The sequence below is a fragment of the Salvelinus alpinus genome, chromosome 29, assembly GCF_045679555.1.
Source record: "Salvelinus alpinus chromosome 29, SLU_Salpinus.1, whole genome shotgun sequence".
Classification (NCBI taxonomy): Eukaryota; Metazoa; Chordata; class Actinopteri; order Salmoniformes; family Salmonidae; genus Salvelinus; species Salvelinus alpinus.
In genome coordinates this window covers 40,582,220-40,724,531 of record NC_092114.1, presented here as the reverse complement: position 1 = coordinate 40,724,531, position 142,312 = coordinate 40,582,220, and the positions used below count along the sequence as shown (strand labels likewise).

Here is a 142,312-nt window from a genome sequence, read left to right as displayed (position 1 = left end):
CAGTCCAAATAAATGCTTCACAGAGTTCAAGTAACAGACACATCTCAACATCAATTGTTCAGAGGAGACTGTGTGAATTAGGCCTGTTTCTTGCTTGGGCCAAGAAACAAGAACAATGGATATTAGACTGGTGGAAATCTGTCCTTTGGACTGATGAGTCCAAATGTGCGATTTTTGGTTCCAACCACCGTGTATTTGTGATCCGCAAAGTAGGTGAAAGGATGATCTCTGCATGTGTGGTTCCCGCCGTGAAGAATGGAGGAGGAGGTCTCCTGGTGTGGGGGTGCTTTGCTGGTGACACTATCAGTGATTTATTTAGAATTCAAGGCACACTTAACCAGCATGGCAACCACAGCATTCTCCAGCGATACACCGTCCCATCTGGTTTGGTCTTAGTGGGACTATCATTTGTTTTTCAACAGGACAATGACCCAAAACACACCTCCAGGCTGTGTAAGGGCTATTTGACCAAGAAGAAGAGTGATGTGCTGCATCAGATGACCTGGCCTTCACAATCACCCGACTTCAACCCAATTGAGATGGTTTGTGTCACGCTGGTATAAGGGATCGCGAGATATGCGCAGGAATGCGTAATAGAGTTTTTTATTATACCCAAATTACAGCGTGCCGTGTACAGGCACGGTGACGAAGACCAAACAAACACGTATACAACACACAGGGTTGAAACCCAGAAAAAAGAGCGAGGAGTACCTCGAATAAATAAAACACACGCAAAATGATTAACACACGGGACGAGACCCGTAATCATCTGCGCAATCCACAATGGCACGAATGCCAAAACACACAGCACAGGTACTCACACGACCAACGAACATTATAACAATAATCGACAGGACACTGGTAAACCAAGGGCACACTTACACAATTACTAATCACTGGGAATAGGTGCCAGGTTTGCGTAATGAAAGTTCCGGAGGGATCTGTGACAGTTTGGGATGAGTTGGACAGCAGAGTGATGGAAAAGCAACCAAAAAGTGCTCAGCACATGTGGGAACTCGTTCAAGACTGTTGGAAAAGCATTCCTCATGAAGCTGGTTGAGAGAATGCCAAGAGTGTGCAAAGCTGTCATCAAGGCAGAAGGTGGGCGCTTTGAAGATTCTCAATTATAAAATACGTTTTGATTTGTTTAACACTTTTTTGGTTAGTACATAGTTTTGATGTCTTCACTATTATTCTACAATGTAGAAAATAGTAAAAATAAAGAAAAACCCTTGAATGAGTAGGTGTGTCCAAACTATTGACTGGTACTGTATATTATTTTAAATATGTATATATAGTATATATTTTTATATATTTTCCTTCTTTATTATTTTCCCCTAACCCTGTCACCCCTCCCATAATTGGAGTAAACTAACGGACAACAATACTTAGGCTTCTACTTTCAGCTTATACATACTATATACATTTTACAGACATTATATCTTACATTAGTTATCTGTTTCACTCAACCCCTCCCATCTATCTCTGAAGACCATTCAGTTTTGATTTCTAGCTGCCATATATTTTTCCTCTGTGCTGTGATGTTTCACAAAAGTATATAACATCGTATTGGTTGCTAGAATTGGTTGCTAGGTTGCTATTCTTTTGTATAATAATATACATTGAAAATATCCTCCCTACTCGTTTGCTATCTATATGGTCCTTAAATGAGATTGCTGTTTATCTGCATCCTGGACCTTTGGGCCTTTCATGAACGACAGAGGACATGATGTAGCTAGCTACACCGTTTCAGACAAGACAGGAAAACAGTTCTGATTCTTATTTAGATAGACTTTAGATAGACTTTAGACTTTAGCTGGACTGTCTCTCTTACATACTTTTTCTTTCAGCACAAGAGTTCTGAATAAGCAGAGAGATTGAATTTCAGAAGAGATACATTGAATAACTAGTGTGAATTGAATTGTGTGAGTGTGGTGTTTGTCACTGCAAATTAATTAACCATCCTCTTTAAACTGTCAACCACAGAGCTTAAGCTGAGCCACTGTGTTCACCACTGACACAGTTAGTCTGAAGGAGAGGCCAGTCAGACTACTGAGAGACGAGTCATACGACTGAGACATGATCGAAACAGTTTAACTCTGAGGAACAATGTGGTGACTAAAAGAGAAACAAGCGACCACCACACTTCCTCAAGTCCAGCTGTCCAGATTACATCCTCTGTTTCTGACTTCCCTCTCCCTTTCTTTCTATTTTCTCTCAAATCTTTAATTTCCCCCTTTCCGAATCATCAATGAGAGTGAATGAGGTGTCACCGATATGTAAAATTCACCAATGGCACATAAGGATGCTGTCCTGTGGAAGACAATGATTCTAAATGGAAACGCTAAAATGGAAATAAAAGTTTTTCCCCTGTTGAGACCTGAAGTTGACTTTTAGTAGAAATAGCATGACTGAAGTCATTTATGACTTCCCCCAAAAGTTGTGTCACTTCCTCCTGTTATGTTATTGTCTATTTTCTAGGCACAGTTCCACTTTCTTTCTGTGATTTTCATCACATACATCAAAACATTAGCACTTAACACTTTGAAATTGTGAGAATTATTTATTGAGTCATTTACATACATTCACAGTCTCTATGTATCCCCTGTGGTCTTGCTTCCGCCTCTCTTAGCTAGCTACAACAAAGTAAATGGAATGTGAACGGTTTGAACAACTGATCAAAAATATATACAGTGGGGAGAACAAGTATTTGATACACTGCCGATTTTGCAGGTTTTCCTACTTACAAAGCATGTAGAGGTCTGTAATTTTTATCATAGGTACACTTCAACTGTGAGAGACGGAATCTAAAAAATCCAGAAAATTACATTGTATGATTTTTAAGTAATTAATTTGCATTTTATTGCATGACATAAGTATTTGATCACCTACCAACCAGTAAGAATTCCGGCTCTCACAGACCTGTTAGGTTTTCTTTAAGAAGCCCTCCTGTTCTCCACTCATTACCTGTATTAACTGCACCTGTTTGAACTCGTTACCTGTATAAAAGACACCTGTCCACACACTCAATCAAACAGACTCCAACCTCTCCACAATGGCCAAGACCAGAGAGCTGTGTAAGGACATCAGGGATACAATTGTAGACCTGCACAAGGCTGGGATGGGCTACAGGACAATAGGCAAGCAGCTTGGTGAGAAGGCAACAACTGTTGGCGCAATTATTAGAAAATGGAAGAAGTTCAAGATGACGGTCAATCACCCTCGGCCTGGGGCTCCATGCAAGATCTCACCTCATGGGGCATCAATGATCATGAGGAAGGTGAGGGATCAGCCCAGAACTACACGGCAGTACCTGGTCAATGACCTGAAGGGAGCTGGGACCACAGTCTCAAAGAAAACCATTAGTAACACACTACGCCGTCATGGATTAAAATCCTGCAGCGCACGCAAGGTCCCCCTGCTCAAGCCAGTGCATGTCCAGGCCCGTCTGAAGTTTGCCAATGACCATCTGGATGATCCAGAGGAGGAATGGGAGAAGGTCATGTGGTCTAATGAGACAAAAATAGAGCTTTTTGGTCTAAACTCCACTCGCCATGTTTGGAGGAAGAAGAAGGATGAGTACAACCCCAAGAACACCATCCCAACCGTGAAGCATGGAGGTGTAAACATCATTTTTTGGGGATGCTTTTCTGCAAAGGGGACAGGATGACTGCACCGTATTGAGGGGAGGATGGATGGGGCCATGTATCACGAGATCTTGGCCAACAACCTCCTTCCCTCAGTAAGAGCATTGAAGATGGGTCGTGGCTGGGTCTTCCAGCATGACAACGACCTGAAAGACACAGCCGGGGCAACTAAGGAGTGGCTCCGTAAGAAGCATCTCAAGGTCCTGGAGTGGCCTAGCCAGTCTCCAGACCTGAACCCAATAGAAAATCTTTGGAGGGAGCTGAAAGTCCGTATTGCCCAGCGACAGCCCCGAAACCTGAAGGATCTGGAGAAGGTCTGTATGGAGGAGTGGGCCAAAATCCCTGCTGCAGTGTGTGCAAACCTGGTCAAGATCTACAGGAAACGTATGATCTCTGTAATTGCAAACAAAGGTTTCTGTACCAAATATTAAGTTCTGCTTTTCTGATGTATCAAATACTTATGTCATGCAATAAAATGCAAATTAATTACTTACAAATCATACAATGTGATTTTCTGGATTTCTGTTTTAGATTCTGTCTCTCACAGTTGAAGTGTACCTATGATACAAATTACAGACCTCTACATGCTTTGTAAGTAGGAAAACCTGCAAAATCGGCAGTGTATCAAATACTTGTTCTCCCCACTGTATATGTTTTTGTCTACACAAGCTATTCAGCTATTCAGTGTTAAGTAGCCTGTAAATGAATAAGGACTGAAACCCCTCCTCATACCAAATGTGACTTCCCTCAGAAGTTGGCCACATTCACCCGAGACTGACCGGTCACCATTACAGGTCGTGACGCAGGGCCAGAACTATCATCCACTGTGCGCTCGTTGGAATGCGTGGACCGACCATCCCTGTCATCAGCTAGTGCTCTCTGGTACACCCCCGCTATGCTCTGCCTGAACCTTGAACCTCTCATGTCCAACCCCATACAGAAGTACAGCAGCGGGTTCACACAACTGTTGAAGTAAGCAAAGCCTTTGGCCACTGTCAGCCCCACCTTCACCATGGTACTCTTGCTGTACATCATTTTGACCAGTAGGAGGCAGTGGTAGGGCGCCCAGCACAGGAAGAAGGCACAGACCAGCGATGCCAGGATACGAAGGGGACGCGACTTGCCCGACAGGCGGGTGCGTCGGATGCCCAGCCCTGCCAGGACGTAGCAGCAGAGGATGATGAGAAAAGGAAGCAGGAAACCGCATAGGAAGCGGATGGAGTAGAGCGCTAGCTTAGCGCTGTTGTCGCCTTCCATTGGCTCCTTGACCTCCAGCGAGCACTTGCTCAGGTTGTTCTTGCCCAGGTAGACCTGGCGGTAGGCAAAGTAGGGGGCGCTCAAAATGGCCGCCACCGCCCACACGCCGGTGCTCATCAGGCGGGCGGCGCAGAGTGTCCGGCGGCGTTTGGTAAAGACGGGGTGCCAGACGCACAGTGCCCGGTCCATGCTGATGACGGCGAGCAGGAACACGCTGCAGAACATGTTGGTGTACTTGAAGAATCCGTTGAACTTGCACAGGAAGATGCCGAACGGCCAGTAGTCGAAGAAGAGCTTCTTGGTCAGCGAGAGCACACGGCTCAGGCAGAAGATGAGGTCGGCCACGGCCAGGTTGACCAGCCACACGTTGGTGACGGTGGGCTTGAGCTTGAAGCCCGCCACCCAGATGACCACAGAGTTGCCCGTGGTGCCCAGGACAATGGTCAGCGTGTAGAGGACAATGATGAAGTTGTCCATGATGGCGTCAATGTCCACCACGGTGGCTTTGTCATCTCGGCCGGCTGAGGCAAGGAGGACGAATGGAAGCGTGGCGTTGGATGTCATTCTGTTAAAAAGGGCGAGAAGGGTGTGAATATACAGAATGACTTCCTTATACATTACCACTTAATGGCTTTCCTCTAGATGAGGCATAAAGTGTAACACTTTTTCCTCTAATGATTTTGAACTTTGTCCAGCCAGTAGCCAGTCAGTTGTTATTATCAGGAAGAGGACTCATAGTCACAAATGGACAGAACTCTATAAATTCTTGACTTTAAGATTAAAATATCTTTAGCTTTTTAGGAAGTATTCTGAATCTTCAGATGGGACCTTGTGTGCCGGGCATGATGTGATCTGTCCATGACAGTCTGAGTCATTCTGTGTCTATGTCTGGGAATGTGTGTGTGTATTTGTGTGAGTATGTGGCGGAGGTCTGGAACTGTGAACTACTCACAGTTGTACTTTTTTGTTGTTGCTTTTTCCAACGTGCACACCAGTGGAGGCTGCTGAGGGGAGGACGGCTCATAATAATGGCCGGAACGGAGTTAATGGAATGGTTTAAAACATGTGTTTGATGTATTTGATACCATTCCACTAATTCCGCTCCAGCCATTACCACGAGTCAGTCCTCCTCAACTAAGGTGCCACCAACCTCCTGTGGTGCACACCCACATACTATGCTATTAATCGGATACTGACATACCGTCTGCATTCCACCTAAAACATATCAGTCCAACAAGGAACTTGTAAGAACACGATTGCTGTCCTGTTCCTCGTTGCATACAGTATCTCCATTTCCTTTCCAGAGGCATACATAGACAGGAACCATATAATGGTTTTGTCTTATGACTGATGTGACCAGTCTCTTGCCCAGGTACCCTCTCATTAAGAGTCCGACCAGAGATACCTGGGTCATAGCTGCGGGAAGTAGGGTGCTGGGGGTGTTACAGCACCCTCTGGTGGTGAGATGGTAATCCGCAGTCAGCACCCCCTAGTCAAAACATCTTGCGGCTATGGCCTGGGGTAGTATATTAGGGCACAGTATCCTGTGCCATGTACCCATTCCCATCAGTGAGCCAACAGTAAAACAAACATATACCTGTTGTCTGGCAACCAATAAGCTTCCGGTCCATATACCTGATGGGGTTTACTTAGGAGCACGATTATTAGGAACGCGTTATTAGGACCTGAGCCAAGAACTCACTCCACCTCTTGGACGGTTTTGTGGTTGTACTTTTTTTAGAGGCTTCTTTGATATGATGCCAATACGATTTGCATTCCCCTAAATACTTCCATTGCCATGAAGCTGGCTCCCGGCACACGTTCAAAGTCAATATTGACAGACTACATTCATTGGTTGTCCTTTATCAGTTTGAGGATGTATTCCATTCATGGAAATACACCTTACAAAGTCAAATCCGATCATTCATCCGAAGCACTGTCGTTGACAGACGTGAGATACTATTTCTGTTTGAATTTCTTTATTGTCAAGATTAACAGCTATGTGTTACTGATAGATTCACTGACATACTGTATGTACTGGTGACTTCATGATCAACGGGACTAGCACAGTGGACTGATTGTTCTGGACTACAGTGTATACATTCTGGACTACAGTGTATACATTCTGGACTACAGTGTATACATTCTGGACTACAGTGTATACATTCTGGACTACAGTGTATACATTTTGAGCATTTAGTAATTTTACTACACCTCCTAGTTTATGGCACTGCTTGTGTCACTGCTACAGTATGTATGCTTGCCTACACGATTAAATGCTGTTTGCCCCTCGGCTCGTAAACACCGAAGAGACTTTGTTTTCAATGAAGTTTAAATAAATGCTGCGAAACAAACCTGCCATATCTAGCCTAGACTTTACTCAATTACAGGGTGTAATTTGCTGGGTCCCCCCCCTCCACCTCAATGTCATATTTGAATCTACAGTAGTAATGTAGATTCAATCATTAATCATCTTGTTGGCAACTCAATTTGAGCTGACGTGTGGTGATATGGTAATGGAAAGCAATGGACACAGATAAAGGGTAACATCTTCTTTGGATAGTCCCTGACAGACGATCTGTATATATTCAGCTAACTATACACAGAATCTCATCATTTGTCCAGAATAGGCTATAGCATGCTCCTACTGTACGTGTACAGCTTGAGTATAGTATAGCTAGTTGGAAGACAGAGTTGCTGCATGTCAAAAGAGTTTACGTTGTCTCTAACTGAATCAAACCAGTCGTCTGTTGATAGAACATCTACAGAATGTTCTCTCCTGTACTTGAAACTATCCAAATGAAGGGATTTAAGAAACGAAATGAAAAGTAAAGGCACAAAATGCTGTGTACGGTTGTTATTCATACTGATAATGCTTACCTATGAGTTGAGATGCTCCAGTAGTAGCTGACCAGTACTTCAGCTTCAATGGTTGAACAGAGTGTGGAGGTGCATAGTTCTATGCTGTGTGTCTGTGCAGATCGTTGTGTCTCTGTGTCACTACAATCCTCACTGTCCTCTCTGTGTGCATCAGTGTGTCTGTGCAAGCGAGTCTAAAGGATGTGGGCTCAAACCCCATGTCACTGTGCCATTTGCGTGGCCACAGAAAAGACATGAGTTCTATGAACTCTCTCTCTCTCTCTCTCTCTCTCTCTAAGAGGCAGGAGTTGGAAGGGGGTGGGGACTACTGGCCATGCCTTACTCGGTCATGAGATGCTCTTCCCTCTTCAACTGGAGTCCACTTCCTGCCCGTATTCTCTATGTTCAGCCAAAAGAAACACACAGAAGGAGGTGAATGCCCCCAAAATCTACAGCAATGTTCTCACATATATACAGTGCCTTCAGAAAGTATTGATACCCCTTGACTTATCCCACATTCTGTTGTGTTACAGCCTGAATTCAAAATGGATTAAATTGATTTTTTTGTGCTCATCCGTCTACATACGATACCCCATAATGAGAAAGTTTATTGAATATGCAAATGTATTGAATATGAAATACAGAAATATCTAATTTGCATAAGTATTCACATCCCTGAGTCAATATATGTTAGAATCACCTTCTGCAGCAGTTACAGCTGTGAGTCTTGGGTAAGTCTCTGAGAGCTTTGCACACCTGGATTGTACAGTCGTGGCCAAAAGTTTTGAGAATGACACAAATATGAATTTCCACAAAGTTTGCTGCTTCAGTGTCTTTAGATATTTTTGTCAGATGTTACTATGGAATACTGAAGTATAATTACAAGCATTTCATATGTGTCAAAGGCTTTTATTGACAATTACATGAAGTTGATGCAAAGAGTCAATATTTGCAGTGTTGACCCTTCTTTTTCAAGACCTCTGCAATCCGCCCTGGCATGCTGTCAATTAACTTCTGGGCCACATCCTGACTGATGGCAGACCATTCTTGCATAATCAATGCTTGGAGTTTGTCAGAATTTGTGGGTTTTTGTTTGTCCACCCGCCTCTTGAGGATTGACCACAAGTTCTCAATGGGATTAAGGTCTGGGGAGTTTCCTGGCCATGGACCCAAAATATTGATGTTTTGTTCCCCGAGCCACTTAGTTATCACTTTTGCCTTATGGCAAGCTGCTCCATCATGCTGGAAAAGGCATTGTTCGTTTACAAACTGTTCCTGGATGGTTGGGAGAAGTTGCTCTCGGAGGATGTGTTGGTACCTTTCTTTATTCATGCCTGTGTTCTTAGGCAAAATTGTGAGTGAGCCCACTCCCTTGGCTGAGAAGCAACCCCACACGTGAATGGTCTCAGGATGCTTTTCTGTTGGCATGACACAGGACTGATGGTAGCGCTCACTTTGTCTTCTCCGGACAAGCTTTTTTCCGGATGCCCCAAACAATCGGGAAGGGGATTCATCAGAGAAAATGACTTTACCCCAGTCCTCAGCAGTCCAATCCCTGTACCTTTTGCAGAATATCAGTCTGTTCCTGATGTCTTTCCTGGAAAGAAGTGGCTTCTTTGCTGCCGTTCTTGACACCAGGCCATCCTCCAAAAGTCTTTGCCTCACTGTGCGTGCAGATGCACTCACACCTGCCTGCTGCCATTCCTGAGCAAGCTCTGTACTGGTGGTGCCCCGATCCTCCAGCTGAATCAACTTTAGGAGACGGTCCTGGTGCTTGCTGGACTTGCTTGGGCGCCCTGAAGCCTTCTTCACAACAACTGAACCGCTCTCCTTGAAATTCTTGATGATCCGATAAATGGTTGATTTAGGTGCAATCTTACTGGCAGCAATATCCTTGCCTCTGAAGCCCCTTTTTTGCAAAGCAATGATGACGGCACACGTTTCCTTGCAGGTAGCCATGGTTGACAGAGGAAGAACAATGATTCCAAGCACCACCCTCATTTTGAAGCTTACAGTCTGTTACTGAAACTCAATCAGCATGACAGAGTGATCTCCAGCCTTGTCCTCGTCAACACTCACACCTGTGTTAACGAGAGAATCACTGACATGACGTCAGCTGGTCCTTTTGTGGCAGGGCTGAAATACAGTGGAAATGTTTTGGGGGGATTCAGTTCATTTGCATGGCAAAGAGGGACTTTGTAATTAATTGCAATTCATCTGATCACTCTTCATAACATTCTGGAGTATATGCAAATTGCCATCATACAAACTGAGGCAGCAGACTTTGTGAAAGTTAATATTTGTGTCATTCTCAAAACTTTTGGCCACAAGTTAAACACTATTATTGCACACGGAGTCCATGCAACTTACTATGTGACATTTTTACTCCTGAACTTATTTAGGCCATAAGAAAGGTGTTGAATACTTATTGACTCAAGACATTTCAGCTTTTCTTTGTTAATTAATTTGTAGCTCCACTTTGACATTGTGTGCAGTATTGTGTGCAGTATTGTGTGCAGTATTGTGTGCAGGCCAGAGACACAAAATCTCAATTGAATACATTTTAAATTCAGGCTGTAGCACAACAAAATATGTAAAAAGTATTATTATTTGATATGTTGTTGACATAATGAGATTGGGATGCCACCATGAATAAGCCTTTATCTTGACTAACTACACCATAATAAAGTGATGACCTTATGACGAATTGACTGACGCATCTAAACTGATCATTCAATCACCGTTTTTAAAAATTTGATTACGAAATGAACGACGTCAATCTTTTAGCTTCATTGCAGATTTGATACGGTATTTGAGAACATAGAGTTTGAGTATATAACTTTCCAAAACGACCAATATATGTCTTACTGATGCATGTACTGCACGATTGTATACAGAGCTTTATAAAAGCTATCTGCAGAATGCCTCTGGCCCCTGATAGTTTTGGGTAACTTCTACATGGGGATGCTGCAATCTGGTGGCAGACTGTGACAAGTCATCACGTTGTGCCTTTTTACAATAAAGAAGTCCGATATATCCTGCCACAGAACGTTGCAGCCAATTGTAAATGTTCTATCGACTGCAGGAACCATCCTCTTTGTTCTGACGTTTGCTCTTGGTTAAGAATTGAGCAAGCAGGGTTTGGTGTGATGAGGACAATTTCCTTTGTTTCCCAATGCATATAAAAGAAAAGACAGCTTTTTGCTTGATTAAACACCCAGTGCCATTTTGGAGATATCGGTGATCTCAATATCCATAATCTCTTTCACTCAGTTACAGGTAAGGCCTTTTCATTATTTCATCTAAAAGACACATTTAAAGCATCTCGGAAGCATGACACAATAAACACAATTCCACAAAATCTCATTCAAATACATTGAATCACAATCACTAAAAAGACTTGAATCGTAGAGAAAGTAGAAATTGTATTGACGTGGAAATGTGTTACCTCTTTAAATTTTAAATTGAGTTTTGGAAAAATGGTACTGATAAACAATACAATAAAATTTTTGCTACAATTGAATGTCAGTTAAACAGTAGTTAAGGTGTTCATAGGTAATTGCTACTTAGAGTCAAATGCTAAACATTCCAGGATTTTTACCTATTTGTACAAACACTGAACAAAAATATAAACGCAACATGTAAAGTGTTGGTCCCATGTTTGATGAGCTGAAATAAAAGATCCCAGAAATGTTCCATATGTACAAATAGCTTATTTCTCTCAAATGTTGTGCCAAAATTGTATTTTCATCATTGTTAGTGAGCATTGATAATCCATCCACCTGACAGATGTGGCATATCAAGAAGCTGATTAACAGCATAACCATTACACAGGTGCACCTTGTGCTGGGGACAATAAAAGGCTACTCTAAAATGTGCAGTTTTGTCACACAACACAATGCCACAGATGTTTGAGGGAGCGTGAAAATGGCATGCTGACTGCAGGCATGTCCTCCAACGCCGTTTTAGATAATTTGGGAGTACATCCAACCGGCCTCACACCACACACCACGTGTATGGCATCTTGTGGGTGAGCAGTTTGCTGACGTCACCGTTGTGACCAGAGTGCCCCAAGGTGGCAGGGGGTTATGGTATGGGCAGGCATAAGCTACGGACAACGAACACAATTGCATTTTATCAATGTCAATTTGAATGCACAGAGATACCGTGACGAGATCCTGAGGCCTATCGTCGTGCCATTCATCCGCCGCCATCACCTCATGTTTCAGCATGATAATGTACACTATTCCTGCTAGATGAAAATGTCCCAGTGCTTCCATGGCCTGCATACTCACCAGACATGTCACCCATTGAGCATGTTTGGGATGCTCTGGATCGACGTGTACAACAGTGTGTTTCAGTTCCCCGCAATATCCAGCAACTTCGCACAGCCATTGAAGAGGAGTGGGACAACATTCCACAGGCCACAATCAATAGCCTGATCAACTTTATGCGAAAAAGATGTGTCACGCTGCATGCGGCAAGTGGTGGTCACATCAGATACTGACTGGTATTTTCTGATCCATGCTCCTACCTTTTTTAAAGGAATCTGTGATCAAAATATGCATATCTGTATTCCCAGTCATGTGAAATCCGTAGATTAGGGCCTCATTTATTTATTTAAATTGACTGATTTCCTTATATGAACTGTAACTCAGTAAAATCTTTGAAATTGTTGCATGTTGCGTTTATATTTTTGTTCAGTACAGATTATCCATAATTCTGATCTACTTTTTCTATCTCTATGTTTATTTGAGGTGTATTCTTACTATGGAAGGCATCTCAACAACATCACAGATGTTTCTGGGGTTTATTGCTTTCATCACTTTTCTGTTGAAAGGTCAGTTTCTTCCCGATTGTGCATACTGTACTTCCCTCTTAACTTGTACACACTTTGACTTAATGACAATGCTATCATCTCTGCAATATGTGCTTGGGTGTTTCGACAAATGTGTGTGAGATTGATAAACCTTTGTGTGTGTGTGTGTGTCCGTGTGTCCGTGTGTGTGTGTGTGTGTGTGCAGACAAATGTGTTTTGCTGTTCAGCCTGGCCTCAAAGAGTAAATGTAACACAGTAAATGTGAATATGTGACACTCAAATGAGTATGATATGTTACGTTTGGTATGGTTACGTAAAACAGAAGATTACTTTAGCCAAAAATGAAAGGAGGGAGGTTGGTTGGGGAGGATGGGTAGGCGTATAACACGAATGTCTAGGTTCGAACAATCACATCAAGGACAACTTTAGCATTTGAGCTAATTAGCAACTTTTCAACTATTTACTACTTTTTAGCTACTTTGCAGTTGCTTAGCATGTTAGCTAACCCTTCCCCTAACCCTAACCTAACCATATCTCCTAACCCTAACCTTAACCCCACCCTAGCACACATAGCCACCTAGCTAACGTTTGCCACAACAAAGTGGAATTCCTAACATGTCATACGTATTGCAAATTCGTAACATACAGTATCATATAAAATGGATGATGGACACCCACAAATTAATACATACCATACGAAACGTAACATGTCACACTAAATGGAGGGAGACAGAGTAACATTTGCTATGTTACGCGTATCCCTGAGTCCAGGTTTTGCTGTTCAGTGTTTCTTGATGGTGCTGTGTTCTCCAGGTGCACTCTGCCAACAGTGGAGTCTGTGGACGCCCCAAAGCATTGTGGCTGTTGGTGGATCCTGCCTACTGGTCCCATGTACATTTGAGATCCTTGCTACATTTGATGCTGACTTGAAAAACTGCACACCCACTGGGCTTTGGTCTAAAAACAAATGGGGTGGAAATATAGTATTGAGCACAGCCAAAACAGATGACCAAAACATCATAAAGGGAGTGATGGTGGGAAATCTGTTGAGCAAGAACTGCACCACCCTTTTCAACAGTTTCCCTGCAGGATATGATGACACATATCTCTTCAGGCTGGAATGTGCTGGAACAAATCGCCTCAAGTATATTTTCTACCCAGGAGTACATATCAGTCATACAGGTACACTGAATTTGACCTTATCTAAGATATTTATGGTTTCCAATTAAAACAAATATTGAGGGCTAAACATTCTAACAAAAGGACTACATTGAATTCTTGTGAATACTAACAGCAAACACAGGTTTAAAAACTTAACACCAGGGCCGGCTCTAGCCTTTTGGTTGCCCTAAGCAAGATTTGGTTGAGGGTCCCTCTCACCAAGCAGTTCTACACATTGTTGCCATGGGGCAAAGAGCAATTTTATAACAAATTTCATGAAATTGTACACATTTTGTCATGACTTATGCCATGTTAATGACATCTGAGTGAGAGTGACCAACAAAATCAATGGGGGCCCCCTGGAGGTCAGGGCCCCTGAGCACCTGCATGCTCGGCTAAGATTACAAACATTTTAGATAACTGGCTAGACTAACTTACCAATCTAAAAATTGTTAGCTGAGATGGCTAATTGAGTGACTGACATTGACTGACAAAACAAGAGAAAAACTGCGGATTTTTTAATTTAAAAAAAAATAATTCAACCTTGCACTTTGTGTATTCTACTATTCTAACTCTCAACAGAAAGTTATTTTTTGGGTCGGGGGCCCTAAGCGACCGCTTATATCGCTTATGCCTGGAGCCGGCACTGCTTAACATGAAAAAGAGAGGGATGTTCTAAGCAGAGTTGGTTTAAACCTGGTTGCCCCATTACGGTATGTCATTGGGCTTTACCCAGGCCTCTTTCTGTCTTGTTATTGATTCTCTCTCTCTCTCTCCCACATACCTTTATTACCTCCAGACACCCCACCCAAACCCCAACTAACCCCTATTGGCAACATCACAGAGGGGGAGCTGGTTAGACTGAGCTGCTCTGCCTCTGCCCCCTGCCCTACGCTCCCGCCCTCTCTGACCTGGACCTCCGGGCTGGGTGGCAGTGTTGAGAGCCAGCTACAGGAGGGTATAGATGGGCTCATGACCATGACCTCCACCCTTACCTTTACCGCCTCCCTCCTCCATCACGGGCTGATGGTCAAATGTTCTGCCCGCTACACGCTGCAGCCAGGGGGCACCACCAAGACGACTCAGGGGAACCTGACCCTCAATGTTCTGTGTGAGAGACCACAACAACCATAACCATATGACCACAACTATAAACAGTAGTGTAGTTATAGAATGAAACCAAGGAATCTCCTCATTCTGTTTGTGAACATGATTAGTTAATTGATAGATAATTGATACTGTTAAGTGCTAAACAGTATCAAAGAGCACAGGGCATAAAAAAACATACTGGTTAACGACATGAATTAGCAGGTAATAAGCAGCCAGTTAGCTATTCATACCTATGCAGTGATTCTTCCCATCCTCATACACTGCATGTGTACCTTCTCAATATTGCTTTCTGGATCATGTTCTCAATAATATGGCAACCTTCCAGCACACTTGAGAGACTTCAAAATGACACTAATCGTCATCTTTTTTTCTTCTTTTTCCTCTCATTCACACCAATACACTCTATTTCTATCGTTCGCACGCTCGTTGACACTCACATGACGAACGTTCCCTTGTGGAAACGGGCCGTTAATCTCACGGATCAAAATGAGCTCACGTACCTCATCAGGAAGTTGATTTAACTGTGTCGATTCTATCTTCCAGATGCACCTAAAAACACTGTAGCCCTGTCCAGCCCATCTGGGCCTGTGCCCGACGGGAGGGCAGTGACCCTGACCTGTCAGAGTGATGCCAACCCACCAGTGGAGCGCTACTCCTGGTATAAAGACATCAGTGGGCAGGTGACGTGGAAGGCTAATGGGCAGACACTAGTCCTCCTGGTCAGCAAGGCAGACAGCGGGCTGTACTTCTGTGAGGCCCACAATGAGAAGGGATCACAAAGGTCAAAGGTCATGCCTCTGGAGTTCGAAAGTAAATCATTTTGTTCACTTGATGACTAATACACAACATTTGACCTCATAGTGCACTGTATGAAATAGGGTGCCATTTTATTTGTTGAAAAGTGCCGTTGTTGAAAAGTGAACATTAAATCTCTATTTTAAATGGTTAACACTCAAGACAAATGGACAACAAATGAATAGTACATTTTAAAAACCAATGTTCTATTCCCATTATTTGTAGGTGGCCAATGTTCCGTGATGGTCCCCTACATCATCTGTGGAGTGATGGCGTTGCTCTATGTTCTAACCGTCACCGTGGATGTGTATAAATATAAAAGGTATCATTGTTTATATGTTCATGCCCATCGAGTTTAGGAATACATTTTTAGAAAACATTTATATAAGGACTGTTCCGATCCACTTTGTTCTAACCCAAGTTCCCCCTTTTTCCTCCCCTAAGTCTGTCCAGAAGACTGAAAGTAAGAGGAACATTTTCATAATATATATCTGTTTAATTAACTGAGCAATTTGAAGGCATTGGCAGTAGATGACGCAGTATGATACGATACAGAGACAAACGTGTTTCTACGTCAAAGCTTTAACAATTCTCTTTATGACTATTACACATCTTGAATCTTTCACCAAATTCACGGTGGTTTTGTATAAAACGTGCATCACTAATGCTCCTATTACATTTGATATGGTATTGATACCTCTGAGACTGATAGTCTGTTGGATCAGATATAACTCCTCCGTTTAAACACAATTATTTCTCCTCAATATTCCAGCAGCAGCTAGAGCTGTCGGAGAAAGGAGACAACACGTACACTAACCTAACGGTCGCCAGCATCAGCTCTGACTATGACCAACTCCAGGTGATTACGAGGAAAAATGTCCAATATAAACTCACAACATATAATGTTGTCGTTTGTAGGTATTTAAGCTAACTGTTTTACGTGTGAGCATTCATTTGAATTAAGTAAAGTCAGTGGTGGAAAAAGTAACCAATCGTCATACTTCAGTAAAAGTAAAGATACCTTAATAGAAAATGACTCAAGTAAAAGTGAAAGTCACCCAGTAAAATACCACTTGAGTAAAAGTCTAAAAGTATTGGGTTTTAAATATACTTAAGTATCAAAAGTAGATGTAATTGCAAAAAATATACTTAAGTATCAAAAGTAAAAGTATAAATCATTTCAAATTACTTCTATTAGGCAAACCAAACACCACCATTTTATTTTATTTTTACAGATAGTCAAGGGCACACTCCGACACAATTTACAAATTGAGCATTTGTGTTTTGTGAGTCTGCCAGATCAGAGGCAGTAGGGATGACCAGGGGCCTGGTGTTTTGTAAGTCCATTTATAAAACGGACTTACGATCAATTTTGATCGTAAGTGTGACTTATGCAGAAATGTATAAGTAGTTATTTATATAACCTTACTTTAACGTGGAAATGATCTTATCTCTACGCAAAGTCTAGACTTGACGTGACGTACGTGATTTTCCTGCTGTTTATGTCAGGCTATTCTTTTTTCCCTTGTAGTTTAAGGTCAGACCATTTCTTTTTCACATCAGCCACAGTTCTGTCTTGCTGCCCCACCTGGTTCACTGCAGCGGCGACACACTCCCAAGCTACCTTTTTGGCGCCCTATTTAGTCCACCGAATAATACGTGTTGCCTGTCTTCAATCTCCTCTACCATCACCGTGATCTCGTCTTCCCGAAAAGTTTGCTTTTTTCTTTTGGTCCATGGCTATTCCTGACTAAACCCTCATTTGTGCAAGCATTCTATAAGGGGAAATCGCTGATTGTAAGGCACGTTCAGGTGTGGTCAATTTGAAGTTAATTTGAGATTTATAGATCACAGGTGCGTAAGTTACAAATGGGCTACTTAGAACCTGCGTAAGCAAGGTTTTTTATGCTCAGTATCTTTTATGAATCGAACGTAAGCACACCGTCGGAAATGATCTTATGACTAAGTTCAAGAATAAATCTAAGAACATTTTTATAAATGAGACCCCTGGGATGTTCTCTTGAAAAGTGGGTGAATTGGACCATTTTCCTGTCCTGTTAAGCATTCAAAATGTAACGAGTACTTTTAGGTGTCAGGGAAAATGTATGGAGTAAATAATACATTATTTTCTTTAGGAATGTAGTGAAGTAAAAGTAAAGTTGTAAAAAATGTAAAGAAAGTAAAGATACCCCAAAAACTACTTAGTAATTGAAAGTATTTTTACTTAAGTACTTCACACCACTGAGAAAAGTCAAACATCATCAATGTGTATGTGTGTGCACGCATGTATGTTTGTGTGTCTATTTGCAATGTCTTCCTTTGACAGATGACCAGGGCTGCCCGAGGTGAAGCTCACCCTGGCAGAAGAAGTGAAAGAGCTGCTCCTTGAAACCACATGGCAAAACAGATCCAGATTTGACCTTTGCATTTGAACTTTGTTGTATGGAAAATGTTCATCTTGTTATTTTTCTTCAGATCATACTGTATATTTCTGTCACAAAATACATGATATTATATATTTTAACCTGATGCCTCGATTTTATATACCTGTCAGCAACAGATGTGGCTGAAAAAGCCGAATCCACTAATTTGAAGGGTTGTCCACATACTTCTGACCATGTAGTGCAGTACTAAATTGTAGTTGAATGTTTTTGGTTTGTGGTTCAGCATCATCAGTGTATTTCTGTCTTCTTCTCTGTAGATGATGTTAAACCATGCAGGGGGTTGTGGTTTGTGTCAGTCAGGATTATAATGGGCATAATCAGTCGAATAAATCTCTTAATGCCATTCTACCGTGCCTTCTCTCTTGAAATTCCACACATTCCTTTGCCTTCATCAATGAACAGGAAAGAAAGTAGAGGAGTGGGTGGGCGGTGGAGGGGAAATGACAAAGCGGGGCGTGATCTGACATCACTTTTTTGACACCTCCCCAGATAACCAATTTTGATTCTGGGAATGTTACCCGAAGGTTGTGGAAACGTTCCCTGAACGTTGCACCAATGTTCCCCAAAGGATCAATCAGATGGTTTTCTTAATGTTCTTTGAATGTTCTCTTTTCGTGTTGTATGACGGTTCTGGGAATGTTCTCTGAATGTTACAAAGTTAGGAACGTTCTGGGAACGTTCTCTGAAGGTTACAAAGTTGGGAACACACACACCCAGGATTACACAATAAAATATGAACAATTAATACACAATTATAATTTCAGTTATCAATTTGTTTTATAAAACGGGTTCGGAGAAATCTGCAATCTGATTGGCACACACACACCTTTACATCCTCGGACCGAGGCCCGAACTCGGCGGTCCTCACTGCAGGAACTTCATCAACACTCTCGTCAGGTTCAATCTCTGAGCTACTGGAACACGTATGCCTCTTTTTGCACTTGACGCCAACCTTCCTCGACACACTGCTTCCCTCTACACTCAACTTCTTCTCGACAGTCATCACTGCACATGCCACCACATATAATTGATCCTCACTTTAGTCACTCTCAATTTCCTCAAGTTCTTCCAAAAGTTCAGCAAAATCCCTCATTCCATATTCCCTCATAACCATTTTCACTGTTCTCCTTTTTTTCCCTTGTCCATCATCTTTTCCTTCGCCAGATCTTTCAGAAGCACAATGCCATCCCTCCACTCCATGTTTACTCATAATATGCTTCACTTTCTTCCTTATTTCCTTTTCCACCATCATCTCCAATCGCTCCCTTTCTACAAACATTTCTCTCTGTGCAACCTCTCCAATGCCATCTGTCATCTTGATAACAGCTCTCTATGGCTTGTGAAAGGAGAGTTCAATATTTTTTGGGAGGCGGGGAATAAAAGCGACTGAACAAAAATATAAATGCAATATGCAACAATTTCAACAATTTTACTGAGTTCATATAAGGAAATCAGTCAATTAAAATAAATAAATTAGACTCTAATCTATGGATTTCACATGAATCGGCAGGGGCGCAGCCATGGGTGGGCCTAGGAGGGTATAGGTCCACCCACTTGGGAGCCAGGCACAGCCAATCAGAATGAGTTTTTCCCCACAAAAAGGGCTTTATTACAGACAGAAATACACCTTAGTTTCATCAGCTGTTCTCAGACGATCCCGCAGGTGAAGAAGCTGGATGTGGAGGTTGACGTGGTTTCACGTGGTCTGCGGTTGTGAGCCCGGTTGGTTGTACTGCCAAATTCTCTAAAACGACGTTGGTAGAGAAATTAACATTACATTCTCTGGCAACAGCTCTGGTGGACATTCCTGCAGTCAGCATGCCAATTGCACGCTCCGTCGAAACTTGAGACATCTGTGGCATTGTGTTGTATGACAAACCTGCAAATTTGCACCTGTGTAATGATCATGCTGTTATATCAGCTTCTTGAAATGCCACACCTGTCAGTGGATGGATTATCTTGGCAAATGAGAAATGCTCACTAACAGGGCTTTTAACAAATCTGTTTACAACATTTTAGAGAAATACGCTTTTTGTGCATATGGAGAATTTCTGGGATCTTTCATTTCAGCTCATGAAACATGGGACCAATACTTTACATTTTTCATTTATATTTTTGTTCAGTATAGTTAGCTATTTACAAAATGATGGGCATTCACCTCCACACACACTGGTCCTTAGATATACAACATTCCCAGAATGTTCCCAGAACCTTTTTTCTTCCAACATCCAAACGGGAACCACAGGGGAACGTTGCGTAAAAGTTCTAATTCCTCTAGTTCCTAACCAGAACCCAACCCATGACCCCCAACCAGTGTAAAGAAAGTTCTAATAACGTTATTTTATGAGGTTATTTGAACGTTCTCAGAACAATGTGTTTCTACCTTACCAAAATAGCGACTTCCCTAAAGTGACTTCTTTCATTCTTAGAAAAATTACTTTTCCACAATGTTCTCAGAATGTTCTGTGAAAGTAATTTTTCTAAGAACCGAAGGAGAAACGAAGGAGAACCTTTAGAGAACGTTGCAGGAACGTTCTATGCTAGCTGGGTCCCTCCCTTCCCCCCCATTTCCCACCAGGGGGGAAGTGGCAGATCTTTGATGACATCATGGCATGCTCATCTCCTTTGTCTGCTCTGTCTGAGTCTCTATCCGTTTGTGTCCATCCATTAAACAACATCAGGCAGAATGCTAGCGGAGAGATCTGACAGTACTTGCTACAGAGAGGGTTGGGTGGGGTGTTTTTTGTCGGGTGCAGAGTGGGGACATAGGGTCAGTGCCACTACTTTTGTGGGATTACCTAATTCACTAAAGGAGGGGAATGATATAAAACTCCTATAAAAAGGAATCACCACTTAGCAACCATTTCAAACATCAAACATATCTGATAAATATTAGTTTTGAATCATCTCTTTCAGAGAGATTGCAGCTCATCATATCAGAGTTACAGAGTGGGACAGTTTTTTTTAGCGTCTGATTGCATCACTATTTCAAACCCAAAATTATTCCATAGAAAGGCCTGATAATAGAACCCAATCAGTAGAACCTAACCGGTTTTAAGAACCCAACCAGTGAACCAAACCAGTATAAAAAACAGTATAAAGAACCCAACTGGCATAAAGAACCCAACCAGTATAAAGAACCTAACCAGTATCCAACCAATGAACCCCACCAGTATAAAGAACCCAACCAGTATGAAGAACCTAACCAGTACCCAACCAATGAACCCAACCAGTATAAAGAACCCAACTAGTATAAAGAACCTAACCAGTACCCACCAATGAACCCAACCAGTATAAAGAACCCAACCAGTATGAAGAACCTAACCAGTACCCAACCAATGAACCCAACTGGCATAAAGAACCCAACCAGTATAAAGAACCTAACCAGTACCCAACCAATGAACCCAACTGGCATAAAGAACCCAACCAGTATAAAGAACCTAACCAGTACCCAACCAATGAACCCAACTGGCATAAAGAACCCAACCAGTATAAAGAACCTAACCAGTACCCAACCAATGAACCCAACTAGTATAAAGAACCCAACCAGTATAAAGAACCTAACCAGTATGAAGAACCTAACCAGTACCCAACCAATGAACCCAACCAGTATAAACTAGTACAAAGAACCTAAGTACAAAGAACCTAACAAGAACCGAACCCATGACCCCAACCAGTGTAAAGAAACCCAACCAGTATAAAGACCCCTACCAGAACCGAACCAGTGTAAAGAACCTAACCTGTATAAAGACCTCAACCAGTGTAAAGAACCCAACCAGTACAAAGACCCCAACCAACCAGTGTAATGAACCCAACCAGTACAAAGACCCCAAACAACCAGTGTAATGAACCCAACCAGTACAAAGACCCCAACCAACCAGTGTAATGCACCCAACCAGTACAAAGACCCCAAACAACCAGTGTAATGAACCCAAGCAGTATAAAGACCCCAACCAACCAGTGTAATGAACCCAACCAGTACAAAGACACCAAACAACCAGTGTAAAGAACCCAACCAGTACAAAGACCCCAACCAACCAGTGTAATGAACCCAACCAGTACAAAGACCCCAACCAACCAGTGTAATGAACCCAAGCAGTGTAAAGACCCCAACCAACCAGTTTAAAGAACCCAAACAGTACAAAGACCCCAACCAACCAGTGTAATGAACCCAACCAGTACAAAACCCCAAACAACCAGTGTATAGATCCCAACCAGTACAAAGACCCCAAACAACCAGTGTAAAGAACCCAACCAGTACAAAGACCCCAAACAACTGGTGTAAAGAACCCAACCAGTACAAAGACCCCAAACAACCAGTGTAAAGAACCCAACCAGTACAAAGACCCCAACCAACCAGTTTAAATAACCCAACCAGTACAAAGACCCCAAACAACCAGTGTAAAGAACCCAACCAGTACAAAGACCCCAACCAACCAGTGTAAATAACCCAACCAGTACAAAGACCCCAAACAACCAGTGTAAAGAACCCAACCAGTACAAAGACCCCAAACAGCCAGTGTAAAGAACCCAACCAGTACAAAGACCCCAACCAACCAGTGTAATGAACCCAACCAGTACAAAGAAACCAACTGGTATAAAAAACCCAACCGGTATGATGAAAAACAAAGAAAGAAAGTGAACAGCCGTGTTTTGGGAGGGGGAGAGAGGGGCCTTGCTGGGGAGTTCTTCTATGAATGGAGAGGGTGACTCAGGTGATGTGTCATCGTACACATTCTATAAAAGAGAACGTTTGGATTTGTGAACTCATTTAGGGGGATGAAAGATTGGGGCTGCTGACAGTTTATTTACAACTTTTGGATTTTGGGGTGACAATGAAATGTAAGTATTTCTGATACTACACTATTGACTGGGGATGTAATGTGTCTGTGTGTATGTGTGTGTTTGTGTGTGGGGGGGGGGGGGTGTATACATTTTGTAACCTGCCAACAATTCTGATTAAAGGTATAATTCAGCGATTTTGCATATTTAGATATTTGTTTCCTTACCTTGAAAGCAGTCTATGGAAAAGGAGTGACTGCAATCCACACTAGCACGTTTGGACCAATTCCTCACGCAAATCAATCTCCACCATTTAGCACCAAAATATTTAAAACCAAAATAGTCAAAATAGTTTGAGACCGACAAAATCCATTCAAGACATGATTTGGGCAAACAAAGTGGAAACAAATAAGCTAATAAATAAATATATAAAACGACTGACTAGTCAGCTAGTCACGCTGCATCATTTGGATGGGCTCGTAACCAAGCGTTTCATGGTACAGTCTACCAGATGTATTCGGCGCACATGACAAATAAAATGTGATTTTGATTTTGATTTAAGCAATTTATTCTACTTAGGAGAGTAATACAGGCAGCTCCAAAACACTATAACGGTAGGTTTCCAGAAACGGAACTTAGACTAATACTGTTCCACTGTACGTAGACAAAGCTGTGCACTTACAAGCAGCAACGTGTGCAGAATTTCTCAAATACATGGGGGTGTTAGGTCAGCCCAAGGCTACGGGAAACTTCAGTGCAGCGCTTTCTGAATCAGCTGTACAGTATAAATACTGGGTCAGGAATAGCTTTTTGACAGTGCAAAAGGGACATACATTTTTCAAAGAAATGACTGCACAGGAAATAGGTAACTCTCTTGGCTAAATGTAACATATGAATATAAGTACAGAATGTTGTTTCTAAACCTAAGCAAGTGTTCCAAGTATAATTGATTTAGGTTTTTGTCTGCGTCAGACTATGCTCGATTAACCTCTAAAAGTCTAAGCGGCGGGTGTGGGGGGTGGGGGGGGTTCTAAGCTAAAATTTAGAATTGTTTTACGATGGAATTTTAGAATTTTAGGACCCCTTTAGGTGTCTTGTATTTGATAAAATATTGAATTTGGCCTTTACTACTAGAGCCCATAGAAACACATTGAATAACACATTTATAAATCAAATTTAAAAAAACAGTAAGAATTGCTACTTTATTATTCTACTGCCAATGTACTGTACTGATCATCAACATGTAGCTCAGACAGATTCCATCTCACTTCTTCACGTTCACATGGAATGTAAGGTGTCTACCACAACATACTCAGCATTCATCATCAATGACTTGGCTTCAACTGCAATATCTTGTTTAGTTCTGGTTGGTGATTTATATGAAGGTTTGGTTGCAGTCTGCTGGCTAAGAAAACAGTTGGCATCAATGCTTGTCATTTCGTGATTTGATATCATCAAATGAATCACTAGCCTACTGATTCAGAGCCATAATGCTTGCTAGCAATAACCACATAGTCTAGAAAAGGTTCTTTGAAGTTGTCGGCTTGATGAGTCAATGATGAAACAGTTGCACTCCATGCTGATTGGATGACCCCTTTTTCAAACGCAACCTCTTTTTTCAAATGGAAACTATCAGGTCTATGTATTTCCCATTCATGGTAGCATATGGCATCTCATGTTAAAAGCAAGTTACACCAAAGTGTGTGGGGGGGGGGGGGGGCAAGTTAAAAGAAATACCTGTTTCCATAATGGTTTCTTGCTCTCTGGGAAGACAAAAACCTGTTACGTGGTAACCAATCAGTGTGTCCACTCACTCGAATGTAGGCCTACCATGTGGTCTGGTACCATGTGGTCTGGTACCACCACTTAGCAATTGTTGAATAACAAACCTTTTTTGAAACGTTGATGAATGCTGTGATCTTGAATGTAACCCTGATCCAATGCCTCATCTAATGTAGCTCTCTAAAATGATGATTTATTTCTTACCTCTGCAGTGTGCCTGGACTCCACACAGTCTCTCCTCCTGTTGCTGCTACTAGCCCAGCTGCTTGTCCTTTCCTGGTCACGCCCCACCCAAAAGTGCGCCCTCTGTGCCCATCTGACAGTGATGGTCCAGCAAATGAGAAGCCTGCAGATGCTGACAAGGAATCTACAGGTGAGTGAGTTGACCATAGTTTGGTAGGCACAGCACAGTCACTGCTAGTCAACATACTCTCGTTCTGTGGCCATCCAATTGAACTCTTATCTGTGTGCTCTTAATTTAGAGTGAAAGTGAGTTCAGCGGTATGGAGCTGACGGAGTACAATCTAGACTCTCTTCCCGAGATGGAGCACACTGCAAATCACCTCAGTTCACTAAAGGTATGTATGTGTCTTCTCATGTCCAGTCCTTATTGCATGCTCTCTCTAAACAACTACAGTGCCTTCAGATAACATGCACATCCCTTGACTTTTTCCACATTTTGTTGTGTTACAAAGTGGGAATTAAATGGATTTAATTGTCATTTCTTGTCTGCAATGTCAAAGTGGAATAAAGAAATATATAAAAAATAATTAATGGAAAATAAAACAAATATATTTTGATTAGATAAGTATTCAACCCCATGATTCCCCCTGTTAGAATCACCTTTGGGAGTGATTAGAGCAATGAGTCTTTCTGGGGAAGTCTCTAATAGCTTGGCAAACCTGGATTGTACAATATTTGCCCATTATTCTTTAAAACATTCTTCAAGCTCTGTCAAGTTGGTTAATGATCATTGCTAGACAGCCATTTTCAAGTCTTGCCATGGATTTTCAATCCAATTTAAGTCAAAACTGTAACTAGGCCACTCTGTAACATTCAACGTCGTCTTGGGTAGCAACTCCAGTAAATATTTGGCCTTGCCTTTTAGGTTATTTTACTACTGAAAAGTGAATTTGTCTCCCTGTGTCTGTTGGAAAACAGACTGAACCAGGTTTTCTTCTAGGACTTTGCCTGTGCTTAACTCTATTCCATTAATTTTTTATCCTAAACAACTCCCTAGTCCTTGCTGATGACAAGCATATCCATAACATGATGCAGCCTCCACCATGCTTGAAAATATGAAGAGTGGTACTCAGTAATATATTGTGTTAGATTTGCCCCAAACAAAATGCTTTGTATTCAGGACAAAAAAAAGTTTAATTCTTTGCCACATTTTTTGCAGTATTACTTTAGTGCCTTGTTGCAAACATGATGCATGTTTTGGAATATTTGTATTCCTTACAGGCTTCCTTGTTTTCACTCTGTCATTTAGGTTAGTATTGTGGAGTAACTACAATGTTGTTGATATGGGTATGCTTGACATCCACAAAGACTGGGGAGTTTTTCAGGATGAAAATAAATGGGAATTTGAAAAGAGTAATGGGCAAATATTACACAATACAGGTGTGCAAAGCTCTTATGAGACTTACCCAAGAAGAATCACAGCTGTAATCAATGTCAAAGGTGTTCCTAACATGTTAAATACTTATGCAACGACTATATATATATATATTATTATTTTTTGTATAATTGTTCTTCCATTTTGACATTACATAGTATTTTGTGTAGATTGTTGACAAAAAATGACAATTAAATACATTTTAATCCCACTTTGTAAGACAACAAAATGTGAAGAAATCCAATGGGTCGGAATACTTTTGCAAGGAGCGGTATACAGTGCCAGTTGTCTGAAAGTGACAAAGTTTTGTAAATGTAGTGACTTAAAGCAACATAAATGTATTCCATAATTCATCACTGCTCAGTTTATTTAATCTATTGTGAGGAATACTTCAGTGTTGCTTTATAAATTCACCAGGAACACTTTCTGAAACTTTTTTGACGTTGTACTAAATAGGATGTACGCGTTTAAAACACAGTGTCCAGTGCCCAGTCTTCGGAATTCACACCTTGTCGCCCTCTCTTCCCTCTCCCAGCTAAACGACTCCCTCTCACAACTTTACACGGATCTCTTCTCCTTTAAACTGCATGTTGACTGGATGATTGACGCCCGAGTCAATATGAGCTTGCCAGTCTCTCCCAAGACACTAGAGGTCGCTAAAGGCCTGCATAAACTCTCAAGCTTCTGTTCTACTGCACTACAGCAGGTAGGTAGCGCAATATACTCTGGATACAGTTCTAGGATCCACTTACGCGCTCAAATTCCAAACCTTATCCATAAGTGAGGGAGTATGTGACCGACCTTAGATCAGAGTATAGGCTCAATGTACCCAAGCATTTTAGCTTAGTCACTGTGTGTAAAGAACATCTATATAATATAACACACATGGGAAAGCTGTTTGGATTTTGATAATTCACTGTGATATGTTCAGGAGTCATATTTTACAGTAACATACGATTCTTAGTTTGCACCATTCTAACTCCCCCCCCCCCCCCCCCCCCCCCTTTCTTCCCCCATTATAGACTGCATGCACACTACCCCAGATTTCCATCCCCTCCTTTCCAACACAACTCAAAGCCTGGGATGTGGCCCTCCTCTCCTACGAGATTCCTGAGCGGTTACGATTCTACTGTCAATGGTCAACCAGAGTGTTGCTCCTCCTTAGGTCAAAGGTTCAGCGCCTTTGACATAAAGTTTCCCGCCATCTAAATTCCTACTCTGTGCAACAACGAATGCCTTCCTCGAAAGCAGTGCTATCTTATTCAATTTAACTCAAGGTTTTTAGCCACAGTAAGTACGCTTACTTACTGTGATTGCGAATTGTGTTCAACTTGAGTGTTTAAGATTCAGCTTACTGTAGCGTCATTCTTTCAAACATAATGCACTCTATAAGGTCATTTGCTTTTTACCTCTCCCTTTGGTCTTAGCTCATTTATATGTTGAATTGAAAATTCTTCTTCTCTAATATACAGTCGTTTATAATATCCTTATTACAGGGCTGTTACTGAAGAATGTGATTGAATTAGGGTTAACCCTAACCCTAAATCTGAATGAGCCTATGACCCTGTTTTGTATTGTATTTACTGAATGTACAGTTATTTATTAACCAAGTGTCTCATATCTGAGCCTATGATATATTTGATGCTGGCATCACATATTTTTTATACAAATACATTATAATATCCATGGGATTTACCCATCTAAAATAAAAAGACAGTGATATATTACCATGTTGTCCTGCATTTCTATACATCATTCTAAATAAACTGACATACTGTCTGTGTAACTTACTTGAATTGTATCTACTTAATGACTTCATAACACATTTATAAGGCTTTCATAGCAGTACTATCGACCCGTAGCACTCGCTTCCGTCATCATAAAGTCCTTCGAGAGGCTAGTCAAAGACCACATCACCTCCTCCCTCCTCGACACACTCGACCCTCTCCAATTCGTCTGACAGATCCAGGGACGACACAATCGCCATTGCACTGCACACTGCCCTCACCCACCTGGACAAAAGGAATGCATATGTGAGGATGCTGTTCATCGACTACAGCTCGGCCTTCAATACCATAGTACCCTCTAAGCTCACCGCAAAGCTCACAGCCCTGGGACTGAACTCCACTCGGTGCAACAGAGCTGCCGTGGAGACGGTTAAAAACGTCACGTTCCGTGGCGTACACATCTCAGAGGAGCTGAAATGGTCGAATCACGCGGACACTGTGGTGAAGAAGGCACGACGGCGACTCTTCAACCTTAGGAGGCTGAAGAAATTTAGCCTGTCCCCGACGGCCCTCAGTGTTCTACAGGACCACAATCAAGAGCATACCGTCGGGCTGCATCACAGTCTGGTAGGGCAACTCCACCGCTGACCGCAAGGAGCTACCAGAAGGTGGAAAGCTCAGCCGAACACACGATTGGATGCACACTGCCCGCCCTACAGGACACCTACAACACCAGGTGTCGCAGGAAGGCCAAGAAGATCATCAGGGACACCACGGACTGTTCTCCCCGCTTCCATCATACAGACACGGACAGTATAGGAGCATCATGGTAAAAAAATGAAAGACTGGCCAATAGCTTGTAACCCCAGACCATCAGGCTGCAGTAGGGACCCTTTAAATGAAGTGTCACCCAGAACTTTGCTACACATGAACATGTAACACTGAGGACATATTGCTAACACAGCTAAAGTGACAGTACAGTTGTAAGTTGCGTGGTAATGCGAGGCACAGAGAAATGTATCTGCCCCAAGGGGGGCTGGAGGGGTTAGAAAAGATGTTGGGCAGAATAGCTGGTGGTCGGATGGGTGGCGGTGGGGGAGATAGTTGGATAGTTGGCAAGCTGGAGGAAATAGAGTTGGCAGGCACTCGAGGTACGAGAGGATCGCACTATAAAGCTGTTTTGGTGTGTGACCCCCTGCAGCTGTTCGGTTTGTCAAATGAGGGGAGAGAGGGAGTTGGAGAGGAAGACAGAAAGAAAGACAGAAAGAATTAATAAAAAAATAAAGAATGAAAGACAAAGACAGAAAGAAAGAAAAACAAAGACAGAAAGACAGAAAGAAAGACAAAAAGTCAGACTGAAAGACAGACAGACAGAAAGACAGAAAGAAAGACAGAAAGACAGAATAAAGACAGAAGGAATGAAAGAGGCACAAAACAGGTGGACAAGTTGAGGAAAAGAGGCCGTCATTTGAAAGCCTGTGATGGAGTGTGTGCCACTTGTTAAGCACAGGTCACACACAGATGGTTATCCAAGCCCAGGTTTGTCAGAGTGGCATGCCCTCTCTTGCTTCTCTTCAAAGGTGAAATGCAGCAAGAGTGGAGGGAGAGAGAGAGAGAGTGGAAAATGAGAGAGTGTCTAGATAAGTGTTTGGATAGACACAGGCGTTTATTTGTTGACTGACAGATCAAACTCAAAACATTGACTGGCCTTGGGCTCCACAACAGGGAGGGAAGGCACCAGTGGGAGTGGCTGGCTTTCGACTGATGGGACAGACAGCTCACCAGAGAATCCGGAAGGAGGGAGAGAATGAGGGAGGAGTGCAGAGGTGAGGAACAGGGGAGCAAGATAATGTAAGGATTAAAGTAGGGGAGGAGATATCAAAACGCACAAACAGCAGAGATAGAAGGGCCTGTGCCGAGAAAGACAGACACGGACAACTATTCGACAAGATCTCTAGAGCAAGGACCTTACCTTGTGATTGGAAGCGCTACAGTGCAGCTTATGTTTTGTGGAAGCATTTCTGAAAGGTGCACTACTTGGTGGATGTGGGCAGGGATACAGATTCACTGCAACCTGTCTGTGAGGAACATCACAATATCAGTGTGAAGTCAACCACAGAGCCAAAATGACAGTAAGTAAGCTATCCTCTCAACCCCATTTTCCTCTGCAACCAAGTAAGAATTAGGAGCAATGTGTTTCATTCAGCCAATAATCATCAAGGTTTAGGGAGACATTTGTAGAAGTTTTCTAAGATGATGACTTCTCATGGAATTGATTTCATCCAGTTTAACTTCATACATTTTTTTCCGAAATTTATTCATAGGAAATTCCCTTTTATTGCACTGTTATATAAACAAGGGGGGGGGGGGTCCAGTCTCTAATGCATGTACTGCCTCCATTACAATAGTGTATTTTCCTTGCTGACTACGCCAATGTAGAATTTACATCATACATAAATGCACCCCCCCCCCCCACACACACACACAAATGTACTCATAATGCTTAGAATATTTATATTTCATTGAATTTTCATTTAGGATAAAAAATACAAATGTAAATAGCCGGTTAATATTGAGCTGTACAAATGCAAGCAACATTTCTGCCTTATACCGATGTGAGATGTCCCCGTTATGTGACAAAATGCTATCACACGTGACACTGATACTAGACAGCAGGTTATTAAATACAACCAATTGAATGTGTAGTATACACTATTTGGTAACACATACATTGTAAATGCCTATACATGTTTTTAAATGCTTTATAAATGATTATAAATGCTATGAAAGCTTATGAATTGGAATCCTTGTAATGCTTGTAAATAATGAAATACCTATTTATTAACAGTTAACTAATGCTTGTTCATGATAGGTTTTATAAAGTGTTTACCCATTATATTGATTCATATTCATATCAATCCATACTGTTTCTGCTTACACTATTGATACGGAACGTTCCACTATTGTAATCCATATTGAGTAGTAGATAGAAGTGGGGTAGAGGACAAGACAAGCTTAATCCACAAACCACACAACTCTCTTTCCCCCAACACAAAGTTACATAACCAAGGTGTTAAATCCATGTCCCTACAGGCTATTCAGATAATGCCGTGCTGGCAGGGGTCTGGGCTGGGCTTAACCCTGTGGAGCTAGCTATGCCACAGAGATGTACTAATGGGGAGTCTTGGGGTCAATCCGGTCGGCAAATACAGAAAAATCCCACAATAGCTCTCCTGGTGCCAATCAATGGAACAGACAACAACCAATCAGAATAAATCAACGGCTTTGTTGAAATAGGAGGTGTCCAAAAACTGTCCATCAAGCCGTTCATAGGGCTATAAAGGGAAGTCTTTACATCTGGTTTAGTGATAAGCATCACGACAGATATCTGTCATGCTCCCATCTCCGCAGGCTGCCACGAGACTATTGGACGAGATGTGCCATCTCACGGCCCAGTCGCTTACATCACTGGAGACCTCGGACCACTTCCAGGTGGTCAAGATGTTAGGGGAGGGGTCGTACGGGAAGGTCATGTTGGCTGTACATCGGAAAAGAGGTAAACTATGGATCTGTTTTAATCCTAACCGCAGTTTGCCTGGCCTCATATCTCCAGATTGTCTTTCTTTCTTTTGTTCTGATCACTTTTCTCTCTTTCCCTTCCCTCAAGGAACTCCAATGGCCCTGAAGTTCTTTCCTCGTGATTCCACAAATCTCTTCTCCTTTTTGCGAGAGTATAACCTCTCCCTCTCCTTCTGCACTCACCCGTCCCTGACCAAGGCCCTGGGCATTGCCTTCTCCACCCCCTCACATTACGTTTTCGCCCAGCAAGCCAGCCTCTTCGGTGATCTATACGACGTCATTGTCCCTGAGGTATAATATACAGTATGTGTAAAAAAAAAAAAATCCACGCCCATGAGACATTTGTCAGTGTGTTCTGTTATGAATCTTTGGTAACTAACAGAATGGGAAATGTAGTTCAACTGTGCCTATGTCTATGTCTCAGGTGGGTGTGGAGGAGGACTGCGTCCAGAGGGTGGTTTCCCAGCTGTGCGGTGCCCTAACCCACCTCCACTCCCTGGGCTTCGTCCACCGCGACGTCAAGCCCGAGAACATCTTCCTGGTCGACGCTGCCTGCCGCTGGGTCAAACTGGGCGACTTCGGTATGGCCAAGGCCACGGGAACCAAGGTACCCGGTGTGTGGTACAGTTCTGCTTACTGTACGCCCGAGGCAGAGATAGCGAAGGAGTCGGAGGATAGTAGACATAATCCTGCTTCAAAACCTGATGGAGGAAATGGTTTGGACAACAAGATCAAGAGGGTGTGGGTGTCGGTGGAGGTCAGTACAGACTGCTGGGCCTTGGGGATCCTCATCTACGCCATGCTGACTGGCAGTCTACCCTGGACGCAGACCGCGTCCGACGACCGCTCGTACATCAAGTACCAAGAGTGGTTTGACCAGCAAGATGGTCAGGACGACGAACTAGACCTATGGGGGGAAGGAAAAGACGAGGACATCATGAGGAGTTTGGATGAAGACAAGCCGAATCGGAGCAAGAGAAAATCCCATCCGGTCGCCCCCCAGTTTGCCTGTTTCACCCCACTGGCCAGTTCCCTTTTCCTGTCACTACTTCACCCGCAGCCTAGGCTTCGCGGTAGGCCCGACGATGTGCTGGGCTACCTCGGAGGAGACTGGTTGCAGGTGAAGGAGAAGATACAGCTGGAGGAGGAGAGGAAGAAAATGAGAGGGCGAGAGGTCATCAGGAACGAGAGAGAGAGGGAAGGAAGGGGAGAGGGATAAAGGAGTGGCGACACACGATCATGAACTCACAAACTCAGAGGTGAAAGAGACAATATTTTTTGGACCTTCCAGAAGACAATACATATCCTCTGATGTGTCACATTGGTGCTTAAAAAGACATTGTACAGTATATAATACCACTACAGTTGCACTTACTGTAAGATAAATAGCCATCAAGTCATTGTTGATACTGGATAGCATTTGGGGATAGACACAGCTGCAATTGGCTACTTTAAGGACTTGAAAGCACTTTACAATTATCATTTTGATGTGTTCAATCTAGTAAATTCTAAGTGTGACTTGATGATGGTGTTTCTGTATTCTAATGTTTTTTTATAATATGTAAACGTCATATTATTTATTGTGGTTGGAATTGAGTCTAATAAACATTTTATTATGAGTTATCATTTGGATTAAACTCATAAATTCAAAGTTTTCCTGGGCCTACCTCTCTAGATTGCTATGATATTTACAAATGTTAAAGTCTTCTGCATTTTGTGTTGATTCTACAGTAAGTTATCTGGCTACTCTACTGTATTAAGTTAAGCAGGAAAATTGACCAGATTTCAGATTTTTGTGTTTTATTATTGGACTTGGAAAGTAGAATAACAACTGCGACTGCAAGCACCGCACTAGGCAAAAAACTGGTTGAATCATCGTTGTTCCCATGTCATTTCAACAACAAAAATGTAATGTGATGACATTGAGTTAATGTGGAAAACTGATTGGATTAGCAAAAAGTCACCAACGTAAGGGTAAGTTCAGTCTTTTTCACCCAACGTTTAACCTAAATCCAATGACATGGTGACATGTTTTGTTGATTTCACGTTGAATTCAGGTTAACTCAACCAAATGTAAATCAAAACTAAACATTGAACTGTGCCACTGTGCCTAGTGGGACATGACTATCACTCCATAATGTGAACTCCATGCAGTAGGCAGTTGGCCTTCAACAAGTAGCCGTACTCCTTGCCATAGAAGGAACTGGTATTATGATACAACATAAATCTGCTCGCCTGCACAGCAGGGTGCTCCAAAATCCCATAATAATGCACAATGTCAGCAGAACGTCATCGTCCCCATTGCAAATGGACGGAAATACAGAGGCCATTTTATGTGTTTGGGACCATCTCACTCCACAAGACGACACGGTGACTGTCATACACTTATCATGACAAACAAGATCCAAAGAAGATTGGAACAAAATGGCTGCTTGTTATGACGCATTTGCATTGTGGTGTGCGAGTAACTGAACACTATTTAATAACCATAACATGACACCCTGGCATGCATCGGCATACATACAAACACACCCTCACATACAGACACTAACACACAGAGTACCAAGCACACACAGTGAGATCTTCCCAGGGTGCCACATTTAAAAATAGACCGGCCGCAGTTTATTAACCACGACGAGCCATCATCATCCCCAACCCCCTGCTCTGCACCTTTCTCACTTGCCTACAAAGTTCTCAAACAGTTCACACAGCATTCACTTAACCCACTCACACACACTTTCAGTCAACATTATCACAAACAATGGGTGGATTCCTTGAACAGACCACACATGAACACGTAGGCCTGTCAGCCCTCTTTCTCATACCATCAATGCACATACACAACCGGTCAAAAGTTTTAGAACACCTACTCATTCAAGGGTCTTTCTTTATTTGTATTTTTACTATTTTCTACATTGTAGAATAATAGTGAAGACATCAAAACTATAAAATAACACATATGGAATCATGTAGTGACCAAAAAAGTGTAAACAAATAAAAATGTATTTTATATTTGAGATATTTCAAATAGCCACCCTTTGCCTTGATGACAGCTTTGCACACTCTTAGCATTCTCTCGACCAGCTCCATGAGGTAGTCACCTGGAATGCATTTCAATTAACAGGTGTGCCTTGTTAAAAGTTCATTTGTGGAATTTCTTTCCTTCTTAATGCATTTGAGTCAATCAGTTGTGTTGTGACAAGGCAGGGGTGGTATACAGGAGATAGCCATATTTGGTAAAAGACCAAGTCCATATTATGGCAAAAACAGCTCAAATAATCAAAGAGAAACAATAGTCCATCATTACTTCAAGACATGAAGGTCAGTCAATCCGGAAAATGTAAAGAACTTTGAAAGTTTCTTCAAGTGCAGTCGCAAAAACCACCAAGCGCTTAGATGGAACTGGCTCTCATGAGGACTGCCACAGGAAAGGAAGACCCAGAGTTACATCTGCTGCAGAGGATAAGTTCATTAGAGTTACCAGCCTCAGAAATTGCAGCCCAAATAAATGCTTCACAGAGTTCAAGTAACAGACACATCTAAACATCAACTGTTGAGAGGGGACTGTGTGAATCAGGGCATCATGGTCGAATTGCTGCAAAGAAACCACTAGTAAAGGACACCAATAAGAAGAAGAGACTTGCTTGGGCCAAGAAACACAAGCAATGGACATTAGACCGGTGAAAATTTGTCCTTTGGTCTGGAGTCTAAATTTGAGATTTTTGGTTCCAACAGCTGTGTCTTTGTGAGATGCGGTGTGGGTGAATGGATGATCTCTGCATGTGTATTTCCCACCGGAGGAGGTGTTATGGTGTGGGGGTGCTTTGCTGGTGACACTGCATGGCTACCACAGCATTCTGCAATGATACACCATCCCATCTGGTTTGGGCTTAGTGGGACTGTCATTTGTTTTTCAACAGGACAATGACCCAACACACCTCCAGTCTGTATAAGGGCAATTTGACCAAGAAGGAGAGTGATGGAGTGCTGCATCAGATGACCTGGCCTCCACAATCCCCCGACCTCAACCCAACTGAGATGGTTTAGAATGAGTAGGACCACAGAGTCAAGGAAAAGCAGCCAACAAGTGCTCAGCGTATGTGGGAAATCCTTCAAGACTATTGGAAAAGCATTCCAGGTGAAGCTGGTTGAGAGAATGCCAAGAGTGTGCAAAGCTGTAATCAAGGCAACGGGTGGCAACTTTAAACAAATCAAAATATATTTTAATATTTTAAATTCTTCAACACTTTTTTGGTTACTACATAATTCCCTATGAGTTCTTTCATAGTTTTTGATGTTGTAACGGCTTTCTTCTGTGGTGGATGAAGGAGAGGACCAAAGCGCAGCGTGGTTAGTGTTCATCATCTTTAATAACAAGAAAAAACGTGAACACTACAAAATACAAAACAATAAATGTGGAAAAACCGAAACAGTCCTATCTGGTGCATAGAACACAAAGACAGAAGACAACCACCCACAAAACCCAACACAAAACAGGCTACCTAAATATGGCTCCCAATCAGAGACAAACGACTAACACCTGCCTGATTGGGAACCATATCAGGCCAAACACAGAAACAGGAAAACTAGACACACAACATAGAATGCCCACTCAGCTCACGTCCTGACCAACACTAAAACAAAGAAAACACAAAAGAACTATGGTCAGAACGTGACAGATGTCTTCACTTTATTCTACAATGTAGAAAATAAAGAAAAACCTTGAAGTCAAAAAAACACCCTTCGTTGAACATTCTCACTAAATAATAAATCTAACTTTCAAATGTTTTTTTGTACCCTCAAAGCTTAATTAACATCACATTTTTTCTACCATGCATCATCCATAAGATGCACAAAGACACACGACTCCTTTTGAAGGTTTTTATTGCCACTTTCGCATGTCATGATGAGTAATGACGACCAAGGCAATAAATCATAAGTACGCATCCAGTGACAGGCAAAGGGTGGGTATTTGAAGAATCTCAAATATAAAATATATTTTGATTTGTTTAACACTTTTTTTGGTTACTACATGATTCCCATAAGTGTTATTTCATACAATATAGAAAACAGTACAAATAAAGAAAAAACATTGAATGAGTAGGTATTCTAAAACTTTTGACCGGTAGTGTACATGGACAGTAAACGCATATATCACACTAACTCCATGTACCACACAAGGCAACTGATGTAAAATAAGTCTGTCAATAAAATAGTTATTCTTTAGGACTATTGTAATAAGTCTTTGTGTACAACCCTACATGGGTCAATTCTGCCTGACTGTGTTTGGCAAGTCAATTTATTAGCTTGAATACATTTGCTCTCTTGACACTCGCAACTTCTTGGAAACGACAGCGAGGTCAGTGGCAAGATATCTACATGTACAGGATGTTGAACCCAGTCAAATCAAAACATTATGGAACTGTAACTCAACCAACACAAGGCAACTGGAAAACGTGTGGTTGTGTCATTCATACCTAACACTTTACATTACAACCTGGTCTCAAATATGTAAATCCAGGACACTCAAATTAGTCTGATATGTTACATTTGGTATGGTTACCTAAGACGATATTTACCACTTTCTCCAATTAGAAAAAACAGTACAAGAATTCAACATCTATTGGGTTTGAGTCATCTTGACCCATAGACTACATTAGATCCCAAAGACCAACAGTCGGTCTTTACAAACAACTGATTCCATGTTGAGTCCTGGGTGATACAACTCCTGATCCCCTTGTAAAACACTGAGGTTGAAGCACCCAATGCAAGATAGGTCACACTACAATGGGTTGTCCTTTGTGTCCTTTGTCCTTTGCGTAAATCAAAGCGTAAAAACTCTGGTTTTATGAGAAAAACCAGGGGCGGAAAATGGCGGCAGAAAAGGGGCACTAGCCAGTAGTAAATGTATATGGAGGGATAAAATACAGTTGTCATCTGCCAGGCTAACAACACCAGGTTATAACTCACTCGGCCAAAACTCGTTAATTATGGCTCGTTAACGGCTGGACAGTTTAATTAGGGTATTACACATGGGAAGGAGAGGGGCTGGGTTGGAGGGGGCTGAGAAGGATCGCTGCACAGCTCCAATAAATGACTACAACCGCGGCTCACTCCTGACATTTCACCTGATATGAGTCATTAACGGTGTGTGCTTGTAAAAGTATGCCAAAGTTTGTGTGTGTGAGTGAGAGTGAGAGTGAGAGTGAGGGCATGAAAGATCAAGAGAGATGCAAGAAAGTGCATTTTAGGTATGTGTAAAATGTATTTTCTCGTGGCCACAACATCAGAACATCCCATGCCAACTAAATTCAAACCGATCTGTCTCATATTTTGGCTTAGAGTTTCATAGAAATGTATTAAATGTTGACATACAATTTTACATAAGGTGCCAGTCTCTGATGGGTAAGTTAATATTAGCATCCAGTAGCTACAAGTCTGTTAATGGGCCTAGCGCACGACTAGTGCAGTCAGGCACTCTGCGGTCTGACACCTGAACCCTCGCGCACTGCCTTCGACCAGGCCTGTGTTTGTGAGGCAACTTTAAAAAATGATGGATGTAGGACATGAGAGCATTGGAATCAGAACTAGAATCTCATGTGCTTGTATACAAATATCATAACTCTCAAATATACTTTGAATCACAAGGTAAAGAATAACATTACATAACATAATAAAGTGACTTTTCAAAGATGCTATTCAGTCACGTCCTCCTGAAAAGTATACTTTTATAATATGAGTTGGATTGAAGTGTTTGAAAGATGTTTCAGATATATTTTCAGAATTAATGAGAGTCGATGGTAATAATGAAAACACCTAAATCAAATACCTAAAGCGAAATACAGCACATTTACCCAAAAATAGTTTTTCGGAATCGACAACCACCAAGTCGATGGAAACATCATGTTAAATTGTGTTTTGAGAGCAACATCCCTTCGTCTGCCACAACTATCCACTGCCACCAACCACTAATTTTAGCATTTTCTAATGTAGGATAATGAATGTCCCCTAGTTAGCATGCTTCAAATATCATGTCCAAATCATCTCTGAAAGAGATTGTGTAGTTCAAATGAAGTTTATTTTGGATGATTTGTGCATGAAATTTAAAGCATACCAACGGGGGACATTTACTTCCATGGGTTTTGGTTAGAAAATGCTAATATTAGCAGTTGGTGGCAGTGGCTAGTTGAACATAACCAAAGTGTGGATTGCAGTCTTTTCTTGTACATACAGCCAGTAGACTAAGGAAACAAATATGCTAATTTCCAATTTGGCTAAGTTATCCCTTGAATGTGAAAAATGTAAGGATATTTGACACTGAGCTTGGTCCAGACCCTCTTGGTATTTTCACAGTACGTCATCTTCAAAGCATTAACAGACTAATAGCGTTGCAAGTCCCGTTCATCAGAACTATGTGTATGTGTATGAGCCACGTGTTGCCAATTGATCAGTTGAACGATATCCTGGGACGGATGGGGACAGATGGGGGAATAGAGAGAGATAGATGAGGCTCAGTGGAAGTCATTGAGACTCTACCTCCTCTCCTTTTTCCATCTCTCTCATGACTCTCACTATCCATCCATCTCCTTCCTTCGTTTTCTCTGTCAGCAATGCTAAAAGCGACCAGCCGCGGAGAGATCATGCACTGACCCTCTGCTCCTCACCTCTCCCTCACTCTTCCTTCTCGTCTGTCCAGGTCATGTCACCAGCAACCAGTCATGGAGTCACACTAGCCCCCTCTCACCCCCAGCTCTTTCTCTCCCCCCCTCTCTCTCCCCCACTCCTTCTCTTCATTGACTTCCAGCCTCTGCCTGGCTTGTTGTCACAGTCTTATCAATCTGTCTGTCCACTGTGTTCTTCACGTGATGTTCCCTGTGCCCATGTCCCCCTGACCCTGTTGTGGCAACTTGGTATTTGTGACGAATGTGTCAGGTCTATTAAAAGGTCCAATTCAGCTATTTTATTTCAATATCAAATAATTATTGGGTTAATAAAATAAATATTTTTATATACTTCTACTTATTCAGGGCAACCCAATTGAGACCAGTGTCTCATTTACAATGGTGCCTGACAAAATTACATCAACAAAATTATTAAAAAACTATCAGACAGCTATAAATACATCAGGTTATTACAACAAGTTATAATAATACATTGAAATAATTGCACGCTTCAGTAAACTCATTTAACACCAGAGTTTTAAACTGCTCTATCGGCAGCAGGGAATCCATTTTGCGCAGCAGGGATTCCGTGACAGCTTCCAGCTGTTCATAGAGAGGTAAGATCGAAAATATCAAAAAAATAAGCCCATCTTAAATCTTAGCTTTTTAACGAGCTCATCTGTATACATTTCTTTAATATTAGATCTTATCAATCCAAACGCCCAGATATTTATAGGCGGGACCCCGCTCGATAAGAGAACCAAACATCCAATGAGTGAATGTGTAGCCCATGTGAGATATTTTCCTGTGAATTAGAGAACAACATACTGTATATTTAGTTTTGCCTGCATTAAGTAAAAGTTTTAAATCAACAAGGGCTTTCTGTGAGGTAACAAAATCAGATTGCAGCTCTAACATACGTTGGTCAACAGTCGGTGCGATGGCATCTATACTGTACACAGATTCATATTACAGGATTTAATACATAGACCAATATTATTTGTATAAAGAGTAAAGAGAACAGGTCCCAAAATCGACCCCTGCGGTACACCTTGCGTAATATCAAGGAAACTAGACTTATCACCACCCGAAAGCACACATTGTGTCCTGTTTGTCAAATAGTTCTCAAACCATTTGCAAGACTCCTTATCCAGGCCCATTTCAGACGGTTTTTGAATGAGTAGGGAATGGTCAACTGTGTCGAAGGCCTTGGAACGGTCTCTAAATAAGGCAGCACAACGATTCTTATGATCTAGGCGATTTAACCCATCAGCTGAAACAAGCGTAGTGGCTGAAACAGTGCTATGTCCAGGTCTGAAACCAGATTAGTGGAAATGTAGAATAGATTGAGTAGTTAAAAAAGGTTCTTAGCTGGGAGTTGGTCCAAATCTTTCCAAATCTTAGGGATAACACCTAGAATGTAATTTGTCAAGTTAAAAATCAGGTTAGAGGTTCAACGACGAGTGGGGCAGAGAGCTGTAGTCAGGAGAGGTCAAGTGAATCATCTCCTGCATAAACATTACACCATAGAAATCAAATGGTTGAAATGAAAATGAAGTATGTGGGGGCAGCAGGTAGCAGGTAGCCTAGCCTAGTGGTTAGAGTGGAGGGGCGGCAGGTAGCCTAGTGGTTAGAGTGGAGGGGCGGCAGGTAGCCTAGTGGTTAGAGCGTTGGGCCAGTAACCAGCAGGTAGCCTAGTGGTTAGAGCGTTGGGCCAGTAACCGAAAGGTTGCTAGATTGAATCCCAGAGCTGACAAGGTAAAAATCTGTTGTTCTGCCCATGAACAAGGCAGTTAACCTACTGTTCCAAGGCTGTCATTGTAAATAAGAATTTGTTCTTAACTGACTTGCCTAGTTAAATAAACGGTCAAATAAATGTGAGTCTGCCTCATTCTCTACAATCTGTTCTGATGTGACTAAAGGACTCCCTCTAGTGGAATGAGATACATTTTCATAGATTATCTTTTCAAACAGACGGCTAGCTGACGCAAAATGGTTATTAAAAGCACTACAAATTTCCGTTTTGTCTAGTATGGGACCAGAGGCTTTCAAAACCTGCTGGGCATTACGACATTACGACGGGGTGGAGTTTTGTTTGAAGGATTTTACCACTTTCCAGAAGTTGCCTTGATTACCACCACTCTCCGATACACAATTCAAGAAATATGTTGATTTAGCTTTTCTTTGAGATAGATGTCCATTTCTCAAATGTCTGAAGGACAAAAACATCTTCTTAGCAAAGAGCAATTTCTCAAGCAACTATTTTGCTAGGACTGTCTGTACATGTATGTACATAAAACCCCAAAAAGTCCCGTTGACTGCACTGGGCCTTTAATTTCTCAACCTTTCGAGCTTTAGATAATGTGAGGTATTTCAACGTGGGAATCGGCATGGGCCTGTGTTAACATTCATGTCCTGTGTACAGTATATAGGTGTGAGTAGATATATTGAGGCTGGGGTGGCAGGTTAAAAGCACAGTGGTGTAAGTACTTAACTAAAAATACTTTAAAGTACTACTTATGGAGTTTTTTTTGTATCTGTACATTACTTTACTATTTTTATTTTGGACAACTTTTACTTTTACTTCACTACATTCCTAAAGAAAATAATTTACTTTTAACTCCATACATTTTCCTTGACACCCAAAAATACTTGTTACATTTTGAATGACTAGCAGGACAAGAAAATGGTCCAATTCACACACTTATCAAGAGAACATCCCTGGCCATCCCTACTACCTGATCTGGCAGACTGCCTAAACACAAATGCTTCGTTTGTAAATGATGTCTGAGTGTTGGAGTGTGCCCCTGGCCATCCGTAAATAAATTAAAAACAAGAAAATCGTGCAGTCTGGTTTGCTTAATATAAGGAATTTGAAAGGATTTATACTTTTACTTTTAGTTATGATAGTTAAGTACATTTTATCAATTACATTTACTTTTGTTACTTAAGTATATTTAAAACCAAATACTTTTACTCAAGTAGTATTTTACTGGGTGACTCACTTGAGTCATTTTCTATTAAACTTATCTTTACTTTTACTCAAGTATGACAATTGGGAGCAGAGCATGTACAACGCAATTCAAAGTGGCTCTGTGGTGGTCAGCGTTGGGCTGTCCCCCTAGTGGTAAAGGTTGACAGCTACAACAAATATTTGACATACTTTTTCCCTGTCAGGGGATATAGGGATGTAAATGTAAAACTTGAAATATTAATATCCTCATTTTTGGAATGTATTTTGGGAAGCCATGTTTTCTAACACCTTTGACATACAGTACCAGTCAAAAGCTTGGACACACCTACTCGTTCAAGGGTTTTTATTTATTTGTACTATTTTCTACATTGTAGAACAATAGTGAAGAACTCAAAACTATGAAATAACACATATGGAATCATGTAGTAACCAAAAAAGTGTTAAACAAATCAAAATATATTTTTGATTTTAGATTATTCAAAGTAGCCACCCTTTGCCTTGATGGCTTTGCACACTCTTGGCATTCTCTCAACCAGCTTCACCTAGAATGATTTTCCAACAGTCTTGAAGAGGTTCCCACATATGCTGAGCACTTGTTGGCTGCTTTTCATTCACTCTGTGGTCCAACTCATCCCAAACCATCTCAATTGGGTTGAGGTCAGGTGATTGTGGAGACCAGGTCATCTGATGCAGCACTCCATCACTCTCCCTCTTCATCAAATAGCACTTACACAGCCTGGAGGTGTGTTGGGTCATTGTCCTGTTGAAAAACAATTGATTGTCCCATTAAGTGCAAATCAGATGGGATGGCATGTCGCTGCAGAATGCTGTGGTAGCCATGCTGGTTAAGTGTGCCTTGAATTATAAATAAATCACAGACAGTGTCACCAGCAAAGCGCCCCCACACATCCTCCTCCATGCTTCATGGTGGGAACCACATATGCGGAGACCATCCGTTCACCTACTCTGCATCTCACAAAGACTTCGAGGTTGGAACCAAAAATCTCCAATTTGGACTCATCAGACCAAAGGACAGATATCCACCAGTATAATGTCCATTGCTTGTGTTGCTTGGCCCAAGCAAGTCTCTTCTTCTTATTGGTGTCCTTTAGTAGTGGTTTCTTCCTTCATGTCTTAAAGTAATGGACTGTCATTTCTCTTTGCTTATTTGAGCTGTTTTTGCCATAATATGGACTTGGTCTTTTACCAAATAGGGCTATCTTCTGTATACCTCCCCTAACTTATCACAACACAACTGATTGGCTCAAACGCATTAAGAAGGAAAGAAATTGCACAAATTAACAAGGCAAATCAAATCAAATTTTATTAGTCACATACACATGGTTAGCAGATGTTAATGCGAGTGTAGCGAAATGCTTGTGCTTCTAGTTCCGACAATGCAGTAATAACCAACAAGTAATCTAACCTAACAATTCCACAACTACTACCTTATACACACACAAGTGTAAAGGGATAAAGAATATGTACATAAAGATATATGAATGAGTGGTGGTACAGAACGGCATAGGCAAGATGCAGTAGATGGTATAGAGTACGGTATATACATATGAGATGAGTACTGTAGGGTATGTAAACATAAAGTGGCATAGTTTAAAGTGGCTAGTGGTACATGTATTACATAAAGATGGCAAGATGCAGTAGATGATATAGAGTACAGTATATACATATGAGATGGGTAATGTAGGGTATGTAAACATTATATTAAGTGGCATTGTTTAAAGTGGCTAGTGGTACATTTTTACATATTTCCATCAATTCCCATTTTTAAAGTGGCTGGAGTTGAGTCAGTATGTTGGCAGCGGCCGCTAAATGTTAGTGGTGGCTGTTTAACAGTCTGATGGCCTTGAGATAGAAGCTGTTTTTCAGTCTCTCGGTCCCTGCTTTGATGCACCTGTACTGACCTCGCCTTCTGGATGATAGCGGGGTGAACAGGCAGTGGCTTGGGTGGTTGTTGTCCTTGATGATCTTTATGGCCTTCCTGTGACATCGGGTGGTGTAGGTGTCCTGGAGGGCAGGTAGTTTGCCCCCGGTGATGCGTTCTGCAGACCTCACTACCCTCTGGAGAGCCTTACGGTTGTGGGCGGAGCAGTTGCCGTACCAGGCGGTGATACAGCCCGACAGGATGCTCTCGATTGTGCATCTGTAGAAGTTTTTTGATTGAAATACATTCCAGGTAACTACCTAATGAAGCTGGTTGAGAGAATGCTAAGAGTGTGCAAAGCTGTCAAGGCAATGGGTGGCTACTTTAAACAAATCAAAATATATTTTAATATTTTAAATTCTTCAACACTTTTTTGGGTCCTACATAATTCCCTGAGTTCTTTCATAGTTTTGATGTCTTCACTTTATTATACAATGTAGAAAATAAAGAAAAACCTTGAAGGCAAAAAAACACCCTTCGTTGAACATTCTCACTAAATAATAAATCTAACTTTCAAACGTTTTTTACCCTCAAAGCTTAATGAAAGTCAAATTTTTTCTACCATGCATCATCCATAAGTTGCACAAAGACACGGCACCTTTTGAAGGTTTTTATTGCCACTTTCACATGTCATGATGAGTAATGATGACCAAGGCAATAAATCATAAGTACGCATCCAGTGACAGAGCCATGCGAAACCATGTTCTGGGGAAGGTAAACAAACACTATTGACATGAGGCAACTTTAGTCATTCACTCCCAACAGCATTCATCAATAAACAGCAGCACATCCTCCCCAACAATAGCTGGAGTTGTCATAGATTCATCAAAATTACACTGTTAGACAATCATCATATTTCACAGCCTGGTTGCCAGATTGGTTTCAGCATTGGCTATTGATAAAGGAGTAGGCAAACACAGATCTGGCTACTTATTTCATAAACAGACAAATGAAACATTGAATAGCACTTTTGCGCACATCATTCGTTTTATACCGATTTACTTGTCATTCTTTTCATTACAAATATGCATTTTGACCAATTTTTCATCCAATGTACACTACATCACAACTACCTACCTACAAATGGACTGTAGAGTGCTCTGTCAAGTCCTCCACAAAGTAAACACAGATACATGCTCTTCTCTCTTCAAAAAGGCCCAGTGTGTGAGGTGGTCAGTACAAAGGTAACAGATACGTTCAACAATATGAGATCTACTCCGTTTCTCCCCGTTCTCCCAAAAACCCACTATAGTTGATATGCAATCATAAGGAATATGGGAGATTCCATCCAGCCAATGCATACACTAATCCAATGCTTTTAAATCCTTGAGGGGGGAGTGAACAAATGCACACTGAGGAGAATCGGAATTGACCTACTGTCCTAGCAATTACAATTCATTACTACAAATCCTTTCCCCTATTATGACCAGAAGAAAACCATATGGGAAAGGATGTCTCCCTATGGGTTGTCCTCTATAAATCAAGCATGTCGTGATGATTAGGTAAACATTAACAAGAGGGCACTGTTTCTGGGTAAAAAGGAGTACTGTAAATTTGCTGCTACTCTTGTGATAACAGGAAATTGAAGATCCTATCATAATAGCCCTTAGGCGGTATTGAAGACCTCCCATAAATCTCATATGACGACCAAACATTGAATATGTGCGATAGATTTGCATTATTATCCAAAATATGACTTCTTCATTATTATTTTTTACCTTGGGAGGAGATTATAGCCTACATTCATGAATAGTTTTGATAAAGACATTCTAGAAGTGCATGGTGTTCCTTGTCTCTTGGACAGTTTTCTGTTGTATTGTAGTGACAGAGGGAGGCGGTGTGTTCAGCGATGGAATCAAATACAAAATGCAGTGACGTGGACTCAAAACTGGCTCCAATTCAGAGTGTGCTGTTGTTGCGATGTTGGAGGGAGAGAACTGAAGATAAAGATACAATTTTTACAGGCTGATTGACTCATAGCAATACCGGTGTTACAGAATATCAAGCATGTACAGTACCAATCAAAAGTTTGGACACACCTACTCACTCAAGGGTTTTTCTTTATTTGTACTATTTTCTACATTGTAGAATAATAGTGAAGACATCAAAACTATGAAATAACAGATATGGAATCATGTAGTAACCAAAAAATGTTAAATCAAAATATTTTAGATTCTTCAAAGTAGCCACCCTTTGACTTGATGGCAGCTTTGCACACTTTTGGCATTCTCTCAACCAGCTTCATGAGGTAGTCACCTGGAATGCTTATCCAACAGTCTTGAAGGAGTTTCCACATATGCTGAGCACTTGTTGCCTGCTTTTCCTTCGTTCTGCAGTCCAACTCATCCCAAACCATCTCAATTGGGTTGAGGTTGGGTGATTGTGGAGGTCAGGTCATCTGATGCAGCACTCCATCACTCTCCCTCTTTGTCAAATAGCACTTACACCGCCTGGAGGTGTGTTGGGTCAATGTCCTGTTGAAAAACAAATGACAGTCCCACTAAGCGCAAGCCAGATGGGATGGCGTATCGCTGCAGAATGCTGTGGTAGCCATGCTGGTTAAGTGTGCCTTGAATTCTAAATATTTCACAGACAGTGTCACCAGCAAAGCACGCCCACACCATCACACCTCTTGCTTCACATTGGGAACCACACATGCAGAGGTCATCCATCCTACTCTGCTCACAAAGACACAGAGGTTGGAACCAAAAATCTCAAATTTGGACTCATCAGAACAAAGAAAAGATTTTCACCGGTCTAATGTCCATTGCTCGTGTTTCTTGGCCAAAGCAAGTCTCTTCTTCTTATTGGTGTACTTTAGTAGTGGTTTCTTTGCAGCAATTCGACCATGAAGGTCTGATTCTGTCTCCTCTGAAGAGTTGATGTTGAGATGTGTCTGTTACTTGAACTCTGTGAAGCATTTATTTGGTCTGCAATCTGAAGTGTAGTTAATCGACGATTTCTGAGCCTGGTAACTCTAATGAACTCATCCTCTGCAGCAGAGGTAACTCTGGGTCTTCCTTTCCTGTGGAAGTCCTCATGAGAGCCAGTTTCATCATGGTGCTTGATGGTTTTTGCGACTGCACTTGAAGAAACTTTCAAAGTTCTTTACATCTTCCGGATTGACTGAGCTTCATGTCTTAAAGTAATGATGGATTGTCATTTCTCTTTGCTTATTTGAGCTGTTCTTGCCATAATATGGACTTGGTCTGTTACCAAATATGGCTATCTTCTGTATACCCCTCTACCTTGTCACAACACAACTGATTGGCTCAAACACATTAAGAAGGAAAGAAAATCCACAAATTAACAAGGCACACCTGTTAATTGAAATGCATTCCAGGTGACAGCCTCATGAAGCTGGTTGAGAGAATGCCAAGAGTATGCAAAGCTGTCATCAAGGCAAAGGCTGGCTACTTTGAAGAATCTCAAATACATTTTGATATATTTAACACTTTTTTGGTTACTACATGATTCCATATGTGTTATTTCATAGATTGTCTTTCCTATTATTCTACAATGTAGAGAATAGTAAAAATAAAGAAAACCCTGGAATAAGTAGGTGTGTCCAAACTTTTGACTGGTAGTGTATATCAGTATGTCATAGCATAACAAGAAAAAGGGCTAAAATAAGCTCATCACAGACAGTTGTAACAAGTTACCTTGCAGGAGTGGAGTCTCCCCAAAGATCAGTGCTGGGGTTGGATGACTGGACCACAGTGTTGGAGTTACTACTATCCAGATCTAGCAAACAGCCTAGAGAGAGAAAAAGAGACCCTTTTGTGTGTTCAGTGGCAACTGTTCATTTGTGATTGCCAAAGCAATTGAAATAAACAATGTTAACATAAGTTTCCCATTCCAATAAAGCCCCTTTGAATTGAGAGAGAAAGAATAAACAATCACAGCTACCAAATTAAAGCTTAATTTATCTATAGAGAAAAGTTTATCAAGGCTTTATTGAGAGTTTTAACTGCTGTACCGATCTCTGGGCCTCCTGTTTGAGGCACTGTGTTGTGATTGGAGAAGGTAGAGGAAGGAGGAGTAGCCATCTTTCCTTTTGGTGGCGGCGGTAGGAGACCAGACCCACCTGCCCCCTGTGAGCGTGGCTTATCCCTTTTTTTGCCTTGCTGGTAGAGAGAAAGGATGATAGAGAAAAATATTGAAATTGGAACGCTTAAGGAATATTGGGTGTTGGTGAAAAGTTAAATGGCCAATCGCAAACAGACCCCAGGGTCACAAGCTATGATTTTGTTATACAATTTCTATGAGAATGATCTAGTTTAATTGTTCCAGGTCTTTACCCCAATATTAAGGGTGATGGTTTGTCCTTCTTTAAATCCCAAGTCCAGCTTTGGTCCCGAAGCTGCCCCCTGAGGGTTTTTGCTGATCTCATTCTCTTGTTTCACCCACCTGTAACACACACAAAATCAACCTAATATGCACTGACACTGGAAAAAGCAATGTCACATCAGTTGTTTTGGAAACTGCAATATCTGGAACAAGTATACTCAATGACAGTTTTGGCTGGCAGCTTATGCTGCAGACAGACCACGGTAGGCGTGTTTGTTATTAGTGGGAAACGGTGAAGCACCAGTGGTTGAGTGCCTTGACAGTCACACTGTCCCTGGAGTGACCCCTTCCATCACTTACTTAAAGTGGTCCTGCAAAGACACGTTGAAGTCAAAAGAGTCCCCTCTGTCCCCGAATCCAACACCAATGAACGCACTGCGGCCTGAGAGAGTAGGTTGACATAGCTGTATGAGTGCATAGGCATGGAGCTGACAGTGTGTTGCGAATTGACATTTGAGGAGAGCTGACAAATTCGAATGCGATCCGAGACATGATGTTGACATTGACTGATGAAAGTACCGTAACCTGCTAAAGGAAGCTGACATAACACTATATGACCTGTGTAAAAGTCTGACAGCTATGAATGCACAGGGAGGGGCTTTCACTCATATACACACCATTGCCATCCTGTATTCGCAGGACAAAGTAGCGACTGGAGTCGCTTACGGTTTCAACGGCGATGCCGGGATACTCTGTGACAGGGGCTTGGGCGAACAGCTCCCCTGCAGGATGGGAGGAGAAAACAACATAATAATAAACCACAGAGATAAGCTGTATGAAGTTCATTTTACTGGCTACATCGAAAGGGTGCCTGATGAGCAATGCTGGGACAAAGGGGCAGCTGTGCAGCACACACACAGTTTCATGACTCTCTCACCTGAGACCTTGTCTTCCAGTTTGATGTAGGCCACTTTGCCCTTCGCCGTGATCCGCATGCGCCCTGACCAATCGGGCACATCCAGCTTCCAGTCTGCTGCCCTACAGTTAATACCCAGGTAGCCAGGTAGCCAATAACACAGCAAAACAGGAAGTACATCATAATGTCAGTAAACAGTGCCTATTTAAACTGTTCTCAGACAGCTTCTGTAACAAATAGTACTGTGTAATATGGAGATATTTCTGAATTGACCCAATTGTCTTGTTCTTATAATGCCTGAAGGCTGAAGCAAGACTATTATGAAAATCACAAACCCCAATTAATAGCATATCAGATCATCTACGGTCTTAGAGAATCTCAATTAAAACCATTTAGCCTACAGTTAATTGGGCCACACACACATATAGGCCAGATTGAAAACAGTAGTCTGCTGAAACTACTTTTTATCCTCCCTGGCAGCTGGCACTGCTTGTTTCAGCTGTCCTTAATAGACAATGGTTTCATTATTTGAGCAATTCTGAAATAAAATGTTACTATCATAATAAGACTGTTGTAGAATGATTGCTAGCCTTGGCCAAAGGATATAGAGCTATTTATCACCTATATACATTCATATAACATTTGCTGTCAATGCATTACACCAATACATTTCCTGTGTAAACTATGGTGATAAACAACACACGCAAATAGACATATCATGCCATTCACTGTCGATCATCCGCACTCATAGTGCCAGCTTTGCGAGTGTAACATCAATATTGACAATGGGGCAGAATAATGAATGACTCATAGGCCTACGCAAAACAAATATTAGACACACATCGACAGCGGTAAACATCCTCTGAGCAAACAGACAGAGATAGGCGCACACACACACAATGCAGCACGATGACCACAGATAGAACCACCGGCACCGCGCGTTTAGTCCAACACGCCAAAAATGGGCCAACCCTTTGCATTTACCTGTATCCACGATTTGTAGCCCTCGGTGGTATGCGATAAACATTGATGTCGGGTTTAACGCACAGGATTGACTCATATTCGCCTTCGGTCGCCATTTATGTAAAAAAAATTGATGTGTGTCGAATTTATCGGTCCTTTCGGGTTTTTGCGAGTGGCCTACACACTCACAAGCCACGAGACGGCGATGACGTGACGGGGATTCAAGAGCGGAGTTTGTGTTCCAGGATGCATTGACCCTGAGCACATCCCCCAATGTTATAAGGCAGGATACCCCTTCCAATAATTAGTGGTGGAAAAAGTACCCAATTGTCATAATTGAGTAAAAGTAGACACCACAAGTAAAAGTCACCCTCTAAGTAAAATATACTTAAGTATCAAAAGCACATGTAATTGCTAAAATACACTTAAGTATCAAAAGTTAAAGTATAAATCATTTCAAATTCCTTAGAAACCAGATGGCACCATTTTCTTGTTTTTATTTTATTTACGGATAGCCAGGGTCACACTCCAACATTTAGACATAATTTACAAATGAAGCATGTGTGTTTAGTGAGTCCACAAGATCAGAAGCAGTAGTGATGACCAGGGATGTTCTGTTGATAAGTGCATGATTTTGACATTTTTCCTATCCAGCTAAGCATTCAAAATGTAACAAGTACTTTTTGGTGTCAAGGAAAATGTATGTAGTAAAAAGTACAATATTTTCTTAAGGAATGTAGTGAAGTAAAAGTAGTCAAAAATATAAATTGTAAAGTAAAGTACAGATACCCCCAGAAAACTACTTAAGTACTACTTTAAAGTATTTTTTCTTACGTTTTTTACACCACTGCCAATATGCATAGATGTGTAAGCACCCCTAGATGGCATTTGTAACCAAGGTAAACAGATGTTTATGTAAACATTTGAGACCCCAAAAATGCCGACATTATGAGAAACAGGCAAGACTGCTCCCAATAATAATCCGTTAATTTGTGGAAAAACAAAGAAGCGAACAGAGTCGTTTGTTTCCCTCTCAATAAAGACACTGTTACTACATTGTTTAATTTGATTGACTACAATGTAGCCTAACATCCTCGTGATTATTAAGTAGGGGGAGTGGTCTTTTAATCAGGTGCGGATTGCAGACGGAAGCGGAAATTGTAGTTTTCTTTTCTTCAGATCTCTGAAATTATCTCGAAGGTTCGTATTCCTTTGAAATAGACGCAGGATCATATAAATAAATGTATGCTCAATGGAAGTATGTATTTTAAAGGTGTCAGTTGTCCATATAAGTAGACCAAAGCTGTCATCAGATGACTGTCGTTGACAGCTAACTGGTTCGCTTGCTAAAGCTTGCTCTAAAAACAACATTCGACAGCCATAAAGACGCACTGACGTTTTTTTTTTTAAATCTACGCCGGTCGCTGTCCATGGTGCTGAATCGTGATGCATTTTGTAGATGGATGTATATAACGCAACTAGCGTTCGTGACAAGACGAAAATTGCCAAATAACATGCTAAATCGACAATAGCCTACTCGGGTGCATAGCTAATCGGTAACACTGCAGAGCCTGGATTTGTCGCCATAGCATTGGCATTGCAGAATGCTAGCTAGCTAGCCACAGAGCTAGCTTAGCTTATTGCAAACATGAATGGTGTTGATTTGGTCGCAATCATGACTAGGTCTAGTTTCTAGGCTGCTTTCGGCATTTTCTGTTTGGCATTTACATGATAAAAACACACAATTTGTTGCCCAATGACATGCCAATGTGAAGTAGCTTCTTCACTAGCCCTAGCTATGTCATTGCTTTGCTCCCTTTTAGAAGAATTGTTCCTGATCTGTGTGTGCTGGGACCCGATGTCGTCGTGGAGAGAGAGACTAAAAGAATGAGCATCCAGTGAGCCAGTGAGACCAGATCGCAAGACAGTCTTTGAGATCCCCCGCTATCCGTTTTATTTCAATAGGTAAGGAGATGTAGCTATCAGCAGCATGAGTTGGGCTAAGTGCCAAGCAGCTTCTCCTGTGTTGATACCTGCCATTTATTACGTGAGGCGAGACAGAAGCTTCATTAATATATGGATGAAAGCTCTGTCTGCTTCCGTTGACTATGCGTGCGTGTGTACATGCTCTTTCTAGTCTTTATACCGACTAGGTCCTTGTGGTTTGAGACACCCCATTAGGCGTCATGACGTCCTCTATGCTACGCCGACAATTGAAGAACCTCGTTCAAAACTTCTCTGAGGCTGAGGTCAAGGTAAGGGAGATGATTTACTTTACCCCATCCCCCATCTTGTCTTTGACCCCTCTCCTTTCCCCTCTTTCCTTTTCCCTCCACTCTCACTTTTCCTTCTCTTCTGTCATCACTCACTCCTCCTGTTCTCTCCTTTCTTGCTCTCTGTCCTGCGTTCTCAGATTTTTCTCCTGATTTTTGCCTCATCTTCCTCGCACTCTCTGCCACGACATGCTTCCCTTCATCTTGACTATCCCTCTCTTTCTCCCCTCTTGATGGTGTACCCAGTGTGCGTCAATTTTACCTTGCAAGGGCCGTTGTGGGTTCATTATTTTGTGCCAGCCAATTAGTAGTACACCTAATTCAACTGATCACAGTCTTGGATCAAGGCTTTCATTTAGTAGAATCAAGCTAGTACTGTTTGGCTGGAGCAAAAGCCTGCATCCACACTGGCCCTTGCAGAGTAAGATTGGCCACATATGCTGTTCAGTTGACACTGTCAGCATTCCAAAGTACCTTTGCAGCATCCTTCTAATATAAGACACACCCTCTGTATCAGAGCATGAGTCAGTTCTCCATCTGTTACCCCTATCTGTAACACCAGTGACTCTATCACCAGTATTTCCCCTACAATTATATACAGTAGTACAAGTTTGGTGCCAGAAGGCCTGGATGCTTTGGGAGCCTTTGTTCTCCATCTGGACAATAATCTGTATTAACACTGCTGTATGTCTGTCAGGTGAGGGAGGCCACCTCCAACGACCCATGGGGCCCCTCTAGCTCGCAGATGGCCGACATCTCGGACCTCACCTACAATGTGGTGGCCTGCAATGAGATCATGACCATGCTGTGGAAACGCCTCAAAGACGACAAGAACTGGAGGCACATCTACAAGGTGAGGCCAAAGAGAATTAATCACGCATGTACAGTACCAGTCAAAAGTTTGGACACACCTACTCATTCAAGGGTTTTTCCTTATTTTTACTATTTTCTACATTGTAGAATAATAAGGAAGACATCAAAACTATGAAATAACACATATGGAATCATGTAGTAACCAAAAAAGTGTTAAACAATTCAAAATATATTTTATATTTGAGATTCTTCAAAGTAGCCACCCTTTGCCTTGACGACAGCTTTGCACACTCTTGGCATTCTCTCTACCAGCTTCATCTGGAATGCTTTTCCAACAGTCTTGAAGGAGTTCCCACATATGCTGAGCACTTGTTGCCTGCTTTTCGTTTACTCTGTGGTCCAACATCCCAAACCATCTCAACTGGGTGGAGGTTGGGTGATTGTGGAGGCCAGGTCATATGACGCAGCACTCCATCACTCTCCTTCTTGGTCAAATAGCCTTTACACAGCCTGGAGGTGTGTTGGGTCATTGGCCTGATGAAAAACTAATTATAGTCCCACTAAGCGCAAACCAGATGGGATGGCGTATCGCTGAAGAATGCTGTGGTAGCCATGCTGGTTAAGTGTGCCTTGAATTCTAAATAAATCACAGACAGTGTCACCAGCAAAGCACCCCCACACCATCACACCTCCTCCTCCATGCTTCACGGTGGGAACCACACAAGTGGAGATCATCCGTTCTTGTACTCTGCGTTTCACAGAGATACGGTGGTTGGAACCAAAAATCTCAAATTTGGACTCATCAGACCAAAGGACAGATTAACACTGGTCTAATGTCCATTGCTGGTGTTTCTTGACCCAAGCAAGTCTCTTCTTCGTATTGGTGTCCTTTAGTAGTGGTTTCTTTTCAGCAATTGGACTATGAAGGCCTGATTCATGCAGTCTCCTCTAAACAGTCGATGTTGAGATGTGTCTGTTACTTGAACTCTGTGAAGCATTTATTTGGGCTGCAATCTGAGGTGCAGTTAACTCTAATGGACGTATCCTCTGCAGCAGAGGTAACTCTGAGTCTTCCTTTCCTTCCTTTTTATTTTTGTTTTTTCAAGTGCTTTGTAAAACTGTAGCCCATATATTTGATCTTTCTGTGAAAAGATGGTCTTTATATTATTTGACACTTTCTTCTTTGTTTTGTTTCTATTGCCACAAATCAGATACAAATACATGTCCTCCACAGGATTTGTATTGGCATGGGAAATATATACAGTATGTATGGTAATCTTTCTCAGTTTTTACAATCTCCTTGTAATTTCATAAAAACCCTCCCATCTTTGCCACACTATGGTGTCATCTTAACTTTTTATGTATTTATTGTTCTGTTGATGATCGCTCCATTCAGTGATTTAAGTCGCAGAGTGTTTTTAAGGAGCAGGGGACGCTCATCTGGATCCCACAGTTTGTTTTTCTCCCATCCTCCAACTGCAGTCATTGACTCATCTGGATCCCCCATTTTGTTTTTCTCCCATCCCCCAACTGCAGTCATTGACTCTGCTGGAGAACCTATTAAAGACGGGCTCAGACCGCGTTCTGAATACGATGCAGGACAACATCTACATTGTGAAAGCGCTAACAGAGTTTCGTTTCCAGGACAAGGATGGGAAAGATCAGGTACTAAAGCTTGCTAAATGTATGTTTGTCCCACCAACTCCTCTGATATGCAGGTTCCATCTCCAATGTACTCTTTTTGAAGACTCCCCACTTGAGAAATTGACTGTGAGCTAATTTACTCATGAATAATTATTATTAGCATAACTCCAGTGAAAGTGCTTTGTAGAACAGGATAGGCTTAAACTGGTCCGGGAGACCAGTCCAATAAGTGAGTGAGGCTTGAGGTATCTGGCTCTACTAACATCTAAGCTAACACATTGCTTTCCCATGCATACACTGATCATTTGAGCTTCCCCTTACCAGTTCTGCACAGTTACATTTAGGGAGCACCATGCTTCAGAAAGAGAGCTGCCTAGCAGTACTCCTCATGCTATCCTTTACAGGGGGTGAACGTGAGGGAGAAGGCCAAGGTAGTACTGGTTCTTATGGAGGACGACGAGAAACTAAAGGAAGAGCGAGAGTTTGCACTCAAGACCAGAGACAAGATCTCAAAGAACGCCACTGGTGAGCGTTACAGAGCACACCCAACATTTGAGAGACTTCAATTGACCATTTCCCTTAAAACATTCTTGGAAAATCCCCACAGGACACAAAAGTGAATTGACCCCAACCCTGCTTTACCATAATAATGTATCTCGTTATGCTATATCTTATCGGGCTCTTTCTACAGCCTCCTCGGATGACCCCAAGGACCCCAAGGACCCCAACTACAAGCCAGTGTATGTCCCAGGAGCCACCGGTCTCCCCTCCCTAGCCAACATCCCGTCTGTGGCTGATCTTGCCGCCAGCTTTGAGGCCAAGAAGCAAGAAAAACTGAGACTAGAGGCCCAGAAAAAAGAGGAGGAAAGAAGGGTAAGTATTACACCTTAATAGTCAGATTTCTCCCTTTATTTGGACTTTCAAAGGTAAATGATTGTACACTTAGGACATTTTGGATCATCTACCAATTAAATGTGTGTTTGGCATCATGATTGTCCAGTCTCTTATGTAATTGCAGTCAAAGATGACCAAGGAAGAGCTTGAATGGGAGGATGCCGCCAAAGCAGGCAAGCCTACGGTTGCTGACGCCTTTGGCGGGGCAGATGAGCCATCAGAGGAGGATGCATGGGGCCCAGCAGCCAAAGCACCCGCTCCTGATCCTTGGGGGGGTGCGCCCAAAGCTCCATCCGAGGATGCATGGGGTGGAACATCCAAAGCTCCATCCGAGGATGCATGGGGTGCACCATCTAATGCTACAACAGAAGAAGCAGATCCTTTTGCGGCGCCAGCCAGTGCCCCAATAGATGGTTCAGATCCTTTTGCGGCGCCAGCCAGTGCCGCAATAGATGGTTCAGATCCTTTTGCGGCGCCAGCCAGTGCCCCAATAGATGGTTCAGATCCTTTTGCGGCTCCAAAAGATGGTTCCGATCCATTTTCGGCACCATCCAATACACCATCTAAAGTTGAAGCGGATCCGTTTGGGGCACCAAAAGATGATCCATTTTCGGCACCGTCCAATACACCAAAAGGTGGTTCTGATCTGTTTGGGGCACCAAAAGATGATCCATTTTCAGCACCATCCAATACACCAAAAGGTGGTTCAGATCCGTTTGGGGCACCAAAAGAGGATACATTTTCAGCACCATCCAATACACCAAAAGGTGGTTCTGATCTGTTTGGGGCACCAAAAGAGGATACATTTTCAGCACCATCCAATACACCAAAAGGTGGTTCAGATCCGTTTGGGGTACCAAAAGATGATCCATTTTCGGCACCGTCCAATACACCAAAAGGTGGTTCTGATCTGTTTGGGGCACCAAAAGAGGATACATTTTCAGGACCATCCAATACACCAAAAGGTGGTTCTGATCTGTTTGGGGCACCAAAAGAGGATACATTTTCAGCACCATCCAATATGCCAAAAGACGATTCAGATCCCTTTGGGGCACCAAAAGACGATTCTGATCCTTTTGGGGGCCCATTGAATGACCCAACGAAGGGTGCTGATCCTTTTAGGGCACCATCCAGTCCAAAAACCGAGGCTTCAGACACGTGGGGTGCTCCATCCAATCCACTGTCTGAAAAGAAGGCTGATCCCTGGGGAGACGAGGGGACCACAGATCCATTTGGCGATGGCTCGAAGGCTGATGATGACGCATGGGGACCAACAGGTAAGCAGTGATAGTTATAATCTTGTGACACCATCACATGTGCTCTTAATTCAGATTTTTGTCTCAATCCTTAGGTTAAATACATGATAGAAAATGTGTATACGGTCATTTTAAGATGTAGAGCACAATTTCCATATAACAATTTTTCAATTGGAGTTCCCCTTTAAATCGGTTTAACCCCACCCCTTTACACCAGTATCGACTCCGCCCACCGCCAGTGACCCATGGGGTGCACCTGCAGCTCCCACCGACACAGCATCCACAGACGACCCCTGGGGAGATGGAGGGGCTTCCACCACTACAGACGCTATGAACTCTGACCCATGGGGAGCTCCAAGTAATGGCACAGGTAATACAGTACTGTAGTACATACAGTACTGTAGTATTGTATGCTTCCTCAAGGCTGTTGCCTCCAAGCTCTGAGGAAGGCGTCTGACACGCCACAATGTAAGCCTGTCTGTTTGTCCTGGCAATAAACCCTTGCATGCAGACATCTGAGTGGCACCTTTTTCTTTTTCTGGGATAGTCGGCAATTGAAGTGCCCTGGGGTAAGATGTTTTCTTTGGATCCCGTTGTTGACCACCGTATTCCATTTTTCAGTCAAGCTGAGCTGAAGAGCGTCTGCGTACGCTAACAGATCCCAGTAATGTGTTTGTGTGTTAGCGCTCCGTCTGTCTTCCCTCTATGTCTGTGCCTCCACCACTATACTTAACACGTCCTTGTCGTCATATATCTTCATGATATACACTAATATTGCAATATCGGGATAATATTGTAATATTTCGCAGGCCTAATTTTCCTCTCTCTCTACAGACAGTGGAGCCACAGCGGACGAAGACAACAAATCGCCAGCTTCCTTCCATGGTGCCGGCGCTTCGCTCGTGGACGTGGGCTCAGTCCTTTCCCCCAAACCCAAACAACCCCCCCCCCCCTCGCCAAGTAACAAAGTAAGGACGGGTAAACGAGAGACCAGACCCTGAGAGAGAGAGACAGAGAGAACCAGAGGGTGAATATGAGAAGTATATTTATGTTCATTTAAAGCAGTGTTTGTGATTCAGTGTTTTTACTAGGCCTTCCTCCCCACTATAGTGCATAACTGTTGTGTGGGTCAGCATCGGTAGTTGTAGATGCATAGATTTTAGAGATGTAACCTTTTCACTCCTCTCTCTGTTCTATACTCTCTCTTGGAATGCTCTGTACTGTATATCTGTTCCTTCCTCCCTTGCCCCATTTTCTTTTGCTTTTCCTAATTTCCTAGGCGTTTTACAAGGCCCAGGCATGGCTGGCCCTATGGGCAGAGTCACATCCATTGCTGGAGTGTCTCGTACTACAATCTCCCCAAACTCCAGCCTTTTTGGTTCCACCCATATGTCCTACGGTGTTACCCGCCTTTGGGTCCCACGACCCCTTGCTGGGGCCTCCTTTAATCCCAGCTAGCATCCCATTCCCTGGGAATGCCTCATCCTGGCCTGGCAATGCCTGCAATGGGACCTCAGATGGCATGCCCCTGTTTTGGAGCTGGGATGGTACAACCCAATTGTCTGGGTTGGGTTCCTCAGGCAGGACACTCTGCAGTGGAGCTTCCACTCCTCAAATGGGAGGGTGGTCCCTTTGCAGTGACACATGGTTTTAGACACCAGAATGGGAGACGGAACAACAATCCTATACTTTTTTGAAAAGCTACAACCTGTCCAGCTCACCTTCCTCAACCCCAATATCTACAATGGTTAATATAATGTACACGTCCAATTTAAGTGTATGCAATAATATGTAAGAAATGAAACGAGACAAAATATAAGTATCTCAAAATAGTTTTTCCAAGAACAACATTCCATTTTGGTTGATTCGATGTTCATTTCGGTTCTTTCAAGAGTGGGAAGCTGAGATGGGGCCGTAGGAGTTAGTTCCATTTATTCCTTGTGTGATTTTGTTCTTTTTCAATTAGACTGGTTCTTATCAATGCTCACCTTCTCTATGCCTGACTCATAAGGCTCTGAGAAAGGTGGATGGAGGGTTAAGAAGACCTGATGAATCATTACAGTAGTCTACAATGGAACATGTACACAAAAATAACAGGATGGCAGTAGAGCCGCTATCAGGAGGGTGTGTGTGTGTGTGTGTGTGTGTGTGTGAGAGCATGTTTTGTGTGAAGATGAGGTGAGATCCTTGAGCAAAAGTAACCATAACGCAATAGTAACTTATTTGTGATATTTTTTTTTTTAAGTACAATTGTATCTATTTATTCATTTACTTATTAGCCTATTTACTGTATTTATTAATTAAATTATTTGTTTCTTGAACACTTGGCCTCCAACAGATACTTTCAAAACAAACTAGAGCCATATTCAAATTCATTCATCTCACATTACTGACAGCAAGTGTTAAAGTTGTCATTGTCCTGTGGGTTTCTTGAGTTGAACATTGACTTTGGTTGGAAAAGGTCATATCCAATTGGATAGAAACCTAATCATCCACATTATCAGCCAATAACCAATAGTGGCTTTATTTCTCTTTTGTCATTTTATACACGTAAGTCTACTTATTTACTTGTGTTTGGGAACAAACACATTGTATTCAAATGAAATCTGAATTTGTCATATCCTTTTTTTCCGTCCAGCGTATGTTGTTAAACTGTATCTCAGTCAGTTAAGTCTTTTCGTCAAATATTTGTATGACAAGACAACATCCCATGCATACGGTATTGTTATGTTTTTCTATCCAGTGAGTTTTCATCGTAAGGCCTCTGAATCCTATGGGATACTTGTCATTCTGTGTTTTGCATTTCCTCTCTGGCCTCAAACAAAACAGTTGAAATGCAACAAGACACAAGTACACAAAATGTGAAGCGAAATGAAAATTGGACTGGAAGTCACAAGATTGATTTATCTGAATCGTAGCGCAAAAGGATTAGTATTGTTACGATAATACATTTTATCGTAGCTACTATTATAATTTAATTTATATGATATACTTTTTTTATTTATGTCAAGGCTGTGGTGTAAACTGTGACAGTACACATTTGAGAAATAAAGTTATTCAAGCCTTGAGATCTCAGATCTGACTATGGTATGGGCAAATTCTCTATTTTTTTGGTGGCATTTCTTGTTTTAAGGTGTCTCCAATCAATGCCTGTTATTTCTTTTGATTGAGGTGTATGGCCTATGCTCAAACCACATTTGTCTCAATCAACATCAGTGATGGTACCTATTTCAAATGGCCACATGAGGGCTGGTGAAACATCTGCCACTATAGTCACTTCAGTACAGCGTTATATCTCCCTTTTTTAGTTTGCACATACATGCGTACGTACGCCACAATACTAAAGCCCAATTTAAATTATCTTCATTCAGTCGCTCACATCACTCTTTCAGTTCCTCTCCATAATCGTGACGATTCAAAGTAATTTGTGGACAATTTGAGGAACAGCTGTTTGAAGGGGAGTGATCTCAACCGAGTAGAGATTGCTGGGTCGAAGGGAGATTGGGTGGATCAGTGTTGATGAGTGTACTACATAACTTGAACACTCCAAATGACGGGATGAAAGCGAGGGGGTGAGCGGCGCACATACTGTACATTCTCTAATTCCGCTCCTCATTCGGTGTATGGCATGACCTTCGGAAAGCGGGGCGGTGACTTGTCATCCGGGTCAAGATGGGGATTCCCCGGAGGCGAACAGATAAACACTATAGAACAACAAATTACCCTTAAATAATATGTAGTGAACTACAAAGTAGGATCATGGATTTGCTTAAAGTGGAGCGTAAGAAATGGTGGGAGAGAGAGCGAGAGAATGTGACGATGGATGATAGATAGATATAGGGAGCAAAGGGAGAGAAAGTGACAGATGGGTTTGTGAGGATTAAGTGAAATCTGGGTGGGTTTGTGATAGAAACTCACCCAAGAAAGGCAGAAGCGTGAGGAAGAGAGGGAGAGAAAAGGTAAAGAAAGTTAATCTGGTAGAGGACAGAGTGTAGAGGGTCGATGTCTCTGAAGGCCTTATATGGTATGTTTTTTTGCTTCTTTAATTTCAGTTTCCTTTTTTTTGCTTCATTCACAAACATCGGTTCAGTAATTTTCATGCGTGTATTGTACAACCGTATGGGGGGACAAGGACTCTATGGAAAGCCCGGCGATATGCAGCACAGAGAAAATACAACTGGTATGGCCATTTGAACTCAAATCTAGTCACAGCTATTACAGGAAATTAAACTGCGTGTGTGATTGTGTGGCTGTGTCATATTTAATCATATTGCTGGACAATGGGGATAGGAGATTTTCTTTGCTTTACGCATTAAATTGATGCGGTTCCTAGACTGCTGCAAATATTTTCCGGTTTCGAGTCAAGTGGAAGGAGATATTGATTGACAGATTGCAACAAACCGTTTTGTTGAAACGCTTACAGATTTGGAAAATTAAGAGCTTGTAATTTAATACTTTTGGGGGAAATTGACAATGTTTGAAGGATATTCTAATTGTTGAAATGTTTTGGTGTCATGATGGGATAAATTAAATACCGGAGTCTGATTAACTCCTCGTTTTACTGTAATGAGGAATAATCTCTGTCATTATTTTGTGCCGCAATTGACAAACCAATTTGGCAACAACACAGCTTTACTCTCTTCGAAAAAAGGGTTCCAAAAGGTTATTTGGCTGTCGTCTTTTTATTACATTTTTACATGTAACATATGCTCTAATTCAGAGTCCAGGTTCCTACATGGAACCCAACAGGGTTCTACCTGGAACCAAAATGGGTTCTTCAAAGGGTTCTCCTATGGGGACAGCCGAAAAACCATTTTGGGTTATAGATGGCACCTTTTTTTCAAAGAGTGTATAGTGGTAATGTATGCAGATGTCGCCAGATTAAATAAAAATACACAAACATCTGTGATTCTGCTATCTTTGTCAGATTGCTATTTTACATAAAGACCATATCAGCACAGATGGATTCATATTTCAATGATTATTCCCTAAAGCAAGGTTCGCGGACGGAATTGGTCCCCCCCAAGTTTTCTGAGCAACAAAATAAAATAAAAAAATTTTTGTTTCATTGTAGAACAGTAAAAACATCAGGAAATAAGATCCACGTGATTTTAATATAAGAAATCTGTTCCCAAGTATTCCCACGCATAATAGAGAAAAATGTGATGGTAAGCAAGGTTGAAATGATTGCTTTATGCAAGTATTATACTGTATCTGTTTGGGCTTTTTGCGGTCAATTTGCAGTCTACAAATGATTTGTAATTGTGTTCCGGCCCCCTGACCATCCGCTCAAGAACAAATCGGCCCGAGTCTAGTCGATGATCCCTGCGCTAAAGTATCCAATTATCATTCATGGAGTCAAGATAGACCTCAGAGGTGCGTTTAGTTCGCTTGAACGTTTGCTACGTTGCTGAACGGTTTGTTTGGAACAACACGTTTCCCCAAAACGTTATTGAACAAAGTTTGAGGTATGTTTGCTCCTGTTTGGTGGGTGTGGCGAGGTGTGGTTTGAAGCAACGTGTGACGTGTTTAAAGGGCAGTGGCCATGCTGACTGCGTTCCCCATCTCCCAACCCCTCCTTGTTTTTCAACTGGTCGTTCGGTACCTTTTCTGTACAATTGAACGTTCCAGAACGTAAATCGTACTGAACGCAGCCCAGACCAGTACACTAAACCATCCGCATAGTATGATGAGTGTGATGATGCAGAAGATTGTGATTATGAAGATTGTGATGACAGGATATGATGACAACTATGACGATGATTGGATGACGATTGTGCGGATGATTGTGATGATGCAAAAGATTGTGATGATGATGATAAAGATTGTTGTGACGATGAGATGATGATAATGGTCTGTTTACGTAATCCACATAGTCCAATGTATATACAATATGTCATCTCACATTTTGCTGACTATATGTATTACATTGTTGTCTAAGCCTATTGCCATGTGATATGAAATGTTTCTACATAAAGGAGATTACATCATGAACAGTGCTTTCTGTAGATTGTTTCCCCTTAATTACTCCTCCCGAAATTAATCCAAATGATTTGTCTTGCTCTATAGGTGGTTGGACAGACGTTACGAGTGTGGGATTAAACAGATTGATTTAGTACAGGGAGATTAACACAGATTAATGAGGATTACGGGTCAACAGAGAGGTAGACTAATCATTATATCAAATCACAATCTTCCTAAGAAAGCCGAGATGCACGGGAAGAACAGAATGTTTCCTGAGAAAAAGAAAGGAGACAGGAGAAAATAATTCGTGGTTGTATAAAACGTGGTAAAATGTAAGTGTTTATCTTCCAGGACACAACTGTATACCAGGGAACACATGACAAATCCATGTCATATACTGGAAATATGGGATGTAGCATATGGACGTAAAATGTAAGAAATTCATTTATTATCATTTTTTTCTTCCCAAATCAAAAGCTCTCTGCCTGATTGCCTCAGTTCAATGACTGCTTTGATTTGCAAATTAACCATCACAAGTTGTTATTGCGGGACCACAGCTGGATCAGCATGTAAAGGGTGGAGGAATATCGAGAGGACTAATTGAAGAAGGTGACAGAGGCTAGCCCTCATCCAATCCATCTGGCTCGGCGAATAAATCCTCCACTCTATTGCTTCTTCTTCTACTTCTTCCATCCCATAATTTTCTCACAGTTTCCTAATCCCACTCTGCCATACCATCCCTTTGTCAATCCCCCTTTCTCTATATCGCTCCATTCCATTTCCCTCATTCTGCCTTGTCATTGAGTCCCCCCACAGTTCCCCCCTAATCGTTGTCACTGCCCTCACTCTAGCTGATCTCTCATCTGTCATCCCTGTACCCGTCCTCTAACCAGCCCCATCACCCTGTTTCACCATCATTCGTCTCAAGCTCCTCTTGAGACACCCCGTCTCTCCCCCGACCTCTCTCCCACCTCTGTCTCTCCATCGGAGGGCCACTATTTCTCTTAGCAGTGGCCCTCGCCCCACACCCATAAGCCACCATGCTGGAGAACATGTCACGATGCAACCGCTCCCTGCTCTCCCTGTCCCTTACCTCACTGGCCCTGGCACTGTCCATCCTGGCCTTCTGCACCTCGTACTGGTGCGAGGGGACCCACAAGGTTGCCAAGCCCCTCTGCCTCTCCCCGGTCAAGTTGAAGAACTGCGGCCAGAACAACAGCCAGCCCTACACCACAGGTAGGGAAATAATTCACCTGTGCAAGAATGAATGTGGAGCCCGGTACCTAAATAATGATTTGTTTCCCTCGCTCTGTACTTGTGGACTCACCCATGTTGAACCAACCCCTGAACATGAATCCTGACACTGAGAATTGTTGCTTTTTAGAGAAGGCACACAAAGGTTTGTTGACAAAGTCCAATGTATGTAATCTCAAACTTTGTTGAATATCTGGATTACATTGTTGTCTAAGCCTATTGCCATGGAATATGCTATTTTCTACATAAAGTAGATTATGTAAAAAAACGGAGATTTCATACGGATTTTGCTGTAGATTGTTGCCCCTTCATTCCGTTGACACTAGGGAGCGGTTTATGAACTCATAGGCACTTCTGACCTCTGTCCCTGAAGAATATTAAATGATGGTCTTGAAATGCCTTTAAAAAACATGGTTTGAAGATGTGTGTTTCTGGAGTTTATTGTAGAAAAAAATTACAGTAGTACGGTGTGTAGACTAGACGCATATATTTCGCCTAAAACTGTCCAACCGTTCCTGTCCCAATGACCCTCTTACCCTCTCTTTTCCTCAGAGAGTCCCACTCTGGACCCTAAGAAGCCGTCAAACAACATCACCTTGTCGCCACTGGAAAAGGAAGAGCAGGCGAGGCTTCAGAAAAAGGCCCTCGCCAACGCAGTGCACTACATCTGGGAGACAGGCGAGGATAAGTACATGCTGCGCTACTTCCACACAGGTTTCTGGTTGTCCTGCGAGGCACACAACGAGGGTGAGCATTGGCTCTTTATCCAGGCCATTGTTTGAGTATGCTTTACCTTTTATAGAAAGGGGGGTTAAGTAGCCTTCATCCCGAGAACCTAATGATGCCTGGTTCTTGCACTTTAAGATCCAGTCTCCTCAATGAATGTACTTGCTATGACTGTGATATGTGGTTGTCTCACCTAGCTATAATGAATGAATGCACAAAGTAAGTCGCTCTGGATAAGAGCATCTCCTAAATGAATCTCTAGCCTTAGCCAGTAATTGCTTGACACTGAGAACTTCATTGGAAAAGTGAATGAAACATTAGACAGCTCTTGTTTTAGGCTGTTGATCTACAGAGCCTTGATTGAGTAAAGTCTTACAATAGAGTCGGACCTAGGCCGTTGCCTTGTGGAACCCCAATAATGACTGGACACTAGTTATTAGAATGCACTATAATGTTGATATATCTATCAGCAATTGCCATTGTGTCTTTGAATGTGGCTGTTCTGCTGCTCCACTGTCAATCTATCTCTGCAAGACTGGTTGCTTTATTACCATACGCATTCACTGATTTTGGGATAGTCCCTAATCAACCAAGGCTATTAGAAGTAAATTATCACAAGCGGGTGCTCTGTTAATAATTGAATAATCTTTAATGTTGGCAATGTAAGCTCGAGTCACTGAAGGAAAACTCAAAGTAATGTCTTTACATGTCTCCTTAGGACTAATTTGCAAAATCACTGTAGAGAGGGGAGAGTTAGAGCTTTTGTCTTGACCCTAGATAGAGAACATCTGGTGGATTTCTCCCTCTCAATATGGCTTATTCTACTACAGAAAGTGTCCCCTTCCGATTACCCATGCCAATTGGAGCACTATTTTAAGATCTCACAACAGACACTCAAGGGATCTAAATTAAATCAGTATGTCAATCTCCTTGACAAGGCCCTGAAAGACACAGTACAAGTGAATATACTGACTTAAGTTGTATTTGTTGCTAATCACATTGTATTTGTCTTACAGAGGAGAAATGCCGGAGCTTCATTGAATTGACTCCAGGAGAGACACAAGGTTTGTGCTCATTGCAAGTAGATATAGGCGAAGCTAATACGTTACCATTAAATTGCGGGTCGTCAAGTCAAATAAGCACTGTATGCCAACTTTTTCTCGCTCTACCTCTCTCCAATCTTCATTTTCTCTCTTTCTATTGCTCTCTTCCTCAATCTATCACTCACTCACTCACTCACTCACTCACTCACTCACTCACTCACTCACTCACTCACTCACTCACTCACTCACAGGGGTGCTGTGGCTGTCAGTAGTATCAGAGTTTGCGTACATAGGCCTGTTGGCCATGGGCTTTCTCCTCATGTGGGTGGAGGTGCTGTGTCTCTGTGCCCATAAGGAGATGTACGCTCTCAAGATCAACGCCTTTGCCGCTATATGCACTGTCCTTTCAGGTGAGACGGCCACGACGAGCACAACTTTCTCTTATCACCAAAAGGATCTATACCAAGGCTTTTGAGCATTCTGTAAAAACATTCACAAGGTTAAGCATTGATTATTCGATGTTGGTCAAATAAATTAAGAGATTGTCAGCAAATAAATCCCCCCTCCTCTCTTTCTCACTCTTCATCCCCCTTTCTCTCTCTCTCAGGTCTGATGGGGATGGTGGCTCATATGATGTACACCACAGTGTTCCAGATGACTGTGAGCATTGGGCCAAAAGATTGGAGACCACAGACCTGGGACTACGGCTGGTCATTTGTGTAAGTATTCCCTTAGGAATAGTTCACCCAAATTACAAAATTGCTTATTTTGTTTCCTTACCCCGAAAGCAGTCTTTGGACATGGAGATACTACAATCCATGATTGGTTTGTTTACCTAGGCACGGTCTCCAACCGTTAGCTTAAGCATTTCCTAACCACAGTCAAATTGAAAACCGTGGAGTCCGGAATGATTGGATCCCTTCATAAAGATGAGCAAAAGACCCTGTCTAAAAGAATTAATATAATACTGAGCTATATTGTATGTTATTTTATTTTTTATAATTGTATTATTTTATACTAATACAATTTCTCAGAGAAAGAGATTTTGTTTATCAACTAGTACACATCTCAAAAAGATAGGGGTCCAAATCCACAAAGAAATGGTTCATTGACCACAAAATCTATATTTTCCAATGGCCATCTCAGTCTCAGGATTTGAACCCCATTGAAAACCTGTGGTTTGAATTGAAGAGGGAAGTCCATAAGAGCAGAATAAGGATATCAAGGATCTGGAAATATACCTGTATGGAGGAATGGTTTAAGATCCCTCCCAATGTGTTCTCCAATTTCATAAAACATTTTATAAAAAGGCCCAGTGACCTTATCCACGCAAGGGGAGGGTGCTGGAGTATTGAAAACAAGGGATCCAATAATTTTATTGAAAAAAATGTTGTATTATTTCTTAGACAAAATAAAAAAGTCTGAGCAACTGTATTAGTATAAAAAAATATAATAATACAAAAAAGTGAGCATACAGCACAGTATTTGTATTGTTTATTTTATACTGTGTTTTTTGCTTATCTTTATCAAGGAATCCATTAATTCTGGACCCCTCAGTATGTACCCGATATCATCATATTTTAAACTTCTAGGCCATATTTATAGCCTATTCATAACCAATGACCACCACGGCCCTACCATCCTTTCTCTCTCTTACCCTCAGTCTGGCCTGGATCTCCTTCAGCTGCTGCATGGCAGCGGCTGTCTTCACCCTCAACTCCTACACCAAGACGCTGATAGAGATGAAGCACCGAGCCCGCGTTCGTCTAGAGGAGGCCCGGGCGGCCATCCAGGCACCCTCCTACGACGAGGTGTTGCAGGCGGCCGGGGCCGTCTGCTCAGTCAGCGGCCGGCTCCAGCACTGCAAGCAGGGGGCGTTGATCGACCCCGGTCCGGGGGTTCCAGATCACAGAGGGCTGGTGATGATGGCTGGTGGCTGTGGGACAAAGGGGTGTGAGGACTGCGAGAGAGAGATGGACGAGATTGAGGACGCCCTGGATAGGGAGGAGAGGGAGGAGATGGAGGGAGAGGACTGTGAGAGGTGCTGAGGGAAGGGAGGAGGAGAGGTTAAAAAGAGGTTCTAGCCACCTGAAACTTATTTTTGTCTTTTATTTTTTACATGTTTTGGATTGAACTGTGAAATGGACTGTGCTTGATTTCAGTACCTCAACCCATAAATTACATCTGAGTAGATAAAGCTCTGTAAAACCACACACAGAGATTGACATGTATTGTCTAGGTAGAGATCAATAGAGACAATCGCTAAGAAATGCCTGGCATTGGCCACATTTAACATATATATTATATATAATTTTTATTGTGTTGATGGTAACCCTGTTATTACTATCCTGATATTGATAGTAACTGTGGTAACATTGTGAATAAAAGTGTTTAAAAAAAGTGAAACTGTCTCATGTCAATGACTTAGTATTGGTATTTTCTCTGAGTCTCTGTTGTCATGCCAGTTCTAATTAAACTGGATGAATCTCGGGCATTGTCGGTTGGGACAACTCTCTCAATATCACCGGTTGATGTCCAGAAAGAGATTAAGTGATCTTGTAGTTAAACAGACAGTGATGCAAAGATGACATAAAAATACAGGGAGCTTTGGAAGTTAAAACAGATGCTTGACAGAAGATTATGTCAATAATCTCCCCAGTCAGAGGAACAAGGGCAAAGAGCGAGAGCGAGAGAGGGGCTAGGGAAGGATGGATTGATGTGTGTGACAGTCATCTCTGTAAGTCTGTAGGGATATTCATATATATACACAAACGGACACCCCCTTCAATTAGTGGATTTGGCTATTTCAGTCCCACCTGTTGCTGACAGGTGTATAAAATTGAGCACACAGCCATGCAATCTCCATATTCAAACATTGGCAGTAGAACGGCCTTACTGAGGAGCTCAGTGACTTTCAACATGGCGCCATCATAGGATCCAACCTTTCCAACAAGTCAGTTCGTCAAATTTCTGCCCTGCTTGAGCTGCCCCAGTCAAATGTAAGTGCTGTTTTTGTGAAGTGGAAACATCTAGGAGCACCAGTGGTAGGCCGCACAAGTTCACAGAATGGGACCGGCGAGTGTTGAAGCACGCAGCGCGTATAAAATCATCTGTCCTCGGTTTCAATACTCACTACCGAGTTCCAAACTGCCTCTGGAAGCAACGTCAGCACAATAACTGTTCGTCAGGAGCTTCATGAAATGGGTTTCCATGGCTGAGCAGCTGCACACAAGTCTAAGATCACCATGCGCAATGCCAAGCGTTTGCTGGTTTCGTGTAAAGCTCGCCGCCATTGGACTCTGGAGCAAAGGAAACGCGTTCTCTGGAGTGATGAATCACACTTCACCACCTGGCAGTCGGACGGACGAATCTGGGTTTGAACGCTAGCTGCCCCAATGCAGAATGCCAACTGTACAGTTTGGTGGAGGGATAATGGTCTGCGGCTGTTTTTCATGGTTCGGGCTAGGCTCCTTAGTTCCAGTGAAGGGAAATCTTAATGTTACAGCACACAATGACATTCTAAATGATTCTGTGCTTCCAACTTTGTGGAAACAATTTGGGGAAGGCCCTCTCCTGTTTCAGCATGACAATGCCCCCGTGCACAAAGTGAGGTCCATACAGAAATGGTTTGTCGAGATCGGTGTAGAAGAACTTGACTAGCCTGCACAGAGCCCTGACCTCAAACCCATCAACACCTTTAGGATGAATACGAGCCAGGCCTAATCGCCCAACATCAGTGCCCGACCTCACTTAATGCTCTTGTGGCTGAATGGACGCAAGTCCACGCAGCAATATTACAACACCTAGTGGAAAGCCTTCCCAGAAGAGGCTGTTATAGCAGCAAAGGGGGGACCAACTCCATATTAATGCCCATGATTTTGGAATGAGATGTTCTTTTTTTTTTATAATATGTTTATTATTTTCCAATAAAAAAAGAAGACAAGATAAACAAACATTGACAATCATTGTAGTGTTGAACGGGATGGCAAATTTAGAGGACAAAGGTAGGTCGATTTCCCCGGGCACCGAAGACGTGGGCAGCCCTCCGCACCTCTCTGATTCACAGGGGTAGACACATTTCAGTTGAATACATTCAGTTGGATAACTGACTAGTTATTCCCCTTTCCCTTTCCTTTCCCTAGGTACTGTCTCCAATTTCCAAAATTGCAACATGAGCCTTTTGGCTAATAGAGTACAAAGAGAGACAGCTTTCCCTTCCTGGTTATTCCCATCAACTGTACCAAACAGACTGATCAATGGGTCTGGGGCTATAACTCTATCAAAGGCTTTAGATAAGTAATCAAAAATGAGAGCCCAGTAAGCATGTAACTTAGGACATGTCCAAAATAAGTGGGTCAACGTCCCCTCATCCTGCTTGCACCTCTCACACAGTGGTGAGGTGTCTGGGAATATTTGATGCAGTTTTGAGTAATGTAACCTGTATATCACCTTAAACTGAACAAGGAATGAGAAGTTCAACGAGCAGGTGTCCACATACTTTGGTCATGTAGTGTATGTAGTAAATGACAGAGAATGTAAATAAAAAAGAGGATAGGAATTATGCAACAGTAGCCTATATGATCAGCAATGTAAGTAGTATGACAATACTGTATGGAATGTATTTGGCAAGAGTTTATATGTTGTATGGATCGATTTTAAATTTAACGTTGACATTGACATTTCCAATCAGAAAATAGCAATTTCTTTTAATAATGTATCAACCGTTAAAATAACTTTTCTTGAAGTGAAATGCTTTATCTCACAATAATTATTTTGAATCAAAACAGAAAATGAATTGTTTGCAAAAACAGAGGGGTAAAACACAAATAACACAATCAAACACAAAGACAAATAATCATCTGATAGACAGATTTGATTTTGCCTTCCCATACACCCCAGCTCTCTAAGAACTGTTAGAGACATTTTTATCGAATGAAGCTTGAAGCTAATGGAATCTAAAGTTCACGACAAATCTTTCATAAAGTCAACATCTTATCAAAAGAAAAGGTTTGCACATTAAATGAGTGAGACTTTAAATGCTAGAACCATGCTCCAACAGACAGAGAAAACACTAGTTCAGCAATACTTTCAGTCGAAGCGTTTGCACTTCCATAAAGTTTGTGTCTATCATTTTCAGAGGGTAATATTAAGTCAAAGAAACTGATTGAAAAGCACAATAATCCTTATCCTTCAATAACAGCGGCAAACTGTAGCTTCAACAAATTTGACCAAGTTTCTTTCTACTTTAAAAAGAGAAGAGATTTCATGAGGTAAATGTCATAAAGACTTGTATCGTAGTTGGCATTGTGTGCGTCTACAGTATTTAACCCTTGACCTTCATATTAGATTTTGTCTGTTGGTATCAGGACTCATGTCTTTACAAGTTCAATTTAAAACACATTCTCTAAAACGTCCTAAAACATTATCTTATGATTGCACTCCCTTTGTTATTATTGCTTCATTGATACACATTTCAAAATATGTAACGAATGATTAGCTAATGAATAGCACATTTGGTGTTAAGTATTATCAACAGATTACTCATTGCTTGCTTTCAGTTCCTAAACCCCTTGTAACAGCTCTCAATACTCTTAAGCCTTTCTCAAATCATTCAGAAGTTAAATATCAAGTCCAAAAATGATATAGCTATTATTCTTTTTTCATTTTTTTTCTTCAAACAATACAAAACATACACACACAAAAGACAACATACAGACGCACACAAACATCAACAACATGTGTTCTCACTCCTATCTCCAGTGCCTGTACTTCTCTCCGACACATGTCCTCAAATTGCACCATTTTGTTCCCCTCCGTCGCCCATGCTCAATATTTAGAAAATCAAGCATATGATTTTCCATTGTCTTAAAGATAGAGGATTGGTTTATTTCCAGTTTAAGTATACGTTTTTTCAAGATAATTGACGAGAAGAGTATCGTCCAACCCATTGGTTACATTGTAATACTTCTGACAGACAACCTTCTATATTTGTGCAATACTAGTATACAGTACACACGGATTGCACAAAACATTATGAACACCTGCTCTTTCCATGACATAGACTGACCAGGTGAATCCAGGTGAAAGCTATGATCCCTTATTGATGTCACTTGTTAAATCCACTTCAATCAGTGTAGATGAAAGGGAGGAGACAGATTAAAGAAGGATTTCTAAGCCTTGAGACAATTGAGACATGGATTGTGTATGCGTGCCATTCAGAGGGTGAACGGGCAAGACAAAAGATTTAAGTGCCTTTGAGCGGGACATAGTAGTAGGTGCCAGGCGCACCGGTTTGTGTCAAGAACTGCAATGCTGCTGGGTTTTTCAAGTTTAACAGTTTCCCGACTGTATCAAGGACAGTCCACCAATCAAAGGAGATCCAGCCAAATTGACACAACTGTGGGAAGCATTGGAGCCAACATGGGCCAGCATCCCTATGGAATGCTTTCGACACCTTGTAGTCCTTGTAGAGTCCCAACGAATTGAAGCTGTTCTGAGGGCAAAAGGGAGGAGGGTGCAACTCAACATCAGGAAGGTGTTCTTAATGTTTTGTACACTCAGTGTATAGTATAAAGTATATACTTCAGTATATGGCAATTGCGCAATAAATCATGTACATCATAACATAAGTCAGTGAGTGTTACATTGACTTGGACATGTCCATGTTAATATTTTCTTATAGATGTCCTTCAAATCTCTTTCTGGTCGACAGTGCACTTTAGAATCAGACCTGGGTTCAAATAGTATGTTTTCACAATCAAGCACAGCTAAAGTATTTGAAAAAATACTATTTGAACCCAGGTCTGATCAATTTTTGACATTAGACTGGGATTAAAACAAAAATACTTCCTGAGGTATGATGGGTAAATTGAGGATAGCGGTGGGGATTGTGGAATGTAGGAGCCTGAACCCAGATCTGTTTGCGCTGTCTTGCCAACTCCTTTTGTCAACTCCTATGGTCAAACAGATCTGGGACCAAGCTAGGAATGTAGACCGGAGGTAACAGAATTTATTAGCAGAATTTATTAGCATACTGAATGAGGCGAAGCTTATTCTCATCACACCCATGATGAACTCTCCGTCTGTAACTCGCGCTGAGGTGGGGAGAGAGAGCAAGAGAAAGAAACAGACAGGAATGATCATCATCAGGTTTATATTACAGTTAAAATGTCAAAACACATTAAACAAGACTTTATTCTTCTCACCATTGTCTTTTTTCTCAAAGAATGTCCAGAGTTTGTTGGCCCTCTTCTCCGGTGTGTTATCATCGTTGGGCAGCTCCTGCCTGTGTTAGGAATTAGCTTGAAAATAGCCGGTTGGATACACAAGGGGCATAGTTTAGGATCCGTCAAATATCAGGGAGGGACTAAATATGGTATAGCTTTTGCTCAATACAATTTTGAATAGACTACCACACTGTTTATTGTGAACAGTATGACCAGTATGAACATTATAATAACAAATCCATCGCAGATCAACGACTAGACCGCCGATCATACACCCCCCATTTCGCGCTTCAACACCATGAAGAACGATACCGGTGATGTCGTGTTTCTTTTTGGTGGCGCGATGGCTAGCAACAATGACAGCATTTTGTAAAAATGTTTTTAATGCACATGACCATGGGAATATCAGAGCTGTGTCCATGGTAAAATATCAGAGCTGTGTCCATGGTAATCTCGTAAACAATTCATTTAGACCTGGTGTTTATTTGAAACAGGTGTTTTTTTGCTGAAATAGGCATCGGCAGCTATTTGAGGCGGCTATCAGTTATTCTGTAACATGGGAGAGTTACTGACAAATACGTAAAACCAATCGTGGCGAATACGTCAAAAATCATGGAAGCATTTGATCCACAATCACTTAGGGAATTAGGCTCAATACAAGCAGCTTGTTGTTGTAAAGTGTTTGTGAAAGGATGTCATGGAAATTCTCTCACCCTACATCAACTATAAACACCAGATCACTGCAGTGAGAACATATCCTTAGAACATCCCAATCCTGTTCTTTTTAATCTTCTCACAAAACCATATCCCAGGCCTGATTAAGTTTATATGGGAACATTTTAAACGAGAGATTACTGTGGAGCATTGATGGTTGTACTATGAAACAATCAAGTTATAATCTTTACAGGTAAGGATAAAGAAAACATATCCCTCCGAAGCGTCAAAAACACACCGCATTCTTTCCTGAACAATGTATGAAATAATCATATACCACGAACATTGTAAAATATTTGCGTTCAGGGAAAATTTGTTGGTTTCGATGGATTTCAAATGTTAGTATCTACCATTTATAAATATGCTTCCCATCTGAACCTTAGTTTTGATTAAATCGCATTGTGTTCCCATGGCTTGTAAGCAATCAAAATAAGATTTTGGAGAGAAGAATGGTGGTACAAAAACCACTAAATCACATGTCAGCATTTCAACTGTAAACATGGAGCTTAGAGATTAGAGCCGAAGGACTGGTGCCAACTGACAAATCAGCAGCAGCTTGTTCTCATTTACAGTTCACACAGACTTGGTTTGTTGAAAAGGATTTAGTCCTTTTTTAATATACAGTACCAGTGAAAAGTTTGGACACACCTACTCATTCAAGGGTTTTTCTTTATTTTTTTACTATTTTCTACATTGTCGAATAATAGTGAAGACATCAAAACTATGAAATAACACATATAGAATCATGTAGTAAAAAGTGTTAAACAAATCAAAATATATTTTACATGTTAGATTCTTCAAAATAGCCACCCTTTGCCTTGATGACAACTCATCCCAAATCATCTCATTAGGTTGAGGTCGGGTGATTGTGGAGAACAGGTCATCTGATGCAGCACTCCATCACTCTACTTCTTGGTAAAATAGCCCTTACACAGCCTGGAGGTGTGTTGGGTCATTGTCCTGTTGAAAAACAAATGATAGTCCCACTAAGCACAAAGCCAATCAAGTCTCTTCTTCTTATTGGTGTCCTTTAGTAGTGGTTTCTTTGCAGCAATTCGACCATTAAAGGCCTCATTCACGCAGTCTCCTCTGAACAGTTGATGTTGAGATGTGTCTGTTACTTGAACTCTGTGAAGCATTTATTTGGGCTGCAGTCTGAGGTGCAGTTAACTCTAATGGACGTATCCGCTGCAGCAGAGGTAACTCTGGGTCTTCCTTTCCTGTGGCGGTACTCATGAGAGCCAGTTTCATCATTGCGCTTGATGGTTTTTGCGACTGCACTTGAAGAAATGATCAAAGTTCTTTACATTTTCCCGGATTGACTGACCTTCATGTCTTAAAGTAATGATGGACTCTCATTTGTCTTTGCTTATTTGAGCTGTTCTTGCCATAAAATTGACAAATAGGGCTATCTTCTGTACACCACCCCTACCTTGTCACAATACAGCTGATTGGCTCAAACGCATTAAGAAGGAAAGAAATTCCACAAATTAACTTTTAACAAGGCACACCTGTTAACTGAAATGCATTCCAGGTGACTTCCTCATGAAGCTGTTTGAGAGAATGCCAAGAGTGTGCAAAGCTGTTATCACGGCAAAGGGTGGCTACTATGAAGAATCTCAAATATATTTTGATTTGTTTAACACTTTTTTTGGTTACTATATGATTCCATATGTGTTATTTCATAGTTTTGATGTCTTCACTATTATTCTACAATGTAGAAAATAGTCTAAATAAATAAAAACCCTGGAATGAGTAGGTGTTCTAAAACTTTTGACCTGTATTGTCTGTAAACCACTACTAACCCCAGCAAAATACAGTATGTGGTGTTTGCCATTGGTCACATTTACACGGCAAAGCACTGACTGTTCAGATATTGGTTGGCAATATTGTACACTTCACCATGATCACTACAGGGTGGGTAAACTCATTGTCATTCTTTAGCATATATCCAGCTCGAAGGGCCATATAAGAAGTGGTAGGTTTAAAAAAACATTTTCATTTGGCCTAAAACATTATTCACGATTTTACTATTCAACATCCTTTGCATGTTTGAACAATTGACACATTTACTTCCAGACAGCCATGGGAGAAAATTGCACAGTGAGTGTTACGTACATCATGACCTGCAGCCCAGGACACACTGAGATCTGTCTTTAAGTCTTTAAGACACTGTTTAACCCTCCCTCCTACACACTTTTAGTTTAACCTCAGTACTAGGTCATGTTTAATTGTTTACCGCTCGTTAATTCTGACCACCCTCAGTATACAACTGGTTACCTAAGTGATGGAGAGCTGATGGAGAGATGGAGAGCTGATGGAGATGGAGAGCTGGGTGAATACGGTCAGACACTGCAGTGGAGTGGTATCAGTGCCAGAATGAATCTGCACCGCAGGGACATTGACACTATCGCTGAGGCAAAACAATTTACACCAGCCTCCAGTTCACTATAATGCTACCTGAGCCTCCATAGCAGGAGCGAGGCACCAATGCAATGAATTTTGAGATTTTCGGTGTTAACATTTTCTTTGTCTAATGGAAAGTCAAGATTTTTTTGATTGAACATTACATTTTTTGGCTTAGTTTGCTCATGTTATAAAGTGTTTAATTATCCTATGGCTGAGAGCCCTTGATATAAGCATTGCCCGTTTCTGGGTAAAAGGTTTGTGTGTAGCAATGTCAGAGGATCTGTTCAGGGGACAAGTACTACATCTTAGAAGCTAAAACAGAGCTTGAGGCTTATCCCTCCTCCATACTGCCTGAGACCCTAACCACAGCCCCTCCCCCATCTATGTCAATCACCAAGTAGCTCAACAAGTAGTACAACCATATGATACTTGATGACCAGAATCAACCTCACACAACCTTAAACCTTAACCCCTCAATGTCAATACAGAGGCTTAGTTTAAGGCTAGTTTGGATTTAGATGACAAGCATCAGTCAACAGCATTAGTTTCTAACATGCATGTCATCTCTATTGATCTGTCTATTTATCCACCCATCCATCCATCCACTCCCCGCTTCCCCTCCCCCTCCCGACTTGGTGATGTATCTGTTCTTGTCCAAGTCGAACAGCGAGAAGGTCCACTCCAGCTTCCTGGCGGTCTTGCCCGTGGACGTCAGGTGCAGCGCAATGATGTACTCCTTGAAGTCCAGAGTGCCGTTATCATTGGTGTCGAAGGAGCGGAAGACGACCTGCGCACACGTCTGTTATACAGGATTGTTAAGGTGCTGAGCCACAAACACACCCAAATGAACTTCTTATCTGCACATTTTTGTTTCTCCATCAATCCATGTCCACACGTTAAACACACACACAATATATTTCATGCAATGTCTATGTAATGTCTTAATATGTCCTTATTTTTGTATTGCCCTTTCTTAACAAGTACAAACAACTTTAAACAATTACATTATTTTAAACCTATTGCACTGAACATTTTATCCACATACTGTAGACTGCTGTGTAGGTATTGTCTGTAGCTTTACCTTCAACACCATCAGTAAGACTTGTCCGTTGTCAACACTTGAGTTGAATAAACAACAACAATGGTCTTACAGATATGAGCTGTTTTCACAGATATGAGGTGTTTTCACAGATATGAGGTGTTTTCACAGATATCATCTGTTTTTACAGATATCAGCTGAGGTTAGTGTAGAGGGGCCATGCAACCATTTCTCAACACATTGTTGGCAGTTCCTAGACAGCTAACTGTAGGTCCGTCTTTTAGGTTTAGGTGCTTTAGTCAGTTGGGATCCCACCTTGAGGGTTTGGTCAAACTATGTACAGTAATATAAAAAAAATGTGGAGATGGGAGAACCTTCCAGAAGGACATCTATCTCTGCAGCTCTCCACCAATCAGGCCTTTATTGTAGAGTGTCCAGACGGAAGCCACTCCTCAGTAAAAGGCACATGGCAGACCGCTTAGAGTATGCCAAAAGGCATCTAAAGACTCTCAGACCATGAGAAACAAGATTCTTTGGTCTGATGAAACCAAGATTTAACTATTTGGTTTGAATGCCAAGCGTCACGTCTGGAGGAAACCTGGCACCATCCTTACGGTGAAAAATGGTGGTGGCAGCATCATGATTTCGGGATATTTTTCAGCGGCAGGGACTTGAAGACTAGTCAGGATGGAGGGAAAGATGAACAGAGCAAAGTACAGAGAGATCCTTGATGAAAACCTGCTCCAGAGTGCTCAGGATCTCAGACTGGGGTGAAGGTTGATCTTCCAACAGGACAACGAACCTAAGCACACAGCCAAGACAACACAGGCGTGGCTTCGGGACAAGTCTCTGAATGTCCTTGAGTGGCCCAGCCAGAGGCCGGACTTGAACCCGATTGAACATTTCTGGAGAAACCTGAAAATAGTTGTGCAGCGACGCTCCCCATCCAACCTGACAGAGCTTGAGAGAATCTGCAAAGGTGCTTCAACAAAGTAAAGGGTCTGAATACTTATGTTAATGTGACACAATTTCTTTTTTGCTTTGTCGTTATGAGGTATTGTGTGTAGATTGATGAGGGGGGAAAACGATTTAGTACATTTTAGAATAAGGCTGTAATGTAACAAAATGTGGAAAAAGTCAAGGGGTCTGAATACTTTCCGAATGCGCTGTATGTGTGAAGCCCCACTATATCACTTCTAGAATTGTCCTAAGGGGGAAAATGAAGTTGTTTGAATTTAATGTAAATGATGCCAGATACTGAAATACCTTTAACATTGATTCAATTTTCTCAACCACATCAAGAGAGACCTCTGGAAAGACTTGCGCCAAGACATGTGTGTTAACATCAGTCCCCCAATTAACCTGTGAATGAAATCAAACTACTTAAAGGTTCAGATGGCCAGAACACCGACTGACAGAGGCATAGCTCCAGATCCCCTTAAAACAGGTTGGCATAGTGCCACTCTTCAGCGATAGTCTAGTCCTCACATTCCACTTTCTCCACACACACCTTATCCACTGTGATCTCCCTGGCCTGACACACATTCACCCCCACTTGTTTTGTCCATCCATTCCTATTTTAAAGAGTGTTTTTTCCCCCTGGGCTGGAACTATACTTCTGTTTAAGTGTTTCAACAGCACCCTCAACTCTCTGAGCCAGTAAAGCTGCTGCCCCAAGACCGAATACAATCTAACCTTCGCTCTAAATGAAGGTTTAAGCCTAGTGGGTGGCGGGCCGACCGTGCTAACGAAGGGATCTTTTGATTGGCGAAGAGACAGAGGGAGGAGAGGTTAAAGTGATGGTTTATGCCAGGACGGAGCGGTGCCAAAGCGATCTAATGGCCATGCCATCCATTGTCTGTATGTCAGATACATGCCATGATAAATATAGTGAGGGGTATGAAAAGAGCTGGCAATTAGATCACAACAATGGAACATGGAACAAACCCGGGCAGGACAGGCTATATAGGCAGGTTAACTCTGCTCCCGGCGGACCTCAGACTGCAGGCTTTTGTTCCAGCTCTTAAATACCGGATTAGACTGATCAGGATCTTCATTTTAGGCCATGATTAAATTGAAGACCATCATTGATTAATTCAATCAGGTGTTGATGCTGAGCTGGAACAAAACTCTGCACACACTGCGGCTGGCCCTCCTGGACCAGAGTTGCCCTCTTATAGACCACAAGTTTAAAAAAATCTAAATTTGACAGGACAAATCTATGTTCTCTTCTTCCAGGAGAGACCATTTTCTCTCCCCTGCCTTCTATTAAGCCTGTTGTTGTTTTTAGTATGATTGTACTAAATACTTCTTGCCAGGTTTACAGGATATGAGTTGATTGACGGTATCCTCTGAATAAGATAGCATTAAACTTAATTTGAGCCCTCTCAATATAAAGCTAATGATGTTTTGTTTAAGTAGTTTAAAAAGCTCCCATTTGCTCTTATTGGCATATTGAATTGTGGTCATACACATCACCTAGAAAATAGAGTACAATTATGAATATCTATCTACACATAGTAGTAGGCAAAATAGTCACCATACATACTTGCATTGGTGTATCTCTCTGATGGAATATGCATTGTGTGTATGTAAGTTCTTAAGTGTGTTTAAATGTATGCTGTATGATTTGATTGAATAAGAGTGTCAGTCCAAACAGGTCTACTGATACATAATGTACATACTCTCGGTACATAATGTACATACTCTCCTTGTGGGGACCTGAGAATAAATCTTTTTGTCTCCATCTACAGTTCACTGTAGAATCTGTCCCAAAATAAGAGCACAGCAAGCGGGAATGGTCAGAGAGACTGAAAATACTACAACTGCTGGAAGTGTGCCTAGTTGAAATGTAAAGCGCAATGGATCACAGTTTGTGACAAGCAATCAATATTTCAATACCATCTAAATTATTTACATTACTAGTACACCTTGAAACATTTCCAAACTTGAAAGAGCCCGAAGAGGCTGTTCACACAAGGAAACATACATAATAATTACATGAAAAAGATTGACTGTAAGACCACACAAGAGATGTCAAATCACATCCACCAATAGCATCCATGTAACAGATGAGCATTATTAAAGAAATGTTTTGACATTACTAGTTTGTAATATTTTACCTTTATTTAACTAGGCAAGTCAGTTAAGAACAAATTCTTATTTTCAATGACGGCCTACGAACAGTGGGTTAACTGCCTTGTTCAGGGGCAGAACGACAGATTTTTACCTTGTCAGCTCAGGGATTCGATCTTGCAAACTTTCAGTTACAAGTCCAATGCTCTAACCACTAGGCTACCTGCCGCCCCTATACAGGGGACATTACATGTTAGGTGAGTGCAGTCAACCCTATGGCATAAAACACTGCTATTATTACCCATCAAACACTAATACTGCTGGACTCAAGTCTCAGAAGAAAATGTAAAATACTGCACTAGAACAAGAACTATTGCAGTGGTTCAATGTGAGGGGAGATCGGGGGTAATTGATCCATGTCTGGCATCCATCCACCAACGTGAAGAGGGAAAGCCTATTGAAAGAAGAGGCAGAGAGAACGAGAGGTTACAGATCAATTGCATGTCATTATTTTACATGTTGCAGAGTAGATGCATCCCAATTAGCATGTCTTGGCATGTATTTATTTTATTTAACCTTTATTTTAACAGGGAATCATGCTGTCTCTTTCACAGATGAGCCATATACTGTATGTATAATTTAGAATATGTTTGGGCCTATAACCCATTATTTAAGTCCCGATAAGTAACTTACCTGCTTTTATGGACAGTCACGGCCCTAAGGTCCCTGGGGCGATGGATATGCATCTTGCGGCTGAGGGTGCGGGCCAATCGGTCAACAGTGGTGCCAATGTGGCCCAGCTCTTTGCTGGAGGCAAGGCCGTCAATGTTGCCGCTGTACCACAGCACCCAAAGACATGAGCATGAACAGTGCCCCTGTGTACACCAGGAGATCCCCAAAGTCTCTGCTATTGATATCCAGAGGGACCAAATCAAATCAAATTTATTTATATAGCCCTTCTTACATCAGCTGATATCTCAAAGTGCTGTACAGAAACCCAGCCTAAAACCACAAACAGCAAGCAATGCAGGTGTAGAAGCACGGTGGCTAGGAAAAACTCCCTAGAAAGGCCAAAACCTAGGAAGAAACCTAGAGAGGAACCAGGCTATGAGGAGTGGCCAGTCCTCTTCTGGCTGTGCCGGGTGGAGATTATAACAGAACATGGCCAAGATGTTCAAATGTTCATAAATGACCAGCATGGTCAAATAATAATAATCACAGTAGTTGTCGAGGGTGCAACAAGTCAGCACCTCAGGAGTAAATGTCAGTTGGCTTTTCATAGCCGATCATTAAGAATATCTCCACCGCTCCTGCTGTCTCTAGAGAGTTGAAAACAGCAGGTCTGGGACAGGTAGCACGTCCGGTGAACAGGTCAGGGTTCCATAGCCACAGGCAGAACAGTTTAAACTGGAGCAGCAGCACGGCCAGGTGGACTGGGGACAGCAAGGAGTCATCATGCCAGGTAGTCCTGAGGCATGGTCCTAGGGCTCAGGTCCTCCGAGAGAAAGAGAGAATTAGAGAGAGCATACTTAAATTCACACAGGACACTGGATAAGACAGGAGAAGTACTCCAGATATAACAGACTGACCCTAGCCCCCCGACACATAAACTACTGCAGCATAAATACTGGAGGCTGAGACAGGAGGGGTCAGGAGACACTGTGGCCCCATCCGATGATACCCCCAAACAGGCAGGATATAACCCCACCCACTTTGCCAAAGCACAGCCCCCACACCACTACAGGGATATCTTCAACCACCAACTTACCATCCTGAGACAAGGGACAAGGCTGAGTATAGCGCACAAAGATCTCCGCCACGGCACAACCCAAGGGGGGGGGGGGGGGGGGGGCGCCAACCCAGACAGGAAGATCACGTCAGTGACTCAACCCACTCAAGTGACGCACCCCTCTTAGGGACGGCATGGAAGAGCACCAGTAAGCCAGTGACTCAGCCCCTGTAATAGGGTTAGAGGCAGAGAATCCCAGTGGAGAGAGGGGAACCGGCCAGGCAGAGACAGCAAGGGCGGTTCGTCGCTCCAGAGCCTTTCTGTTCACCTTCATACTCCTGGGCCAGACTACACTCAATCATATGACGTACTGAAGAGATGAGTCTTCAGTAAAGACTTAAAGGTTGAGACCGAGTCTGCGTCTCTCACATGGGTAGGCAGACCATTCCATTAAAAAAGACTCTCACCAGCAGGGCAGCGCCACCCAGCAAGTCCATCAGCACAAGTCCATTTACAGTGGGACAGGCCATCACAGAGCCTCATGGTCACACCTGAATGAGCGAGGGAATCAGAAATCTGCCACAAACAATGTTAAATAAATGCTAATATGAAAGGCTAAATATAATTTATCATCTACATGAGTGGGAAATAAAAGTGGTTGGTATTAGGTAACAAAAATGTAAACACAATGTTTGTATGGTCTAAACAGGAATCCACAGGGCAAACACTGGTTTAATCAACTTTGTTTCCACTTCATTTCAACCAAAAAAGTATATGTAATGACGTTAAATCAGCGTGGAAAACTGTTTAGAATTGCAAAATGCAATCAAAGTAAGAGAATTTCGTATTTTTTCACCCAACTTTAAAATAAATCCAACGACAGTGTGAAATTGTTGGTTGAATTCACGTTGAATTCTCGTTGGTTGACAACTCAACCAAATGTAAATCAAAAAGGTGCCCTTGTGTGAAGGTACTATTTTCTAATCCCAGCATATCCAAACGAATTACATTTTCACTCCAAAGCAACAAAGAAAATAGTAAAGCTAGGCAGAATATATTGTTAAACATGCTTTTGATATTCTATAGACTGACGTTTAGTTGCGCTTTGTCATGTTTTACACGTTTGTTTTTAAATTGCTCAGGTGACACTGATGTCGACTCCGACACCTTTTAATGTCGTTATTTATTAGATATCTGACCAAGTTTTGTATTCTCCCGGAATTGTCGAATTCAAACCCATCTTTAATTTTTTTGTGTGTTTTCTCAAAAACGATGTTATCCCCTCCCACAATCTCACCTGAGCTCCTCCCACATACAGTATGCAAAAATTGTATGAAATTATTATCATGGCAGGCTATAAGATGCAAATGTAGTAGTTGATGTTGGTTATTTGAAGACACGATGAAGTAGGTGTTAGATTAGTTTCACTGTAATTATTATACATTCTCATTAGCCATCGAAGAGGAAGTCCGAAGCGTTACACCCCCTACGCAGTAATTACGCACGTGGCTCGATTAGAAAAGCTGTCTAATTCACTCCATTTCACCTGATGGGAAGCGGATGGTTATTAACTTGCTTATTAACTTGCGTCTCGTTTGAAGAACGGGGTAACAACTAATACAAACCATTCGCTGACCTTTCATGCTAAAACATCAGTTGTTTTTACCTGTATTCGTATTGCATTCTACATTGATTAGCTACATTTCAATTTCGGAGCAGGTGAATTTACTAGATACCACTTATATGGCGAATTCGCATTGGGTGTACCTTAATTGTTTTACAGCTGGTGACATCACCGTCTCGACGGACTAATGACTGTTTTAACACTTTTCTTAACGTATTATCCACGATGGTGCTTATTATAATGTTACAATGTTGCCATATGTATTACAGATTTGCAGAACAGCACTCAACCCACGAAGGATGACTGATCGGACAAGCACGAGGAATGCAACGGGTACTTTCATTTGTCTTCCTCCGAATAGGCTGTATTGTTATTTTACAAAATTACTGCATTTACTTTACAAATGTTTAAAAGCAGAATTAGCTTACTCAATGCACTTCCATTTAAACAGTATATTTATCAAATGTTTATTATTTGTCACTCATGTGTCACTACCATTGACTGTGGTCCCTAAAGGTCTGTATAATGTTGTGGATGAATATGAAGTCTCCTTCCCCTTTGAGGAGAACCAGGGCCGGTCTGCCTATCTGAACCAGAGTGAGCAGATTTTGGAAGGTACATTTGGGCATAATACCAGTCAGACAGATATATATTTTTTTGGGGGGGTGTGTTGGTTAACAACCAGGCTTCTGTATTAACCATTTTACCTGTCTCATACACAATATTAGTAAGTTAAGCAACCCCTTATAAATGTGTTCTCCTATCATGACAATGTCAGATAGTTCAGGGCTACTCAAACCCGAGCAAAGTGATCTACAGTTTATTGATTGTCACTAATTGGACAGACATTCCATTCACCTGGAGGGTGGAGGTAATTAAACTACCATCCCTCATGAATAGTGCCCTGCATAATCACCTCTTGATACCTTATTAGTCAACTAAATGAATAATGTAATTATGGTGTCATAAGTCAGGTGGTCAATAACTTATCAGGGCCTACCCATGTATGACCAATGCCTCAAACAGTCAAATAATGACCTGCACCCTTCCAGAGGCGGCTTCTGAAATGCCTCCGCACTACAGCCCGTTCATGCTGATCACCAACCTGCGCACCCACCTTTGTGTGTCCCTGGAGAAGAATTCGTGGCTGCAGAAGCGCATCGAGGACCTGGAGGAGGAACGCAACTTCCTGCGCTGCCAGCTGGAACGCTTTGTCTCCTCCATGAGGACGCCGGAGAGCAACCGTAAAGACTGGGGTGTTGGTGGTGGGGAGCACTTTTCTACTGACTTCCCACTGGGCACAGATGTCAATTCAGCATCTATTCCAGGTTGGTTCAATGTAATTTCATTGAACAACGTGGAAACAACATTGATTCAACCAGTGTGTGCCCAGTGGGTTAGTACTTGACTGTACGTTCAATTGAAGCACTGTTTCTTATCTGGTCACACTTTCTATTTAGTGCACTGTTTGGAAACATAATACAAGTTAATACACAACTATATAAGCTGATACATGGAGATAGGTGAAATTGAGGTAGCGGGGGAAAAAATATTTCAAAATTGGAACTCGTTTAAAAATCGATTATCCTCTCCCCTCTATTAGATGTTTATCCCGAATCCCAACACACTAGTCTGAACTACACTACTCTGAAACCTCCACCAGAGAGAGCTCCAAGCCCTCCTCCTTCGCCCATGACCACCAGGTCTGGAATGCTACGGAAACACGTCCAGAGCCAACCTCACACATGTAGCAGCAGAGTACCTGGTGAGAGGGAAGCAGAATAGAATTTGGGTGGGATGGCTTTTTAGGAGTGGGAGAGTCATACGGCTTAAGCTAGGCTGTAGTGTCAACCGTCATCTAGTGTCTTGAAGTGTACGAGGATACATTTTGTCACTGCCCCCCCCCCCCCCCCCTCTCTCTCTAGTAAAACAGGAGGTGCGTGTGATCGAAGAAGATAAGTACTTTGAGGAAGACGGTTATATGGAGGAAGAGGAAGTGGAAGAGGAGGACGATTCATCGGACGAGAAGATGTCCAAGAAAAGGGGATCCAAGAATGGTGGGGAGCCAAGAATGAAAATGAGACGTGTTTTCCGGATTACTCGGGGCAAGGAAAGACAAAGAGGTAATCAAGTCATTTTATTTCTATGTTATTTCCTATGCCCGGTGCATTTCTGCTGCATCATAATATTAAATTGTCTGTTGGAAAAAATTGTTTCCTTATCACACTTTTGGGGGAAATTCCTATCAACCGCTAACTAAAATGGCTCCTCTCCTTCAGTGAAAGATCCTGACGGTGTGCTCCATCGGTACCAGAAGATCCTCCTCACCTACCAGCGCCTGAGGAGCATGTCCAAGGCCTTCCAGGTCCACCGGGTGGACCGCAACACTATGGCCTCCACATCCCCCATCGCCGAGCTGCTGCTGGTAGCCCCAGAGAAGGTGGCCGAGGTGGGCGAGTTTGAGTCTTCCAAGGAGAAGCTCCTGGACTACGCCCGTCGCTGCTACAAGGCCCTGGACGAGCCCATGCACGCCAAAGTGGCAGCCATGAAGAAGAACCACCTGCTTCTGCCCATCTCCTACAGGTTCAGAAACTAATGGAAGGTCCTTTCCTCCTATAAGATTAGACATGGAGGGAAGGTAGACTGAAAAGTTATTGACCTTAATGGGGAGTCGCATACCTAAGGCTTCGTTAAGAGCCATTTGGCTCTAGCTTCAGATTATTATAATTTTTTTTGTATTTATTTTTTTACCTTTTCTCTTGAAGTATCTTATTCATTGTGTTTGAATCTTCTTCTGAAGGGCTAATTGCAGGATTACTGCATTGGGGGCACCGAGAGTAGTTTTTCGTTGTTGAGCGAGAGATACGTTTACCCATCTTTGTTTTTTGCAAGGAAAGAGATGGAATTTGTGTAAAAGGTTGTAGTCTGTCACTGTATTCACTAAAAGCCACACACTGGATAATTTTGTGACGTAGCCTATTACAGCAGTTACATAGAAAAATAATGTTGGCTCCATCCTGCTGTTCATGGTAATCGGATTAAGTTTTTATAGTCTGATTCATGGCTATCTTTCATTGTCAGGTGGCACAGCAGAATGATGATCTGCGGTGTGAGTTTCTGCATGATTCATGAATGGTAGAAGCACTGGCATACTGCAGACACTGTATTCCTTCCTTTGAGAGCCCTGCTAGTTTTTGTAGACGACTGCCATTCAGGGAAATATTTTCTACAAGTTTGCGGAGTCCAAATTAATGGAAAATGTGAAGAATTTGAGCATACATCAAATGTTGTTTTGATGGTAAAGACAGTTCATGGACAGGCACACCGTTCTGAGCTGTGGGTTTAAAGAAACTCCACCTGTACATGTTTATTTGTTTTCATTGTTGAACCATTTGTTAATACCTGATCCACAGCTACAATATTATTTTGTTAATTTATGTATTTATTGACATTTTCTTTCCACATTTCGATAGTATATTGAGTTCAGTGAAAGCAGTGTAACCCATCTGCTGTACAATAAAAAAACATTGTTTGCGCAAAATGCAGTTATGCGTTTTAGTAGTTGGTATCTGTCTTCCTAGATAATACATTTAAGAAATATGTCTGTCTTTTTAACTGGCCTCTGAAAAATGTTCCAGAATGCCTCTGTTCCGCACACACTAGAGCAGTATTATTCCATGCCGACAGAGGGCGTCCTAATTTCCTGTCTCCAGTCTTGATTCAAACAAGCTGTGTTTATTTGTAGCCTTGGTAGCTAAACTAACAAGATAAATCATCCAATCTAGGTCTAAAATGTCGGATTTTGATGAATTCGAGAGATTGTTGACTGAAAATAAGAAAGGTGAGTGTTGCCCATTCATCCTATAGTAAAGGTTAATTTGACCGGCTAGCCCTTAGAGATTATTATAGCGAGCTAGCATACCAGTAGCTCGCTGTCACTACATTGCTGTCAGCTAGCTCCTTGCACTAGGCCTATGATTTGTTTACCAAAACAATATTAATTTACGACACACAGACTCACATGCTACTAAACCAGGACACGTTTGTGCAATGTAGAATCAGGGAATAGTGTTACAGATATGCCTACAGATGTGCTTTCTCTGCATGTGGATAGCGTGAATGGCAATTGCCTTTTAACTCTAACGTTAGCTATAACAGGAGTAGCAGCATATACTTGTGCATATTACTTTTTTAAAGCAGTATACATAAGGATTTTTCTTTCCTGCTGCAACTAAGGGATCCTGTGACTTTGTCACTGTGACTCTCCCCTGCTCGCCGCCTCTTCCTCCCTCTTTCCCCCTTCAGAGAGGGACAAGGAGAATCGGCATGGGTGGCGTACCCCGTCCCGCAGTCTCAGCCGAGAGAGGAAGAAGAGGTGCCGGGAAAGCAGGAAGAGCAGGGAAAGCGACAGCAAGGAACGTCGTCGACACAGGCGCAGGTGGATACTGTACAAGTATTTGAAATGAGTTGCACTTCCATTTTGTGTGAATAGCTTTCTGTGGATCATTGACTGGTTTCAACTATTTCCCCACCTTTATGCAAGAATTAACAAAATACCCTTGTTTTAACTGTTATTTCAGCATACAGACTCAAAAACAATCCCAAGAGACTGTTGTGAGGTACAGTATTACAGCAGACAGTGACGTGCATGACACTATCAAAGTTGAACTGCTAATTATGGGTCAGCTGTCCATCTGTTAGTTAAGTAATATACTTGGTGGTTGTTGAGTGTTCTAATGTTAGAATGGTTCTTAATACAAACAAGGTCAAGGTAAGGGTAGACGACTTGGATCTATAATGGTCAGAGGCTTGCTTTGAAATCGGGGCTTATATTGTGGTAAATGTCTGATGTTTAAACCATATACAAATGGGAGCATGTAGATGCCAGGTAGATAGAGTTCGAAGAGCAATGTGTTATAACTATCAATCCAAAATGTATTTTTATATCCCATTGATTCCCATACTTTTGTGCTATCCATTAACCTCCGTCCACACGGTCTCTGCATTGCAAGGCTATATGTCTATCTCTCCTGTCCCCTCCTGTCTCTCTCCTACAGTCGCCTTCCAGCTCTGCACAGAGAGAAGAAGAAGAAAGTGAGGAAGTACTGGGATGTCCCGGCACCAGGCTTCGAGCATATCACCCCCCTGCAGTACAAGGCTATGCAGGGTCAGTTTGTCAGCACTCACTATAATAGTGTCACATCATGGTCCGTATTATTTTTGCTCAAAAGCAAAGGCTGTTAATGCGATTTTGTATGAAAATATTCAACTCAGTCCCTCTCACTTAATACGTACAGTTGAAGTCGGAAGTTTACATACACCTTAGCCAAATACATTTCAACTCAGTTTTTCACAATTCCTGACATTTAATCTGAGTAAAAATTCCCTGTCTTAGGTCAGTTAGGATCACCACTTTATTTTAAGAATGTGAAATGTCAGAATAATAGTAGAGAATTATTTATTTCAGCTTTTATTTCTTTCATCACATTCCCAGTGGGTCAGAAGTTTACATACACTCAATTAGTATGTGGTAGCATTGCCTTTAAATAGTTCAACTTGGGTCAAACGTTTCGGGCAGCCTTCCACAAGCTTCCCACAATAAGTTGGGTGAATTTTGGCCCATTCCTCCTGACAGAGCTGGTGTAACTGAGTCAGGTTTGTAGGCCTCCTTGCTCTCACACGCTTTTTCAGTTCTGCCCACAAATGTTCTATAGGATTGAGGTCAGGGCTTTGTGATGGCCAATACCTTGACTTTGTTGTCCTTAAGCCATTTTGCCACAACTTTGGAAGTATGCTTGGGGTCATTGTCCATTTGGAAGACCCATTTGCAACCAAGCTTTAACTTCCTGACTGATGTCTTGAGCTGTTGCTTCAATGTATCAACATAATTTTTCTTACACATGATGCCATCAATTTTGTGAAGTGCACCAGTCCCTCCTGCAGCAAAGCATACCCACAACATGATGCTGCCACCCCCGTGCTTCATGGTTGGGATGGTGTTCTTCGGCTTGCAAGCCTCCCCCTTTTTCCTCCAAACATAACGATGGTCTTTATGGCCAAACAGTTCTATTTTTGTTTCATCAGACCAGAGGATATTCCTCCAAAAAGTATGATCTTTGTCCCCATGTGCAGTTGCAAACCTTAGTCTGGCTTTTTTATGGCAGAATTGGAGCAGTGGCTTCTTCCTTGCTGAGCGGCCTTTCAGGTTATGTTGATATAGGACTTGTTTTACTGTGGCTATAGATACTTTTGTACCTGTTTCCTCCAGCATCTTCACAAGGTCCTTTGCTGTTGTTCTGGGATTGATTTGCACTTTTCGCACCAAAGTACGTTCATCTCTAGGAGACAGAATGCGTCTCTTTCCTGAGCGTTATGACGGCTGCGTAGTCCCATGGTGTTTATACTTTTGTACTATTGTTTGTACAAATGAACGTGGTACCTTCAGGCATTTGGAAATTGCTCCCAAGGATGAACCAGACTTGTGGAGGTCTACAATTTTTTTCTGAGGTCTTGGCTGATTTCTTTAGATTTTCCCATGATGTCAAGCAAAGAGGCACTTAGTTTGAAGGTAGGCCTTGAAATATATCCACAGGTACACCTCCAATTGACCCAAATGATGTCAATTAGCCTATCAGAAGCTTCTAAAGCCATGACATAACATCAAGGCGGTGACCCGTTCCTGTAGGTTCATGCTCTACAACATTCGCAGAGTACGACCCTGCCTCACGCAGGAAGCGGCGCAGGTCCTAATCCAGGCACTTGTCATCTCCCGTCTGGATTACTGCAACTCGCTGTTGGCTGGGCTCCCTGCCTGTGCCATTAAACCCCTACAACTCATCCAGAACGCCGCAGCCCGTCTGGTGTTCAACTTTCCCAAGTTCTCTCACGTCACCCCGCTCCTCCGCTCTCTCCACTGGCTTCCAGTTGAAGCTCGCATCCGCTACAAGACCATGGTGCTTGCCTACGGAGCTGTGAGGGGAACGGCACCTCCGTACCTTCAGGCTCTGATCAGGCCCTACACCCAAACAAGGGCACTGCGTTCATCCACCTCTGGCCTGCTCGCCTCCCTACCTCTGAGGAAGTACAGTTCCCGCTCAGCCCAGTCAAAACTGTTCGCTGCTCTGGCACCCCAATGGTGGAACAAACTCCCTCACGACGCCAGGTCAGCGGAGTCAATCACCACCTTCCGGAGACACCTGAAACCCCACCTCTTTAAGGAATACCTAGGATAGGATAAAGTAATCCTTCTAACCCCCCCCCCCCTTAAAAGAGTTAGATGCACTATTGTAAAGTGGTTGTTCCACTGGATATCATAAGGTGAATGCACCAATTTGTAAGTCGCTCTGGATAAGAGCGTCTGCTAAATGACTTAAATGTAAATGTAAATGACATAGTTTTCTGGAATTTTCCAAGCTGTTTAAAGGCACAGTCAACTTAGTGTATGTAAACTTCTGACCCACTGGAATTGTGATACAGTGAATTATAGGTGAAATAATCTGTCTGTAAACAATTGTTGGAAAAATTACTTGTGTCAAGCTTGTGGAGTGGTAGAAAACAAGTTTTAATGACTCCAACCTAAGTGTATGTAAACTTCCGACTTCAACTGTACATAAATACAATGCATTTGGAAAGTATTCAGACCCCGTTGCCTTTTTCCACATTTTGTTATGTTACAGCCATATCCTAAAATTGATTACATTTAATTTAAGAAAATCCTTATCAATCTACACACAATAATACCCCATAATGACAAAGCGAAAACAGGTTTTTAGACATTTGCAAGTTTATAAAAAATGTAAAACAGAAATACCTTATTTACATAAGTATTCAGACCCTTTTCTATGAGACTCGAAATTTAGCTCAGGTGCATCCTGTTTCCATTGATCATCCTTGAGATGTTTCTACAACTTGATTGGAGTCCACCTGTGGTAAATTCAATTGATTGGACATGATTTGGAAAGGCACACACTATGTAAGGTCCCACAGTTGACAGTGCATGTCAGAGCAAAAACCATGCCATTAGGTCAAAGGAATTGTCTGTTGAGGTCCGAGACAGGATTGTGTCGAGGCACAGATCTGGGGAAGGGTACCAAAACATTTCTACAGCATTGAAGGACCCCAAGAACACAGTGGCCTCCATCATTCTTAAATGGAAGAAGTTTGGAACCACCTCAGACTGGGGCGAAGGTTCACCTTCCAACTGGAAAACGACCCTAAGCACACAGCAAAGCCAACGCAGGAGTGGCTTCGGTACAAGTCTCTCAACCTGAGCTTGAGAGGATCTGCATAGAAGAATGGGAGAAACTCCCCAAATACAGGTGTGCCAAGCTTGTAGCGTCATACCCAAGAAGACTCGAGGTTGTAATTGTTGCCAAAGGTGCTTCAACAATGTACTGAGTAAAGGGTCTGAATACTTATGTAAATGTTATTTTTTATTATTATTATTTTTAAATATATTTGCCAACATTTCAAAAAATCTGTTTTTACTTTGTCATTATGAGGTAATGTGTGTAGATTGATGAGGAGAAAAAAATAAGGTTGTAACGTTACAAATTGTGGAAAAAGTGAAGGGGTCTGAGTACTTTACGAATGCACTGTATATAGTCATACATACACTGAGTGTACAAAACATTAAGAACACCTTCTTAATATTGCGCCCCCCCCCCAAATGTCCTTTGGGTGGTGGACCATTCTTGATATACACGGGAAACTGTTGAGTGAAAAACCCACCAGCGTTGCAGTTCTCGACACAAACCGGTGCGCCTGGAACCTATTGTCATGCCCCGTTCAAAGGCACTTAAATCTTGTGTCTTGCCCACTTCACCCTCTAAATGGCACACAATCCATGTCTCAAGGCTTAAACTTTTCTCTAATCTGTCACCTCCCCTTCATCTACTCTTTGACTTCAATAAGGGATCACAGCTTTCACCTGGAGTCCCTTGGTCAGCCTATGTCATGGAAAGAGCAGGTGTTGAGTTTTTCTTCTCCATTAGACTCATATCTAACTTGAGTCCATGTTCCTCTCTCAGCTGCTGGCCAGATCCCAGCCACGGCCCTGCTGCCCACCATGATAACTCCAGAGGGGCTGCCCCCCGCCCCCACCTCTGTACCAGTGGTGGGCAGCCAAATGACCAGGCAGGCCAGGAGGCTCTACGTAGGCAACATACCGTTTGGCATCATAGAGGTAGGTAATGGGGAAACGGCTACCCTTTCCACACTACTGAGCAGAGCCAAGCTGAGCGGTACTGTGCTGGCCTGGTTAAGCATTCAACATAGTTGCAGTACGGTTTGGGTTGGCATGATGGTGTGAAAAGGGTATATAATTCACATGAAGCAGACTGAGGTTTTTTTCCCACCAATCTTTACTAATAACTTGCCACTGGCTCTGAGTGAAGCCTGTCTCTCTGTATATGCTGATGACTATACACATCAGCTACCATAGCAAGTGAAGTCAATGCAACGCTTGACAAATAGCTGCAGTCTGCCCTAAAGAACACAACCAGATTTATCAATTTCACATCCAGTTACTGATTGGATGCACTGCATATATTATTCACCCAATCTAATGTACAGTTGAGGTCGGAAGTTTACATACACCTTAGCCAAATAAATGTATACTCAGTTTCACGTTCCTGACATTTAATCCTAGTAAAAATTCCCTTTCTTTGGTCAGTTAGGATCACCACTTTATTTTAGGATTGTGAAATGTCAGGATAATAGTAGAGAGAATTATTTATTTCAGCTTTTATTTCTTTCATCACATTCCCAGTGGGTCAGAAGTTTACATACACTCAATTCCTGAGCGGTATGACGGCTGCGTGGTCCCATGGTGTTTATACTTGTGTACTATTGTTTGTACAGATGAACGTTGTACCTTCAGGCGTTTGGAAATTGCTCCAAAGGATTAACCAGACTTGTGGAGGTCAACAATTATTTTCTGAAGTCTTGGCTGATTTCTTTTGATTTTCCCATGATGTCAAGCAAAGAGGCACTGAGTTTGAAGGTAGGCCTTGAAATACATCCACAGGTACACCTCCAATTGATTCAAATTATGTCAATTAGCCTATCAGAAGCTTCTAAAGCCATGACATAATTTTCTCGAATTTTCCAAGCTGTTTAAAGGCACAGTCAATATTAGTGTATGTAAACTTCTGAAACACTGGAAATGTGATACAGTGAATTATAAGTGAAATAATCTGTTTGTACATTTTTTTGAAAAAGTACTTGTGTCATGCATAAAGTAGATGTCCTAACCGACTTGCCAAAACTATAGTTTGTTAACAAGAAATGTTAGAGTGGTTGAAAAATTTGTTTTAATGACTCCAACGTAAGTGTATGTAAACTTCCGACTTCAACTGTAGCCTAACAAAAATATAAAAGCAACATGTAAAGTCTTGGTCCCATGTTGCATGAGCTGAAATAAAATATCCCTAACATTTTCCATATGCACAAAAAACTTATTTCTCTAAAATGTTGTGCACAAATGTGTTGACATCCCTGTTAGTGAGCATTCTTCTTTCTCACAATAATCCATCCACCTGACTGACAGGTGTGGCATATCAAGAAGCTGATTTTAAACAGCATGATAATTACACAGGTGCACCTAAAAGGCCACTCTAAAATGTGCAGTTTTGTCATACAACACAATGCCACAGATGTCTCAAGTTTTGAGGGAGTGTGCAATTGGCATGCTGATTGCAGGAATGTCCACCAGAGCTGTTGACAGAGAATAGAAGGTTCATTTCTCTATCATAAGCCGCCTCCAACATCGTTTTTAGAGAATTTGGCAGTACCTCCAACCGGCCTCACAACCGCAAATCACGTGTAACCACGTCCGCCCAAGACCTTCACATCCGGCTTCTTTACCTGCGCGATTGTCTGAGACCAGCCACATGGAAAGCTGATGAAACTGTGGGTTTGCACAACTGAAGAATTTCAGCACTTTAAGAAACCGTCTAGGGGATCTCATCTTAGTACTCGTCGTCCTCACCAGGGTCTTGGCCTGACTGCGGTTTGGCGTTGTAACCGACTTCAGTGGGCAAATGCTCACCTTTGATGGCCACTGGCACGATGGAGAAGTATGCACTTCACGGATGAATCCCGGTTTCAACTGTACCAGGCAGATGGCAGACAGCGTGTATGGGCGATGTCAATGTTGTGAACAGAGTGCCCCGTGGTGGGGTTATGGTATAGGCAGGCATAAGCTACGGACAAAGAAACACAATTGCATTTTATCGATGGCAATTTGAATGCACAGATACCGTGACAAGATCCTGAGGCCCATTGTCGAGCCATTCATCCGCCGCCATCACCTCATGTTTCAGCATGATAATGCACGGGCCCACGTCGGAAGGATCAGTACACAATTGCTGGAAGCTGAAAATGTCCCAGTTCTTCCATGGCCTGCATATTCACCAGACATGTCACGCATTGAGCATGTTTGGGATGACTTTTGTTTTTAAAGGTATCTGTGACCAACCGATGCATGTCTGTATTCCTAGTCATGTGAAATCCATAGATTAGAGCCTAATCAATTTATTTCAATTAGCTGATTTCCTTTAATGAACTGTAACTCTGTAAAATCTTTGAAATTGTTGCATGTTGCGTTTGTTCAGTGTAGCTGATCGGACCTAAGGCCTAAAATACAGTTAAAGACTAACGCCTGTGGTGGCATATTTCTGCTTTACCAAATGAGGAGAGTTACAAACTACACACCAGTCAGAGTTATACTTAAACTACATCTTTAATAATAATAATAAGCTTTGCAATAGCATTTGACTTTCAACAATTCACTATTTATAATGAACCGTTGAGAAGTACCACCAGAAAAGTACAAAAATCTTTTATAGCCAAGATACACCCCTCTCAACTTACACTGACGAATCACAGATCTTAGGAACAGTTCACAAAGAAATACTTTTTCTTGAGAAAGGAGTATCCCTTAGCCAGATAACATTCGCTATAAATTATCATTCAGTTTGGCCCCTCAGACGAGGTTCTAATCTCGTTCCTTGTACTTCATAGTACAAAAACACCAACTCATCCAATGGCATATATCAATTATCAACTCTAGATACTCCCATCTCAAGTAAACCCCCTCTTGACCCCACTCCTGGACAAGCTCACTGAGGGGAGTGAGCCTCCAGGTCATACACTATCCTAGGATAAGTGTAAGATCAGAGAGGACATACAATGTTTCCAGACACTGCCATACACCTCCCCCCAATGGGAAAAGGACTGTGACTGGCGCACAGACATTGTGGAGACAAGTAATTGGTTCCCCATTAATCACGCCATCCCTTCACATGGTTTAAGAATAGGTAAAGACACATTCACATATGAAGACAATGTTCCATTCTGTCCTCTTCCCTTTCTGATATTCTGCATAGCACCAGGGACATGTGAAAGACAAGCCTGACCTCTCCCCTCTCTGGGCCCCAGGTGACTGAGCCCCAGCTGAGGGGAAAGTGCAACTGCCAACACTTTAGTCCAAAGGGATACATTCTAATGACAAGTATCTCACAGAAGCATATTATGCAAATAAAACATCTTAATTATCTATGTTACCCAACTAATTCTGATTCATCCTCCACACGCCTCAACCCTATGTGATATGGTTAAAAATAACTGCATTTCATCATCACTACTGTGTCATAGAAGGCTCTCGACCAGGCTGATTCTATGTACTTCTGCCTTCCCCACTGCAAAACGTATAAGTGGTCGTCCATGTTGTGTCAATAGGAGGCAATGATGGATTTCTTCAATGCCCAGATGTGCCTTGGCGGACTCACCCAGGCCCCTGGCAACCCTGTTCTAGCTGTACAGATAAACCAGGACAAGAACTTTGCCTTCCTCGAGGTGTGTGCTCAACTAAAATGTATTTAGTATAAACATGAAATGGCATAAAATACATGTAGATCATGGATGGCAGTTATTAGCTAACTTGCATTGCCCGCTAACAGTTGCTGTCCTGAGTGCTGAAGTATCGTTGAGTTCTGCATGCTTCTACAATAGCACGTCATAATGTTGACCTTCTCTCCACCTGTTCCTCTTCCAGTTCCGCTCAGTGGACGAAACGACCCAGGCCATGGCCTTTGACGGCATCATCTTCCAGGGTCAGAGCCTGAAGATCAGACGGCCTCACGACTACCAGCCCCTGCCCGGCATGAGTGAGAGCCCCAGTGTCTATGTACCAGGTGGGTCTTTCAAAAGATTGTTGACCCAGTTGAATCCTCTGATTTTCAATCAAAAATGTCTCAAGCCTATTTCTCACTGTTGCTTGGATTAGGAGTGGTTTCGACCGTGGTGCCAGACTCAGCCCACAAACTCTTCATCGGTGGCTTGCCAAATTACCTTAATGATGATCAGGTCAGTCCTTTCTAACTTATTCAAGTCCTTCTTTCCAAGTCTCTAGAATGATCAATACATTTACTACTGTTTATTTTTGTCAATCATCAAGGTCGAGAATTAATTTGTTTTAGTTCAGACAATATTACTGATAGAGCAATCCATCCCCTTATATTATTTTGTTATTTGTTTGTGTTTTCCTGTCTTCTTCCTGTTTGTGTTTTCCTGTCCCCCCCCCCCCCCCCCCCAGGTAAAAGAGCTATTGACCTCCTTTGGTCCTCTGAAGGCCTTCAACCTGGTCAAAGACAGCGCCACAGCCCTCTCCAAGGGCTACGCCTTCTGTGAATATGTGGACGTCAATTTGAACGACCAGGTCAGCGTCAGATATTGCACCTGTATTGCTGTGTGCAATATGTTTCTTGTTATAGATTTGAGGTTAACATAAGGTCACAAACTGTTGGGCTGCATGTCAATAGTGCAACGTGGCTACCCTGTCTGTCTTTAATCCGCACTGATCTGATATACCTGGCCAGGTGAAAGCCAATCTCATAGTAGTCGTCTTCCATATTGCTGTCACCCGTCCAGCCTTAGCAGATCAGCGATGTTGAAGGAAAGGAGATGTGGATAGGAAACTAATTTTGACTATTGTGATGCATCCCTCTGTTCTAAGTCTGTTTGCTGTCTCAGGCAATTGCAGGGTTGAATGGGATGCAGCTGGGGGACAAGAAGCTCCTGGTCCAGAGAGCCAGTGTTGGGGCCAAGAACGCAGCTCTGGTGAGTAGCAGAGATGATAGACTACAAGTAGAGGCACACTTTACAACTGGGTGCTGTTCAAAAGGAGCAAACGGTAGAAAACGTTTCGAAATGGAAGACGGAATGAGGGGAAAATGTGTGAGTAAGGCACAAAACGTGGGAAAACATGAGTGTGCAAAGCTGTCGTCAAGGCAAAGGGTGGCTACTTTGGTTACTACATGATTCTATATGTGTTATTTCATAGTTTCGATGTCTTCACTATTATTCTACAATGTAGAAAATAGTAAAAAATTAAGAAAAACCCTTGAATGATTCGGTGTCCAAACTTTTGGACTGGTACTGTAAATACACACACACACGCACACACACACACACACACACACACACGCGCACATACAGTGCATTCAATTGAGTGGACATGATTGGGAAAGGCACACCATGAGCCATGAGGTCGAAGGAATTTTCCGTAGAGCTCCGAGACAGGATTGTGTCGAGGCACAGATCTGGGGAAGGGTACCAAAAAATGTCTGCAGCATTGAAGGTCCCCAAGAACACAGTGGCCTCCATCATTCTTAAATTGAAGGAGTTTGGAACCACCAACACTCTTCCTAGAGCTGTCCGCCCGGCCAAACTGAGCAACCAGGGGAGAAGGGCGTTGGTCAGGGAGGGGACCAAGAAACCGATGGTCACTGACAAAGCTCCAGAGTTCCTCTGTGGAGATGGGAGAACCTTCCAGAAGGACAACCTTCTCTGCAGCACTCCACCAATCTGGCCTTTATGGTAGTGGCCAGACGGAAGCCACTCCTCAATAAAAGGCACATTACAGCCAGCTTGGAGTTTGTCAAAAGGCAACTAAAGGACTGACCATGAGAAACAAGATTCTCTGGTATGATGAAACCAAGATTGAACTCTTTGGCCTGAATGCGAAGCGTCACATCTGGAGGAAAACTGGTACCATCCTTACGTTGAAGCATGGTGGTGGCAGCATCATGTTGTGGGATGTTTTTCAGAGGCAGGGACTGGAAGGACTAGTCAGGATCGAGGGAAAGATGAACGGAGTACAGAGTACAGAGAGATCCTTGATGAAAGCCTGCTCCAGAGCGCACAGGACCTCAGACTGGGCGAAGGTTCACCTTCCAACAGGACAACGACCCTAAGCACACAGCCAAGACAATGCAGAAGTGGCTTTAGGACTATTCTCTGAATGTCCTTGAGTGGCCCAGCCAGAGCCCGGACTTGAACCCGATCGAACATCTCTGAAGAGACATCTTGCATAGCAAGATGGCGCCAACAGACATAGCAGCTCTGCTTCTAGCTCCTAAACAACTTTGCAGTATTTTGTTTTTTTAATGTATTATTTCTTACATTATTAGCCCAGAAATGGTTTTGTGTTATTACATACAGCCGGAAATAACTTTTCGATATCATAGGTAACTCTCCAGCATTATGACCAGAAATACAACTTTCCTGAATTGGATCCTTTGTTCATACCCCCCAGAGACTGCTTCAAGTCGCCGCCGGTGGAGAAGAGGTAATTAGAGTGGACTTCTAGTCCGACTCAGGAGGCGGGTACACCATCCACTGCTTCTGAGTATATTACTCGCTAATGTTCAGTGTATGCCCTCAATGAACGACACTGGACTTCATGCAAACTGGAAACCACATATCCTGATTTATTGTAGTTGGGTATTTTAACAAAGGAAATTTGAGGAAAATGCTACCGAAGTTCTACCAACACATTGACTGTAGTACTATTTTAGGGAAAACACTAGATCACTGCTACTCGCCTTTTCGAGATGCCTACAAGGCCCTCCCCCCGCCCTCCCTTCGGCAAATCAGATCATGACTCGATTTTGCTCATCCCTTCCTATAGGCAGAAACTCAAACGGGAAGTACCCGTGCGAAGGTCTATTCAATGCTGGTCTGACCAATCGGAATCCATGTTTCAAGATTATTTTGATCAAATGGACTGGGATATATTCCGGGTAGCCTCTGAGAATAAAATGTACACTTACACAGTGACTGAGTTAATCAGGAAGTGCATAGGGGATGTTCCAACGGTGACTATTAAAACCTACCCAAACCGCAAATTGTGGATAGATGCGAACCACAGCATTTAACCATGGCAAGGTAACTGGGAATATGGTCGAATACAAACCGTGTAGTCTTTCTCTCTTTAAGGCAATCAAACAGGCATAACGTCCGTTCCGAGACAGTGGAGCCACAATTCAATGGCTCAGACACGAGATGCGTGTGGCAGGGTCACAGACAATCACGGATTACGGACAATGATGTCTTGCTTCCAGGCGAGCTAAACACCTCCTTCGCCCGCTTTGAGAATAACACAGTGCCACCGACGCGGCCCGCTCCCAAGGACTGTGTGCTCTCGTTCTCCGTGGCCGATGTGAGGAAGACATTTAAGCGTGTTAACACTTGCATGGCTTCCGGCCCAGACAACATCCCTAGCCACGTCCTCCGAGCATGCGCAGACCAGCTGGCTGGAGTTTTTACGGACATATGCAATCTGTCCCTATCCCAGTCTGCTGTCCCCACTTCCTTCAAGATGTCCACCATACCCAAAAAGGCAAAGGTAACTGAACTAAATGACTATCGCCCCGTAGATCTCACTTCTGTCACCATGAAGTGCTTTGAGACGCTAGTTAAGGATCATATCACCTCTACCTTACCTGACACCCTAGACCCACTTCAATTTGCTTACCGCCCCAATAGATCCACAGACGATGCAATCGCCATTGCACTGCACACTGCCCTATCCCATTTGGACAAGAGGAATACCTACGTCAGAATGCTGTTCATTGACTATTAACACGACTCGGGATAAGACCCAGATGCAGACACAGGAGGCAGACAGTTTGAATTTCAGATGTTTATTACAAAACAGGGGGCAGGGTAACGGCAGGTCCAGGGCAGGCAGAGGTCAGTAATCCAAGACAGCACAATAAGGGACAGAACGGCAGGCAGAATGGTCAGAACCGGGAGGATAGGAAAACAGAAACTACAGATACTGGAAAACGGGAGAACATTCTGACAAGACCAGAAGAACTGGCAAAAGACAAATAGAAAACACAGGTATAAGTACATGGGAGACAACTGGTGGGGGGTGGAGACAAGCACAAGACGGGTGAAACAGATCATGGTGTGACAACTATAGCTCAGCCTCACAAAAGTACCCTCCAAGCTGATCATTAAGCTCGGGGCCCTGGGTTTGAACCCCGCCCTGTGCAACTGCGTCCTGGAGTTCCTGACAGGCCGCCCCCAGGTGGTGACGGTAGGAAACTACACGTCCACTTCGCTGATCATCAACACAGGAGCCCCACAAGGGTGCGTGCTTAGCCCCCCTCTGTACTCCCTGTTCACCCATGACTGCGTGGCCACGCACTACTCCAACTCAATCATCAAGTTTGTAGACGACACAACAGTAGTAGGCTTGATTACCAACAATGACGAGACAGCCTACAGGGAGGAGGTGAGGGCCCTGGCAGAGGGGGGCCAGGAAAATAACCTCTCTCAACGTCAACAAAACAATGGAGCTGATTGTGGATTTCAGGAAACAGCAGAGGGAGCACCCCCCTATCCACATCGATGGGACCGCAGTAGAGAAGGTGGAAAGCGTCAAGTTCCTCGGCGTATACATCACTGACAATCTGAAATGGTCCACCCACACAGACAGTGTGGTGAAGAAGGCGCAACCGCACCTCTTAACCTCAGGAGGCTGAAGAAATTCAGCTTGGTACCTAAGACCCTCAGAAACGTTTACCAATGCACAATTGAGAGCATCCTGTCGGGCTGTATCACCGCCTGGTACGGCAACTGCACCACCCACAACCGCAGGGTTCTCCAGAGGGTGGTACGGTCTGCCCAGCGCATCACCGGGGCACACTGCCTGCCCCCCAGGACACCTACAGCACCTGATGTCACAGGAAGGCCAAAAAGATCATCAAGGATATCAATCACCCGAGCCACGGCCTGTTCACCCCGCTACCATCCAGAAGGCGAGGTCAGTACAGGTGCATCGAAGCTGGGAACGAGAGACTGAAAAACAGCTTCTATCTCAAAGCCATCAGACTGTTAAATAGCCATCACTAGCCGGGTACCACCCGGTTACTCAACCCTGCACGTCAGCGCCTGCTGCCCTATATACATAGACATGGAATCACTGGCCACTTTAAATAATGGATCACTAGTCACTTTAATTATGTTTTATATTTTGCTTTACTCATCTCATATGTATATATACTGTATTCTATTCTACTGTATTTAGTAAATTCCACTCTGACATTTCTCGTCCTAATATTTATATTATATTTCTTAATTACGTTTAATTTTGAAATGCTTGTGTTCCTAGTGCAGTAGTATCTATTCCATTCTTTTACTTTTAGATTTGTGTATTGTTGTGAATTGTTAGATACTACTGCACTAGGAACACAAGCATTTCACTACACCCCCAATAACATCTGCTAAATATGTATATTTGATTTGATTTGAAAATAGCTGTGCAGCGACACTCCCCATCCAATCTGACAGAGCTTGAAAGTATCTGCATAGAAGAGTGGGAGAAACCTTTCCAAATACAGGTGTGCCAAGCTTGTAGTGTCATACCCAAAGCTGCTTCAACAAAGTACTGAGTGAAGGGTCTGAATAGTTATGTAAATGTATTTTGTAAATATTTCTAAAAACCAGTTTTTGCTTAGTGATTATGGGGTATTATGTGTAGATTGAGGGATTCTTTCATATAAAAAAACATCCATCACAGCTTTCATGCGTCTTGGCATGCTCTCCACCAGTCTTTCACATTGATGTTGGGTGACTTTATGCCACTCCTGGCGCAAAAATTCAAGCAGCCCGGCTTTGTTTGATGGCTTGTGACCATCCATCTTCCTCTTGATCACACTCCATCCACACCTTGATTGACCTGGCTGTGGCATGGAGCATTGTCCTGCTGGAAAAAACAATACTCCACCAAATTCCACGGTGGGTGTGAGATACTGTGGCTTGTAGGCCTCTCCAGGTCTCGCACCCACTGTGAAATTTGGTGGAGGATCGGTGATGATCTGGGGGTGCTTCAGCAAGGCTGGAATCGGGCAGATTTGTCTTTGTGAAGGACGCATGAATCAAACCATGTACAAGGTTGTCCTGGAAGAAAACTTGCTTCATTCTGCTCTGACAACGTTCCCCAATTCTGAGGATTGGTTTTTCCAGCAGGACAATGCTCCATACCACACAGCCAGGTCAATCAAGGTGTGGATGGAGGACCACCACAAGACCCTGTCATGGCCCGCCCAAACTCCAGACCTGAACCCAAAAAAAAACTCTGGAATGTGATCAAGAGGAAGATGGATGGTCACAAGTCATCAAATAAAGCCGAGCTGTTTAAACTTTTGCGCCAGGAGTGGCATAAAGTCACCCAACATCAATGTGAAAGACTGGTGGAGAGCATGCCAAGACGCATGAAAGCTGTGATTGAAAATCAGGGTTATTTCACCAAATGTTGATTTCTGAACTCTTAAGGTAAAACATTAGTATTGTGTTGTTAAAAAATGAATATGAACTTATTTTCTTTGCATTATTCAAGGTCTGACAACACTTTTTTGTTATTTTGACCAGTTGTCATTTTCTGCAAATAAATGCTCTAAATGACAATATTCTTATTTGGAATTTAGAAGAAATGTTGTCAGTAGTTTATAGAATAAAACAAAATGTTAATTTTACACAAACAACACATACCTATAAATAGTAAAACTAGAGAAACTGATAATTTTGCAGTGGTCTCTTAATTTTTTCCAGAGGTTTATGTATATAAAAAAAAAATGGTGGGGGGGGGGGGGGGGGGTGTGACTGACTGACCTAGAACATCAAGCTTTGTTTCATAACTTAATCAGGACAATCCAGAGCTGACTACGGATTGACTAAGCATATGCACAACTGCAAAGTAGACGCATTATTATTACAAAAACAAGTTGGAAATTGAACAATGTTTTTAAAAATTCTTATGTGTTTTACACCCTAAACATTCTAAAACGTTTTCTAAAAGTGCTCATGTTCTTTCAACCTTCCCAATCGCCAACACCTCTCCCCACCCTTCCCCCATCAGACGGGTATGAACCAGACCCCGGTGACCCTCCAGGTGCCAGGCCTGATGCCCACCTCCATGGCTTCGCTGGGTGGCCTACCCACTGAGGTCCTCTGCCTGATGAACATGGTGGCTGTGGAGGAGCTGCTGGATGACGAGGAGTATGAGGAGATCGTGGAGGACGTCCGGGATGAGTGCGGCAAGTACGGACAGGTGAAGAGCATTGAGATCCCCCGGCCCGTGGATGGCCTGGAGGTCCCAGGCACTGGGAAGGTGAGATGAGCAAGGGGAGGGGTAAAGGAGTACCTGGATGTTAAGATATGAGGGGTCATGATGCATGGGGGTGTTTGTTGCAGTGATTTGAGGAGAGTTTGTGTGGTGTGCATTCTGAAATTGTACAGTTTTAAAGTGAATCCGTTCAGTTCAGGTTAAATTATTGAATTCCCTGGCCTACCGAGTGGCGCAGCGGTCTAAGGCACTGCTTCGCAGTGTTGCGGCGTCACTACAGCCTTGGGTTCGATCCCAGGCTGTGTCATTACCGGCCTTGACCCGGAGTCCCATAGGGCAGCGCATAATTGGCCCAGCGTCGTCTGGGTCAGGGGAGGGTTTGGCTCATCACGCTCTAGCGACTCCTTGTGGTGGGCGCCTGCAGGCTGACTTCGGTCGTCAGTTAAACGGTGTTTCCTCTGACACATTGTTGGAGCTGGCTTCCGGCTTAAGCGAGCGGGTGTTAAGAAGCGCTGTTAGGCGGGTCATGTTTCGGAGGACGCATTACTCGACCTCCGCCTCTCCCGAGCCCATTGGGGAGTTGCAGCGATGAGACAAGATTGTAATCACGAAATTGGGGAGAAAAAGGGGGTAAACAATGTTTGAATAAAAAATGTAATTCCTTGAAGAAGTTTGCCTTTCACCTCCCATCAAACAAGCATTTCATAACATATCACTTTTGCCTAGGCTTAAGATAAGTTTCCAATGCAATAAGCCTTTTGTGTATGTGTAAAGATTTATCATAGTTGATTGCTGTAGAATTACATTTAACATGGTTGTCTGGTTCCATACAGAATGGCTATTCACCTACTCTCCTATCCTTTTCTTTCCCTCTCTCAGATCTTTGTGGAGTTCATGACCCTGTTTGACTCCCAGAAGGCCATGCAGGCGCTGACAGGCAGGAAGTTTGCCAACAGGGTGGTGGTGACCAAGTACTGTGACCCAGACGCTTACCACCGCCGAGACTTCTGGTAGACCTGAGAACCAGAGAGAGGGAGAGAAGCAGAGTTTTATGTAATGATATGAATATTTATGAGCATCACAACACTCCCAACTTGCTTTTTTTTTTTTTAAAGAGACAAAGTTTGAATTTAGCTACTAGAGAGGCAGACTGGAAGACTTGTTACAAAGATTATTCCTATATTGTATTATAAGAATGAGAGGTACATTTTGTACAGCAAACTGGGTCTGGCCAGTGGATAATATGTATTTATATGGAGTATTTATTTATTAATTTATCACTTTGATATAATGAGTAACAGAGGCCTATTGAAGTTAATTTAAGGCCACTTATCAGCAGAATTGGTCAAATTCGGACTTTTCTCCTATGAATCAAGTTCAATCACGATTTTAACCATTTTGTTTTGTCCATACCTGAGCCAGGTATTTGTTTTATGTTCTAGCTCTCCCCCCAATTTTCAGAACATCAATGCCACTTATTGTGAAGTCAGCACTGACTTAAGTCTGAGGGGACCTTCAAGTATTGTAAGTGTCTTTGTGTACATTTTAACTTAGCATCACCGCCCTCTTTTGATAACAAAATGTCTGAAAATGATGCAATGTGACTTTCTCAGTGGGCAACCCCCATTCCACAGAAAACAATGAGACCTCCAAAATGGCAACTGCATTGATATACAGGCCAGTATATTAACAGGAAGTACCTGCTGAACCTGGCCAGATCCAGAGCCTGTAATAGAAGGCTCTCGACCACGCTGATGCTATGACACAGCGGTGATGATGAAATGCAGAGTTTTATTAACCATATCTCATAGGGTTGTATGTGTTAAGTCTTTAACTGTATTTTAGGCCTTACTATATGTCCAACCAGCTACATTAGATTGGATGCACTGCATATATTATTCACCCAATCAGAGGTACTGTAACTAGATACATTTGGGTCGTGTTCATTAGGGCATACCATAGCAAAATGTTTTGCGACTGAAAAAATAAACATGCATTTCTTATTGTACAAGTTCAGGTAGTTCAGATCCCTCCCCGTATCAGTCCGTTTTCTTCAGTTTGGTGCCTAATGAACACGACCCTGAACTCTCCCCTTCTACAGCTTCCCTCTCTCTCTCTCTCTCTCTCTCTCTCTCTCTCTCTCCTCAGACAAACTGCTGTACAGCCCGAAAGAGTTATCACTGCCCTGCCTCGACCATTGGTTGGTTTTGTAAAACAACATTGACACAATGTTATTTATTTCACTGTAAAATCATATCTGCTCTTTTTTTGTAGTACGTTTTGCCTCAAAGTGATAACTTTAGGACCAAAAAAGGATGTGGATATGCACGTGTGAGGCTTTCTGGTGGATGACATGGATTCAGGTTCATGACAGGCAATAAAATAGAAAAGTCTAGATAATTTGCAGGCGTGGGTGGGCCCTATTAAAACGATGTGAAGAGTTCAATTACATACCCCTTTGTTCACCTTCTACTCCTCTTTCTTATTCAATTGTTTTCGATTTTCTCTTTACAACAAGGATGACACTTGGAAGAACCTGTCTGCAATTATTTTCCTTTCTATTCCCATCCCCAAGACTTTCCGTTGCTTCGAGTTTCATAATGGACTTTTATTTTGGCAGGTTTGCGTTTCAAATGCTGTAGTCTCCTGAGGATCTTTTAGATGATTTGCATTACCAAAGCTTCTCCACGTCTGAGATTGTTTGTGTTCCTAAACAGGTTGAACGATTATGTAAGAGAATGGCTTTGATTCTGTCCATATACTGTCAACAGGTTAGCAGGTGAGAATTTTTGCACTCCGTCACTTCCCTCTACATTGTAAGGTTGTTTACAGAAGGTCTGACTGATCTCATTAAAACATATTTAATGTACTCTGATGTCTGTCTGATCTCTGTTTAATGTCTACAGGATATTGAATCAGAATTTGAGTGTGCGTGTGGCTCGTCCTTGGTATTTTATGGAGCCAACTATCTGAGATCTGCTCCAAGGCGGAATATTTCTGATGGTGGATGGAAAAGGGGATCAAAAGGGGTAATAGAACATTTCTATTACGTGTTCCCAAATGCTATTACGTGTTCCCAAATGGGTTAAGGCTTGAATCGGTCGGTCTTTAATTTCACAGTGCCTCCCAGTAGGCTTGGGAAAAAAGACAATGCCAGCCCAGAGTTCTATTCAGTGAGTTTTGATAACTACACTGAACAAAAAATATAAACGCAACATGTAAAGGGTTGGTCCCATGTTTCATGAGTTGAAATAAAAGATCCCAGAAATGTTTCCTATGCACAAAAATGTGCACCTTGTGCTGGGGACAATAAAAGGCCACTCTAAAATGTGCAGTTTTGTCACACAACACAATGCCATAGCTGTCTCAAGTTTTGAGGGAGTGATCAATTGACATGCTGACTGCAGGAATGTCCACCAGAGCTGCTGCCAGAGAATTTAATGATTTTCTCAACCATAAGCCGCCTCAAGTCATTTTAGAGAATTTGGCAGTATGTCCAACCGGCCTCAAAACCGCAGACCACGTGTATGGCGTCGTGTGGGCGAGCGGTTTGGTGATGTCAACGTTGTGAACAGAGTGCCCCATGGTGGCGGTATGCGCAGGCATAAGCTACAGACAACGAACACAATTGCATTTTATCGATGGCAATTTGAATGCACAGAGATACCGTGACAAGATCCTGAGGCCCATTGTTGTGCCATTCATTCCCCGCCATCACCTCAGGTTTCAGCATGAAAGTGCACGGCCCCATGTCGCATGGCTCTCGTCCACCAATTCCTGGAAGCTGAAAATGTTCCAATTCTTCCATGGCCTGCATACTCACCAGACATGTCACCCATTGAGCATGTTTAAGATGATATGGATCGACATGTATGACAGCTTATTCCAGTTCCTGCCAATATCCAGCAAGTTTGCACATCCGTTGAAGAGTGGGACAAAATTCCACAGGCCACAATCAACAGCCTGATCAACTTTATGCGAAGGAGATGTGTCGCGCTGAATGAGGCAAATGGTAGATACTGACTGGTTTTCTGGTCTACGCCCCTAGCTTTTTTTAAGGTATGCATATCCGTATTCCCAGTAATGTGAAATCTATAGATTAGGGCCTAATGAATTTATTTCAATTGACTGATTTCCTTATATGAACTGTAACTCAGTAAAATCTTTGAAATTGTTGCATGTTGCATTTATATTTTTGTTAAGTGTATATATATTGTAAATAAGAATTTGTTCTTAACTGTCTTGCCTAGTTAAAAAAATGAATTTTATTTTTATTTTACTTAAGATGTTGTCATCAATCTAATTTCAGTCAAATGTATTTGTCACATGCGCCGAATACAACAGGTGTAGTAGACCTTAAAGTGAAATGCTTACTTACAAGCCCTTAACCAACAATGCAGTTTTAACAATGTAGGCCATTTGATTAATGAAAGACAGCATTTCATTATTTCATATTGCACTGCAATTAATAATATACATGGCAGTCTACACTTGGACTATTACAGCTCATATTATCAATAGGTTTTCTGTCAGCTCAGTTTACTATCATGTTGTTTTCTTGACATTTTCTGGCCAGTGTCAGTGGTTAGGGACAGGAACCAAAACATGAAGGGGGTGAGGTGTTCTGAGAACTCATGTTTACCTTTCACCTTTCAAAATTAACCAATCATTGTGCGACTTGTGCGGAAGTGGGAAGCCTGTCCCTCCAGACTCCAGAGTGACAGGCAGTCTAGCCAGTGGAAGGCGTAGAATTAGGGTGAGGATCGAATCGCTTGCAAGGGAGGCGGGCCTCCAGTCCATCAGGGCAACAGCAGAGGAGGTGTTCCTGGTAGCCATCTTGGATGTGCGGAGTGATTGTTTGGCGAAAATAATTAATATAATTTTGAAAAATAGCGTGAGGACTTAGGCAAATACGATTTAAAAGAGTGGTGTCAACTAAGAACAGAAAAGATAAATCGGAAAATCCAGGTAAATAAATTGTACGCTAAAACAGATCTAGTTATGTGCCATTATCTTCTCCCTTCCAATGTCTCACTAATATCTTAGCTGGTGGTTATCCACTAGCTGGCTATCAGCTACAGAGCCAAATTGACATGGGTTCGCCTGATATATTTTCCAAGGAAATTCATACATTTTGCTATAATGCACGGCAATTATGTAGCCGAGAAGTTCTTGTTACTCAGGTGTTGAAGTGGTATACTTGTTTGCTTGTCTCTGACAAATAGAAACAGCTTATAAAGTCATTAGCTATGTTGCTTGTAAACATTTAATGTTTCTTTATTACTGCTCACTTTTTAATTAGCGATCGTTGCCCCCAAGCCAGATATGGAGACTAGTCTAGCTGGCTTGCTGGATCTGTTGAGAAAGTCTAGCGTCGGTAACATTTGTTAAATACATGGTCAAAACTCACTGGCTGAAGTGATGGTAAAATGACCTTATCAAACGGTGGTTGCGTGGACGTGAAAAATTGTCGCAAAAAGTATTGTGATGCTCAGCGAAGTAACCTGCCATGCGCGTTACATTGTAGAATTCACGTGAACAGTCAATGTCAAATTATCCAGACCAGACGTCACTCAGTGGCTACAATGTTTCAAGTTTTCATGTAGGCAGGCTAGCAAGTTACATCAGTTAGCTGCAATCTACTACCATTTGTGATATTTACTCTTGTATTATAGTATTAATTGACAGAAAAAATACTTTAGCTAACATTTGAGTTAACATTTTCCAGTGGTGGAAAAAGTACCCAATTGTCATACTTGAGTAAAAATAAAGATACCCTAATAAAAAATTACTCAAGTAAAAGTCACCCAGTAAAATACTACTTGAGTAAAAGTCTCAGAGTATTTGGTTTTGAATATACTTAAGTATCAAAAGTAAATATAGAAGTACAGACGAACACATTTTCATTTTTTTTTATTTACAGATAGCCAGAGGCTCATCCTTTACAAATTAAGCATGTGTTTAGTGAGTCAGTAGGGTTGACCAGGGATGTTGACCAAGTGTGTGAATTAGACCATTTTCCTGTCCGGCTAAGCAGGACTTTAGGGTGTCAGGGAAAATGTATGGAGTAAAAGTAAAAATTGTCAAGAATATAAATAGTGAAGTACAGATACCACAAAAATACTTAAGTAGTACTTGAAAGTATGTTTACTTAAGTACTTTACACCACTGACATTTTCTCAAGAAACATGGTTAATGTTTATTTATGTTGAGACATTGAGTATTTAAAAGATTTCTAAATTCAAAACTTCAGGCTAGTTCTTTACAGTACTTTAAATATCAATGTCACTTTCCCAGAATGGTCAGAAATGCCTTGTTGAATGAATCATGTCTAAACCCAATTACATGCACCATTCTACCAGGACTTGACTGTGTGTGAGAGGTCAACAAGTCAGACTGTCAACTATGGTCTATCCACTACTCCTTAATAACTATAAGACACTTTATGATACAATGTATTTTTTTTTAAATTGAACCTTTATTTAACTAACCTTTAAGTATTTAACTAATGTAATGGTGATGCCTCCAGGGTAGTAAATTAGAGAGCTGAGTATGTCTCGTTCAAAATGCTTTTTAATGTCATTAACTTGAGATGAAAGTGTAATACTGTACCATTTAGAAATGAATCCAAACTTTTTTCTGCGTGCTGGCAGTTTTGAAGTGGTAGCCTAATGTGAAAACCATGTAGCTGCACGCATGCTCTCACGATACATCTTCATCACATCGAGCTGTGACAAACATTCTCCCCAGGTGGAAAGCTGGGTTGTATTCATTAGGCATCAAGTGGTAGAAAGCGAAATGAAACAGGCAGCAACTACCTGAACATGTCCAATAACAAACGCTCGTTTTCATTTTCTGTTGCTAAACATTTTGCTATGATGTGCCTGTGCCGTAATGAATACAACCCAGGATTTCACACTGCTGACTTCACTGAACTTGGCTGCCGAGCTAAAATGCTATGAAAAAGTAATGTAGCGTAAAAAGGTTGCCAGAGATTACGGTTATCACACCTGTTATTTTCCTCTACAGTGAAAGAAGGCATGAAGACAGCATCCTAGTCAACAGTCATGGCGGATAAAAGGAAACTTCAAGGTGAGGTTACCAAATGGTCGACCAGATGGTACCCCTGCCAATGATCCACAACCCAGTCCATCGCTATATTCCCTCCCTTTTCTCTATGAAGCATGTCTATCCAACAGATGGAATGTCACTTTTAATTTCTCTATCCATTCATGATGTAGAGATTGTCAAATTGTCCTGCACGGATGTGATCGCAATAAGAGAAGTGCTGCACTCTATTACTGAAAAGGGTTGTGACCTGTGAAACCAAAAATAAGAAGCCAGAAGCAAGGCTTGTGCAAGGCTGCACAAGGCCAAAGTCAGACTTAGTCTGCAGAGACAACCTTCTTAAATTAAGACTATATGCCATACCCTGTTGCCAGTGCCCGTGGTGTTGCATTTTTAAACAGGTTTGTGGTGACACATTTAGGTTTTACTGCATGTATCTTTGATAAGGCTGCCAGCCACAGTTGTAAAAGCAGTGCTGCTTATGGGGAGAGGGAGAGCTCCGCATTTTGACTTTACATTATTCATCCTGATGTGATGCGTGTTGAAGGATTTTTTTTAAACCACGGCTCTTTCCAAAACATCCCTGTTATTCTATGCCCTTCCCCAGGTGAAATAGATCGATGTTTGAAAAAAGTAACAGAAGGCGTGGAACAGTTTGAAGACATTTGGCAAAAGGTAACATGCAGGGAGGGTGGTGGTTCGTACAGCCTGAACTCAAAATGGATTAAATGTATGTTTTTTTCTCACCCTGTCTACACACAATACCTCATAATGACAATGTGAAAGTGTGTTTTATTTGCACATTTATTGAAAATGAAATACAGAAATATACATTTACGTAAGTATTCACACCCCTCAGTCAATACTTTGTAGAAGCACCTTTGGCAGCGATCACAGCTGTTTCTTTCTGGGTAAGTCTCTAAGAGCTTTCCACACCTGGATTGTGCAACATTTGCCCATTTATTATTTTCAAAATTCTTAAGGCTCTGTCATATCGGATGTTGATCATTGCTAGACAACCATTTTCAGGTCTTGCCATAGATTTAAGTAAATGCTGTAACACGCCCACTCCGGAACATTCACTGTCTTCTTGGTAAGCGACTCCAGTGTAGATTTGGCCTTGTGTTTTAGGTTATTGTCCTGCTGAAAGGTGAATTCATCTCCCAGTGTCTGGTGGAAAGCAGACTGACCTACAGTTGAAGTCGGAAGTTTACATGCACTTACGTTGGAGTCATTAAAACTTGTTTTTCAACAATTTTTCCACAAATTTGTTGTTAACAAACTTTAGTTTTGGCAAGTCGGTTAGGACATCTACTTTGTGCATGACAAGTAATTTTTCCAACAATTGTTTACAGACAGATTATTTCACTTATAATTCACTGTATCACAATTCCAGTGGGTCATAAGTTTACATACACTAAGTTGACTGTGCCGTTAAACGGCGTGGAAAATTTCAGAAAATGATGTCATGGCTTTAGAAGCTTCTGTCAAATTATGTCAAGTAGCCTGAGTCAATCGGAGGTGTACCTGTGGATGTATTCCAAGGCCTACCTTCAAACTCAGTGCCTCTTTGCTTGACATCATGGGAAAATCAAAAGAAATCAGCCAAAAAAAATTAGACCTCCACAAGTCTGGTTCATCCTTGGGAGAAATTTCCAAACGCCTGAAGGTACTACGTTCATCTGTACAAACAATAGTACGCAAGTATAAACACCATGGGACCACGCAGCCGCCATATCGCTCAGGAAGGAGACGCGTTCTGTCTCCTAGAGATGAACGTACTTTGGTGTGAAAAGTACAAATCAATCCCAGGACAACAGCAAAGGACCTTGTGAAGATGCTGGAGGAAACAGGTACAAAAGTATCTATATCCACAGTAAAACGAGTCCTATATCGACATAACCTGAAAGGCCGCTCAGCAAGGAAGAAGCCACTGCTCCAAAACCGCCATAAAAAAGCCAGACCGGTTTGCAACTGCACATGGGGACAAAGATTGTACTTTTTGAAGAAATGTCCTCTGGTCTGATGAAACAAAAATAGAACTGTTTGGCCACAATGACCATCGTTATGTTTGGAGGAAAAAGGGGATGCTTGCCTACAAACCTGACTCAGTTACACCAGCTCTGTCAGGAGGAATAGGCAAAAATTCCCCCATTGTTGTGGGAAGCTTGTGGAAGGCTACCCGAAACGTTTGACAGTAAGTTAAACAATTTAAAGGCAATGCTACCAAATACTAATTGAGTGTGTAAACTTCTGACCCACTGGGAATGTGATGAAAGATATAAAAGAGTAAATAAATCATTCTTTCTTCTATTATTCTGACATTTCACATTCTTAAAATAAGGTAGTGATCCTAACTGACCAAGGACAGGGAATTTTTACTAAGATTTAAATGTCAGGAATTGTGAAAAACTGAGTTTAAATTTATTTGGCTAAGGTGTATGTAAACTTCCGACTTCAACTGTATGTTTTCCTCTAGAAATTTGCTTGTGCTTCTCTCCATTCCTTTTCTTTTTTATCCTGAAAAACTCCTCAGTCCTTAACGATTACAAGCATACCCATAACGTGATGCAGCCACCACTAAGCTTGAAAATATAGAGTGGTACTCAGTAATGTGTTGTATTTATCCCAAACATAACACTTTGTATTCAGGACCAAAAGTGAATTGCTTTACACATTTTTTGCAGTATTACTTTAGTGGCTTGTTGCAAACAGGATGCATGTTTTGGAGAAAAACATATTCTGTACATGCTTCCTTTTCACTCTTTCAATTAGGTTAGTATTGTGGAGTAACTACAATGTTCTTGATCCATCCTCAGTTTTCTCCTTTCATAGCCATTAAACTCTATAACTGTTTTAAAGTCACCATTGGCCACATGGTGAAATCCCTGAGCGGCTTCCTTCCTCTACGGAAAACGAGTTAGGAAGGACGCCTGTATCTTTTGTAGTGACTGGGTGTATTGATACACCACCCGAGGTGTAATAACTTCACCTTGCTCAAAGGGATATTCAATATCTGCTTTTTCCCCCCTTACCCATCTTCCAATAGATGCCCTAATTTGCGAGGCATTGGAAAACCTCTGAGGTTTGTGGTTGAATCTGTGCTTGAAATTCACTACTTGACTGAGGGACCTTACAGATAAGATGTGTGGGGTACAGAGATGAGGTAGTCATTCAAAAAATCATGTTAAATACTATTATTGCAGACAAAGTAAGTCCATGCAACCTATTGTGACTTGTTAAGCACATTTTTACTCCTGAACTTATTTAGGCTTGCCACAACAGAAGGGGTTGAATACTTAGACTCAAGACATTTCAGCTTTTCATTTTTAATTCATTTGTAAAAAATGATGGGGTATTGTGTGTAGGCCAATTTTAATCCTTTTTAAAATTCAGGCTGTAGCACAACAAAATGTGGAAAAAGTCAAGGGGTGTGAATACTTTCTGAAGGCACTGTATGCAAGTTCAGTGCTACCACCCTAACACTGGTTGTTGGAACGTTTTGTGCTGACCTTAGAAAGGTCCACCAAAATGATTAACGTGTAACATCCGTTGGGTATGCAGGGGTCTTCGATACGGCATCACACTTTGTTTGGTGGGGTTGTAGCCTTTCCTATTCACGGCCGTGGGGATGGAGAGGAGACCCATTGTTAGTGTGTTCCGCACAGCCGAAGAAGAACAAGGTTTAAAGGCACACTCCTGAGTTTGTGTTTCGGCCCATTGGCACTTGGTTCTGTTGAAAGTTGAGGGATGAAACTGGAGGGGAATGTAGGCTAATCACTCAAATTTCTAGGCGGAGGCTGAGCTACGGTTGCTAGGACTGACAGTCCATGATACGCTAGTTTTAGACGTATTTTGAAGCTATAGGCTACATGATTTACGTTGTTTACTAAGACTATATGCAACATGTTTGGGAAAAGGTACTGATTGTCTGAGTGTACTCTATGACTGTACCCCTCCAAACCACAGCTTCACAATGCAGCCAACGCTAACCAGAAGGAGAAGTATGAAGCCGACCTCAAGAAAGAGATTAAAAAACTACAGGTGGGACACCGACAACCCTATGACTCTTAACTGTTATGTGGCTTGAGGGCACATGGTTTTGCGATGTTCCTCAAATGTTTGTTTACTAGTGTTATATGGTTACGCCTGACCACAGGTAGGGGGGTTTGTACACGTGCGAGAGGGCATCTATGTGCTGATGATTAAATATGAGGGTCAGCTATCCTTAAAACCAAGTGAAAGTGTCTGTGTGCATTTTTGTTTGTTTCTTAACTTGGCCATGTGGACATCCTACCCCAAGCCAAGCTTGCTTACGTGTGTGCGTGTCAACCATACTTGACTTCAGGGCAAGCCACCGCATGCCTTCACTAAGAGAACTTATCTCTTTCTTTCTCCATTTGTTCCTCTCCTTCACCTTCATCCCCCAGCGTCTTCGAGACCAGATCAAGACGTGGGTGGCCTCCAACGAGATTAAAGACAAAAGGCAGCTAGTGGAGAATCGCAAACTGATTGAGACGGTGAGTGTGTGGAACACGTTCATTAGCGGCATACTGACGAAACAATTGGTATTAAACACCTGTGGTTAGCAGGGCTTACCAAGCCACATAGTGCACTGAGGTTATTCAGACAGCTTCAACAACTGCACCTGCTAACACAATGAGATGGATGTGTCATCTTAGCCTATGGATCTTAATAGGGTTTTTAATCGAGGGTGTCGTATCTAAGTGTGAGCATCTGTGTGGTTTTGGTTGACCTGAAACATGGTGCTACCAAGCCAAAGATACACGGGATAATGGTGAAAAGTACACTTGGATATCAAGACTCTTGATGCGACTTTTGTATTGTGGTGATTGGCCAATACAAATGCAGAAACAAACAATGGTGACTTTTGCTAATATTATCTTTGTTAGTATTCATGTCAAAGCCATGTTCATTGTGAATACCATTATCTCTGTTAGCAGTAAGGTTTAAATCAGGTGTAGGCAACTAGATTCAGCCGGGGGAGTTTTGTTGGAGCGGATGGTCGGAGGGGGCGGAATATAATTTGTACACTGCAAATTGACCACAACTAAGCCCGAAAATATTTTTAAATAACAATTATTTCATACCTTGATTACATTGCGACATGATCACATATCTCTTTTTTGTGGCAATACAGATTTAGTTAATGTAACAACATTTTTGCTTTGCCGGGCCAGATAAAAATCACTTGCGGGCCAAAACCGCCTGCTGCAGACCCCTGGTCTATATTGAGTCTACTGCAGTTCTTTAATCATCTGCTTTTCACACCTGTGGCACTGTTCTTAGCTAAGGGCAATTCAACGTAATGAAATTGCACTTTGACTCAGTCTTTCCCCCACTTAAAATGTATGCCAAACAAAAACCATTGGTTTCCAAGTTTAACAAAGCATACACCTCTATGCACAAGGACTACTTTGAACAATTTCCACAGAAAAATTTACAAACTAATTTAGTGGAAGAGTCAGGATGCCAACTTTGATAATGGATTCACGGTTAAAATCTCAGGTTTCTATGCGACCAATTTTTCAAAAAACTCTGCTCCGAATTAAGATGAAAATATGTCTGCAGAAAGAATGGAGTGTCAGCTATGGCATGGTATCTTGAGTTTTGTTATTGAACTACAGTAAGTGAAATGGCTTTACACCCGCCAATGGAATTACATCATAGGTCCCTGATCTGTACGACACGGAAATGCATAATTATGGATATTCTCATGTTTCACAAGTTTGGACATCGCAGCAGAGTTCAGTACAATATACTGTACACTACTTTTCTTTACTGTACTTATTGTACTGTACTCGCTGTACTATACTGTCCAAACTTGTGAAACGTGTGTCTTTGATAGGTTCTGATTTGGCCCAGTCCGCACCGTCTGTAGATGTCAAGGCCAGGGTGGACTGATCAAATTTCAACTACTTTTCAATGCCCATGGACACCCAGTGTTGGTCGGCGCTCAGTGGGTGAAGATGCTGGTTAAAGTAAATGGAAAGAGGGGGCTTATGGGTAGGTGTCAGTAAGAGCTGGGATAGGTGACTTTAAGCTGCAGAGTGAGAGAGAGGGTGAGGAGTTGTCCAGAGTTAGACTGTTTTAACACTCTTGGAGAGTTAGACTGTTTTAACACTCTTGGTTTGACCACCAAACAGAAAGACAAAGAAAACCGTTATGAGCTGAACATAACAATTCCGTTACTGATTTTGGGGTAATTCCGTTACCAAGTTTTAACCACTTTAATTCAGAAACAATTGATATCAGTAAAATCACTTTAAAGAATAATTGGTAGGTCTACCATTACTTGTTACTTCTGTGAACTTTCATTATCCTCCCTCATGGGAGGGAATATTAGAAAATATCTTAAAGAAATGTGACTTTTTGGTAACTGAATTACAAGGCACCAGGCAATATTTCTTAAACTTACAGAAGCCTAACAAGTGTTGATATTAGTTGGCAAGGGTCTTTACTTCAACATTGTGTTATCATTTCTAATACCTTTTAAGACTTTCTGGTAGATGTTTTCTAAGAGCCCTTTTCCATCTGTTTATCCAGAAATCAAAGCCTTTACTTATTCCAAATTTGTAAGTTGGAAAATGGTTAAAATGTATCTATGCCTTCATTTCCCCAAAATATAGACTCTTGGCTTTCATTTGACACCCAATTTGATATGCTCCTATACAGGGTTGGAGTCAATTTAATTTTAATTCCCGTCAATTCAGAAAGTAAACACAAATGCAATTTGAAATGTTCCTAATTGAAAAGTATTGAAGAGAATTGGAATTTCAGTGTACTTCCTGAATTGACTCCAACCCTGCTATGAATTTCACATTGGTGCTCATGGGTCCTTTGATGGAAATGCATCGAAGCATAATGTGCTTCCATTTTATTGCTGTCCCCCCCAGGCTGGCGCTCAACTTCTAGACTCTGACAATATCTGCGTTGCTTTAACAAGGGAGGAAAACTAAACTGATCACTGTTAGTGAAATCTATGGCATCACCATAGCCCAATGTATGGTCCGCAGATATGATAAACAAAGGAAGTTGCTCCATAGCACTTATTGAAGACTGATTGTCTTGTTCGTCCCTCAGTATTTGAGATACGTATTGTAGTATTGAGGTAGGGTCCTAGGAACTTAGGATAATTTGGCGACACCTGGCAGCTTGCCACTTTGTCTGTGTCCCAAATGGCATTAGGGTACAGTTTAGGACGCACCCTTTAGGTTTCATCTCCGCAGAACCCTACACTGATCAAGGATTCAGCAGTCCACGCCAGTGCTGAGGCGGAATAAAAACCCCAGCGGAGACTCCATCCACAACCACGACCCCCCCTCTCGGGAGAACAATTAGCCACATCAGCACTAAAAAGCATTTAGCATATACTCACCGCTCTGCTAAGCATTCACAGGCTTCATGCCAGGGCTTTAATTTAGCTTCTTGTTATGCTGTTAACAGATTAACACAGGGGGACTATCAATCTTATGTACAAAGGTGCTGCTGGGATGCTCGTGTGGACGACGCATATTACTACACTTACAGGGGCAGCTGACTTCTAGGGCAATGCATTGAAACAGTGTTGCGTGTTAAAAAAAAAGGCGCTGCATAGTCAATCCGACATCTGTATTGGCCGTGCAGCATTCGCAGGGATAAGGCCTTCATACAGGGCATTCATACTTCTTGCGCTTCACGGAGCAGAGCTGTTGTCAAGGAAGTGAGTTTGTGTTTATACAGGACCGACCGTCCCCCACCGACCGTCAACCAATCCTGTCAATGCGGAGCTATACGGAGCCCTCCGTATTGTTAAAAAATTCGGGAGGCGCACGGTGATGCGGTACGGAGCTCGATTTGGCCTCCGCATGCCTCTAGAGGCTCCGCGATTGCGTCCCACCCTCCGTAGGGAGCCACTGACCACATTTTTGGATCAAGCATCAATTGGCTTTTAGGCGGGGTTTACACACCTCCAAGCATTCTCCTCTGGCATGCATCAAAATCTCGGTGAACTCTGTTGCGTGTGGAAGTCAGAGGTTGTGGAGCCTCTACTGAGAACACCTAGGAGAGCGTAGACAGCGTTACTAGTCAAGGAAGCACACACAGGTGTCTCAACTTAGTAATCACTGGCCTGATTGGGAGATGTGTACACCTGCAACAGTCATCCTGAACCGTTATATTGGATGGCTTTAATTGGTGAGGACTCTGTCTCAATCTCCACCAACAGTTCCCAGCAGGTACACGTTCAGTAGGTCTGAAAAGGCAAGGTATTATCTGAACTTGACCAATTATTTTTTTTTTTTTTTTTTAAACACTCCCTTTCATTTACCGTTAAAAAACATTTTTGAAATGTTTTGCTATGGCGCGTCCTAATGCCCTTATATGACCCTTCATTGATTGGCAACTAGTCCAATGATTTGACATGAGCAGTTGGCTCTGGCATAGCTAGCATATGGTCAAAAGAGAACCTGTCATCTGTAGTGATTTATAAACCAATTCCTGCTCTCTCCCCTTTAGCAAATGGAGCGGTTCAAGATCGTGGAGCGAGAGACCAAGACGAAGGCGTACTCGAAAGAGGGGCTGGGCCTGGCACAGAAGGTGGACCCGGCCCAAAGGGAGAAAGAGGAGGTCGGCAATTGGCTAACGGTGAGCACTACTTTTGATTGAAAACCTTTACCCCAAAGGGAATTTGTTTCACACATGAGCACATTTCAATAATGTGGTCTGATGACATGACAATAATGACTTAGCGATTTCGTCATGCATGCTAGGCCTTTCAAAGTAGATTGGGGAAAAAATTAGCATTTACTTTTGTTTCACTGCATAGTTTCTAGGGCTGGGACGATACCAGTATCGCACAAGTCTTTGGTCCTTTAAAAACTGCTGTATGTAAAATATTGTGTGCTTTAGCTTGGAAAATTATGTTTGTTTCCAACATTAGGGCTGTTTTCTAAAGTTAAAAACCGCTTCGTGTTTTGTTTCCTTGCCACGATACTAAAGTGTATCGCAATACTGGTATCGTCCCAGTCCCGTCCCTAATAGTTTCACCTATGAAATAGGTTATTATGCCGTGTGGTCCATACAGATTGTGGTTGTGGTGTGATTATGGCTGTTGTGTTGGTGTAAATCATGAATGACCTCCTGTGTCTCTCCCCTGTCGCCCATCAGAATACAATAGACACTCTGAACATGCAGGTGGACCAGTTTGAGAGCGAAGTGGAGTCCCTCTCAGTCCAGACTCGAAAGAAGAAGGGCGACAAAGAGGTCAATAGTCTTTTTGCCGCGCCATATGGCTATCTTCTCTACTTCCTCTCCTCCTTCTCTCCCTGTTTCCTTCCGTACTACTTGAATCTTTTCTCTTCAGATGCTGTCATTCTAACTCCAAATTCATCTCTTACCCTATATGTCTCTCTTTATTTTCTCGGCACGCTGCATTACCCAATGCACCAAATGTAAAGTAGGTACCATCTACTTTACCATCTATGTGTTCCACTTCCATGCCTCTACACATACACATAGTAGATTTGAGATGTGTTAGCCCAAACATACAGTGAGTTTTAAGCACGGACTTACACCCGCATCTCTGCTATAGAAACAGGACCGCATCGAAGAGCTGAAGTGCTTCATCGAGAAGCACCGGTACCACATCCGGATGCTGGAGACCATCCTGCGCATGCTGGACAACGACACCTTGCCGGTGGACTCCATCCGCAAGATCAAGGACGACGTGGAGTACTACATGGACTCGTCGCAGGACCCCGACTTCGAGGAGAACGAGTTCCTCTACGACGACCTGGATCTGGAGGAGCTCCGTAAGTGCTGCTTCATCGTGGTGTTGTCGCGACACTCAGTATCGCGCTACTGATACGACAAAAGTATCACGGCAAGGAAACATAACAGGGAGCAGACTGAATTTCCTGAGGAAACAATCCTGATGTTGGAAACAGTCACCCAAAAGTCCCAACATTTGTTTATTTCCTACACTATAGCGCACATTGTTTTCCCTAAAGCCGGTTCTTAAAGAACCATGGCGTATCGGAAGTATCGATACTGTGTCGAGACATCACTACTTGTGTGTTTATTCCTGAATATTGCGTTTGTACTGCGTATCTTAGACTGCATGTGGAGGATGTATAGCCTCAAATGGATGATAGCTTGGTTATAAAAAAAAAAAAAAGGTGTGTAGATCAGCTTTGATATTGGAGATAGTGGCTTCTATCAATGTAATTGTCTCCATAGCTTGGTTATTACAATACTGTAAATTCTATCATTTCTGTTCCTGTTGTCTCTGTATAACTGCCCACTTAACTTTTTCCATATGCAACTTTTTGTTTTTATGTAGCTACCTCTCCCTCTGTCTCCCCCCATCCATCTCTTGTCTCTCTAGCCGGGTCGCTGGTGGCCACGTCCCCGCCGGGCCAATCGCTCCTGGACGATGATCTCTTCCATCAGATCTCCAGCGGCACGCCTACCTCCACCACTTCCTCCTCGCCCATCCCTCCCTCGCCCGCAACTTACACTACGGTGAGGGAACGCCCACCCCCCCCCCCACCCCCAGCCCCGCTACTTCTCACTCTACAGCCTCCATTGTATCCCCTACTTGCTCTCCCATTCTTTAGAACCACCCACTCTCAGTCTGTAATTAGGTCTTGTGAATGTTGAATGTTCCTGGGTTGGAGTGGGTGCTCAGTGGTCCCTCGCTCTCAGATCAGAGGGGGTTTGGAGCAACGAGGATGAAAGCGAGAGGATTATGATGTTGACGTTTGATTTGAAGTTTGTGTTGAGCCTTAATATGAACAGCACTTGTATGAATTTTGGTACAAAACATAGCATGCGATACAACATGTTTTGTGTTGAATTAGAACAGATGGTCGAGTGCTTATAGGAGGTATTTCTTTGTTTTCCCCCCCCAGGAGAACTCTGAAGATGACAAGAAAAGGGGACGTTCGACAGACAGTGAAGTCGGTCAGGTAAGATGAATTCCAATGGTAACAGTGCTGTGTATGAGTCACTTGCATTGATTTGGGTCTATGGTCTTAAAAATCTCACAACTTTCCATCTATATATTTTCAGCTGTGCTGCACCAGGAGTGGTTTTGAAGTAATGCCTTTTATAACATTTCAGTCGCCTGTCAAGAACGGCAACCCCTCTTCGTCGTTGTCCTCCTCCTCTTCATCCTCCTCCTCTTCATCCTCTGCCTCCTCGGGAGCCTCCTCATCCTCGCTGGCGACCATCGCCGGGGGTTGCCTGCCTGTCACTGGGGGCAACAGCCTCCTGGGCAACATGGGGGGTCTCCTCTCCAATTCTGGCAGCTACAGAGACGCTACCCAGCAGCAGCAGCTGCAGCAGCATTACCAAACCCAGCAGGCCAGAAACTCAGTCATCTCCTCCAACACCCCCTCCAACTCCAACCCGTCGAACAACATCCTCCTCCCCAGCCCCTCCGCTTCCTCACCCGCCAACTCTAGCACGACCCTCCCCCCACTCACGCCCAACACCCAGTTGCATGCTCCGTCAAGGCCTTCACCGTCCTCCAGCTTGGGGCTCGGGTTGGGCTTGGGCCTTGGTAAAGGCGGCATTACGGGGTCACCGGCCGTCAGCCAGATGTCGGGCCTTGGCTTGTCGGGGATGCCGGCATCCCTGAACACCATGGCCGGGCTCCTGGCGGGCTCAACTTCGGCCCCCTACGCCACGGCAGCAGCAGGCTCCGGAACCATCGGAAGCCCCCTAGCAGGGAAAAGCGGCTGCAGTAGCAGCCCTAACTCCAGCACAGTGGGACCGGTGGGCGGGAACACTGTCGGCGACAGATCCACGGGCCTGTTGGGCTCTGCGCCCGGTGCAATTGGTGTCAGCGGTGGGGTCCTCAGCCTAAGCGGCCTTGGCTCAGGGCAGTTGGCGGTCCAGGGCCTTCCCCTGGTGGCCCCCAGTCCCATAGGAGGCCTGTCCCCTGGAAGCAGCCTGGGAGCCATAGGAAGCATTGGAGGGAACTCTGGTTCAAGCAGTAGCGTGGGCATGGGAGGAGGAAGCTCGTCAATCACAAGGCCACCCAGTGGACAGAAGCAGAATGGTAGCACTAGTAAGCTTGAATTACTATCCACTTATATTGTTGTTGATTGGTTGTATCCACCCATGCCCTTATTTGGGTATTTGTTTTGTTCCATAGTAGTTGTTCAACCCAGCATTGGGTTATACAGATAAGGTAGAGCAAACCAAATGTATATCACCTATCTATGTATTATCAGAGTTCTGATTCAGTTTGTAAGCCTCCCTCTCAATCTCCTCTGTCCCAGGTTACAGTGCTGTAGTAGCAGACAGCACACCTGATTCCGCCCTCAACAGTGCCAGCCAATTACAAAGCAGCCAACCCTCGTCTTTGACCTCCACCACCAATCAGCCGTGAGTCAAATATAATAAAAAAATGTCCTATAGTATCTTGGATTGTGACTCTCACTGTACAATGTGTATGGTCAGAATTAGTCAAACGTAGAAGCACATCAACCAATGTCTCTCCTCTCTCCCACCCTCCCAGTAAAGATAGTGGCCCCAGCCTCTTAGGGCCCATGACTCTTCCCACCAGCTCTCCCTCGCCCTCCTACAGCGAGAGTAAACTTCCAGGCAGCGGTATGCTCAACGGGCCACTCTCCTACACACAGACCTCTGAAAGCAAGGTGAGGGAAAACACAGGTAGCTTCATGTAGTAATTGCCCTGCCCTGAGCCATTACAGGGAGATCTTCTTGGGACTCAACCTGAAGCCAGATTTCCTGATCTCTCACCCAGTCGGTTTAACCTCTTTCCTCTCTTTCAGCCCCAGGAGCCTCTGAGCACTCTAAAGTCTATGGCAGAACGAGCGGCACTGGGCTCAGGAATGGAGGGAGAGATGCTCCCTCTGCACCTCACCACAGGTAAGCAACCGACTGGACGAGAAGGCTCAAAATTGGGCCATGGGGGATCCGTCTTGGAATGAGACCAGTTTGTATTTGTTATAGATCCCCATTAGCTGCTGACTTTCTGGTGTCCAGCAAAATCAAGGCAGTGTTATATACCATTTTAAAAACACTACAATACATTTCACAACACTTTTGAGTGCCCTCAGACCACTACTCTACTACCACATATCTTCAACACAAAATCCGTGTGTGTGTGTGTGTGTGTGTGTTATTTTGTGTGTATGCGTGTGCCTGTGTCTCTCTTCGCAGTCCCTGCTGTTTCATAAGATGTTTTAAAAAAAAATCTGATTCTACTGCTTGCATGTGTTACTTGTTGTGGAATAGAGTTCCATGTAGTGCTGTGAAAGCATCCCATAGTCTTTTCCGGTGTATGTGACAATAAAGCAACTTTTTTTGGGGGGGTGGGGTGGGGGGGGGGGGGGCTTTCACACCAGACTCCTTTTTATAACAATTTTTTCCCCTCTCTCTGTGGCTTCAGACATTTTCCCCAGCACTACATTGCCCCCGGGGCCTCCCTCGGCCCCCCAGCAGCCCTCGCTTTCAGAGGTCAGCATCCCCCCATCGCTGGGCGTGTGCCCACTCGGGCCTGTGCCCCTGTCCAAAGACCAGCTGTACCAGCAGGCCATGCAGGAATCGGCATGGACGCACATGCCCCACCCCTCCGACTCGGAGAGGATCAGGTACGAACCGAGCCGCAATCTGAAAAAGGTCTCCAGGGTTGAATCTCAAGTCTTCTTGCTTCCCTCTCACATTTTTGGCAAAGCGAGAGGACATGAGGTATCAAGGAAAATACTTTTGAGATTCACCCCAGGTCTACATTTGGGTAATTTCTTTATTATTGCTTTTGAGACTAAAGGCGCGTAGATTTTTCCTCAGCATTACTCCATGTATTAATCCCCTATTGTGACTGTTTTGGTCCTCCAGGCAGTACCTGATGAGGAACCCATGTCCCACCCTGCCTTTCCACCACCAGGTGCCACCCCCCCACTCCGACTCTGTAGAGTTCTACCAGAGACTGTCCACAGAGACACTGTTCTTCATCTTCTACTACCTAGAGGTGTGTGTGCGTTTGACAAAACAAGCTTGACTGTGTGACTGAGACGCTGATCATTTCTATGGTTTTACTTTTGAAGATGGCGGTCTGCGTCTTTTCAATCTTCAGGCCATGTCATGTTTTGGATATTATTGTGCACTTAATAGTAACAGATTCCCTTCTGGGTTCTTTCCGCAGGGCACTAAGGCCCAGTATCTGGCAGCCAAGGCCTTGAAGAAGCAGTCGTGGCGGTTCCACACCAAGTACATGATGTGGTTCCAGAGGCACGAGGAGCCCAAGACCATCACAGATGAGTTTGAGCAGGTGAGTTTGGCACCCCTCCACACACAGCTCCTTGGACCGCAACCTGGGTCGTGTTCATTGGACACCAAACGGAAGAAAGCGGATTGAAAATGGGAGCGATTACCTAGACTTGACCAATAATAAACACTTATTTTCATTTTCCGTTGCAAAATGTTTAAATGTTATCCGTTGCATGCTCCGTTAAAATGTAGTCTTCTTTGAAGATTGGTCAGAATTTTGTCTTTGTGATTTGTTTTACTTTTTGTGCGCTAACATTACTGTGCTTTTCCCAATGTATTTTAAAGGGGACGTACATCTACTTTGACTACGAGAAGTGGGGACAACGGAAGAAGGAGGGATTCACGTTTGAGTACAGGTACCTTGAGGACCGAGACCTCCAGTGACATAAGGCAGAGGAGGAGAATGAAAGAAGGGTGGACTACCGTCAACATTCCTGGATTGAACTCAACACACTGGGAAGAGGGACGGATGCAGACGCCAGACTGAGCCAGTCTTAGCAGAGCATAATGCATTTGGAGCTTCTCCCTCTTTGCCCTGCGAAGCCACACCCCCTACAGTGATAAACCCCTCCCTCTTTCCCATAAGGCAGTTTTGATTTAGATTGAAGCTTTTTATCTCTTACCTGAACTGGATCCCTTTTTATATATATACAGTGGGGAGAACAAGTATTTGATACACTGCCGATTTTGCAGGTTTTCCTACTTACAAAGCATGTAGAGGTCTGTAATTTTTATCATAGGTACACTTCAACTGTGAGAGACGGAATCTAAAACAAAAATCCAGAAAATCACATTGTATGATTTTTAAATAATTTATTTGCATTTTATTGCATGACATAAGTATTTGATCACCTACCAACCAGTAAGAATTCCGGCTCTCACAGACCTGTTAGTTTTTCTTTAAGAAGCCCTCCTGTTCTCCACTCATTACCTGTATTAACTGCACCTGTTTGAACTCGTTACCTGTATAAAAGACACCTGTCCACACACTCATTCAAACAGATTCCAACCTCTCCACAATGGCCAAGACCAGAGAGCTGTGTAAGGACATCAGGGATAAAATTGTAGACCTGCACAAGGCTGGGATGGGTTACAGGACAATAGGCAAGCAGCTTGGTGAGAAGGAAACAACTGTTGGCGCAATTATTAGAAAATGGAAGAAGTTCAAGATGACGGTCAATCACCCTCGGTCTGGGGCTCCATGCAAGATTTCACCTCGTGGGGCATCAATGATCGTGAGGGATCAGCCCAGAACTACACGGCAGGACCTGGTCAATGACCTGAAGAGAGCTGGGACCACAGTCTCAAAGAAAACCATTAGTAACACACTACGCCGTCATGGATTAAAATCCTGCAGCGCACGCAAGGTCCCCCTGCTTAAGCCAGTGCATGTCCAGGCCTGTCTGAAGTTTGCCAATGACCATCTGGATGATCCAGAGGAGGAATGGGAGAAGGTCATGTGGTCTGATGAGACAAAAATAGAGCTTTTTGGTCTAACTCCACTCACCGTGTTTGGAGGAAGAAGTATGAGTACAACCCCAAGAACACCATCCCAACCGTGAAGCATGAAGGTGGAAACATCATTCTTTGGGGATGCTTTTCTGCAAAGGGGACAGGACGACTGCACCGTATTGAGGGGAGGATGGATGGGGCCATGTATCGCGAGATCTTGGCCAACAACCTCCTTCCCTCAGTAAGAGCATTGAAGATGGGTCGTGGCTGGGTCTTCCAGCATGACAACGACACGAAGCACACAGCCATGGCAACTAAGGAGTGGCTCCGTAAGAAGCATCTCAAGGTCCTGGAGTGGCCTAGCCAGTCTCCAGACCTGAACCCAATAGAAAATCTTTGGAGGGAGCTGAACGTCCGTATTGCCCAGCGACAGCCCCGAAACCTGAAGGATCTGGAGAAGATCTGTAGGGAGGAGTGGGCCAAAATCCCTGCTGCAGTGTGTGCAAACCTAGTCAAGAACTACAGGAAACGTATGATCTCTGTAATTGCAAACAAAGGTTTCTGTACCAAATATTAAGTTCTGCTTTTCTGATGTATCAAATACTTATGTCATGCAATAAAATGCAAATTAATTACTTAAAAATCATACAATGTGATTTTCTGGATTTTTGTTTTAGATTCCGTCTCTCATAGTTGAAGTGTACCTATGATAAAAATTACAGACCTCTACATGCTTTGTAAGTAGGAAAACCTGCAAAATCGGCAGTGTATCAAATACTTGTTCTCCCCACTGTATATATATACACTGCTCAAAAAAATAAAGGGAACACTTAAACAACACAATGTAACTCCAAGTCAATCACACTTATATGAAATCAAACTGTCCACTTAGGAAGCAACACTGATTGACAATAAATTTCACATGCTGTTGTGCAAATGGAATAGACAAAAGGTGGAAATTATAGGCAATTAGCAAGACACCCCCAAAAAAGGAGTGATTCTGCAGGTGGTGACCACAGACCACTTCTCAGTTCCTATGCTTCCTGGCTGATGTTTTGGTCACTTTTGAATGCTGGCGGTGCTCTCACTCTAGTGGTAGCATGAGACAGAGTCTACAACCCACACAAGTGGCTCAGGTAGTGCAGTTCATCCAGGATGGCACATCAATGCGAGCTGTGGCAAAAAGGTTTGCTGTGTCTGTCAGCGTAGTGTCCAGAGCATGGAGGCGCTACCAGGAGACAGGCCAGTGCATCAGGAGTGGTGGAGGAGGCCGTAGGAGGGCAACAACCCAGCAGCAGGACCGCTATCTCCGCCTTTGTGCAAGGAGGTGCACTGCCAGAGCCCTGCAAAATGACCTCCAGCAGGCCACAAATGTGCATGTGTCAGCATATGGTCTCACAAGGGGTCTGAGGATCTCATCTCAGTACCTAATGGCAGTCAGGCTACCTCTGGCGAGCACATGGAGGGCTGTGCGGCCCCACAAAGAAATGCCACCCCACACCATGACTGACCCACCGCCAAACCGGTCATGCTGGAGGATGTTGCAGGCAGCAGAACGTTCTCCACGGCGTCTCCAGACTCTGTCACGTCTGTCACATGTGCTCATGTGCTCAGTGTGAACCTGCTTTCATCTGTGAAGAGCACAGGGCGCCAGTGGCGAATTTGCCAATCTTGGTGTTCTCTGGCAAATGCCAAACGTCCTGCACGGTGCTGGGCTGTAAGCACAACCCCCACCTGTGGACGTCGGGCCCTCATACCACCCTCATGGAGTCTGTTTCTGACCGTTTGAGCAGACACATGCACATTTGTGGCCTGCTGGAGGTAATTTTGCAGGGCTCTGGCAGTGCACCTCCTTGCACAAAGGCGGAGATAGCGGTCCTGCTGCTGGGTTGTTGCCCTCCTACGGCCTCCTCCACGTCTCCTGATGTACTGGCCTGTCTCCTGGTAGCGCCTCCATGCTCTGGACACTACGCTGACAGACACAGCAAACCTTTTTGCCACAGCTCGCATTGATGTGCCATCCTGGATGAGCTGCACTACCTGAGCCACTTGTGTGGGTTGTAGACTCCGTCTCATGCTACCACTAGAGTGAGAGCACCGCCAGCATTCAAAAGTGACCAAAACATCAGCCAGGAAGCATAGGAACTGAGAAGTTGTCTGTGGTCACCACCTGCAGAATCACTCCTTTTTTGGGGGTGTCTTGCTAATTGCCTATAATTTCCACCTTTTGTCTTTTCCATTTGCACAACAGCATGTGAAATTTATTGTCAATCAGTGTTGCTTCCTAAGTGGACAGTTTGATTTCACAGAAGTGTGATTGACTTGGAGTTACATTGTGTTGTTTAAGTGTTCCCTTTATTTTTTTGAGCAGTGTATATATATATTATGTTTGGTTGATAACACACTCCTTTATTATTTTTTTACTCACCTACCACTCATTTGAGAGAACCAAAGATGATTGGTCAAATCTGTTTTAATTCCCAGCAGTATGGCAGTCCAATTTTAAAAAAGAAAAAGAGAAAAAAAAGTGACAAGATGAAGCGAGAGGCCAATCAAATGAGCCCTTGGGGGATGGTGGGTCAGAGGGGGGTGGGTCCAAAGCCTAAAGCAGTTCACAGCAGTCCGAGGTCATTGCTGGGTTGTACACAAGCTAAAGACTAGAGGGGAAACGGTAGCATTTCCATGTTACAATAAGGGCTTTTTGGGGTGACTCCATGTTTTAGCCCTAATGAATAGACTCTTCATGGTCACCAGCCCACCCTAATGTTAAACTAATAGCTTCCTCTTGGGTACACCCAGCATTGACCAGACTGCCATAAAGACTGCTATAATAAAATATGGTAACCCAGCCCTCCTCCATCCCTCCATTCATTCTTATCCCAAGTTACAGCATTACGTTTATATTGCTGTGGTCAACAGCAACAGAAACCACACCAGCACTTAAGCGTCTCGTCTGTAGAGTATGTTTACAAGTGTTTTAACCCGAGAGGTGGGCTTTTACAATAAACTCGACCGCCCTAGTAATAACAATTCATTATATTTGTTCCCGCCACATTGATGATAATATACAAATCAGTTGTGATTGCACTTCCAAAATTCACTTCAACCTCCAGGTAGATATTTCCTTTTCTCAGGAAGTGTTTGATGGATCATTGTGTGAGGAAATATACCAGTTCAGGAGCTCCATTGCAGCACAAAAACCCCACAGAGATCAGACCGACACCGCAGGCAATTTTTTTGTCCACCCCAATAGGGCTTTCTATCCCTTTTAATGGCCATTTGTTTCATTTCAGGCTTAAAAAAAATAATTATAATTATATCCTCCAATGTTTGGAGTGCAATCTTAACTTTGTCATTTTCGTTTGCCTGTGTATGTCATCTCAGAGATGGAAAGCATTTCAATCCGAAAGAGTGAGACCCTGTTTTTTTTTTAAGAAAATAACTTGTCAGGGTACCATTTACTGACAAGCCTGCTGTTTTTAATGTTATCTTTACCTATTTGGCAAGCGGAAGGGAAGTCATCCAGAGCTGACATGTGAATCTCTCCCCCTCTGAAAGGGTGTTGTATAGACTGTCCTTTTCATCCTTTTTGATTGTCGTTGTCGTCTTCTGGACAGCATGATCAATGACACTTGCAAAGTGGAGCTGAGAAAATTAAGTAAATATGAAGCATAACCATGAATAAAGGATTGTAAAATATTAATAAAATAATTACTTTTCAGAAGTATTGTTTTTTTTTGTCATATTGATAAAGCTTCTGGGATATTTTAAAGCAGACGTGTATAATGCATTATTACTTGTTATAATAGTGTTACAGTATTACTACAGTAATACAGTTCCTTTTGTCTTACAATACACATTTTTAGGACCACACATAGTTGGTCCAATAGGTGTACTGAACGCTATGATATTTACATTTACCACGTGCAGTGTATGCAGGGCCAGTCTCCCAAGAGAGCCTCGGCAGCCGTCTTGGGAGACTGGGGGGGGGGGGACATAGGCGCTCAACGGAGCAATGTAAATACAATGAAACAGAGGGGGCACCCGAAATACAGCCGAATGGTTGACGTGGTAACATTTGAAAAACCCATAACACATAAAACCCTGGTATGATACGGTTATAATGCAATAAAAGACTTGTCATAAGCGTGCATGGGTTCCACTCTTACGTTGTAAGCAATACACGTGGTCACACCTTTAAACGGATTACGCCTCTACGACTCAATGCAATATTCATGGTATAGTTCTACCGTTTTTTGGAAGTGACTGTCAAGTTTTGACCTCTTTCTTGTGCAATTCCCCACTTGAAAAGGACAGTCCCTCCACATGAAGATTTTAACTGGATTTCACTCAATAAACAGCCATGGAATCAGTTGTTTGTCTTTTATTTACCATTCTTTGGTTGGCAGTAAACAGGTGAAAAACCTCAAAAAAGAGATGACAAATACAAGTTATTATTTGAGTTGACAGCCCAATCAAATACACAAATTTATCCACATTCACCACAGATAAACACATTTCTGCTACCATAAAACACAAGGTTTCCACTTTTAAGCAAATGTTTCCCAAAATAGAAACCCACCATTTTTAATCAAATGAGCAGAATCTGTATATTTTCTCTAAATTTGCATTTCAGCCAAATACATTCAAAATATTTTTAGTAGTAAAAAATTACATTTATTTTCTAATCAGTAGTTTTAAGCAGACAAATCTTACATTTTTTAGCCAAAGATTTTTTAGACTATACATTTGTTACTGAATTAAGAACTTGGTTTACTAAGATTTCTACAAAGTTTAAATTACTTTTAACCATTTCAAACAAGTTCTTTGTCAACAATGAATTTGGCTCTTCTTACTTTTCCTTTATACCCCACAAACAACATTTGAAGTTATAAATACCACTGCAAAAGTCCTATCAAAGTTAAGAGTTAAGAGTCTGTGTTTTCCAGAGTATCATTAGCAGTGCACTGCTTAAGTCAGTATAGTCAAGCATGGCTAATATGGCGCTTACCGGCTGTCTTTCACAGTTTTGTGGAGGGCTTGGACTTGCACAGTCACCTTGATCACAAAGATGAAGTTTCCTTGGTCTTGTGGTGTTATAAATGCTCCTTTCACTGCGGTCTAAAGACAACAGCAGAGCCAGGTGCTGGCACGCCCAGATTGCCTGGAAGATTTGTTCCACCTGGTTCACCACTGATTGAAGGAGGAGGAGTTTCACCACTGAGGAGCTCCCAGGCAGTTTGTCAGCACACCTCCCACTCAATCTTCCCACGGGAACCGATGGAAAGATCATAAATCAGCACTTACATACTGCCGGTCAGCTCCGAGTTTGATCCTCAACTGGTAGCAAGACAACCAGGCGTCGAACATCTCTGTGCAGGACTGTGGTTTGCGTAGCTTCTTTCAGGACTTTGGCCGATGGCCGGTTTAGTGCGGGTTTTGTGACAGGAAGGCAGGAGCTTTGGACCACTTTGACGTTCACGTCTCGAACAATGCCCTTAGCATCTGGATTAACGCTCACCACCCGTCCTAGCTTGAATTGGCCCCTCATTGCATTTTGGTCACACAACCAGACAATATCTCCGACAGCAACGTTGCGATATGAAGTGTGCCATTTACTTCTCAGAAATAAGTTTGGGCCGGCAAGCTGGCTCCAAGACCTCCAGAACTTGTTGACCTGGTTCTGCATCTCTCTGAGTCTCTTGTAAGGGTAGTTCGCAAAGTCAAATGTTCTGATCTCACCGCTTGGAGAGGCTCGGCCCAGGAGAAGTGTGTTGGGTGACACATACTGCACGCTTTCTTCATGGCTCTGCACCCTGGCATCTATTGGGCATTCGTTGGCAAGGTTTGCAGCAAGTTGTAGTGTTGTCTGAAGCTCGCTGTAGCTAAGGCCAGTGTTGTTGCCCAGACTCTGCAGTGCCTTCTTGAGAATGCGAACAGCGGCTTCAGCAGCCCCATTGCGGTGAGGTGAGTCAGCAGGGTGAATTGTCCACTCCCATTTGGTACCTTTTTGAGCCGACATCTCTTCTATTGAAGTTCTATTCTGAGCATCCAGGAACTGGTACAGCTCTCTTAGGACAGGTTTGGCGCCGATGAAGTTTGTCCCCGGGTCGGACCAGATCTTTCTTGGGTGCCCTCTAATTGCAGTAAAGCGTTGGTAAGCCATCAAGAAGCTCTCTGTCGACATTGTGTTGACCAGGTCTGCATGAATTGCCCTGCTGGCCATACAGCTGAAGACGACACCCCACACTTGCTGCAAACCTTGCCAACGAATGCCCAATAGATGCCAGGGTGCAGAGCCATGAAGAAAGCGTGCAGTATGTGTCACCCAACACACTTCTCCTGGGCCGAGCCTACCATCAAGTCTTCTTATTCGGCTATTTCCACTCGGGATTTTATTGAGTGGTGGAGATGGGATAGCATTGGCGCCCCCTGCACCCCAAAATGTGGGGAGTGTGGGGTGTCGTCTTCAGCTGTATGGCCAGCAGGGCAATTCATGCAGACCTGGTCAACACAATGTCGACAGAGAGCTTCTTGATGGCTTACCAACGCTTTACTGCAATTAGAGGGCACCCAAGAAAGATCTGGTCCGACCCGGGGACAAACTTCATCGGCGCCAAACCTGTCCTAAGAGAGCTGTACCAGTTCCTGGATGCTCAGAATAGAACTTCAATAGAAGAGATGTCGGCTCAAAAAGGTACCAAATGGGAGTGGACAATTCACCCTGCTGACTCACCTCACCGCAATGGGGCTGCTGAAGCCGCTGTTCGCATTCTCAAGAAGGCACTGCAGAGTCTGGACAACAACACTGGCCTTAGCTACAGCGAGCTTCAGACAACACTACAACTTGCTGCAAACCTTGCCAACGAATGCCCAATAGATGCCAGGGTGCAGAGCCATGAAGAAAGCGTGCAGTATGTGTCACCCAACACACTTCTCCTGGGCCGAGCCTCTCCAAGCGGTGAGATCAGAACATTTGACTTTGCGAACTACCCTTACAAGAGACTCAGAGAGATGCAGAACCAGGTCAACAAGTTCTGGAGGTCTTGGAGCCAGCTTGCCGGCCCAAACTTATTTCTGAGAAGTAAATGGCACACTTCATATCGCAACGTTGCTGTCGGAGATATTGTCTGGTTGTGTGACCAAAATGCAATGAGGGGCCAATTCAAGCTAGGACGGGTGGTGAGCGTTAATCCAGATGCTAAGGGCATTGTTCGAGACGTGAACGTCAAAGTGGTCCAAAGCTCCTGCCTTCCTGTCACAAAACCCGCACTAAACCGGCCATCGGCCAAAGTCCTGAAAGAAGCTACGCAAACCACAGTCCTGCACAGAGATGTTCGACGCCTGGTTGTCTTGCTACCAGTTGAGGATCAAACTCGGAGCTGACCGGCAGTATGTAAGTGCTGATTTATGATCTTTCCATCGGTTCCCGTGGGAAGATTGAGTGGGAGGTGTGCTGACAAACTGCCTGGGAGCTCCTCAGTGGTGAAACTCCTCCTCCTTCAATCAGTGGTGAACCAGGTGGAACAAATCTTCCAGGCAATCTGGGCGTGCCAGCACCTGGCTCTGCTGTTGTCTTTAGACCGCAGTGAAAGGAGCATTTATAACACCACAAGACCAAGGAAACTTCATCTTTGTGATCAAGGTGACTGTGCAAGTCCAAGCCCTCCACAAAACTGTGAAAGACAGCCGGTAAGCGCCATATTAGCCATGCTTGACTATACTGACTTAAGCAGTGCACTGCTAATGATACTCTGGAAAACACAGACTCTTAACTCTTAACTTTGATAGGACTTTTGCAGTGGTATTTATAACTTCAAATGTTGTTTGTGGGGTATAAAGGAAAAGTAAGAAGAGCCAAATTCATTGTTGACAAAGAACTTGTTTGAAATGGTTAAAAGTAATTTAAACTTTGTAGAAATCTTAGTAAACCAAGTTCTTAATTCAGTAACAAATGTATAGTCTAAAAAATCTTTGGCTAAAAAATGTAAGATTTGTCTGCTTAAAACTACTGATTAGAAAATAAATGTAATTTTTTACTACTAAAAATATTTTGAATGTATTTGGCTGAAATGCAAATTTAGAGAAAATATACAGATTCTGCTCATTTGATTAAAAATGGTGGGTTTCTATTTTGGGAAACATTTGCTTAAAAGTGGAAACCTTGTGTTTTATGGTAGCAGAAATGTGTTTATCTGTGGTGAATGTGGATAAATTTGTGTATTTGATTGGGCTGTCAACTCAAATAATAACTTGTATTTGTCATCTCTTTTGAGGTTTTTCACCTGTTTACTGCCAACCAAAGAATGGTAAATAAAAGAGAAACAACTGATTCCATGGCTGTTTATTGAGTGAAATCCAGTTAAAATCTTCATGTGGAGGGACTGTCCTTTTCAAGTGGGGAATTGCACAACAAAGAGGTCAAAACTTGACAGTGACTGGTGCTTTTTTAAACTTGAGTAGAGTACTCTATTCTACAGAGAGGATAGGTGTCTACCGAGGTAACAATAGAAGCAGTTACTGTAACGGCGGTCCTCCTCCTCTTCTACCGAAAAGGAGGAGTATTGATCGAACCAAGGCGCAGTGGAGTTTGAACACATATTTATTAAACGAAAACACGAACTTAACTAAACTAACAAAAACAACAAACGGTGTAGACAGACCTAGACGACGTACTTACATAAAACAGGAAGAACGCACGAATAGGACAATATGACTACACAAACCGAACAAACCGTAACAGTCCCGTATGGTGCAAAACATTTACACAAACACGGAAGACAACCACCCCCAAACAAACCTTGTGAACAGCCTACCTAAATATGACTCTCAATTAGAGGAACGCCAAACACCTGCCTCCAATTGAGAGCCATACCAGGCAACCCTAAACCAACATAGAAACAGACAACATAGAATGCCCACCCAAACTCACGTCCTGACCAACTAACACACAAAACTAAACAGAAAACAGGTCAGGAACGTGACATAACCCCCCCCTCAAGATGCGTACTCCGAACGCATCACCAAAAAGTCCAGGGGAGGGTCTGGGTGGGCATCTGACCACGGTGGTGGCTTAGGCTCCGGGCGTGATTCCCACCCCACCATAATCAATCCCCGCTTCCGTATCCTCCCCACAATGACCACCCTCCAAATAACCCCACCTAAATTTAGGGGCAACACCAGAATCAAGGACAGCTCTGGGACAAGGTAGCTCAGGACATAGGGATAGCTCAGGACAGAGGGATAGCTTAGGAGAGAGAGGTAGCTCAGGATAAAGAGGTAGCTCAGGATAGAGGGGCAACTCCGGACTGAAGGGCAGCTCCGGACAGAGAGACAGCTCTGGACTGAGGGGCAGTTCTGAATTACTAGCCGCTTCTGGCTGAGGGACAGCTCATGGCTGACTGACGGCTCTGGACGCTCATGGCAGGCTGACGGCTCTGGACGCTCATGGCAGGCTGACGGCTCTGGACGCTCATGGCAGGCTGACGGCTCTGGACGCTCATGGCAGGCTGACGGCTCTGGACGCTCATGGCAGGCTGACGGCTCTGGACGCTCATGGCTGGCTGACGGCTCTGGACGCTCATGGCTGGCTGACGGCTCTGGCTGCTCATGGCTCTCTGACGGCTCTGGCTGCTCATGGCTCTCTGACGGCTCTGGCTGCTCATGGCTCTCTGACGGCTCTGGCAGATCCTGACTGGCTGGCGGCTCTGGCAGATCCTGTCTGGTTGGCGGCTCTGGCAGATCCTGTCTGGTTGGCGGCTCTGGCAGACCCTGTCTGACGGACGGCTCTAGCGGCTCCTGTCTGGCGGGCGGCTCTAGCGGCTCCTGTCTGGCGGACGGCTCTGTAGGCTCATGGCAGACGGGCGGCTTTGCAGGCTCATGGCAGACGGGCGGCTTTGCAGGCTCATTGCAGACGGGCGGCTCAGACGGCGCTGGGGAGACGGATGGCTCAGATGGCGCTGGGGAGACGGATGGCTCAGATGGCGCTGGGGAGACGGATGGCTCAGATGGCGCTGAGGAGACGGATGGCTCAGATGGCGCTGGGTAGACGGATGGCTCTGGCCGGATAAGGCGCACTGTAGACCTGGTGCGTGGTGCCGGAACTGGAGGCACCGGGCTAAGGACACGCACCTTCATACTAGTACGGGGAGCAGGGACAGGGCACACTGTACTCTCAAAGCCCACTCTATACCTGGTGCGTGGTACCGGCACTGGTGACACCGGGCTGAGGACAAGCACATCAGGATTAGTAGGGGGAGAAGAAACAGTGTGTACAGGGCTCTGGAGACGCACAGGAGGCTTAGTGCGTGGTGCCGGAACTGGAGGCACCGAACTGGATACACGCACTACAGGGAGAGTGCGTAGAGGAGGAACAGGGCTCAGGAGACGCACTGGTAGCCTAGTGCGTAGTGTAGGCACTGTAGGTACTAGGCTGGGGCGGGGAGGTGGCGCCGGAAATACCGGACCGTGCAGGCGTACTGGCTCTCTTGAGCATTGAGCCTGCCCAACCTTACCTGGTTGAATGCTCCCGGTTGCCCGACCAGTGCGGGGAGGTGGAATAACCCGCACCGGGCTATGTAGGCGAACCGGGGAAACCATGCGTAAGGCAGGTGCCATGTATGCCGGCCCGAGGAGACGCACTGGAGACCAGACGCGTTGAGCCGGCCTCATGACACCTGGCTCAATACCCAATCTAGCCCTACCAGTGCGGGGAGGTGGAATAACCCGCACTGGGCTATGCACTCGTACAGGAGACACCATGCGCTCTACTGCGTAACACGGCGCCTGCCCGTACTCCCGCTCTCCACGGTAAGCCTGGGAAGTGGGCGCAGGTCTCCTACCTGCCCTTGGCCCACTACCTCTTAGCCCCCCCCCAAGAAATTTTTGGGTGTTACTCACGGGCTTTTTGGGCTTCCGTGCCAGACGCGTTCCCTCATAACTCCGGTTCCTCTCTCCGGTAGCCTCTGCTCTCCTCAGTGCCTCCAGCTGTTCCCATGGGAGGCGATCCCTACCAGCCAGGATCTCCTCCCATGTGTAGCAACCTTTTCCGTCCAATATATCGTCCCAAGTCCATTCCTCCTTCTTTTCCTGTCCCTTACTCCGTTTACTCCGCTGCTTGGCTCTGGAATGGTGGGTGATTCTGTAACGGCGGTCCTCCTCCTCTTCTACCGAAAAGGAGGAGTATTGATCGAACCAAGGCGCAGTGGAGTTTGAACACATATTTATTAAACGAAAACACGAACTTAACTAAACTAACAAAAACAACAAACGGTGTAGACAGACCTAGACGACGTACTTACATAAAACAGGAAGAACGCACGAATAGGACAATATGACTACACAAACCGAACAAACCGTAACAGTCCCGTATGGTGCAAAACATTTACACAAACACGGAAGACAACCACCCCCAAACAAACCTTGTGAACAGCCTACCTAAATATGACTCTCAATTAGAGGAACGCCAAACACCTGCCTCCAATTGAGAGCCATACCAGGCAACCCTAAACCAACATAGAAACAGACAACATAGAATGCCCACCCAAACTCACGTCCTGACCAACTAACACACAAAACTAAACAGAAAACAGGTCAGGAACGTGACAGTTACCTGCTGTTCCAGATTTAGGAACACTGCGTGCTGATGCTAGGCTTAGGCACTTAACTCATGCTGCTCTAGGATATGCATGGCATATGCACTAATAAGCAGCGTGAAAAGGCTTGCAGCAAGCCTGTACGAACAAGCTCTTTAATGGGGAAATCTGCAGTTGCTACATTTGTACTTGTACAATCTACCCATTGATTATTGAAGAATTCAACTTATAAATGTCTCATGAGGTTAGTTCTGCCGTACACCATCCGAACCCAAAATACAAGCTTGTTTTACTCCAATGTTTGTAAGCAATTAATTGTAAACAAACACTACAGTGCATTCGGAAAGTATTCAGACCCCATGACTTTTTCCTCATTTTGTTACGTTACATTCTAAATGTATGTATATATTTTATAATCCCTCATCAATCTACACACAACACCCCATAATGATAAAGCAAAAACAAGTTTTTAGATATGTTAGCAATAAAAAATAGTGAAATATCACATTTACATAAGTATTCAGACCATTTGGTCAGTACTTTGCTGATGCACCTTTGGCATTGATTACAGCCTCGAGTCTTCCTGGGTATGACGCTACAAGCTTCGCACATCTGTATTTGGGGAGTTTCTCCCATTCTTCTCTGCAGATCCTCTCAAGCTCTGTCAGGTTGGATGGGGAGTGTCACTGCACAGCTATTTTCAAGTATCGCCAGAGATGTTCGATCGGGTTCAAGTCTGGGCTCTGGCTGGGCAACTCAAGGACATTCAGAATTTTCCCGAAGTCACTCCGGCGTTGTCTTGGCTGTGTGCTTTGGGTCGTTGTTCTGTTGGAAGGTGAACCTTAGCCCCAGTCTGAGGTCCTGAGCACTCTGGAGCAGGTTTTCATCAAGGATCTCTCTGTACTTTGCTCTGTTCATCTTTCCCTCGATCCTGACAAGTCTCCCAGTCCCTGCCGCTGAAAAACATATCTCCACAGCATGATGCTGACACCACCATGCTTCACCGTAGGGATGGTGCCAGGTTTCCTCCAGACGTGACGCTTGGCCATAGAGTTCAGGCCAAAGAGTTCAATCTTGGTTTCATCAGACCATAGAATCTTATTTCCCATGGTCTGAGAGTCCTTAGGTGCCTTTTGGCAAACTCCAAGCGGGCTTAGTCCTGCAGAAGTGGTTGTCCTTCTGGAAGGTTCTCCCATCTCCACAGAGGAACTCTAGAGCTCTATCAGAGTGACCATCGGGTTCTTGGTCACCTCCCTGACCAAGGCCCTTCTCCCCTGATTGCTCAGTTTGGCCGGGCGGCCAGCTCTCGAAAGAGTCTTGGTGATTCAAAACTTATCCGATTTAAGAATGATGGAGGCCACTGTGTTCTTGGGGGCCTTCAATGCAGCAGATTTTTTTGTACACTTTTTTTGTACACTGCCTTGACACAATCCTGTCTCTGAGCTCTACGGACAATTCCTTCAACCTCATGGCTTGTTTTTTTTCTCTGACATGCACTGTCAACTGTGGGACCTTATATGGACAGGTGTGTGCCTTTCCCAATCAATTGACTTTACCACAGGTGGACTCCAATAAAGTTGTACAAACATCAAGGATGATCAATGGAAACAGGATGCACCTGAGCTAAATTTCAAGTCTCATAGCAAAGGATCTGAATACTTATGTAAATAAGGTATTAAAGTTTTTTACTTTTAATAAATGTGCAAACATTTAAAAAAAAACTGTTTCCTGTTTGTCATTATGGGGTGTTAGGTGTATATTGATGAGGATTTTTATTTATTTAATCCATTTTAGAATAAGGCTGAATGTAACAAAATGTGGGGTGGGGGAAGGGGTCTGAATACTTTCCGAATGCACTGCATATAGCCTCAAAACATGGTTAAAACTATACATTTTATCTCATGGTCATGGTCAGTCCTTGCATCAATAGCTTTGTCTATGAATATGATAATGGTTACATTTCTGCATCTCCATTCCTCAGCTGTGGACCACAAAGTGCAGTGTAGAACGCTTTGTTATTGTTTGAATGACATGATTTACCTGGTCATGGACTACCGCCTGAAGATGTTTGGTAGCCAGGAGTGCTTGGCCCTGTGTATCTGAAGTTGGTTTGTGTTTGTGTGTGTGTGTGTGTGTGTGTGATGCACTCCGACTCCATCCTGTCCAGAGGACACTTTGAGTCATCCTGCTCTGTTGACTGAATAGAGGTCTGGCAGGTCTACTACTGAGAGACCTGCATAGCGATGATGACGATACTTCTCTTTTGCCCTCAAGACGTGGAATGGAGGAAGTGACGCAAGTGGCAAGGAAAGGCTCCTTATGCCGTAACTCTCTCCCACGTCACATCTGGGAGCTTGCTGTTAGCTCTCTGTCTCCATGTGACCTAGATTTGATCCTTTAATACTAATTTGTTCAATGGTTCATATACTGTATACATCCATATGCTTTGTAGTTACGCCCCAAAAGATGCATTCAGCATGTTGTATTACTGTGTAATACTTTGGACTGTCACTATTGCAGTCTAATAAAAAAAAAAGACATTCCGCAGCAATAGCCCAATCAAATGAGCCCTTGGGGGATGTTGAGTCAGGAGGGGGCGGGTTCAAAGCCTGACCCAAAGACTGAAATTAGTAATAAGTCAGCCATTACTAACTTCCATTACAGTACGCTTTCGACCAACATACTCTGTATTCCAGTATCATTTTGGCATAGCCACCAACAGGCTCTTGTAACGCCATCAAGGACTAGCCAAACACGTCTCTTTATTTGAATCTAAGAGTAATACTACTAAACAACACATTGTAACACATTGCCCGAAGTCTACACATTGTCATTGTGAGGTGCAGTCACTCAACACCAACACCCTGTCAGCTTCATATGGGTGGGCTTGCCCATTGACTGTGTAGATATCCCTGAGAATTCTCCATTTCCTGTTCAGGTGGGGAGCATTTCCTGTGGCTGGTTCACAGGGGTTCTCTTTTAGCCTGTCCTCAAATGGCTTTTATGGAGTGAAAAGTGAGTTTCGGGACATTTCAATCAGATGCAATTTGCTAAGCTTTCTGTCAGCAATTACCTTTGTTGTTAAAATGACTATTTGCATATTTGTTAGTCTTTTGGAGACAGTATTGATTGTCTGTTTGGTTAATTCATTGATATATTGACGTTCAGAGTAATCACTGGCGAGAAGTGGTTGACTAACCCTGGCTCAAAGAGCCACCATGTGCCATGTTATATAAGACCATCTGTGTGGCCCCAGACACCATGCAGTCCTGCTCCTGTTCTGGTACAATGATTGAAATAGCTGCCTCTGTCACATAATAATGCTTTCCCCAATGGTGGACTTTATGGGAGCCTTTGATCCATATTATTTTCTAATCGTCTCTGTTCGGTTCTATTTTATGTAGCACACAGGGTACTGTAATTTATGTCACTGAGGAAGGCATGCCTGAGAGATTTTGGAAATAGT

General features: G+C 42.9%; 10 protein-coding genes and 1 pseudogene across 26 annotated transcripts; 8 read left to right on the top strand and 3 right to left on the bottom strand.

Annotated features, from left to right (window-relative positions):
* Positions 1-4,252: 4,252 nt before the first annotated feature.
* On the bottom strand, positions 4,253-7,953 carry LOC139558742 (fMet-Leu-Phe receptor-like). The gene is made up of 2 exons (XM_071374138.1): positions 7,785-7,953; positions 4,253-5,469 (listed from the first exon to the last, which is right to left on the bottom strand). The coding sequence occupies exon 2, from the start codon at positions 5,466-5,468 to the stop codon at positions 4,395-4,397; it is 1,074 nt and encodes a 357-aa protein (XP_071230239.1). The 5' UTR covers position 5,469; positions 7,785-7,953; the 3' UTR covers positions 4,253-4,394.
* Positions 7,954-10,891: 2,938 nt separating this feature from the next.
* On the top strand, positions 10,892-18,435 carry LOC139558741 (myelin-associated glycoprotein-like). Of its 5 annotated transcripts, none has more exons than XM_071374134.1 (9): positions 10,892-11,042; positions 12,521-12,603; positions 13,396-13,764; positions 14,543-14,854; positions 15,397-15,663; positions 15,874-15,970; positions 16,093-16,111; positions 16,421-16,507; positions 17,975-18,435. In XM_071374134.1, the coding sequence occupies exons 2-9, from the start codon at positions 12,534-12,536 to the stop codon at positions 18,035-18,037; spliced, it is 1,284 nt and encodes a 427-aa protein (XP_071230235.1). In that variant the 5' UTR covers positions 10,892-11,042; positions 12,521-12,533; the 3' UTR covers positions 18,038-18,435. The 5 variants fall into 5 exon arrangements, with proteins under 5 accessions (XP_071230235.1, XP_071230238.1, XP_071230234.1 ...); XM_071374136.1 differs by having other exon boundaries at positions 10,970-11,042; positions 12,541-12,603; XM_071374137.1 differs by lacking the exon at positions 16,421-16,507.
* A 3,320-nt stretch (positions 18,436-21,755) lies between these two features.
* On the top strand, positions 21,756-28,649 carry LOC139558911 (uncharacterized). Its single transcript, XM_071374417.1, has 6 exons — positions 21,756-21,894; positions 24,869-25,029; positions 25,139-25,234; positions 26,810-26,980; positions 27,297-27,439; positions 28,238-28,649. The coding sequence occupies exons 1-6, from the start codon at positions 21,756-21,758 to the stop codon at positions 28,647-28,649; spliced, it is 1,122 nt and encodes a 373-aa protein (XP_071230518.1).
* Positions 28,650-29,661: 1,012 nt separating this feature from the next.
* Positions 29,662-33,171, top strand: LOC139559185 (serine/threonine-protein kinase SBK1-like). The gene is made up of 4 exons (XM_071374957.1): positions 29,662-30,133; positions 31,413-31,557; positions 31,669-31,871; positions 32,005-33,171. The coding sequence occupies exons 1-4, from the start codon at positions 30,128-30,130 to the stop codon at positions 32,797-32,799; spliced, it is 1,149 nt and encodes a 382-aa protein (XP_071231058.1). The 5' UTR covers positions 29,662-30,127; the 3' UTR covers positions 32,800-33,171.
* An 11,582-nt stretch (positions 33,172-44,753) lies between these two features.
* On the bottom strand, positions 44,754-50,586 carry necap1 (NECAP endocytosis associated 1). Its single transcript, XM_071374132.1, has 8 exons — positions 50,348-50,586; positions 49,385-49,485; positions 49,125-49,229; positions 48,808-48,889; positions 48,459-48,567; positions 48,137-48,284; positions 47,820-47,913; positions 44,754-46,094 (listed from the first exon to the last, which is right to left on the bottom strand). Exons 1-8 carry the CDS (start codon positions 50,440-50,442, stop codon positions 46,040-46,042), a joined length of 789 nt encoding a protein of 262 aa, XP_071230233.1. The 5' UTR covers positions 50,443-50,586; the 3' UTR covers positions 44,754-46,039.
* An 862-nt stretch (positions 50,587-51,448) lies between these two features.
* LOC139558738 (epsin-1-like) lies at positions 51,449-60,288 on the top strand. Of its 7 annotated transcripts, none has more exons than XM_071374129.1 (11): positions 51,574-51,882; positions 52,150-52,291; positions 52,464-52,581; positions 53,297-53,452; positions 54,949-55,077; positions 55,461-55,581; positions 55,748-55,929; positions 56,075-57,227; positions 57,424-57,564; positions 57,754-57,775; positions 58,041-58,164. In XM_071374129.1, exons 3-10 carry the CDS (start codon positions 52,513-52,515, stop codon positions 57,762-57,764), a joined length of 1,962 nt encoding a protein of 653 aa, XP_071230230.1. In that variant the 5' UTR covers positions 51,574-51,882; positions 52,150-52,291; positions 52,464-52,512; the 3' UTR covers positions 57,765-57,775; positions 58,041-58,164. The 7 variants fall into 7 exon arrangements, with proteins under 7 accessions (XP_071230227.1, XP_071230225.1, XP_071230228.1 ...); XM_071374128.1 differs by having other exon boundaries at positions 57,424-57,576; XM_071374126.1 differs by lacking the exons at positions 51,574-51,882; positions 57,754-57,775 and adding an exon at positions 51,449-51,526 and having other exon boundaries at positions 52,480-52,581; positions 57,424-57,576; positions 58,041-60,288.
* A 123-nt stretch (positions 60,289-60,411) lies between these two features.
* On the top strand, positions 60,412-68,597 carry LOC139558739 (germ cell-specific gene 1-like protein). Its single transcript, XM_071374130.1, has 6 exons — positions 60,412-64,406; positions 64,977-65,171; positions 66,167-66,214; positions 66,445-66,603; positions 66,801-66,912; positions 67,857-68,597. The coding sequence occupies exons 1-6, from the start codon at positions 64,211-64,213 to the stop codon at positions 68,239-68,241; spliced, it is 1,095 nt and encodes a 364-aa protein (XP_071230231.1). The 5' UTR covers positions 60,412-64,210; the 3' UTR covers positions 68,242-68,597.
* A 2,046-nt stretch (positions 68,598-70,643) lies between these two features.
* Positions 70,644-83,699, bottom strand: LOC139558910 (visinin-like; annotated as a pseudogene).
* Positions 83,700-83,769: 70 nt separating this feature from the next.
* LOC139558737 (coiled-coil domain-containing protein 106-like) lies at positions 83,770-87,554 on the top strand. Of its 4 annotated transcripts, none has more exons than XM_071374119.1 (7): positions 83,770-83,992; positions 84,279-84,342; positions 84,526-84,624; positions 85,062-85,253; positions 85,613-85,774; positions 85,935-86,132; positions 86,289-87,554. In XM_071374119.1, exons 2-7 carry the CDS (start codon positions 84,309-84,311, stop codon positions 86,603-86,605), a joined length of 1,002 nt encoding a protein of 333 aa, XP_071230220.1. In that variant the 5' UTR covers positions 83,770-83,992; positions 84,279-84,308; the 3' UTR covers positions 86,606-87,554. The 4 variants fall into 4 exon arrangements, with proteins under 4 accessions (XP_071230220.1, XP_071230222.1, XP_071230219.1 ...); XM_071374118.1 differs by having other exon boundaries at positions 83,892-84,104; XM_071374121.1 differs by lacking the exon at positions 85,613-85,774 and having other exon boundaries at positions 83,855-83,992.
* Positions 87,555-87,696: 142 nt separating this feature from the next.
* LOC139558735 (splicing factor U2AF 65 kDa subunit-like) lies at positions 87,697-107,297 on the top strand. 2 transcript variants are annotated; one of them, XM_071374116.1, is made up of 12 exons: positions 87,697-87,850; positions 88,315-88,447; positions 88,590-88,628; positions 89,067-89,176; positions 93,039-93,193; positions 96,751-96,867; positions 97,067-97,205; positions 97,298-97,377; positions 97,607-97,729; positions 98,044-98,130; positions 104,222-104,473; positions 105,308-107,297. In XM_071374116.1, the coding sequence occupies exons 1-12, from the start codon at positions 87,802-87,804 to the stop codon at positions 105,440-105,442; spliced, it is 1,419 nt and encodes a 472-aa protein (XP_071230217.1). In that variant the 5' UTR covers positions 87,697-87,801; the 3' UTR covers positions 105,443-107,297. The 2 variants fall into 2 exon arrangements, with proteins under 2 accessions (XP_071230217.1, XP_071230218.1); XM_071374117.1 differs by lacking the exon at positions 96,751-96,867.
* A 1,933-nt stretch (positions 107,298-109,230) lies between these two features.
* LOC139558734 (CCR4-NOT transcription complex subunit 3-like) lies at positions 109,231-127,041 on the top strand. Of its 3 annotated transcripts, none has more exons than XM_071374115.1 (18): positions 109,231-109,396; positions 111,458-111,520; positions 112,104-112,171; positions 115,466-115,540; positions 115,927-116,016; positions 120,014-120,142; positions 120,665-120,760; positions 121,089-121,308; positions 121,884-122,020; positions 122,410-122,466; positions 122,621-123,572; positions 123,787-123,892; positions 124,026-124,164; positions 124,303-124,399; positions 124,923-125,124; positions 125,369-125,501; positions 125,676-125,801; positions 126,086-127,041. In XM_071374115.1, exons 2-18 carry the CDS (start codon positions 111,496-111,498, stop codon positions 126,182-126,184), a joined length of 2,751 nt encoding a protein of 916 aa, XP_071230216.1. In that variant the 5' UTR covers positions 109,231-109,396; positions 111,458-111,495; the 3' UTR covers positions 126,185-127,041. The 3 variants fall into 3 exon arrangements, with proteins under 3 accessions (XP_071230216.1, XP_071230215.1, XP_071230214.1); XM_071374114.1 differs by having other exon boundaries at positions 121,839-122,020; XM_071374113.1 differs by having other exon boundaries at positions 121,839-122,020; positions 122,570-123,572.
* Positions 127,042-142,312: the final 15,271 nt, after the last annotated feature.

Coding starts and splice junctions, on each gene's coding strand:
- LOC139558742 (XM_071374138.1), bottom strand. CDS start 5,468: ATGACATCCAACGCCACGCTTCCATTCGTCCTCCTTGCCTCAGCCGGC.
- LOC139558741 (XM_071374133.1), top strand. CDS start 12,534: ATGGAAGGCATCTCAACAACATCACAGATGTTTCTGGGGTTTATTGCT. Junction 12,604..13,395: donor CATCACTTTTCTGTTGAAAG/GTCAGTTTCTTC, acceptor TGTGTTCTCCAG/GTGCACTCTGCCAACAGTGG. Junction 13,765..14,542: donor AGTACATATCAGTCATACAG/GTACACTGAATT, acceptor TATTACCTCCAG/ACACCCCACCCAAACCCCAA.
- LOC139558911 (XM_071374417.1), top strand. CDS start 21,756: ATGACCCCAACCAGTGTAAAGAAACCCAACCAGTATAAAGACCCCTAC. Junction 26,981..27,296: donor GTTCTACTGCACTACAGCAG/GTAGGTAGCGCA, acceptor CCCCCATTATAG/ACTGCATGCACACTACCCCA. Junction 27,440..28,237: donor AGAGTGTTGCTCCTCCTTAG/GTCAAAGGTTCA, acceptor TTCGTCTGACAG/ATCCAGGGACGACACAATCG.
- LOC139559185 (XM_071374957.1), top strand. Junction 31,558..31,668: donor GGCTGTACATCGGAAAAGAG/GTAAACTATGGA, acceptor CCTTCCCTCAAG/GAACTCCAATGGCCCTGAAG. Junction 31,872..32,004: donor ACGACGTCATTGTCCCTGAG/GTATAATATACA, acceptor TCTATGTCTCAG/GTGGGTGTGGAGGAGGACTG.
- necap1 (XM_071374132.1), bottom strand. CDS start 50,442: ATGGCGACCGAAGGCGAATATGAGTCAATCCTGTGCGTTAAACCCGAC. Junction 48,285..48,458: donor CCATCACCCTTAATATTGGG/GTAAAGACCTGG, acceptor TCTCTCTACCAG/CAAGGCAAAAAAAGGGATAA. Junction 46,095..47,819: donor GGAGACTCCACTCCTGCAAG/GTAACTTGTTAC, acceptor CTTTATCTTCAG/TTCTCTCCCTCCAACATCGC.
- LOC139558738 (XM_071374126.1), top strand. CDS start 52,513: ATGACGTCCTCTATGCTACGCCGACAATTGAAGAACCTCGTTCAAAAC. Junction 55,930..56,074: donor AAAAAGAGGAGGAAAGAAGG/GTAAGTATTACA, acceptor ATGTAATTGCAG/TCAAAGATGACCAAGGAAGA. Junction 57,577..58,040: donor AGCTCCAAGTAATGGCACAG/GTAATACAGTAC, acceptor CTCTCTCTACAG/ACAGTGGAGCCACAGCGGAC.
- LOC139558739 (XM_071374130.1), top strand. CDS start 64,211: ATGCTGGAGAACATGTCACGATGCAACCGCTCCCTGCTCTCCCTGTCC. Junction 65,172..66,166: donor CTGCGAGGCACACAACGAGG/GTGAGCATTGGC, acceptor TTTGTCTTACAG/AGGAGAAATGCCGGAGCTTC. Junction 66,913..67,856: donor GACTACGGCTGGTCATTTGT/GTAAGTATTCCC, acceptor TCTTACCCTCAG/TCTGGCCTGGATCTCCTTCA.
- LOC139558737 (XM_071374118.1), top strand. CDS start 84,027: ATGCTAAAACATCAGTTGTTTTTACCTGTATTCGTATTGCATTCTACA. Junction 84,105..84,278: donor ACATTTCAATTTCGGAGCAG/GTGAATTTACTA, acceptor TATGTATTACAG/ATTTGCAGAACAGCACTCAA. Junction 85,254..85,612: donor GAGGACGCCGGAGAGCAACC/GTAAAGACTGGG, acceptor CCCCTCTATTAG/ATGTTTATCCCGAATCCCAA.
- LOC139558735 (XM_071374116.1), top strand. CDS start 87,802: ATGTCGGATTTTGATGAATTCGAGAGATTGTTGACTGAAAATAAGAAA. Junction 88,629..89,066: donor TCCCAAGAGACTGTTGTGAG/GTACAGTATTAC, acceptor TCTCTCCTACAG/TCGCCTTCCAGCTCTGCACA. Junction 104,474..105,307: donor AGGTCCCAGGCACTGGGAAG/GTGAGATGAGCA, acceptor TCCCTCTCTCAG/ATCTTTGTGGAGTTCATGAC.
- LOC139558734 (XM_071374113.1), top strand. CDS start 111,496: ATGGCGGATAAAAGGAAACTTCAAG. Junction 116,017..120,013: donor ATCGCAAACTGATTGAGACG/GTGAGTGTGTGG, acceptor TCTCCCCTTTAG/CAAATGGAGCGGTTCAAGAT. Junction 120,143..120,664: donor AGGTCGGCAATTGGCTAACG/GTGAGCACTACT, acceptor GTCGCCCATCAG/AATACAATAGACACTCTGAA.